This window comes from Engystomops pustulosus, chromosome 8 (genome assembly GCF_040894005.1).
Source record: "Engystomops pustulosus chromosome 8, aEngPut4.maternal, whole genome shotgun sequence".
Classification (NCBI taxonomy): Eukaryota; Metazoa; Chordata; class Amphibia; order Anura; family Leptodactylidae; genus Engystomops; species Engystomops pustulosus.
The window spans coordinates 64,663,587-64,807,765 of NC_092418.1; the positions used below are offsets into that span (position 1 = coordinate 64,663,587).

Below are 144,179 nucleotides of genomic sequence, written 5' to 3' on the forward strand. Positions count from 1 at the left end.
GGGTGCGGTTACATGTCGCGTTTAACGCATGTGTTTAAATACGCATTGCAACAGTTGAACAGCTTAAGCAGCTATTAACGCATGCGTTAAAAAACGCATGCGTTAAAACAATGTTAACGCTTGTATCAATGGATGCATTAACCGTGCGTTAACAAACACATGCATTACCAATTAACAAGGCGTTAACGGTTGCATTTTATAAACACAAGTTTTAACAGCTATTTAATTAGGCAAATCTCTCTTCAGCTTTTGCAATGCATTTTTAAACGCATGTGTAAAAAGCGACGTGTGACCCCACCCTCAGGGTTGTTTTGCTGGTGCTTTGATTGACAACTGCCTTGCAGAGTCTTTTCCCTGGGAAGGCTGGGTTGTGCCATTTTAGAGTTCAGCTGTGTCTCCGCTGTGGATTGATTGAAGGATGGCCAAGCCTGGAAGACCTATCGATACGTGTTCTTGACACTTGTTTTCCTACCTAGGCTTTTCTTTATACTTTACTTCTACTCTGTTTTCTGCATCACAAATTGCACTTCATAGTGATGGTATTTATGATTCCATGTAGTGTACTGGGAAGCGGGAAAAAAATTCCAAATACCGTTAAAAAGTGGTGAAAAAACACATTTGCGCTGTTTTCTTGTGGGCTTGGATTTTACGGTTTTCATTGTGCATCCCAAATGACATGTCTACTTCATTTTTTGGGTCGGTACGATTACGAGGATACCAAATTTAAATAGGTTTTATAATGTTTTCATACATTTACAAAAATTAAAACCTCCGGTACAAAAAATATTTTTTTGATTTTGCCATTTCTGGCACCAATAACTTTTTCATACTTAAGTTTACTGAGCTGTTGGTGGTGTCATCTTTTCGAACTTTTGATGAAGTTTTTAATGCTATAATTTTTAGAACTATACAACCTTTTGATCACTTTTTATAAATTTTTTAATATTTTTCAAAATGGCAAAAAAGTGTAATTTTTTACTTTGGGCGCTTTTTCCGTTATGGAATAAAACGCAGTGAAAAACCGGTATTATATTTTGATAGATCGAACATTTTCGGACGCAGCGATATTTAATGTGTTTATGATTTTTACGATTTATTTATTTTTATATCAGTTCTAGGGGAAGGGGGGTGATTAGAATTTTTATGTTTTTTTATTACCGTATATACTCGAGTATAAGCCGAGACCCCTAATTTTACCAACAAAACTGGGAAAAAGTACTGACTCGAGTATAAAGGAAACCTACCACTTGAAGTGGCAGGTTTCAGAAGAAAACACCGAGTACCAGCTCAGGCTGAGCTGGTGCCGGTGCTTATTTTTGTTAGTGTTTTAAACCGCGGTATCGCGGTTTAAAACACTTTTTAAACTGTATAGCCGGCGCAGGGAGGTACGCGCTCGGCGCTTACCATGCGCGCGGCTCTCCTTCACTTCCTATGTAATAATAATAATAATAATAATAATTCTTTATTTATATAGCGCACACAGATTACGCAGCGCTGCACAAGCATGTCAAATTGGTCCCTGTCCCCATGGGGCTCACAATCTAAACAGCCTAACAGTATGTTTTGAAGTGTGGGAGGAAACCGGAGTACCCGGAGGAAACCCACGCAAACACGGAGAGAACATACAAACTCTTTGCAGATGTTGACCTGAGTGGGATTCGAACCCAGGACTCCAGTGCTGCAAGGCAGAAGTGCTACTCACTCCGCCACCGTGCCGCCCTATGTAGCCGCGCGCATGGTCGCGCGCATGGTAAGCGCCAAGCGCGTACCTCCGTGCGCCGGCTATACAGTTTAAAAAGTGTTTTAAACCGCGATACCGCGGTTTAAAACACTAACAAAAATAAGCACCGGTGTTTTCTTCTGAAACCTGCCACTTCAAGTGGTAGGTTTCCTTTAAGCCGAGGGTGGGAAATGCATTGGTCAACCCCCCCAATAGTATGCAGCCTGCCAGCCCCCAGTAGTATACAGCCTGCCATCCCCCAGTAGTATACAGCCTGCCAGCCCCAGAAGAATACAGCCTGCCAGCCCCCATATAGTATTTAGCAGCCCCTAGTAGTATACAGCAGCCCCTAGTAGTATACAGCAAGCCCCTAGTACTATACATCAGCCACCAGTAGTATACAGCAGCCACCAGTAGTATACAGAAGCCCCTAGTAGTATACAGCAGCCCCTAGTAGTATACAGCAAGCCCCTAGTAGTATACAGCCTGCCCCCAGTAGTATACAGCTTGCCTCCAGTAGTATACAGCAAGCCCCTAGTAGTATACAGCAGCCCCTAGTAGTATACAGCAGCCCCTAATAGTATACAGCAAGCCCCTAGTAGTATACAGCAAGCCCCTAGTAGTATACAGCAGCCCCTAGTAGTATACTGCAAGCTCCTAGTAGTATACAGCAGCCCCTAGTAGTATACTTCAAGCCCCTAGTAGTATACAGCAGCCCCTAGTAGTAAACAGCCTGCCCCCACAGACCTTAAAAAAATAAATTTAAATACTCACCCTCCGATGTCAGCTTGGCTTACCGATGTCCCCAATGTCAGCGCACCCCGTCTTCTTTCTTCTCCGCGGCTCTTCTTCTTTCTTCCGGCATGCGCAAACTATGACGCGGCCGCTGCTGACGTCATAGTATGCGCAGCCATGAAGAAAACATGGCCGCGTCCATACCGGAAGAAAGAAGAGAGAAGAGGAGCCGCGGAGAGGAAAGAAGACAGGACGCGCTAACGTCAGAGACATCGGTAAGCCGCGCTGACATCAGAGGGTGAGTATTTAAGTTTATTTTTTTTACTGGGTAATAGACTCGTGTATAAGCCGAGGGGATGTTTTTCAGCACATTTTTGTGCTGAAAAACACGGCTTATACACGAGTATATATGGTATATATTTTTTAAAACTTTTTTTAAATTTTTCTTCTTACTATTTTTCAGACTCCCTAGGGTACTTTAACCCTAGGTTGTCTGATCGATCCTATCATATACTGCCATACTACTGTATGGCAGTATATGGGGATTTTCCTCCTCATTCATTACAATATACTTAGCATGTGACAAGATAACCATCAGTTTGAGGTGAGTTTCCCTTTTCGCCTTCCCCAATTTCTTTAAAACTATATACAAATATGTTTCTGGAGCATTGTACCAGAACCCTCCCCATGTTAAGCTTTCTCAGTGCAAAGTGGCAAAGAAGCTTGCTTCTGCTGCTAAAATCCAGGCTTTATTAATCCAATTCAAAATCTCACTTTTTCATTGGAATGTAAGGTCTACACATAGGGAAAGCATCTACCTGGATGAAAGATCTCCTTCATGAAGTGCATTTAGTTATCTACATCCTATCAAAGAAACTGAACAGGTAACTTGCATGAAGGGGAACACTGCGCGTGTCATAGTTCAGCTCCATTGGAAACTGGGGCCATGACATCATAAAAGGCCTGGTTCTGCTGGTAGTTTTGACAGTCTCACTGTTTATTCAAACTTTGGAACTCTTCGAAGTAGCATCAGTAGAAGGTTTGTGCTACCCCTTTCATCTGAGGATTCATGGGATCCCCACCAGGGGTAATGGGTCACAAAAAAGATATGCAATCTGGGGCAGAATTAAAGTTTATAACGGGACAGACGGCGAAAAAGCACCATCGTCACAAAATGTTTTTGGCATGTACCAGGATGACCATCAGATTAAGGTGAGTGTTACTTTCTCCCTTCCACATCTCCTTTAAAACTACATACAAATATGTTTCTGGAGCATTGTACCAGCGAGACAAATCACAATCCACATATGCCCCTCCCCACACAAGCAGTCTCAATGCAAAGTGGCAAAGACACTTGTTTCTGCTACTAAACACCAGGCTTTATTAATCCAATTAAAAGTCACACTTATTTATTGGAATGTAAAGTCTACATCTAGGGTAAGCATTTACCTTGATGAAAGATCTCCTTCATGAAGTGCATTTACTGCACTATATATAACCAAAGAAACCATACAGCTACCTTGTAGGAAACAGAACACTGCACTGTTGACCTCCTTGGAAACTGGAACTATGACATCATAAAAGGCCTGGTTCTGCCGGCACCTGTGACACTCTTACTGGTTATTCAAGCTTTGGAGCTCTTCAAGGAAGCATCGGGAGAAGGTTTGTGCTACCCCTTTCCTCTGAGGGTTCATGGAAACCCCACAAGGGGTAATGGGTCATGACAAGATACGCAGTCAGGGGCAGAGTCAGTCTGGGGCAGAGTTAAAGGTTATAACAGGAAAGAACAATACAAGGGACAATAGGATTGGCGCCACGCTAAATCGAAAAATGAAAACCAATAAATGGTATAGATAGTTGGCGACCTGCACCCAAACTATAACGAGGGTCACTATCAGAGTGAACCACAAAAAACATGCAAAGGTATACCTGCGCTACCCAAGAAATAAGAAACAAACAATGTAATGTACAGCAATGGAAACTTTTACTCTATACCAGTAGCTGTAAATCTAAAACAATACCATAATCATAAATGCAAGAGGCTGGTACTAGTTACCTTATGTCAGTGATGGCTAACCTATGGCACTGGTGCCAGAGGTGGCACTCGGAGCCCTTTCTGTGGGCACTCAGGTCAACACCAGAGATGACTCCAGGTATCTTCCTGCAGTCCCAGACAGCCCAGGACTTGCTGTGCACAGAGGTATTTTAAAGTGACAGCTCTACCTGGGACTATTTTCTGCTTTATTGGTGTCCTCAGGGTGCTGAGATGAATGAAAGCTGTGACAGAGCAGGGAGTATAAATCACAAATTACATTTCTGTGTTGGCACTTTGTGATAAATAAGTGGGTCTTTGTTGTAGTTTCGGCACTCGGCCTCTAAAAGGTTCGCCATCACTGCCTTATGTGATGGACAGTATATTCAGACAATAGGCATATGTCGGTACCTGTATGCAAGTGATTGCGATTAGCTTTTTCGTCTAGGGGTATAACTGGACATCTAGAATCCAAATGGTAGGTGTTTCTTTTCTTGTGTATCCACAAGGAGATGCTTGCAAGTTGCTGCGTGACAGTAATCCACTGCAGGTTTGTTACCAAGTTAAGCGGTGTTGCTGCACATGGAGGTAAGCCCCGGTCGGCAGCTAACACTCCGTTCACCAAAAAAACAAAAAACTGGGAGCTCTCAAATAGTCCCCAATGGAACATCTTATAATGTTTTGAGAGAAGATGTCCCTCAAATCCCTTTTTAATATTTCTCCTATGTTCGATTAAATGGGAACCACATTTTGTTATTGGTAACTTAGATGTTACATCATTGTACACAGTTATTCAACATACTAAAGGGCGTAATACAGTTGAATATTTTCTGAAAAAATCAGAGAAGCTAGTAGAAAAACAAATTGAATATATAGAGGTGATTGTATCACGTTCATATTGAATCATAATTACAGGCGGTCCCCTATTTAAGAACACCTGACTTGCATACGACCCCTAGTTACAAACGGACCTCTGGATTTTGGTAATTTACTGTACTTCAGTCCTAGGCTACAATAAACAGCTTTAACAGTTATCAAAGGTGTCTCTAATGAAGATTTATTGTTTATCCTGGTTCTTAGAACAACCCAACATTTTTAAAATCCAATTTTCACAGAGACCAAAAAAATTTTGACTGGGGTTACAATAATAAAGTATACGGTTCCGACTTACATACAAACTCAACTTAAGAACAAACCTACAGAACCTACAGATCTTGTATGTAACCCGGGGACTGCCTGTATTTAAAATATGAAGATCTGTTCTATCTGCAGAACTGGAGTACAACCATGAGGACCAGATTCTCACTGAGCTACGCAAACACCCACATCTTTCCCACAGGTGAGCTCGCTGCGAATCTGTTCCTCTGGCGCAGATTTATAGACAACATGGTATTTGTGTGGTCAGGGGAAGAGGAATCTCTCCAAAAAATGTTTTAAGATATAAATAAAAATGACTATTTTTTTAGAATTCACACCTACATTCAGTTTTTTAGATTTAACCATTTATATTGAAAATCATACAATTAAAAGCAGGACTTACTGATAGTAACAGCTTTATCCTAAAAACAAGCTGTCATCTTAAATCCTAAAAGCCAGTACTTACGACATCAAAGAAATTGCATGGACCTTAGAATTTTTGAAGACGTAAAAGTAAAGTACTAAAGTACTGCAACAAAAATGTAAGAATAAAGGATAACAGAATATTGCATTAACAAATACTAAAACAACCATACTATCAATCCAGAGGTATGAATTATTAAAAAATAAAGTAGAAAAAGAAGATAAAAATCTTAGAGCCAAATTAGAGAAAACCTCAGGAAACATCATAGAAATCCCCATTATAACACAGTATACAGGACAAAGAAATTCTAAAACACATAGGGGCACATTTACTTACTTGGTCCTGACGCGATCCCCGATCCGAACTGTCCGATGAGAATGAAGTCCGGCGCAATTCACTGTGCGCCCGATATCCCGCATGTGTCACTTACCCGCTGAGGTCCGCTGGAGTTCACCTTCTTCTTCCTGTGTATGTGAATGCATGTCTTGCAACACAATTTGAATTTTAAATCCCGCGCTAAGTCTGAATCAGTTGAGTTGTCCGATCGCGTGCACCAAAAACCCCTGTTAAATGTGGTGCAAATCGGAAATAGTCAGGAAACCCGATGGAAATGTGGTCCGCGGACCCTTAGTAAATGTGCCCCAGTGTGTACTGCCATTTATAAAAATTCTATCCCAAGATAAAACAATTGGGCAATATTTATCAAAAAAACTAAATTTACCTTCAAAAAGGTGAGGAATATTGGAATCTTGGTAGCACCAACAATAAAGAATATGACAACTACTATGTAAAAAATCCATCAAAACTTTTGGACTGATTATGTGTGAGAACAAATACAAAATTAAGAATCACATGAACCAAATGGGTAATTTATTGAATTAAATGCCCCTGCAATAAACTTTATGTAGGACACACTAAAAGGATGTTGAAAGACCGCATAAACGAACATAGGAGAAATATTAAAGAGGGTTTGAGGGACATCCTCTCTCAAAACATTATAAGCTGTTCCACCGGTGACAATTTGAAGGCTCCCAGTTTTTTGGTATAGAAAAAGTCCAGCATAATTGGAGAGGAGGCAACTATATCTCCCAGATGTCAAGGACAGAGAGTAAATGGAGCAATGAAATAGAATTATTTGCATTTATGTAGAAAAGACTCTATCAACTCGATTTATCCAATATGCAGACTAATTTCCATTTTATTGCGTGTTTTACTATTTCAGCATATTTATTTATTCATTACATTTTTTAACCCCACGAAGACGCAGGTTTTTTTTGCTCATTTTCGTTCTCCACCTTCAAAAATCCATAACTTTTTCATTTTTACATGTACAGAGCCGTGTGAGGGCTTACTTTGTGCGTAACAAATTAGGCTTTCCTGTAATGTTATTTATTTTAACATGCCGGTTATAACAGTTTTTATATTTTGATAGATCGGGCATTTTGGGACGCGGCGATACCTTATGTATTTATGATTTTTACTGTTTATTATGTTTTATATCAGTTCTAGGGAAAGGGGGGTGATTTGAATTTTTAATATTTTATAATTTTTTTTTATTTTTTAAAACTTTTTTTTCACTATTTCTTAGACCATCTAGGGTACATTGACCCTAGATGGTCAGATCGTTTCCTACCATATACTGCAATCCTACTGTATTGCAGTATACAGCGTTTTTGCATGTGATTCGTTAAAATGAGCCACTGGCTCAATGTAACGAATCTGCAGAAACCATTCAGCCTTGGGTCAAACGAAGACCCGAGGCTGTCATGGCAACCAATCGGCGCCCCCCGATGATGTTTGGGGGAGCGACGATCAGAAGAAAGATGGAGGCACCCACGCGCCACCGTCTTTTAAATGCCAACGACAACTTTGCCGGTGGCATCGGAGGGGTTAATAGCCGCAATCGGTGCAAGCACCGACCGCCGTTATTAGCGGTGGGGGTTTGTTGCAATATGCAGCAAACCCCACCCTTGAATGAAGAGGACTCAGCCCGTGAGCCTTCTTCATACACTCCCTAAACCTCTGCACCATAGAGCTACGGCGCACAACGTTAAGGGGTTAAGCAATGTTCCATACATAACATTTGTTCAGATTTAAATGATATTATAATAAAAAGTTATGAATTTTTAGTAATTTATAGACATACACACAATCTGTAGAAATATAGATGTACTGTTATGTACACACCTGATACATTTAGCAGACTTGCCATAGTTATAAAGCACAGCACGTTCACAGAGTCTTGATTCCCTGACTAAGAAGACCGTGTAGGTCTTCGAAAGGCATTGCAAATATGTCCTTCTGGATTCCCCGTAGTTCGGTGACATCACCACACGGAACTTACCAGGACTGTGAACGGAGTGTTAGCCGCCGACCAGGGCTTCACTTCATGTGCAGGTATACACTCACCGGCCACTTTATTAGGTACACCTGTCCAACTGCTCGTTAACACTTAATTTCTAATCAGCCAATCACATGGTGGCAACTAAGTGCATTTAGGCATGTAGACATGGTCAAGACAATCTCCTGCAGTTCAAACCGAGCATCAGTATGGGGAAGAAAGGTGATTTGAGTGCCTTTGAACGTGGCATGGTTATTGGTGACAGAAGGGCTAGTCTGAGTATTTCAGAAACTGCTGATCTACTGGGATTTTCATCAACCATCTCTAGGGTTTACAGAGAATGGTCCGAAAAAGAAAAAACATCCAGTGAGCGGCAGTTCTGTGGGCGGAAATGCCTTGTTGATGCCAGAGGTCAGAGGAGAATGGGCAGACTGGTTTGAGCTGATAGAAAGGCAACAGTGACTCGAATTGCCATCTGTTACAACCAAGGTAGGCAGAAGAGCATCTCTGAACACACAGTACGTCGAACTTTGAGGCAGATGGGCTGCAGCAGCAGAAGACCACACCGGGTGCCACTCCTTTCAGCTAAGAACAGGAAACTGAGGCTACAATTTGCACAAGCTCATCGAAATTAGACAGTAGAAGATTGGAAAAACGTTGCCTGGTCTGATGAGTCTCGATTTCTGCTGTGACATTCGGATGGTAGGGTCAGAATTTGGCGTCAACAACATGAAAGCATGGATCCATCCTGCCTTGTATCAACGGTTCAGGCTGGTGGTGGTGGTGTCATGGTGTGGGGAATATTTTCTTGGCACTCTTTGGGCCCCTTGGTACCAATTGAGCATCGTTGCAACGCCACAGCCTACCTGAGTATTGTTGCTGACCATGTCCATCTCTTTATGACCACAATGTACCCAACATCTGATGGCTACTTTCAGCAGGATAATGCGCCATGTCATAAAGCTGGAATCATCTCAGATTGGTTTCTTGAACATGACAATGAGTTCACTGTACTCAAATGGCCTCCACAGTCACCAGATCTCAATCCAATAGAGCATCTTTGGGATGTGGTGGAACGGGAGATTAGCATCATGGATGTGCAGCCGACAAATCTGCGGCAACTGTGTGATGCCATCATGTCAATATGGACCAAAATCTCTGAGGAATGCTTCCAGCACCTTGTTGAATCTATGCCACGAAGAATTGAAGCAGTTCTGAAGGCAAAAGGGGGTCCAACCGGTTACTAGCATGGTGTACCTAATAAAGTGGCCGGTGAGTGTATATATATATATATACTTTATTAGGTACACCTGTCCAACTGCTCGTTAACACTTAACACTTAATCAGCCAATCACATGGCGGCATTTAGGCATGTAGACATGGTCAAGACAATCTCCTGCTGGTCTGAGTATTTCAGACACTGCTGATCTACTGGGATTTTCACACACAACCATCTCTAGGGTTTACAGAGAATGGTACTAAAAAGAAAAAACATCCAGTGAGCGGCAGTTCTGTGGGCGGAAATGCCTTGTTGATGCCGATACTCAAATGGCCTCCACAGTCACCAGATCTCAATCCAATAGAGCATCTTTGGGATGTGGTGGAACGGGAGATTCGCATCATGGATGTGCAGCTGACAAATCTGCGGCAACTGTGTGATGCCATCATGTCAATATGGACCAAAATCTCGGAGGAATGCACCTTGTTGAATCTATGCCACGAAGAATTGAGGCAGTTCTGAAGGCAAAACGGATCCAACCCGTTACTAGCATGGTGTACTGCCATGTGTCAAGATGAACATCAGATTGAGGTGAGTTTCCCTTACACCCTACCCCATCCTTTATAAAACTACATTCAAATATGTTTCTGGAGCATAGTACCAGCTAAACAAATCACAATCCAGATATAGCCCCCCCTCTTTCTCAATGCAAAGTGGCAAAGACACTTGCTTCTGCTGCTAAACACCAGTCTTTATTATTCCAGTTTTTCATTTGAATGTAAGGTCTACATCTAGAGGAAGCATCTACCTGGATGTAAGACCTCCTTTACAAAGTGCATTTAGTTCCCTACATCCAACCAAAGAAACTGTGAGGCTAATTTGCACTTAACAGAACACTGCACGTGTCACAGTTGAGCTCCTTGGAAACTGGGACCATGACATAATAAAGGACCTGGTTCTGCCGGCAGTCTCACTGTTCATTGAAGCTTTGGAGAAAGTTTGTGCTACCCCCACGATGGGTAATGTGTCATGACAAGATATGCAGTCTTATAAAAGCAGATTTAAAGCTTATAACAGAACAGAAGGCTAAGGCCCGTTCCACACTTGCGAGTGTGATGCGATGAACTCACATCACACTCGCAACGCATGCTGCCGGGAACGCACGGCCCGAACGCTGCACCGCGGGAGTGAACTCAGCATGTCAGTTCACTCCCGCGGTGCAGCGTTCGGGCCGTGCGTTCCCGGCAGCATGCGTTGCGAGTGTGATGCGAGTTCATCGCATCACGCTCGCAAGTGTGGAACAGGCCTAAAAAGCACAAAAGTCACAACATGGGAATGGAATGTGACAAGATGACCATCAGATTGAGGTGAGTGTCCGTTTCCTCTTAAAAACAACATACATATATGTTTCTGGAGCATAGTGCCAGTGAGATAAATCATGATCCAGACATTCCCCTCCTTATACCACGTGTCAGGGCTGTGAGTCTGTGGACCCTCAGGACCACCATGGGAGATGGCACTAGCCGACACCTGGGACCGAAGCCTTAGTGCTAAGCACCTGGTCTTCACCAGAGCCTCCCGCAAAGCGGGATGGTCTTGCTGCAGCCGGGTACCACCAGATCGTTCCACAGTTGCGACTAGCCCATGGTGGTAGCCAAGGTAGTTTTGCAGGAGACAGTCTGTACCCGGGGAGACAGCAGTAGAACAACACAAGAATGCACTCTAGGACTCACGTCAGGAAACACATGATCGGACTGGCACACAGGAAAGGAACTCAGGATTCACAGGAACGCAGGATACACAGTAATGCAGGATACACAGGAGGGCTTTCTCTTCAGGGAATGGCTTGAAGATCCGCAAGGATCACAGGAAGGGGCAGGAATGTATGTGGGAAGGTAGCAGGCCAGCGCCAATTATCGGCGCGCTGGCCCTTTAAATCTTTGTGAGCCGGCGCGTGTGTGCCCTAGGAGACAGGGACACACACGCCGGACCACGGGAGATGCAGAGATGGCCAATGGAGCCAGGAGAGGTGAGTTCAGTTGGGCTTCAGGGGCACACTGAGGGACACAGGTGCGCCCGCAATCCAAGACAGGGATTGTGGGAGCACCCGTGACACTAGGCAATTCTTCACAACTACGTTCAGACGATGGTGTTTCAGACTTCGACCTGGGACAACATTCAACAGCGTCTATCCCCCTAGACAGCTCTCTCCCAGGTTGTACTGGGCTTTTGGACTGTTTGTTCAAGAGCAATTTGTCTGTTACTTTGTTTCCTTACTTTGGTCAACGCGACCGCAGCATTTAACATGCCTTCCAGGGGTCTTTACCCCACGATCGGGCCCCCCCGCGCCGTTTTCGGGGGGGCTGATCGCTGCTATGGCACCTCTGGGGTCCGATCGGGACCCCAGAGAAGCCTGAAGGCAGTGCCTTTAAGATGGCGTCTGTGACGTCATCTTAAAGGCAAAGTGCCAGCCTATGCATCTGCACTGCTAATACCCTGCAATACATCAGTATTGCAGAGTATTATCATGAACAAGCAATCAGATGATTGGTTGTTCATATCCCATGGTGGATCAAGTAAAAAATGTAAAAAAAAAATGTTTTTCAATAAAAAATAACTTTATAAATCACTAAAAATGCCCATAAGCCCCAAAACATATAAAGAGATATATAACGCTCAAAAAAGTCTAAATCATAACACAAACCCCACATATATAGTATCACCGCGTCCGTAACAATCCATAGAATAAAACTAAATAACTATTGAACCCATATAATGAACGCCGTAAAAAAAACCGTTAAAAACCCGCCAAAAATTATGATTTTTACCTATTATATCCCACTAAAAATGCAATAAAAAGTGATCAACAAAACATATGTACTCCAGAATGATATTGTTGCAAAGAACAACATGTCCCGCAAAAAACAAGCCATCAACCAGCTCTGTAGCCAAAAACGTAACAATGTTATGCCACTTGGAAGACGGCGATGCAAAAATGATAGATTTTTCCCCACATTAGGGTTTTATTTGGCAAATTTTGTAAAACATAAGAAAAAATATTCATGTCTGGTATCCCCATAATCGTATCGACCCATAGAATAAAGATAACAGGATTATTAGGATATCCGGAGAACACGAAAAAAAAAAAAAGGAAAAAATCCAGTACACAATTGATGCTTTTCTACTCATGACCTCAAAAAAAGTTCCTAAATTTTCAACAATTGGATGATACAAACCCCAAAATGGTAACACTGGAAAAAGCATCTCATCGCGCAAAAAAAATGCCGTCACATGGCCCAAATAACGGAAAAGCGAAAATTTTATAGCCTTCAAAAGAGGGCAACGAGAAAACTAAAATCCTGGCAGCTGCAGGGTGCTCCTTCCCTTCTGCGCCTCGCTGTGCCCCCATAACACAAGTAATGTCCACATGTAAATTTTGGTTTTTGATGCTAAATATGTAAAATTTAATTTCAAACAGTATTTATCCCCAAAATAGTCAATTCTGAAAATATGGAAAATCGCTATTCGATTTGTAGGCCGCGTGACGTCAAAATAAATTATCCAAACATTTCAATAATTATGAAAATGTAAAGTAGACAAATGGGAAATGTTATTCGGCAAGTTATTTAGGTGGTAAATCGATCTGCCTGAAAACGCGGTGATTTTGAATTTCGAAAATGGCATTTTTCTAAAAATTCCTTTTTTTGTAAATAAACGCAAAACTAATCAGCCAAAATTAACCACTAAAATGAAGTACAACATGTGGGGAAAAAACAATCTCAGAATCGTTTTGATAAGTAAAAGTGTTCAAAAGTTATAACCACATAAAGAGACGCAGGTCAGAATCCAAAAAATGGGACTGAGCCTTCAGTTGTAAAATGGCTGCGTCCTTAAGGGGTTAAAAGTTATGTATACAATAGTTTGTGTTGTGTGTTTTATTGAAGGTGAATAATACAAGAAGGGTTTGTCAGTTGGGCTATCTGAAGTTCTTTATAGGGACACTAATGTGTGCAGATCCAGCCAATCCAACAATGAAATCTACCAACAGGATAAAGGTATGTACACCAAGTACTCTTACATGCTAGTGTGTGTATACATCCTGTTTTGTAAGTTTCCTCTCCTATAATTCTTTTTGTAAAGTTTTATCTTTTGTTAACATACAGTAAAAAAATAAGAACTAAATATTAACATAAAAAAACACCATGGGGCACATTTACTAAGTGTATTACGCCAGTTTTCAGATAGATTTTACACGTTCTTTTAGGTGTAAACTGTTTGCACAGGTATTTAAGAAGTGTCTGCACCACAAATGTGTCACACACTTAGTTTTGTTTTGTAGGCACCATGTGACACAAATTAGGGCGCTCCCACTCGGACTGTGCGCCAGATTTAACAGCAAACAATGCTTCCCTGCAAAGGGCCAGCGCACCACTGATTGGTGCTGGCCCTTTCAGGAAATGGTTAAAAGCCAACGTCTCCCAGCATTCCCTGCCGGATCTTCGTGCTCTATGCTGCCTCTGTTGCTCTATACCTGCCACCCCGGACAAAGTTGCACCTGTAGAACGACCTGGCAGTACCACTCCGCAGTAAGTCCAACTCCCTTTTGGGGGGGCACTGGTGAAGACTTTGGTCCTAGGTGTCAGATTGTGTCATCGTTCGTGGAGGTCCAGTGGGTCCACTACCCCTGGAGTCTGACAGTAAGATCCGGCCATGGAGCCCACCAAGGTCCCGCTACCTAAACTGGCTGATCTTACCACTGTTGTGGTCCAGCAGTCCCAGCAAATTGCTACGCAAGGAGAACAGCTTGAACAAGACACCGCCATGCTGAAGCAGTTGATTGCCACTCAGCAACAGTGTCAGATTGCTGCAGCCTCTCCTGCTACCCTGGTTGGTCTGCTTGCCGCTAAACCTAGGCTGAAACTCTCCATGCCTACTAAGTATGATGGGGACCCAAAGTTGTGCAGGGGCTATATCACTCAGTGCTCCCTTGCTCTACCTCGACCCTCCTGCAGGGTCCTCCGTGGTTGTAGCTCCATGCTCCTGTTCTTAATTGGAAGATGGGGAGATTCTTCGTTGTGGGCCAGATTGCCACTCCCATTGCATGGTGTTTCCTCATCAAGTACCTGTCATGGTCTCTTCAGTGGTTCCCAAGCCTCTGGAGAGCCTCCCAACTTGCTATCAGGACTTTGCAGAAGTCTTTTCTAAGAAGTAAGCCAAGGCTTTGCTGCCTCACCTCCCCTATGACTGCCCTATTGATCGTCTACCGGGTACGTCTCCTCCTCGGGGCCTGTTGTACCCACTTTTTGTACCTGAAACTGCTGCAATGTTGGACTACATTAAAGAAAACCTGCAGATGGGGTTCATACGTAAATCCTCTTCCCCGGCTGGTGCTGGTTTCTTCTTTGTGACCAAAAAGGATGGGTCACTCCATTTGTGCATCGTAGTCTTAACAAGGTCACGGTTAAGAACCGTTATCCGTTACCTTTGATCAGGGAGCTGTTTACTCAGTCGACTAAGGACCATTTATTCCAAACTTGAAAAGTGCAAGTTTCACCAGTGGAGTCTTCCTTTCCTCGGCTATATTATCTTCGACAGAGGTCTCCTGATGGATCCTGCCAAGCTATCTGCTATTCTTCAATGGCCTCATCCTCTAGTACTACACGCTATACAGCAGTTTCCATGCTTTGCAAATTGCTACCAGCAATTGTGGTGCTCACCAAGAAGGGTGCCAACCCCCGGCTCTGGCCTTCAGCAGCTGAAGATGCCTTCACATACTTAAAGTCCGCATTTGCTTCAGCCCCAGTTCTTGTACATCCGGATATAGAGAAGCCTTTCCATCTGGAAGTGGATGCCTCCTCAGTAGGGGCTGGAGTGGTGCTCACGCAGAAGGGTCCCAAGGGCTGAACCCTTGAATGCAGCTTTTGCTCTAAATATTTCTCCTCTGCATAGAGGAATTATTCCATAGGGGACCGAGAACTGCTGGCGATTAAACTTGCCTTAAGAGTGGCATTACCTCCTGGAGGGAGCTCGTTTTCTGATCTGCGTGTACACTGACCACAAGTATCTCCTCTATCTCCAGACTGCTCAGCGACTCAACCAACATCAAGCCCACTGGTCACTCTTCTTCTACGATTTTAATTTTCTCATTCACTTCTGTACGGCTGAGAAGAACATGAAGGAAGATGCCCTTTTTCGTGCCTTGGAACCGGCTCCTTGGCATGTCAACCCTGCTGAGCAACTGGTCCTGGCTGCTCCAGTGGACCTTCGACATCTACCTCCTGGCAAGACCTATGTCAGACCAGCTCTACTGAGGAAAATTCTGACTTAGAGACATTGCTCCCATGTGGCTGGGCACACGGTGCAGCGCTATGTCCCCTTGTGTCCAAATTCTACTGGTGGCCAGATTTGGACAAGGATGATCGAGACTTTGTGGCTTTCTGCTTCTCCTGTGCCCAGAATAAGCCATTTCATCTCAAACCTGCTGGTCTTCTGCCGTTGCCAATACCCAACTGCCCGTGGTCTCACTAGGCTATGAATTTCATTACGGATCTTCTGCCTGCCTCAAGCAATACTGTCATCTGGGTGGTAACTGACCATTTTTTCAAAATGCCCCATTTTGTTTTTCTTCCAGGTCTGCCGTCTGCTCCACGTCTTGCCAGTCTCTTCACATCTTCCAGCTCCATGGACTTCCCCAGCACATTGTTTCTGATCGAGGAGTTAAATTTGTCTCCAAATTCTGCCATACTCTGTGTAACTAGCTTCAAGTAAAGTTGGACTTTTCTTCCGGCTTTCACCCACAGTCTAATGGTCAGATGGAAAGAGTTAACCAGACCCTGGGCTGCTACCTCCACCATTTTGTTTCGGCACGGCAGGACGACTGATTGCCATGGGCAGAGTTTTCTTATAACTTCTTAGACTCATCAACTATGGACTGCATCCTTGCTCTCCTTTTCCTCTACCTGTGTCCTCGGACGTCCCTGTGGTTGAAGAATTGGTTCAGGATCTAAAGTCCATTTGGGATTAGACTCGCCTTTCCTTGCTACAGGCTTCTGCTCGAACCAAGCTCCAAGCTGATACACAGCTCCAAGCAGAATCACAGCTCTCCTCCTATCTTCTCTCCGGGTGACAAAGTCTGGTTGTCCTCCAGGTATGTCCGGCTAAAGATCCCAGGCTATAAACTTGGTCCCCGTTTCCTTGGTCCCTTCGAGGTGCTCACTCCCATCAATCGAATGGCCTACAAGTGGCACCTTCCTCCCACCATGTAAATCTTGAACTCCTTCCATGTCTCGTTACTCAAGCCTGTTATCTTGAACCACTTCTCCCGGCAAGTACCTCCTCCTGAGGTCTTCAGGACTCCACCGACGTCTTCAAGGTAAAGGAGGTCCTAGATATGAAGACGGTGAGAGTTAAGCAGTTCTTCTTGGTTGACTGGAAGAGGTTTGGGCCGAAGGACAGATCCTGGAAACCTGAGGATAATATTCTATACCGCAGGCTCCTGCAGAGGTTCCTCCGGTCTCGGGCTCAACCGTGATCTTCCATGTGCCCCTGCGCACCACACTGACCTATTAAATAGCTGGCTTCTTCCTCTGACCCTTGCCAGATCTTTTTTCCCTTATGCCATCGAGAAAGCGTTCTCTGACTGTTTTAGTACTGTCCATGGTGACTTCCTGCCACGTTCCTGACTTAGATTCTCTGTCATCTGTCCTGACCTTCCATTATGTCTCTGAACCTGTGCCACCTGTCCTTCCCTCCTGCCGGACTACAACACCGATTTTGCCTCCTGATTTTGTACCTTGCCTTGGCCACCACCACCAGCAAAGTCACGCCTGTGGAGCAGCAAGTCCAGCCCGCTTTGCAGCAGGCTCTAGTGGAAACCGGGTGCCGCTTGGACTCTGCTCCCATGTGTTGGCTTACATCATTGCTTGCGGTGGTTGAATGGGTCTACTACCTCTGATCCTGACAGTAAGAACCGGCCATGGTTTCCACTACCTGATCTGGCTGATCTCACCACCATCGTGGCCCAGCAGCCCCATCTGATTGCTGTGCAGGGACAGCAACTGGGACAGCTCACCACCCTCTTGCAGTAGTTATTGGCTGTCCCTACGACAACCCTATAGACCTGTAGCCGGACATGTCTCTTCCACGGGTTCGGGTGTATCCACTTTAAGTGCCTGAAACCCCGGCTATGTCAGCCTACATAAAGGAGAACCTGCAGAAGAGGTTCTCTTCTCCTGCCGCTGCAGGGTTCTCCTTTGTGGCCAAAAAGGATGGGTTACTTTGTCCATGCATAGACTATTTAACAAAATTTCCGTGAAGAACTGCTACCCATTGCCTCTGATCATGGAACTTTTTGACCACCTACGTGGATTCAAGGTCTTTACCAAACTAGACCTTTGTGGGCTGTATAACCTCACCCACATCCGCGAAGGCGATTAATGGAAGACTGCCTTCAATACTCGTGATGGACACTTTGAGTATCTTGTCATGCCGTTTGGAATCTGTAATGCACCATCTGTATTCCAAGAGTTTGTCAATGATATTTTTAGAGACTTGCTATATACCTGTGTCTACCTAGACAATATCCTAGTGTGCTTTACGGACCTTGAGTCCCATCAGGCCCATGTACGACAAGTTCTCAGGTGCCTAAGGGCCAATCGCCTGTATGCCAAACTTGAGAAAATCCAGGTCCACCAAAAGAGTCTTCTTTTCCTCGGATATATATAGTAGAAGACTAGTAAAGACAGAGGACTGCGCCTCGGGTGATAACATTTTGTAACCGTGCTCCAAAGGTATTAACCAATATGCACTTACCTGGTTATTTCTTGGTAAAAGACATTAATATCCCATTCTGGGGTCCAGGTGAAAATTCCGTTCTGTAGAAGTAGCCAAGGTCTTACGGATATGTAGACACTAACCCCTTTATGACCACTAAGGCAGCATCCAAATGCTCAACAACCGAACAAGCGAAATGGTGTCTGTAGAGGAATGTATGCATACAGAGAAAAAGAGCACTGGTTCGGGGTGCCAGAAGTCTGATCCACAGGAGGCAAAGATTGTGTCCAAGGAATAAATTTATTAAGACAATGAATAAATAGTAGAACTAAAAATTATAAAAACCTTATTAAATGACCTATTAGGGTTTGTGACCCGAAACACGTTATCTCAAAATGCAGACTGAGTAGAATGACATGTTACAGCTTATTTTGTATACATAACCAGAAGGTAGTAGCTCAATCGGGGGAGGTGGAGTTCAATGTACATAAATGTAAGTATTACTAACGAGGTGGTGTGGGTGCACATTTTTCTTGCAGTTACTGGAGCCTGTGCTTACGCGTTGTGAAGTAAATAACGTGTACAGACCATAGTTCCTGTCTGACGGGTTTGCACTAAGTTGTTACTCGCGCGAGTGTCCGCACTTGTGCAATGTTATACAGCAACCATAGCATACCATAGCAAACCATAGCAGCGTACATATGAACATACTGGGGCACATTTACTTACCCGTCCCGTTGCGATCCCCGCTGTGCATTGTCCGACCACGGATCGGAGCTGCCGCGATTCACTAAGATCCTGCGTCCGATTTCCTGCAAGTTTCCCGCTGAGGTCTGCCGGAGTTCACCTTCTTTTTCTCGGTGTATGTGAGTGCTGATCTTGCGACACAATTTTATTTTTAAATTCCGCGGTTTGTCCGTATCAGTCAGGTTGTCCGACGCCATGCCCCCCGATGTGTGTCACATGCCAGCCGGCGCCGAAGTGCCACAATCTAATCGCTCCAAAAACCCAGGGCAATTCAGCGCAAAACAGAAAAATTCGCGAAACCCGACGGAAATGCAGCTGCGGGACCCTTAGTAAATGTGCCCCATTATATGTCAGCCGTGTCTCCAGCATTCTATCGCAGCCTCTGTGCAACCAAGCATAATACTAACAAACATTGGGTGGCCAGTATATAACTTGCAATATAGAGGGTTATGGGGATTACAATATACAATTGTTAAAATAATAATATAAAAATAGAAATAGAATTAATAGATGACTATTAATACACAATACCTAAATACATATAAAATAACATATGAAAAGATACATATAAAAGAGTTATATGTAAGAGGAGAATCTCCTCTCAACTGGTATACACATGCTGCTAAGAAAATCATTTGCATATAAAAGAAACAGATATTAAAACAGATATAGAAAATAGATATAAGAAATCAGACATTTTTCAGGCTTTCATCTAAAGAGGACCTGTCACCCCAAAAGACCCCCACCAACTATGCCACCATAATCCTTCCCCCAGCCCCTATCTATTTATCCCATTTAAAAAAAAAAATTTTGTTGGGGAAGTAGGTTTTAATCGATCTGACCTCATACCAAATAAGAGGTCGGATCCTCGTATCCTCGGCTCTGCAGTCGGCCTTTTTCATGAGGGGGGGGGGGGGGGCGGCTGATATATTGCGCAATCTCTGTCGGCTCTCTCTCCGATGCAGCCGGACTGACAGCGGCCACGCAGTGCTTTTTGACAGTGGCGGCCGAATGTTATATATATATATTCGCCGGCGCTATAAATACGGCCAACTGCAGCGCCCAGGATACCAGGATACAACCTCTTCTTTGGTAAGAGGTCATATCGATTAAAACCAAGTTCGCCAACATAATTAAAAAAAAAATGGCATAAATAGAAAGGGGCTGGGGATAGGATTACGGGGGCATAGTTGGTGGGGGTCTTTTGGTGGGGTGACAGGTCCTCTTTAATGACAACAAAAATAGAAAACTTTGCTGAATGGTTTTTCACACTAATAAAAGCTGTATTAAAACCAAAACCTTCTTCAAAAGGGTTGACAGCAATAATTATTTAGATTTTACAAGCAGCCACTTCAAGAAATGGCTCCACAATATTCCATATGGACAGTTCAAAAGAATTAGACGGAATTGAAAAGAAAATAGCGATTATGAGTCTCAGAGAAAAATCCTCAAAATCGTTTCAATCATACTTCTGCCATCCTGAACCAGTGCTCTTTTTCTCTGTATGCATACTTTCCTCGGATATATTATCTCGGACAAATGTCTACAGATGGATCCCACTAAGCTGTTGTCACGGGTGCGCCTTCGACCCATGTCTCAAGTCGCAGGCGCACCTGCGTCTGCTGCAGCTTGGTGCGCGTCCCCGATTTCTAGGGTGCACCACTTATTGGTGCTCTTCCTGTGTCCCCTGCCGGATCTTTGTGTCTTTGAGAAAGCTTTGTTTCTGATGCGCTGTGCTTGTGTTATGAAACACCTGTTGTGACCCCGATACCGTTCCGGACTACGCTTCTTTGCTGCCTGCCCTGACCTACCACTACATCTCCGACTTTGATCCTTCGCTGCCTGTCTCGACTTCCTGCCTGTCCCTGACCACCGTTTTGCCTTACAATTCTGTACTCCACCTTGGCCGCCAGTGCGGACAAAGTCACGCCTGTGGAACGACAAGGTAATACCACGCCGCAGCATGTCCAATCAGCTTTGTGACAGCCTCTGGTGAAAACCGGGTACCACTTACATTCCGGTCCCAGGTGTCGGCTTGCGTCATCATCCGCATTGGTCGGGTGGGTCCACTATAGAGACAGGTGAATAATTTCTAATGCAGTGGAATTCATTCAGAATGTCAGTGAAAATTCGATTTGTCATGAATCTGAAGTTAACGGTGAAAAAAAAGTTTTTTTCTCCTTTATTCCCAAAATGGGCGCGAGCACAACGTGTTACATGGGGCAGAGTACCACTCTGTCCAACAGTCAGAGACAAGGCAGTCTCAGCCCTGGGGCCTCCAAACATGTGAGTGCTGCGAAGAAAAAAACTACTAGAACGCCAAATGAGGTGAATTTCTTTATATCTTTAAAATTCATGTGATAGCACACTCACTAGGACGTACGTACACTAGCCGAAAAAATGTTATAATATATAAGAAGATTTAAGAAAATGAAAATGAATTGATGTAAATACATGTATATATTTGAAAGAAGTAAAACTTGATGAAACAAAAAAATGGTTTCAAATGGTTGATTTATAGGGCACTATTCATAGATGCGTTTATTTGGTGGACCAGGAGATCCCCGAAGCCCTAGACCTAAGATTCACTAAAATACCTCTGTATCTTATTATCAAATACGTCTGTCCACATGGGGCAGAGTACTCTGGGAAGGAGAAAGGAATACCCTCGATCACATGTGCAGACCCGTAAGCCAATCAGCGACCGGCAGGCTTATGTAATGTCACACAGCCCTATAAAAACAGGCAGCCATTTTCAATCTCGGCATTTCATACTGCATGTGCTGTCTGTAGCATCCAGCTACAGTACTGTGCTGTAGTGATTTTTGCTGAATAGGAAGAAATCTGTGTAAAATCCACATAGTTTCTGGAGTGATTTCTACTCCTATCCCAGACTTTACATTTTTGGGATCTGTATACCTCAAATAGCAGTTCTTTTTTGTTAGTGAAATGAATAGGAAGAAATCAGTGTAAAATCCACATGGTTTCTGGAGTGATTTCTACTCCAATCCCAGGGTGTCAGTTTTGGGGATCTGTATACCCCAAATAGCAGTTCTTTTTTGTCGCTGAAGTGAATGGGAAGAAATCAGTGTAAAATCCACATACTTTCTGTAGTGATATCTGCTCCAATCCCAGGGTGTCCATTTTGGGGGATATGTATACCCCAAATAGCAATTCTTTTTTGTTGCGGAAGTGAATAGGAAGACATAAGTGTAAAATCCACACACTTTCTGTAGTGATTTCTGCTCCAATCCCATGGTGTCCTTTTTAGGGAATCTGTATACCCCAAATAGCAGTTCTTTTTTTGTTGCTGAAGTGAATAGGAAGAAATGTGATCCATGTTGTGGGTTGTGGGTACACCCGTGCCACGTCTTTTGGCCGGAGGCTGGATCGACTCTTGGGAAGCCGCAGGCTGGATCGACTCTTGGAAGCCGCAGGCTGGAGTGACTCTTGGGAAGCTGCTGGCTGGAGAGACTTTTGGGAAGCAGCAGGCTTGAGCGACTCTTGGGAAGCAGCAGGCTGGAGCGACTCTTGGGAAGCCTCAGACTGGAGCGACTCTTGGGAAGCCACAGGCTGGAGCGAGTCTTGGGAAGCCGCAGGCTGGAGCGACTCTTGGGAAGCCGCAGGCTGGAGCGACTCTTGGGAAGCCGCAGGCTGGAGCGTCTCTTGGGAAGCCGCAGGCTGGAGCGACTCTTGGGAAGCCGCAGGCTGGAGCGACTCTTGGGAAGCTGCAGGCTGGAGCGACTCTTGGGGAACCGCTGGAGCAGCACTGGGAAGCTGCGGAGGCTGGGGTGCCACTGGAGCAGAACTGAGAAGCTGCGGAGACTGGGGAGCTGCTGGAGCAGCACTGAGAAGCTGCAGTGGCTGGGGAGCCGATGGAGCAGCACTGAGAAGCTGCGAATGCTGGGGACCTGCTGGAGCAGCACTGAGAAGCTGCGAATGCTGGGGACCCGCTGGAGCAGCACTCAGAAGCTCTTGGCACACCGGAGACTGGAGCAGCTCTTGGCACACCGGAGTGGCCTTTGGGAAGGCCAGTGGAGAATCTGGAGCGGCCTCTGGGAAGGCCGGAGAAGACTCTAGAGTGGCCTCTGGGAAGGCCGGAGGAGACTCTGGAGCAGCCACTGGGAAGGCCAGAGGAGACTCTAGAGCGGCCTCTCAGAAGGCTGGAGGAGACTCTGGATAGGCCTCCGGAAAGGCCGGAGGAGACTCTGGGAGGCTACGGGGACACTGGAGACACCAGGGCCAAGCAGCACAGGTGTGGAAGCCGGACTTGAGGTGGTTCAAACCTGGACTGGATCATTGCAAGGAACGTGGTATAGGTAGCCATGTCCGGATCACCACTATCCCACAAAAGAGTAGCCCAGGTCACTGGCCCTTTAAATTCCTCGAGAGTCGGCACACGCGCACCCTAGTGAGAGGGGATGCATGCGGTCTAGTCAGACAGCAGGAGTGCCGCCACGGGACAGGAACGGAGCCAGGAACCTGGAGAGGTAAATTGTGGGTACGGGACGGGGCGACACATATCGCAGCACAGGTGTACCCGCAACCCACAACATGGATTGCGGGGGCACCCGTGACGAGGGACCAGGGCTCTGATACATGGATCGTGGGGTCAACCATGACAGTCATCTAGCCGCAGTGTGTTGATAAACAACCCAAAGTTTGTCGATTAGTTGACTCGGTCTTCCACTTCCTTCCCAGCCAAGAGTCCGTGGGTTCTTCAGATACAACCCTTAGTTGGCATGGCCCAGGAACAGCTCACCTGTCCTTAACCAGCCTCTGTATTGTTCATTTCCCTCAGCCAGAGATCTACTAGGTGGTCTTAGCTCAGCGCCACTATACATCGAGGACGAACTCCTTGAGGACAGTCAGCAGCTGCTTGGCAGTAAAGAGTTTTGGCAGACATCCACTGCTTTGTGCAGTAGGCGGGAAAGTAGAGAGTGACACAGGAGGTTATGTTGCACTTGCAAGTAGTCGGGCTGTTCATACTGAGACCGTTGAGGAGAAAAGCAGTGACAGGTAAACAGAAATCGATGATGATGTAGCCGATCGCACTTGGGAGTCAGGTGAAGGCTGGGATTCATTATCATCGTCAGGAGAAGAGGGTGTCAGCTTGGGCATCAGGCAGCGAAGCAGGCAGCAAGTCACTACTGTGGGCGTGAGCTAGCAGGGTGGCAAAAGTGCGAGGACGGGAGCCAAAAGGCAGTGGGGTACAAACCCCGCTTGGCAGGTCCAAATAAGCAGTGGCACAGGGGCTCAGCGAGGCAGCGGCATTAGTAGTCACTCAGTGCAGAGTATTGGCAGTAAGATCACCACCTTGGTGGTGTGGTAATTTTTTGTTAAAACACGAGTGGAGCCAAGCGTGTGTATATGTAGAATCAGCAGGCAGAAAGTGAAGCGTGGCCAGGGAGCTACCTTTGGCACCACGGCCCTGCGTCAACACATGCAGCGTCAACATCCAATGGCCTGGGAGAAACGTGGTACAGATCTGGAGGTCCAGAAGCTGACCATGATCCTGTCCAAGTTGTTGGTACTGCACCCTTCAAAGAACTAATGGCTTGTGCCGAACCAAGGTGGAGAGTTCCGAGCTGAAATTCTTTTTCCAAAAAGGCATTGCCAAACCTTCACAAATATGTAGAACAGAAGGTGGGCCAGTTCTTGAGCTTATCGGTTTTTTCAAGGTGTACAGCAGCGTGAACGCGTGGAGCTGTTACTACAGTCAGGGCCAGTACATGTCCTTAATGGCCCACTGTGTGAATGGGCTTCCCACCTAGCCACACCAACAACTTGAATAAGAGACGCCGCTTTCTCCTCCACGTTGTCAAACTGCTGCTCATACGCTAGTGTCAGTACTCCTCCTTCTCCACCACCACCTCAGCCTCCAGAAGTCTAACCTGCTCCATCATACCACATGTGCAGGACACAGTGGTGTCACGTAGTTCTACACCTGGTTTGCTTGGGCGAACAAAGTCACACAGGGGAGGAACTGCTCCATGTCATGCAAGAAGAAATCAATATGTGGCTTTCTCCGTGACAACTGAAAATTGGAACCATGATGACAGACAATGGGAGGAACATGGTGTCCGCGCTGCACCGAGGAGGGATGGCCCATGCACCCTGCATGGCGCACGTGTTCAATCTGGTTGTCAACAGGTTCCTCAAGTCTTCCACCTGCGCATCTGCAAGACATTCTAAAAATGGCCAGGAAACTGTGCATGCACTTCAGCCATTCTTACAAAGCCAAGCACACTCTCCTCGAGTTGCAGCGACAGAATGGCCTCCCCCCAACATAGTCTGATATGCGATGTTTCCACCCATTGGCATTCCAGCCTCCATATGTCAGACCGCCTGTATGAACAGAGAAAAGCCAGTAATGAGTTTTTGATGATGCAAGCTGACCGTAGTACTCCCCTGTGTAACTTTGATGTCAACTCGGGCCCTTTGAAGTGGCCACGTTATTTGTCAGTCACCAGGACTGCGGGATGAATAACGTCATTCCAATGCTTCATGTCCTGGAACTCATGCTGCAAAATCTGTCTGGTCAGGGCACTGGAGAAGTGGCGACTACATCTCATGGCCACATGAGATGATGAACTGGAGGAGGAGGACATTGGAGCACAAGCAATCAGGGGTTTTACCACTCAGGTGACTAAAAGAAGAGGAGCATCTGGAGGAGGTAGAAGATGAAGCGACCCAGAAGCACTGTGGCAGTATACAGTGGAGATAGAGGCCGGGAGTCCCTCAGAGTCACTTGCGCAGATAGCACACAGCCACCCAGTTCCCTAACTAGTGACAGTCGAATAGTCAACATCCGGCATAGGAATGAGTTTCGGCTCTCCACCCTCTTGGACCCTCTTTACCGGTCAAAAATGGGCGACTTTTTTCCAGCTGCCAAGAGGGAGGAACAACTGGCATGGAGAAATACTGAAAATACAGTTGGCCGCTGCCTTTGTGTGCCATTGTCCATCCTCTGTCAGGTCTGACCAGGGGATTCCTGGCAGTGATTGCTTACGTAGTACTGCCACGGCTACTGTGGGGAGATGGGCGGTAGGAGCAGTAGCAGCTCCATCAGAAGCTTAAGTCTGGAGTCCTTAATGAGCAACTTCCTTCACCTGCCTAGTGAGGAGGTTAGCTGCCAGCAGCAGCAGGACATGGAGCAGACCCTGCACCAGCAGGTGGTGGCCTACTTAGTCAGCACCCTAGGTAGTGGATCCCATGGACTAGTGGACAGCCAAACTTGATGCGTGGCCGCAACATGCGGTATTTGCAGTAGAGAAGCTGTCCTGCCTGGCCAGTACTGTGGCATCAAAGAGGGTGTTCAGTGCGGTGGGGCCATCGTTACCCCAAGGAGAAACCGCTTTTCCACCTGTAATGTGGAGAGACTTACCTTTGTCAAGATGAATCAGGTTTGGTCAGCCAGGATTTCAACATACGTCTCCCCCAAATGTTGAGAAATGAGTCTGGATTCCAACTACCTGCCTCAGCCACTATTCTGATGCTGCCACCCGCTTGATGCCACACATCTGCTGCCAGTTGCTCCATCTGCCTCCCACCATCTTTACCAGGGACTGGAATTGTCCACCACCTCCACAATCTGTCATTGTGCCACTCTGTGCCCTACCATTTTGCAGCCACCTTCACACTCTGTCATTGTGCCATTTTGGCCTACCACGTTGTTGCCGACTCTACACTTTGTCATTTTGACACTCTGTCGGCTCTTGCTGCTGCTGCAGCCACCTCCACACTCCATCATTGTGCCACTCTGTGGCTTACTATGTTCTGCCACCTCCACACTCTGTCATTGTGCCTCTCTGTGGGCTCCTGCTGCTGCTGCTAGTGCCACCTCCACACTCTGTCATTGTGACACTCTGTGGTCTGCTGCTGCTACCGCCACCTCCACACTATCATTGTGCCACTCTGTGGCTTACCATGTTGCTGCCACATACACACTGTGTCATTGTGACACTCTGTTGGATCCTGATGCTGACGCCACCTCCACACTCTATCATTGTGCCACTCTGTGGCTTACCATGTTGCTGCCACATACACACTGTCTCATTGTGACACTCTGTTGGATCCTGATGCTGACGCCACCTCCACACTCTATCATTGTGCCACCCTGTGGGCTCCTTATGCTGCTGCTGCCATGAGCTTCACACTCTATCATTGTGCCACTCTGAGGCTTACCATGTTGCCGCCACCCCACACTCTATCATTGTGCCACTCTGTGGCTTACCATGTTGCTGCCACATCCACACTTATTGTCATTGGGACACTCTGTGGGCTCCTGATGCTGACGCCTCCTCCACACTCTATCATTGTGACACTCTGTGGCCTACCATGTCATTTTGCCACTCTGTGGGCTCCTTCTGCTGCTGCTCATGACACCACCTCCACACTCTGATGCCACCTCCACACTCTATCGTTGTGCCACTCTATGGTTTACAATATTGCTGCCACCTCCACACTCTGGAATTGTGCCTCTCTGTGGTCTACCATGTTGCTGCCACCTAAAGAATTTGTCATAGTGCCGCTCTCTGACCTCATGCTGCTGCTGCCATCTCCGCACTTTGTCATTGTGCCACTCTGTGGCCTACCAGGTTGCTACCACATCCACACTTTGACATTGTGCCACTCTGTGCGCTCCTGCTGATGGTGCTGCTGCTGCCGCCACCTCCACACTCTATCATTGTGGCACTCTGTGGCTTATCATGTTGATGCCACCTCCACACTCTGTCATTATGACACTTTGTGGCCTACCATGATTCTGCCACCTAATGTATTTGTCAACGCGCCACTCTCTGACCTCATGCTGCTGCTGCCACCTCCACACTCTCTCATTGTGCCACTCTGTGGCCTACCAGGTTGCTGTCACCTCCATAATTTGTAATTGTGCTACTCTGCGGCCTACTCATGCTGCGCTAACTGACCGCTGTCTCCCTGGAACATCCTGTGATTTCTATAATGCTGTTTTCACCCTCCACCACTCTATGACGTTGCCACTATGTTTGGTTTTCCCCTTCATTTCATCTGTCAGAAGGAATGAAAAGCCTCAGGATTGATAGCCAAAAGCAGGAGTGGATACAGAACCTAGAGGACATGAAATATTCCAAATATTGGTCATCTCTGTTTTGGATCCACTCCTGTTTGTTTTTGGCTTTAGCAGAACTGATGGATTAATGACAGATTGAAAGCGGATACTGACGGATGAAATTCAGGTCAAATCACATTTTTTCGAAAAATTTGGTAAATCAGGTCGAACCGAATTTCAACAAATTCGCCCATCGCTAGTCTACTACCCTTGGTGCCTGATATTAAGATCCAGCCATAGTTCCCGCCAAGGATACTTACCAGCATTGTGGTCAAGTAGTCCTAGCAGATTGATGTACAAGGTGAACAGCTTGGACAAGTCACCACCATGTTGCAGCAACATCGTCAAGCTCCTGCGTCTCCTCCTGCTACTCCAGTTAGACCGCTGAACCTAGGCTGAGACTTTTCATGCCATCAAAGTATGATGGGGATCCCAAGTTGTGCAGAGGCTTTATTACCCAGTGCTCCTTGCACTTGAACGTATGCCGACAAAGTTTGTCATGGACTGGTCTAAGGTGGCTTTCATCATCAGTCTCCTCTCTGGGAAGGCCCTGGCATGGGCTACTCCTCTCTAGGACAGGTAACATCACCTCCTTCATCGCTGATTTCAGGTCCATCTTTGAGGAACCTCCATGGGCGTCTTCAGCTGAGACTGCACTGCTGAACCTGCGTCATAGGGACTTATCTGTTGGTGACTATGCGGTTTGATTCCGAAGCAAGTAGAGACTTTGCCACCGCACAGTATCTATGATTGCCCTATTGACCTGCTGCTGGGCATATCTCCTCCACGGGGTCGGGTGTACCCACTGTCTGTGACCGAAACCACTGCAATGTCGGCCTACGTGAAGAGGGGAATCTACTAACATCTTCTTGACTTGCTTTGTGGGCCGCTATATATTTTCCCTGAACAACCCATATACTTCCAAGATGAAAGCGTTCCACAGGTATGTGGATGACATTTTCATTGTTTGGGAAGGCTCTGAGCAGTCTTTCCTGGAGTTTGTGGCATAACTGAATTGGGTAAACCAAATGAATATGAGATTTACTGCAGTGTTTAGAGGGCGAGAACTTGAGTTCTTAGATGTCAAGGTGGAAGAAAAAATGGTAAATGGTATACTTCGGCCTTTAGAAAACCTACGGCCACTAATTCTCTCCTACACTATACTAGCTACCACCCACAACATGCAAAGGAGGATTTACTCTTAGCCAGTTTTTACGGTTCAGGAAACTAAACAGTGAGGACACACAGTTTCACATACAAGCTGGGGAATTAAAATCTAAACTCAGAGAACGGGGTTATCCCGTACCCCTCTAGATAAAGCAGTTAGGGAAGCAGGTGAAAATCTTCTTAGGGCGAGGAAGGGGCGACGTCAGAACAGAGAAGGAAATGACAAATGTATTGTATTTCAGCCCAATGGCCAAACTCTCACTTGTGGGTTCTTCTCTGAGACTTTCTCCTTCGCAGAGAGAAATTATTCCATAAGGGACTGAGAGCTATTGGCCATAAAACATGCTTTAGAAAGTGGCTCTATCTTCTGGAAGAGCTCGTCATCTGGTTTATATCTTCACCGACCACAAGAATCTCCTATATCTCCAGACTGCTCAGGGTCTCAATTCTCGAAAGGCTCGTTGGTCCCTCTTCTTTTCTCAGTTCAACTTCTTGATACATTCCGTCCAGCCAAAAAGAATGTCAAAACTGGTGCCCGCTCTCGTGCTTCTGCAGTTGTTGGGGAAGAACTCGCTCCTCGTCATATCGTTCCCCCGGAACAACTAGTTGTTGCTGCTTCTGTGGACCTACGGCAGCTTCCTCCTGGCAAGACCTATGTCCGACCAGCTGTTCGGAAGAGGATACTGACTTGGAGACATTGCTCTTGTGTGGCTGGGCAACCTGGGGTGCAGAGATCTATTGCTCTGAAATCTCGTTACTAATGGCCAGATCTGACCTAGGACGTTAGCGATTTTGTGCCTTCCTGCACTTCCTGTGCCCCTAACAAGTCGTCACGTGTCAAGCCAGCAGGTCTCCTCCTGCCGTTGCTGATACCCAGTGGCCTGTGCACTCACATAGCCATGAACTTTATTACGGATCTCCAATCTTCTTCCGGTAATTCAGTCATCTGGGTATTAACGGATCGGTTCTCCAAGATGTCCCACTTTGTTCTTCTGCCAGGTCTGCCATCAGCTCCACGCCTTGCTAGCCTGTTCTTCCTGCACATCTTCCGGCTTCATGGTTTTTCCCTGCACATTGTCTTGTGCGGTCAATGTGCGGTCAACTTCAAGTGAAGCTGGACTTCTCATCTGGATACCATCCACAGTCCAATGTACAAATTGAGAGTGTTAATCAGACCCTGGGCTGCTATCTCCACCTGATAGGATGACTAGTCCACTCTGCTGCCGAGGGCTGAATTCTCCTACAACTCTCTGGACTCTGCCGGTGCCACTCCCTTCTTTGTTGTTTATGGACAACATCCACGCCCACCTCTTCCTCTCTCTGTGTCTTCTGATGTTACTGCTGTGGAAGATTTGGTAGAAGACCTTAAGTCCATCTGGGAACAGACTTGTCAATCTCTACTTCAGGCCTCTGACCGCACCAAAACTCAGGCTGAAAGAAAACCCCGTAAAACTCCTCCAGTTTTTTCTCCGGTGATAAATTGTGGCTCTCCTCCAGATATGTCCAGCTGAAGATTTTCAGCTATAAACTTGGGCCACATATCCTGGATCCCTTCGAGGTGATGAAGCGCATCAATCCTGTGGGATATAAGCTGCACCTTCCTCCCACCATGCACATCCCGAACTCCTTCCATGTCTCCCTCTTGCCATAAAGCTAGCTTTGGAAGAATGGCATTATCTTCAGTAAAGAGCTCATCATCTGGTCTGTATCTACACTGACCACAAGAATCTCCTATATCTCCATGCTGCTCAGCGCCTCAATCCTCGACAACCCTCTTACCTTGGCAGAATTCTCATATAATTCTCTGGACTCTGAATCTGCCAATGCTGCTACCTTCTTTATTGTCTATGGACGACATTTGTGCCCACTTCTCCCCCTTCTGATGTTCCTGCTGTGGAAGAATTGGTTCAAGACCACAAGTCCATCTGAGAGTCCATCTCTATTTCGGACGTCCGCCTGTGCCAAAATCCAGACCGACAAGAGACTCAGACTCCTCCAGTCTTTTCTCCAGGTGATAAAGTGTGGCTGTCTTGTAGAATTGTCCTGCTGAAGATTCCAAGCTACAAGCTTGGTCCTCATTTCCTGGGCCTATTTGAGGTGCTGAAGCGCATCAACCCCTTGGCCTATAAGCATCGTCTTCCTCCCTCCATGCGCATCCCGAACTCCTTCCACGTCTCCTTTCTGAAACTGTCATCCTGAACTGCTTCTCACGGCAAGTACCACCTCCTGCTCCTGAGGCAGATTGCACCGATGTCGATGAGGTAAAAGAAGTCCAGGATATGAAGTCGGTCAGAGAAAGGCGGTTCTTTCTTGTCGACTGTACGGGGTTAGGGCCAGAGGAGAGATCTTGGGAGCCAGAAGACAACATTCTGGACTGTGGTGTTCTTGAGATGTTCCTTAAGGCCAAGAAGAGGGGGTGGCCGAAGGTTGGAGGGTACTGTCAGGTCGCAGTGTGCCTCAGTGTGCCCCTTTGTGCCAGCTGCAGCTTCCGTTACCTTTTTGCTCCAGCGGCGTCTCAGTGCGCGCGTTCCCGCCTCCTAGGTCGTATGCACATCAGCTCTGTAAATTTTAAAGGGCTAGTGTGCTGCTTATTGGAGCTGGCCAGACACTGGCCTCTTCCTGTGATGCCTGCTTTTGTGCCATTGAGAAAGCGTTTCCTGACTTTTTGTGTACTATCTGTTGTGACCTTCTGCTATGTTCCTGACTTCGATTCTCTACCACCTGTCCTTCTGCTGAAATATGACTCTATCTTGCCTTGGTCACCACCAGGAGCAAAGTCGCGCCTGTGGAGCAACCTTGTGGGATCCTGCCACAGTAAGTCCAAGCCGCTTTGCGGCGGGCTCTGGTGAAAACCAGGTGCCACTTAGACTCTAGGTGTCAGTTTATGTCATCGCTCGCGGTGGTGCAGTGGGTCCACTACCCCTGATCCTGACACTTAGTACACACTTAGTAATACAGCACCAGTATAGAGTTAAATACATAAGTACAGTACTAAAACCAAGCTTCATACAGAAACACAGCACCAGGACCAATTCCTGGTCCCTATATAAATACATATAGTATACTGAATGATTTTACATATCTACAAAGCCCTCTAATTTGCATGTATACAGTACCCTCATAATGAATAAATACATGCAGTCCCCACTTATCATTGATCACAAGCTGTATACCACTAAGGCATCGCCCTGCAGGATGGGTGTGCTGCACTGGTAATCACAAGAAGAAAAAGAAAGAATCCATGATGAATATTCACAATGGCAACTTAAAAACATGACAACCCCCAGTATCCAGCACACTGCAAGCTCCTAGTATATAGGTATACAGGACACTACAGCCCCCTGGTATGTGGATAGCTAGCACTGTGAAGACCCCCAATATATAGGTAGCATGCACACTGAAGTCCCCTTCCCCTCTGTATATACACTCACCGGCCACTTTATTAGGTACACCATGCTAGTAACGGGTTGGACCCCCTTTTGCCTTCAGAACTGCCTCAATTCTTCGTGGCATAGATTCAACAAGGTGCTGGAAGCATTCCTCAGAGATTTTGGTCCATATTGACATGATGGCATCACACAGTTGCCGCAGATTTGTCGGCTGCACATCCATGATGCGAATCTCCCGTTCCACCACATCCCAAAGATGCTCTATTGGATTGAGATCTGGTGACTGTGGAGGCCATTTGAGTACAGTGAACTCATTGTCATGTTCAAGAAACCAGTCTGAGATGATTCCAGCTTTATGACGTGGCGCATTATCCTGCTGAAAGTAGCCATCAGATGTTGGGTACATTGTGGTCATAAAGGGATGGACATGGTCAGCAACAATACTCAGGTAGGCTGTGGCGTTGCAACGATGCTCAATTGGTACCAAGGGGCCCAAAGAGTGCCAAGAAAATATTCCCCACACCATGACACCACCACCACCAGCCTGAACTGTTGATACAAGGCAGGATGGATCCATGCTTTCATGTTGTTGACGCCAAATTCTGACCCTACCATCCGAATGTCGCAGTAGAAATCGAGACTCATCAGACCAGGCAACGTTTTTCCAATCTTCTACTGTCCAATTTCGATGAGCTTGTGCAAATTGTAGCCTCAGTTTCCTGTTCTTAGCTGAAAGGAGTGGCACCCGGTGTGGTCTTCTGCTGCTGTAGCCCATCTGCCTCAAAGTTCGACATACTGTGCATTCAGAGATGCTCTTCTGCCTACCTTGGTTGTAACGGGTGGTGATTTGAGTCACTGTTGCCTTTCTATCAGCTCGAACCAGTCTGCCCATTCTCCTCTGACCTCTGGCATCAACAAGGCATTTCCGCCCACAGAACTGCCGCTCACTGGATGATTTTCTTTTTCAGACCATTCTCTGTAAACCCTAGAGATGGTTGTGCGTGAAAATCCCAGTAGATCAGCAGTTTCTGAAATACTCAGACCAGCCCTTCTGGCACCAACAACCATGCCATGTTCAAAGGCACTCAAATCACCTTTCTTCCCCATACTGATGCTCGGTTTGAACTGCAGGAGATTGTCTTGACCATGTCTACATGCCTAAATGCACTGAGTTGCAGCCATGTGATTGGCTGATTAGAAATTAAGTGTTAACGAGCAGTTGGACAGGTGTACCTAATAAAGTGGCCGGTGAGTGTAGGTAGCCAGCATACTGCAGCCCTCCCAGCAGTATATAGGTAGCCAGCAAACTGGAACCTTCCTCACCCACATTAGTATATAGGCAGCAGCACACTGCACCCCACTCCCCACACATTATATAGATAGCCAGCACACCCAAGCCCTCCCTCTTTCCCCACCCAATATGTGGGTAGCCAGCATACTACAGCCCACCCTCATCCCCACCCCAGTATAGGTAGAAAACCTGCAGATCCCAGCAAAAAAAAAAAGAATACTCATCTACCTTTGCTCCCTGCAGCCGGCATCTGTGCCCTTCAGGGCACCAGCTGAGGCTGTCGTTCACTCCCCTCTATGACCTAAGAGCCGTTGCCTAAGCAACGATGGTGGTGACGGCGGGTTGGTCACACAAAGGATCTTAGATGCACACAGCATCAATTGCTAATGAGGAGCTGGAGTTGGACTGCAGCTTGGGCCTCATTTAGGTGCTGGGCTTGGGACTGCAGTTCATTAATTCTCCCTATGATGGCGGCCATGAATGAGATTCACCATGTATATTCACCTGCAACAAAATGCTTCACTCTTTCTTACAAAGGAAACAGTTCTGTTCAGTAAAGATTCACTCTCACCACTCCACCATTATCAGAAATAGAAGAACCTTTGCGATCCTTCAAAAAGTAGTGAACCCCATACGAGTTTCAGATATCCAAACAATCCCATACATAAAGCCTATTGCGGGTTCTACTTAAGAAAGGGCATACACATTCGTGCAGATTGCCAAGGCATAGGTATAAATATATTTATTAATACACTAACAAAGCAGGTTAAAAATATTGCATATCAGTTTAAAATCTTTAAAAAGCCAAGACACCTCGCCTGTCCTTAGGTTTCTCCTCTTCAGGATTCTTCTGGGGCATGGTGTCTGACATAACACTAGATGTTTCAATCACATACATGAACATTCAATTAAACACCATGCTTCAAATTTCATCATTTGTCGCTTCACATATAATGAGTAAACCTTATCATTTTCTATGGTAGAAAAAAATATGTGTTAATGAAGAGTTTCACAGTGACAGATTTGTTTTTTGTGAAATACTGAGAAATTTCAATTGACCAGCCCAATGACAAAATCAATTGGTGGCGAAGTCAATTTGATTATTTGTTGGAGAGTATACAGTTTTTCCCAATGTACAGGTACAAGTTATGGGTATGTAGAAGTTATATCACTGGGTGCCGCACCAATTCTTCCATTGTATTCTTTGCAGAGTCAGATTTCCTCTGGTGTAAGAAACCTAATACTCTCTTATATAAGCAGGTAATTCAATTCAGACCTTACTGCTCACAGTCAGCTCAAGTGTTTCTGCAATAAGCTATGCGGTTTCATAGCAACATAAGAAAGAAAAAAAAAAGCAGGCTTGCATTATGCAAACCATTTTCTATTGCTTTAAGCCACAGCAACACTGTCAGGAATAGAACAGGATACAGGTAAGAGAATATTTACTGATCTTCTAGCCACATAAAGAAGCGTTTTTGTCTATTATTGATTTTATACTATCTGATTTCTTCACAAGGTATTGTGTCTATATTTAGCTGTAGCATTATTTTTTTTTTACTTTCTTTATTTCATCATCTCAGTCTTTCTTTGGAAGAGATGGAAATGTTAAGCACAGCCTTGATGTATTATATTTAAAAAAAAACAAAACACATACAAAATGTACCATTTTGCTAAAAATAAAATTAAAAACTTCAGAAGTTGTACCCTGACATATATTGATGTTTGTGTTGAATTACAGAAAACAACACAGTATTGTACAGGCGGTCCCCTACTTAAGAACACTCGACTTACATACGACCCATAGTTACAAACGGACCTCTGGATATTGGTAATTTATTGTGCTTTAGTCCTAGGCTACAATAAACAGCTGAAACAGTTATCAAATGTGTCTAAAATGAAACTTTAGTGTTAATATTGATTCTTATGACAACCCAACATTTAAAAAAAAAAAATTTGTCACAGAGACCAAAAACATTCTGGCTGGGATTACAATGATAAAATATACAGTTCCGACTTACATACAAACTCAACTTAAGAACAAACCTACAGACCCTATCCTGTATGTAACCCGGGGACTGCCTGTAATTGAATTTTTAGGCAAGGCCTACGTCAGTGGCATTCAGGGGCGTAACTACCACGGAAGCAGACTTAGCAGCAGCAGAGGGGCCCAGTGTCGGTCACACAGCACCCTAGTTAACAGAAGGGCCTGGTGTTTCTAGGTTTCTGGGTGAATTTGGAAGGAGGAACTCGGATGCTGCAGTTGATGCATCCACCACTCAGGCCAGTGGCGTAACTAGGTTAGACAGGGCCCCCTAATATACATATTAGTATACTCCCACATGCGAGTTACAATCACATATAAATACACTCATGTGCATATACACATACATACAGTGCCATATGCAACATACTCACATACAGTGTATACAGACATCATATACACATCACAGGTACTACATATATACATCACAGTATATGTTATATACATATTAAGCTGGACATGTGCAGTACAATATAGATATATACACGTCGCATGTTGATCCCCCACCACCAACTGCAATTTTGTTAGAGGGTCATTCTTTATCTCAGGCAACTGATCTAGTCCGATGTCACATTTGTATCAGATGTAAATGTCCAGTGTTTTTTTGTTTGTGCCATTTTGCGACCAAAATGTTTTTCAAAAATGACATGTATGTTTCTTCAACTTGTTTAAAACTTTTTTTGGGCATTGGTTTCTGGTCCAGCAGCGGCCAATTTCTGAGGAAAAATAAATAAAAAAGTTCAGCTGAAAGTTCGGCGTCATTTGCTCACCTATATGGCCCATACAGGCTTCATACCCAGGTTATTTAGATGCAATTACTTAAGAGTACAGGCAGTCCCCGGGTTACATACAAGATAGGGTCTGTAGGTTTGTTCTTAAGTTGAATTTGTATGCAAGTTGGAACTGTATATTTTATCATTGTAATCCCAGCCAGAACTTTTTTGGTCTCTGTGACAATTGGATTTTAAAAATGTTGGGTTGTCATAAGAATCAGGATTAACAATAAAGCTTCATTACAGACACCTGTCATAACTGTTATAGCTGATCATTGAAGTCTAGGACTAAAGCACAATAAATTACTAATATCTAGAGGTCTGTTTGTAACTAGGGGTCGTTTGTAAGTCGAGTGTTCGTAAGTAGGGGACCGCCTGTATTATTATAAGTTATTATAAGCAGGGCGGATCCTAGCCTTTTTTGCCGCCCGAGGCAAAAATTTAAATGCTGCCATCCCCGCATAATATGTAAAAATAAGTCCTAGTAGCCTTCTAGTATTGAATCATCCACAATTATATTTAAATGTGAATATTGCCACAGCTATAAGTAGAAAAATGGACCAGTGATTTTGCTAAACAACAAACATGTAAATTTGGATAGTCTATCATCAGTAAATCTTGTAGATTTTCCACAGCATAGGGCCTAACTTGTTGATCAGTGGCGGTCTCAGTGATGGGATCCCCATGGACCACTGAGAAAGACGAGTCATCTCGGGAAAACCTGTACAATTTTCCAATTTACTTTTTGGACCCAAGATAACTGTAGCAACCTGTCACGCCTGATGCCAAGTGCCATCACTGAGACTGCCACTGATCAGCAAGTTAGGCCCTTTCATGTGGATAGGGCCTAACTTGCTAACACCTAACATCAGACATCCCCTAACTTAGAGCATGCTTAAAGGGAACCTGTCACCACATTTGCACACATACAGCCAGTGACAGGTTCCTATAGAGCCCTAATAACTGACTGACACCCTTCTATTAGCTAAAAATTGTTTCGCTTACATCCACATAAATCACCTTTTTTCTTATATTATCTGGAATCAGAGGAGGGTGTGTCCTGATCATCCGGCCCCTCCTATCTAATCCTCCCCATGCCTTATGGCTCATGCTATTTCTTCCCATGTTTGCATTGCAGGAAGGAATGATCCAGGGTACCTTTGTTTGTATTCCGTATAACAACACACATCATATGTAGGTAAGACCTATTAAGAGGTTTCCACCTGATTGACTATTTCTGCTTGAGGAGATTTTACAGCCTATTGACTCATGGAGGCTTTTTCATGGAGGCTTTTTGTACTTAATTTAATCAAATAAATAATGGCACATCTGTTGTTTTGTGTGTAATACGACCCCTCAAATACCAGATGTAATCAATGTGTACCTTATCTTCTTATCAGGACGGTAAATCAGCAGGAGTCATACTTTGCCCCCACATAAATGTAACTTTATTTATGCAATATGCAAACAATGGCGCAAAATGCAGGCAATAAGATGTGATGAAATGCATTGTTCTTTCCAAAAGGCGATTGTACCAAACAAATACTGCCTGATCATTTAAAGGGACTTTACTTTTCACATACTCTAACACAGTGGGGCACATTTACTTACCCAGTCCTGTGGAGTTCATGAAAGTGCATTGTCCGAACATCATGCATTCTGCCACAATTCACTAAGATCGTGTGCCCGATATCCTGCATGTTTTGCTTCCCCGCTCAGGTTCGCTGGAGTTCACCTTCTTCTTCGTGGTGCATGTAAGTGCATTTTCTTGCAACACAATTTGAATCTTAAACTCCGTGCTCAGTCCGAATCCATTGGACCGTCCGATGGTTTGGCCCACGATTTCTATTGCATAAAAGGCAGCGTAGCTGTGCCAAAATCCGATCGTGTGTGACACAATTCCAGCGCAACCCCCTGTTAAATACCTGTCAAAACTGCGCAAATCCCAAAAACCGCAAACAGTCCCCTACTTAAGAACACCCGACTTACAGACTACCCCTAGTTACAAACGGACCTCTGGATGTTGGTAATTTACTGTACCTTACCCATGGGCTACAATAAAACAGCTATAACAGTAATAAATTGTGACTGCAATTAAGTTTTAATGTTAATCCTGGTTCTTATTTTAATATTAATTGGATTTCAAAATCCAATTCTAACAGAGACCAAAAACAATTTAGAAAAAATAGAAGTAGCCGGCACTCGTTGTAGGTAAGTATAAAATTATTCAAAAAGCTTTATTAACAGGGTTAAAATGCTGCATGGGGCAGTAGCATAGAAAAGAAAAACAAGTGGAGCTGCGGGGCTCCACGTTAAAAAGCGGTAATCAGACCTACGCGTTTCGGACGCTATGCATTCTGGTCCTTAGTCATGGTCTTAGTCAAAAACAATTTAGTTGGGCTTACAATTATAAAATATACAGTTCCGACTTAAATACAAATTCCACTTAAAAACAACCTACAGAACTCATCTTGTACGTAACCTAGGGAATGCCTGTACAAAAATCCTAATTTAATTTGTTTTATTTCTAGGACTAAATCTTTTGTGGAAAATTGTGACCAATAATTGTGATTAATAAAGACTTCATGGAAAGAAAACGTCTAAGGAAAGAACTTGAAAAGCTTCTGTAAGTATGGCTTTGTTCACTATAACAGTATTGAAGGGTTGCCCCACAATGTCTCTTGGAATTGGTACAGCACGATCGGAACACTCCACCATTATTCTCTAATCGTTTAGAAAGGTACATGATGGTTATAATCTTACCTAATATTTGTGAGTTATCCACTCCCTGCTGATCTGCAGTCGTGTCACTTGCCCTACAGGTTTAGATTAACAGAAAGTCAGTTTCTCTATTCATTCATTTGCAACTCACACTGAGAATGAACTGACTTCTTGGCCACATTTGTCATTATACAACGTGCACCAAAAAATGTCCTGCTTTTTGTGCAAAATGTCAGTTTTTCACTGACCAAACCCTGATTGCACACTGATCAGACTCTGACGTGATCTGCAACGCAAGTGTGGAAGGGGCCTAAGTGTCCAGTTTAGCCTGGACTCCTTGCTGGTCAAACTGCTATCTTGCTATGTTCATTAGCTCTCTTGTATTCTCTAGTTTCTGATCTTGTGCCTTTGTCTTGACTTCTCTATTTGGATTGTGATTTGGTTAATGTTATTACCCGCTGTTGCCAACTCGGATTGAAGACATCACCTTAGGGTTCATTCACGTAGCCGCATGTTCGTCCCCATAGATGGCAATAGCGGCACGGTGGGGAGACGGTGCCACACATGTGTGGCACCAATCCGGGCACACACCGCAAAAAGATAGAGCATGCTCTATCTTCCGGCAAGTGTGCGGCCGTGCGCCGCTGTTTTCTATGGCTGAAGGAGGGGTTACCTCCTCCTCCTCTCCAGCACACGGCGTGTGAATGCGCCTTTATTGTGTTTGTTTGTCTGTATTGTTACGTGTTCACACCTTACTCCGGGAGGGAACATCACCCAGTTATTGGCCCAGGGTCTGCCCGATCTTTCAGTCAGTCAAACCCTTCCAGGTCTCGTAAACTGTCTGCGCATGCATCTGCATGTGCAAACAGTTTACACTGCTCTACAATGAATAAGTATTGTAGAGCAGTGTATTGGACTTGAACCAGTGATCAGAGCACTGTTGGTTCAAGTTCAAGTATGTATAAGTAAAAAAAAGTTAAAAACGCTAAAGATTAAAAATTAGAATAAATAAAAAATAAATACATAAAAATATAAGCACGTCCCGATCATTTTTAATTAATACCTTAAAAAATGCTGTAAAAAGTGATTTAAAAAATGTTACACACTCTAAAATAAAACCACTAAAAAGAACAACTCTTCTCGCAAAAATAAGCCCCTAACCAGATTTGCCAGCCAAAAAATAAAAAACTTATGTATTTGAAAAGATGGTGATGCTAAAACCCCCACATATTTAGTATGTCACTCGGACTACAGCCGTCGGGTCATGGTAAAGTGCGAGTATGGCTTGCAGAAATTTAGGGTCTAAACCTATTTTCCAGAGCACTGCTGCCAGGAACTCCCATTTTATGGTACAATCACTCGCGGTATGCCCGCCATGCGGGCATACCGCCGTGTGCTGGAGGTGAGGAGGAGGTGACCCCTCCTCCCTCCATAGGAAATAGCGACACACGGCCGCACATCCGCCGAAAGATAATAATAATAATTCTTTATTTATATAGCGCACACAGATTACGCAGCGCTGCACAAAGCATTTCAAATTGGTCCCTGTCCCCATGGGGCTCACAATCTAAACAACCTAACAGTATGTTTTGGAGTGTGGGAGGAAACCGGAGTACCCGGAGGAAACCCATGCAAACACAGAGAGAACATACAAACTCTTTGCAGATGTTGACCTGGGTGGGATTCAAACCCATGGACTCCAGTGCTGCAAGGCAGAAGTGCTACTCACTCAGCCACCATGCTAGAGCATGCTCTATCTTTTTGCGGTGTGCAGCCCGGATCGGTGCCACACATGTGCCGCTATTGGCGTCTATGGGGACGTCAATTGGCATCTTTGCAGCCGCATGTACGGCCCCGCAGACGGCAGTGTGAATGAGCCCTTAAAGCCTTTTCCGCGTCTACTGTGACAAGGCATAGTTTGTTGCCATTTGTGCGTGCTCTTGCCATTAGGGAAATAGTTTTCACCATGTTGTCTTTGGTCTCTCTTCCTGGCACAAAGCTCACCTGGTCTCGATATATAAGATCTGGGATATGAGTTTGAAGCAAAAGGCCACCATTTTTGGTCAACAGTCCAAATGTCCACATTTAACAGGGATATAGGTCTAAAGTCCTCACATGTAGTCAGTGATTTTCCCAGTTTGGGTAAGACCGTGATAGTTGCTTATAGGGCTTGAGCCAGGAAAGGAGTGCCATTCGCTGCTGCATTGATTACTTGTAGGAGTATGGGCATAATGTCCTCTCCAAACATTTTAACCCCTTAGCGCTCTGCGCCGTAGCTGTACTGCGTTGAGTCCCGCGATTAGCGCTCAGCGCAGTACAGCTACTGCGCAGAGCCGATGCCGGTTCAGCGCTGCATAGCAGCCGAACCGGCATCGTTAGCCACGGGATTTCAGCGGTAATTTACCGCTGACATCCCCGGCTAACACCCGCGGTCGAAGTGGGCTCCGATCGCGGGTGTTTAACCCGTTAAATGCCGCGGTCAACGCGACCGCGGCATTTAACATGCCTTCTGGGGGTCTTTACCCCACGATCGGCCCCCCGCACGGTTTTCAGGGGGTCGATCGCTGTTTTGGCTCCTCTGGGGTTCGATCGGGACCCCAGAGAAGCCTGGAGGGTTTACCTTTAAGATGGCATCTGTGACGTCATCTTAAAGGCAAAGTGTCAGCCTATGCATCTGCATAGGCTGGCACTGATAATACCCTGCAATACATTAGTATTGCAGAGTATTATCAAGAACAAGCAATCAGATGATTGCTTGTTCATATCCCATGGTGGATCATGTAAAAAATGTACAAAATAATGTTTTTCAATAAAAAATTACTTTATAAATCACTAAAAATGCCCATAAGCCCCAAAACATATAAAGAAACATATAACGCTCAAAAAAGTCTAAATCATAACACAAACCCCACATATATAGTATCACCGCGTCCGTAACAATCCATAGAATAAAACTAAAATCCTGGCAGCTGCAGGGTGCTCCTTCCCTTCTGCGCCTCGCTGTGCCCCCATAACACAAGTAATGTCCACATGTGGGGGGTCGCTGCACTCAGGAGAAATTGTAGAACAAATTTTATGGTGAGTTTTCTCTTTTTATCTTTTGGAAATGTGTAAATTTTAGGGCTAAATGAACGTATAACCATTATAGCCATTTTGATTCAATTACTATGAAGATCTCAAGGGGTTAACAATCTTTGTAAATGCTGTTTCTGATAGTTTGAGGGGTGCAGATTTGATGGGTTGGTTATATAGGGGGTTTTGTTGCTAAATATGTAAAATTTGATTTCAAACAGTATTTATCCCCAAAATAGTCAATTCCGAAAATACGGAAAATCGCTATTCGATTTGTAGGCTGCGTGACGTCAAAATAAATTATCCAAACATTTCAATAATTATGAAAATGTAAAGTAGACAAATGGGAAATGTTATTCTGCAAGTTATTTAGGTGGTAAATCGATCTGCCTGAAAACGCGGTGATTTTGAATTTCGAAAATGGCAAATTTCTCTAAAAATTCATCATTTTTTTTTTTTTGTAAATAAACGCAAAACTTATCAGCCAAAATTTACCACTAAAATGAAGTACAACATGTGGGTAAAAAACAATCTCAGAATCGCTTTGTTAAGTAACAGTGTTCAAAAGTTATTACCACAGGAAGAGACACTGGTCAAATTTTAAAAATAAGTTGCGAGCCTTAACCTGCAAACAGGCTGCGTCCTTAAGGGGTTAAAGAACTTGCCGTGAAAACATCTGGGCCAGGGCTCTTTCTTGATTTTAGTTCCTTAATGACTCTTTTAATTTCATGTTCTGTAAAATCCTGTATTGGAGTCTAAATTATATAGGCGTTCATAGAAATTTCAAGACTATACCCTGCGGTGAGTGTATTATGCCTTTGGCCGAGGAGGTGATAAAGAGGACATGTGTGCGTGGGGCCTTTGGATGTGGCGCCTTTGCAAGCCACGAACCGCTTTTATCTCCGTATTTGTAGTAGCTTTTACGCAGGCCATTATGCGTGCATTGGGTCTTTTCATCTAGGATCGCTAGTATCTTCAGATAGTTCTGCTTTGATGGGTTGGGATGGAGAGGATTTATTGTTAGATTTAAGCCGCTCCAGTTCAGTAAATAATAACGTTTAAGGTGCAAGCTATGGGACATCAGGACACCCCTGATATTACCTTTTAATGCTTCCCATGGCAGTGGGGCATTGGAATTTTGGATAGTGTAGTCTGAAATAAATGTCTGGATAGTGTTTTTAATATCTGTAACACATAAGGAGTCATTTAGTAGGTTCTCATTAAGTCTCCATGTATTGATGCATGGTGTGGAGGCCGAGATCGCTATAGATCCCATTACTGGCTCATGATCAGACCACACTTAGTTGTCTGATCAATAAGGTGGTGGGAGAGGAACAGGTGATCTATCCTGTGATAGCTATTGTGTGCTAGGGAGTGGTATGAATAGTCCTTGTCATATGGATGTAAAATTCTCCACACGTTAGTCAGGTGCATTTCTCTCAGCAATCTCCCAATCTATTCAGTTGGCCAAGTGGAATGGCTGAACTACCCGTTGTAGAGTCTAAGGTTCTGCAGACTCATTCTGAGGCTCATTCGGCAGTTCCCCGGTTTCCTGTGGCCAATGTTCACCCACTGGGAGGAAGGTGCTGCCTATATATCCCGATTGTAAGGCATGGGTGCTGGAGCTCTCTCGTTATGCGACCTCACTCATCCATCAGCAAGCCCCGCCTCCCTCTAATTCAACGTTAGTAACAAAGATACAGCATTTCACAGATATAATTCCAACCTGTCTCTATGAGTCCTGGTGTTTACAATTTCTTTTCTTGTCTGCACGCCGCAGTGTTCTCTGCCTCCTGCCCCTCCTATCCTGTATTACAAGACTAGCTCAGACACGAGCACTTCCTAAGTAAAATTGTAATAACCTTTACCAAAATGTGTTATATGTCATCAGAGATAAAGACAGAGAGTGCATGTACCTTTGCAAAGTGTTTGCTACTTCTCCTTATGGATTCTGCGTTCAGCTGACAGGATGGAAGGGCCTCACTTCAAATGTTCATATCTCCAAAACTGTGGCACACAATTCAGGTGTCCTATTAAAGAGCAGAATCCCCTTGGTTGTGTTTTAGTTACAGAGATCTATTTAATAATCACATTCGTCACTGCAACTTTAAAGGGGTATTCCCACAAAGAAAAGTTTCTTATATGTACGATGGATAACAAAATAACACATTCTCTAATTCTCTAATTCACTATTAACAAAAATACAGCATTTCACAGATATAAATCCAGCCTGTCAAGTAACCTCAGACTTAAAGGACACCTGTCATCAGGTCTGTGTCACTTGTCCTGTCACCTCTACCTGTTGGAGCAGCTCACAAGGATCCCATCCCAGCCTTTATCTAGTTATTTCATACATTATTCATTGTAAAATCATCTATTCTTTATCATGTAAATGAGGCTGGTCACATGGTCAGAGGCAGTGATGTCACCCCTGTTACCACTCCTATCTCCTCCCCCTGCTCATGTCTGTGTGTAATGTATAGTAAAGCATGGCTAGTGTGTACTGCATCTGCTGACATGCTGCATCCTCCTAATATACAGGTGAGAGACACAGACATCAGCTACACATGAATCTGACATGTTCTGCTATAACATGGCTGCCTGGAGCTGCTGTATCTCTCCTAAACACACACACATGCACACACAGGCTGCAGGGGGCGTGGCCACCAGCACCAGGAAGCACATCATTATACAGCCTCACATCATTATACAGGCTGTCAGTCATGCACTGGGGGTGTGGCTGTGCCTCCCACTCATGAATAGAGTGGACAGCTTGAATATGCTAATGCTTCATTGGACACTTCACAGGTCATTTGCATACAGCTTTAGGACCTCATTGCTTAGGTTTACAGGCATGTAGAGGGACAATAAAGTGATAGAGGCAATGCTCTCTAATGGCAGTTTATGAAAATATATTTAGTTTAGGGGGGTTATTTTGCATGGTTGGGCACCATCTTGGATTTCTGTGTGAGATCGTGGAGCTGAGATTTCTGTGTCTCTCTACTGTGTGCATGTAGCCACGCGAGACACATCCTGCCAGGAGATGGTGAGCAGAGAGAGAAGCTGAAAACTACAAACTACAAGGAGATAAGTAATGCAGGGGAAGGGGGAGGCAGGCACATATCTGTGAGGTGTAACGGTGTAAAAGTCTGTCAGCCTGTGTCTGTCAGCCTCTGAATAGTCATCTCATGCATCTCTGATCTGTCTCATCTCTCTCTCTCTATGGGGGATATTTATCATGCCGTGCTCGCCTCTACCTCTTGATGTATCGGGCAGGGTGCTGCGCAGCATTTATTCTACACCAGGCCCTGTCTGGCATAGAAATAAATGCAGCCGGCAACTTTTCACATGTGTCGGACGCGCCCCCCCATCACGCCCCTTCACACCCCACTGACGTGAAGGTGACGGATTGGGGCCAAAAAAATCGCAAGTGCTATCAATTAGCTAGCATTTGTTATTATTTCAAGGCCTCTATGCCACTTATGTGGTGCAGAGGCCCTGATAAATATACTCCTATGTTTCAGTGTGTTAGTATAATGTCAGAAGCCAGATGAAAGTGTACATACACCTCTATCCTGATAATGTAGCCACATTGTCACCCAACAGAACTAGAGGGATAATACAATAATGTGTCTGCCTCGAGAAGGCCCCGCCCACACCCTTGGATTTTGCACTGAGCAGCATAGGGAGTCATAGGAGCTAAAACTGCAATAAAACTGAGTAAAATTGTAAAGTAAATGGTTAAAATGATCTTTATCATGTTAACATCACTAGGGGATTGAAATGTGAGAATTTTCTTTTGTGGGAAAACCATTTTTTAGAAAAATTTTTAGAAATTTTTTATTAATTCTTCACATAATATCACAATACATTGTCAAACGCATGAAATAGAACATACATCATCATCTTAGTTCTTACATAATTCCATTTTTAGCTCTAGTCTAGTCATTGCCAAAAAATAGAAATTTAAATTTATACACAACCTGAGTACCTTATCTCCCTATGACCCCCCACCCCAACCCCGACCTGAGAGAAAAAAAAAGAGAGAAATATGCCTTATACCTTAATTTAATTATCTGCCCAATTTTTTTTATAATACATTTTTTCAAACTGACCCACTCTCAGAGTTAAATTGTACCAAAGTTCCTTTGATGGGGGTTCTCTGTCCCCCCATTTACGTGCCACACACACCAATGCAATGTTCATTAATTTTGAAATTAGGTTTCTTTGAGATTTAGTTAACCCTGGATAGACAACCAAGCCCAATATAGCAGTTTTTACTACTGGCGTGCACTCGCTACCCACAATCTTGGAAATATACTCAAACACCTCTTTCCAAAACGTCCCGATCCCAGGACACTCCCAGATGGTATGTAGGAAATTGGCTTCCATCATATCACACTTATAGCATCTTGAATCTTCCCTGATTTTCATTTTAGCTAACAAGGCAGGGGTATAATAAATTCTATTAAATTGTATAATCCTATAATTCCAATTAAGTGAACTACGTTTAATATTTTTATACACTTTCCCCCACTCTTCACATTTCACTATCCCAATCTCCGATTCCCATTTTACTTTAGACCCGTGCATAAATTTACTTGAATAATCCTTTACAATGTATTTATATATTTTAGAAACAATTTTTTTCGTGTTCCTTACTGATTTAACATACTCCAAACCCATATATGTTTCTTTCTTCAACTTTATCAAGTGTTTGCCTTTTCTTAGTGCATGCGAAAGTTGCATATACCTAAACACATCCCCTCCCTGTAACCCATATTTCCCTTTCAACTCCTCAAATTTTATAAATTTTTCCTCAAACACCACTTGTGAAATGTGTAATACCCCCTTCTTGATCCAAAGGCCATTATCTGGTATCAATTGCATATCGGGCAAGGTATCATTAAACCATAACATAGTTTCCTCTTGGAATCCTTGTACTGCAAATATTTTTTTTACTTCAGTCCATGATCTAAAAAGTGATTTGCAGATGTCCGATTTTGAAAATGGCTCAGCCAGCAGAACAGAAGATTCCATCAACTCAAAGGCGTTCTTAATAGAGATGAGCGAGCACTAAAATGCTCGGGTACTCGTTATTCGAGACGAACTTTTCCCGATGCTCGAGTGCTCGTCTCGAATAACGAGCCCCATTGAAGACAATGGGAGACTCGAGCATTTTTCAAGGGGACCAAGGCTCTGCACAGGGAAGCTTGGCCAAACACCTGGGAACCTCAGAAAAGGATGGAAACACCACGGAAATGGACAGGAAACAGCAGGGGCAGCATGCATGGATGCCTCTGAGGCTGCTTAATCGCACCATTATGCCAAAATTATGGGCAACAGCATGGCCATGACAGAGTGACAGAATGAAGCTAGATAGCATCTAAAACATCCAATAATTGACCCTGACACTATAGGGGACGGCATGCAGAGGCAGCGGCAGCAGCGGCAGGCTAGAGAGTGGCATGGCGACATACCCTAAATGGACTCAGGCTTCAAACCAATGGGTGGCAGAGAGGAACCAAAGGAGGTGAGCAAGAAGCGCTCAAATAATATCGGTACATGATAAAAGTTTGCCAGTATATTTTGTGGATTACACAGCAGGGTGGCGACAAAGTTAACATGGAAGCCATGAAAACAACCCAAAATTCTGCCTGACACAGCTCGTTTGATAAGGGGACCATGTATGGAGGCAGTGAACTAGTAGTAGATTAAAGGTGCTGCAGTTAAAACTATGTTAGTTGGATCTTGGGATGGAGCTGGCGCTCCGCTGCCAGATGAGCTTTCGCCAATCCAAGCCCCTGTCTCTAGGCTACTCCCCAAACAGCACTTCTAAGAACCTTTTGTATAAGATCAAGTGTAGTAGCGTTCTTATAAGTTTAGGATATGGCGGGTGAGGGGAATGTAAACAGATGCGCAAGAAGCGCTGAAATAATATTGGTAAATGATAAAAGTTTGCCAGTATATTTTGTGGATTACACAGCAGGGTGGCGACAAAGTTAACAAGTTTGTTGTGGAAGCCATGAAAACAACCCAAAATTCTGCCTGACACAGCTCGTTTGATAAGGGGACCATGTATGCCTACAGTTCATGCCAGTCGGTGCACTGGCTGCCAGTCTCCTTTCGAATACAGTTTAAAATAATAACCCTCATCCATAAAGCTCTGTATAATGCTGCACCCCCCTACCTCTCCTCTCTTATCTCAGTCTATCGCCCAACCCGTGCTCTTAGATCCCCCAGTGATCTTAGATCAACCTCTACCCTAGTGCGGACCTCCCACTCGCGTCTCCAAGACTTCTCTAGAGCTGCACCAATTCTATGGAATGCTCTGCCCCGGACTATCAGACTAATACCTAACCTCCAAAGTTTCAAACGTGCTCTTAAAACCCATTTCTTTAGGCAAGCCTATAACACTCATTAACTGCATGAAGTTTTAACTCTTCTACTAACCCGTCCTGTGTCGTCCTCCCATCTGTTATCCAGCAACCAACAGGCACCAGACTTCTCTGCAGTCCCATTCACCCTGGACCTGGTATATAAGATGACGGCTGAGTGGTTCAAGCGACAGCAATTCCATTTATTATATTTTGTTCTATTCCCTAAGAAGAATGGCTTGACCATTAAAAATTCTTTTACCTTGTGTTACCCCATCATCTTTATAAACCGTAAGCTCTGGCGAGCAGGGACCTCACTCCTGTTGTTCCATACAAATGTTGTGCTCTGTTACATTACATTTGTATTTGTTTCCTATGATTTGTAAAGCGCTACGGAATATGATGGCACTATATAAATAAAGATTATTATTATTATTATTATGGAGGCAGTGAACTAGTAGTAGATTAAAGGTGCTGCAGTTAAAACTATGTTAGTTGGATCTTGGCATGGAGCTGGCGCTCCGCTTCCAGGCGAGCTTTCGCCAATCCAAGCCCCTGTCTCTAGGCTACTCCCCAAACAGCACTTCTAAGAACCTTTGGTATAAGATCAAGTGTAGTAGCGTTCTTATAAGTTTGGGATATGGCGGGTGAGGGGAATGTAAACAGATGCGCAAGAAGCTCTGAAATAATATCGGTAAATGATAAAAGTTTGCCAGTATATTTTGTGGATTACACAGCAGGGTGGCGACAAAGTTAACAAGTTTGATGTGGAATGGCCTGTAATAGCTCTTGGGCGGTGTGCCTTTTATCGCCTAGGCTCAGCAGTTTGAGCACCGCCTGCTGTCGCTTAGCGACGGCACTGCTGCTGTGCCTAGAGCTACCGACTGATGGCGCCATGGCCACGGATGGTAATTCGGAGGAGGTGGAGGAGGGGTGGGAGGAGGAGGAGGTATAGTAGGCCTTTGAGACCTGGACCGAGGTAGGCCCCGCAATCCTCTGCGTCGGCAGTATATGACCAGCCCCAGGGTCAGACTCGGTCCCAGCCTGCACCAAGTTAAGTGTAGTAGCGTTCTTATAAGTTTGGGATATGGCGGGTGAGGGGAATGTAAACAGATGCGCAAGAAGCGCTGAAATAATATCCGTAAATGGTAAAAGTTTGCCAGTATATTTTGTGGATAACACAGCAGGGTGGCGACAAAGTTAACAACTTTGATGTGGAATCCATGAAAACAACCCAAATTTCTGCCTGACACACCTCGTTTGATAAGGGGACGATGTATGGAGGCAGCTATATGGACGACTTTTGGAGGTAGCAATGGAGGCAACGTGTGGAGGCTGCTATGGAGACAATTTAATTTGGATAGTGCCTGTATGTGGCAGTCCAAAAAAGTTTTCAAACCAGAGGAGCAGGTAGGTGGCCCTCCAGAAAAATGAAATAGATTGAGTGCCTGTATGTGGCAGTCCAAAAAAGTTTTCAAACCAGAGGAGCAGGTAGGTGGCCCTCCAGAAAAATGAAATAGATTGAGTGCCTGTATGTGGCAGTCCAAAAAAGTTTTCAAACCAGAGGAGCAGGTAGGTGGCCCTCCAGAAAAATTGAATAGATTGAGTGCCTGTATGTGGCAGTCCAAAAAAGTTTTCAAACCAGAGGAGCAGGTAGGTGGCCCTCCAGAAAAATGAAATAGATTGAGTGCCTGTATGTGGCAGTCCAAAAAAGTTTTCAAACCAGAGGAGCAGGTAGGTGGCCCTCCAGAAAAATGAAATAGATTGAGTGCCTGTATGTGGCAGTCCAAAAAAGTTTTCAAACCAGAGGAGCAGGTAGGTGGCCCTCCAGAAAAATGAAATAGATTGAGTGCCTGTATGTGGCAGTCCAAAAAAGTTTTCAAACCAGAGGAGCAGGTAGGTGGCCCTCCAGAAAAATTTAATAGATTGAGTGCCTGTATGTGGCAGTCCAAAAAAGTTTTCAAACCAGAGGAGCAGGTAGGTGGCCCTCCAGAAAAATGAAATAGATTGAGTGCCTGTATGTGGCAGTCCAAAAAAGTTTTCAAACCAGAGGAGCAGGTAGGTGGCCCTCCAGAAAAATGAAATAGATTGAGTGCCTGTATGTGGCAGTCCAAAAAAGTTTTCAAACCAGAGGAGCTCCAAAAAAGTTTTCAAACCAGAGGAGCAGGTAGGTGGCCCTCCAGAAAAATGAAATAGATTGAGTGCCTGTATGTGGCAGCCAAAAAAAGTTTTCAAACCAGAGGAGCAGGTAGGTGGCCCTCCAGAAAAATTGAATAGATTGAGTGCCTGTATGTGGCAGTCCAAAAAAGTTTTCAAACCAGAGGACCGGGTAGGTGGCCCTCCAGAAAAATTAAATGCATAAAGTACTATAGCTAGAGCCAGTGGGCCCTGTCAAAAAATAGCCAGTTTCCTCTGCTTTAGTGTACAAAGAGGAGGAGAAGGAGGAAAATGAGGAGGAGGAGGAGTGCATAAATTATTCAGGTTGAGCTTCCTTCACCTGGTGGAGATTGGAAATTATGAGAAATCCAGGCTTTATTCATCTTAATAAGCGTTAGCCTATCAGCGCTGTCAGTCGACAGGCGTGTACGCTTATCGGTGATGATGCCACCAGCTGCACTGAAAACCCGCTCGGACAACACGCTAGCGGCAGGGCAGGCAAGAACCTCCAAGGCGTACAGCGCCAGTTCGTGCCACATGTCCAGCTTTGAAACCCAGTAGTTGTAGGGAGCTGTGTGATCATTTAGGACGATGGTATGGTCAGCTACGTACTCCCTCACCATCTTTCTGTAAAGATCAGCCCTACTCTGCCGAGACTGGGGACAGGTGACAGTGTCTTGCTGGGGTGACATAAAGCTGGCAAAAGCCTTGTAAAGCGTACCCTTGCCAGTGCTGGACAAGCTGCCTGCTCGCCTACTCTCCCTCGCTACTTGTCCCGCAGAACTACGCACTCTGCCGCTAGCGCTGTCAGAAGGGAAATAGTGTTTCAGCTTGTGCACCAGGGCCTGCTGGTATTCATGCATTCTCACACTCCTTTCCTCTCCAGGGATGAGAGTGGAAAGATTTTGCTTGTACCGTGGGTCCAGGAGAGTGAATACCCAGTAATCGGTGCTGGAATAAATTCTTTGAACGCGAGGGTCACGGGATAGGCAGCCTAGCAAGAAATCTGCCATATGCGCCAGAGTACCAACGCGTAAGAATTCACTCCCCTCACTGGCCTGACTGTCCATTTCCTCCTCCTCCAACTCCTCCAACTCCTCTTCTTCTGCCCATACACGCTGAACAGTGAAGGACTCAACAATGGTCCCCTCTTGTGTCTCGCCAACATTCTCCTCTTCTTCCTCCTCATCCTCCTCCACCTCCAACTCCTCCGATATGCGCTGAGAAACAGACCTAAGGGTGCTTTGGCTATCAACAAGGGAATCTTCTTCCCCCGTCTCTTGTGACAAGCGCAAAGCTTCCGACTTCATGCTGATCAGAGAGTTTTTCAACAGGCCAAGCAGCGGGATGGTGAGGCTGATGATGGCGGTATCGCCACTGACCATCTGTGTTGACTCCTCAATGTTACTCAGCACCTGACAGATATCAGACATCCACGTCCACTCCTCATTGTAGACTTGAGGAAGCTGACTGACCTGACTACCAGTTCTGGTGGAAGTTGACATCTGGCAGTCTACAATCGCTCTGCGCTGCTGGTAAACTCTGGATAACATGGTTAATGTTGAATTCCACCTCGTGGGCACGTCGCACAACAGTCGGTGAGCGGTCAGTTGGAGGCGGCGCTGCGCTGCCCTGAGAGTGGCAGCATCTGTGCTGACTTCCTGAAATGCGCACAGATGCGGCGCACCTTCGTGAGCAAATCAGACAGATTGGGGTATGTCTTGAGGGAACTATCAGATTTAACACATGGGCCAGGCATGGCACATGTGTCAGTCTGCCGAGTTGCAGAGCCGCCACCAGGTTACGGCCGTTGTCACACACAACCATGCCTGGCTTCAGGTTCAGCGGTGCCAGCCACAGATCAGTCTGCGCCGTGATGCCCTGTAATAGCTCTTGGGCGGTGTGCCTTTTATCGCCTAGGCTCAGCAGTTTGAGCACCGCCTGCTGTCGCTTAGCGAAGGCACTGCTGCTGTGCCTAGAGCTAGCGACTGATGGCGCCATGCCCACGGATGGTAGTTCGGAGGAGGAGGTGGAGGAGGGGTGGGAGGAGGAGGAGGCATAGTAGGCCTGAAAGACCTGGACCGAGGTAGGCCCCGCAATCCTCGGCGTCGGCAGTATATGACCAGCCGCAGGGTCACACTCGGTCCCAGCCTCCACCAAGTTAACCCAATGTGCCGTCAGCGATATATAGTGGCCCTGCCCGGCAGCACTCGTCCACGTGTCCGTGGTCAGGTGGACCTTGTCAGAAACGGCGTTGGTCAGGGCACGGATGATGTTGTCTGACACGTGCTGGTGCAGGGCTGGGACGGCACATCGGGAAAAGTAGTGGCGGCTGGGGACCGAATACCGAGGGGCGGCCTCCGCCATGAGGTTGCGAAAGGCCTCGGTCTCTACTAGCCTATAGGGCAGCATCTCCAGGCTAAGCAATCTGGAGATGTGGACATTAAGGGCTTGGGCGTGCGGGTGGGTTGCACTATATTTCCGTTTCCGCTCCAGCGTCTGGGGTATGGAGAGCTGAACGCTGGTGGATGCTGTGGAGGATCGTGGAGGCGACGATGGGGTTTTTGTGCCAGGGTCCTGGGCAGGGGGCTGACTATCAGCTGACACAGGGGAAGGAGCAGTGGTGTGCACGGCCGGAGGTGAACGGGCTTGGTGCCACTGAGTGGGGTGTTTAGCATTCATATGCCTGCGCATACTGGTGGTAGTTAAGCTAGTAGTGGTGGAACCCCTGCTGATCCTGGTTTGGCAAAGGTTGCACACCACAGTCCGTCGGTCATCCGGTGTTTCCTTAAAGAACCTCCAGACTTCTGAAAATCTAGCCCTCGACGCGGGAGCCCTCGCCCCGGGAGCTTCACTACGTGACACATTTGGCGCTGATGCACCTGCTCTGGCCCTGCCTCTCCGTCTGGCCCCACCACTGCCTCTTCCAACCTGTTCTGGTCGAGGACTCTCCTCCGTCTCAGAAGCACTGTGTTCACCCGGCCTCTCAACCCAGCTTGGGTCTGTCACCTCATCATCCTCCGATCCCTCAGTCTGCTCCCCCCTCGGACTTCCTGCCCTGACAACAACTTCACCACTGTGTGACAACCGTGTCTCCTCATCGTCGGACACCTCTTTACACACTTCTTCCACTACGTCAAGAAGGTCATCATCACCCACAGACTGCGACTGGTGGAAAACCTGGGCATCGGAAAATTGCTCAGCAGCAACCGGACAAGTGGTTTGTGACTGTGGGAAGGGTCCAGAAAAAAGTTCCTCAGAGTATGCCGGTTCAAATGCCAAATTTTCATGGGAGGGGGCAGACTTGGGGGGAGGAGGCTGAGGTGCAGGAGCTGGAGGAGTGCCGATTTCGGTGACATGGGTGGACTGCGTGGAAGACTGACTGGTGGACAAATTGCTCGAAGCATTGTCGGCAATCCACGACATCACCTGTTCGCACTGTTCTGGCCTCAACAGTGCTCTACCACGAGTCCCAGTAACTTCAGACATGATCCTAGGGAGTGTAGCTCTGCGGCGTTCCCCTGCTCCCTCATCAGCAGGTGGTGTCTCACCCCACCCAGGACCACGGCCTCTGACCCCTGCAGTAGTTGGACGCCCACGTCCCCGCCCTCGTCCTCGTCCTCTACCCCTAGCCCTCGGGTTAAACATTTTGAAAATGAAAGTTATAACTTTAATTTTTTTTGTGTTTTTTAGTTTTTTTTTGTGTTTTTAGTTTTTAAAACCAAACAATGCTATCCTATTGCTATGGCTATTTTCTAGCCAAGTATGAAAGCACACTGCTATGCCAGATGAGATGACGCTGAGTTATGAAAAAATAAACGTAAAATAAAAAGGAAATGGCAGACTGTGCCTAATTGAAATCCAACCCCTAATAAATTTTCCCACTTCGGTCTTTGCGATGGATATGTGCGTCACTAAGCGCTAAACACAGCGGTCGCAAGTCTCACTACAAATTCTTCACAATTTGCTAGTAGATGCACTGCAGCAAGGACAGCCACCAGCAGATCAACCAGAAATAAAATATATATAACGCTATTGTAGGCGTAAGTAAGCCGTTTGGATTCTCCTTTGGCTATTTTCTAGCCAAGTATGAAAGCACACTGATGAGATGACGCTGAGTTATGAAAAAATAAACGTAAAATAAAAAGAAACTGCCAGACTGTGCCTAATTGAAATCCAACCCCTAATAAATTTTCCCACTTCGGTCTTTGCGATGGATATGTGCGTCACTAAGCGCTAAACACAGCGGTCGCAAGCCTCACTCCAAATTCCTCACAATTGGCTAGTATATGCACTGCAGCAAGGAAAGCCACCAGCAGATCAACCAGAAATAAAATATATATAACGCTATTGTAGGCGTAAGTAAGCCGTTTGGATTCTCCTTTGGCTATTTTCTAGCCAAGTATGAAAGCACACTGATGAGATGACGCTGAGTTATGAAAAAATAAACGTAAAATAAAAAGAAACTGCCAGACTGTGCCTAATTGAAATCCAACCCCTAATAAATTTTCCCACTTCGGTCTTTGCGATGGATATGTGCGTCACTAAGCGCTAAACACAGCGGTCGCAAGTCTCACTCCAAATTCCTCACAATTGGTTAGTATATGCACTGCAGCAAGGACAGCCACCAGCAGATCAACCAGAAATAAAATATATATAACGCTATTGTAGGCGAAAGTAAGCCGTTTGGATTCTCCTTTGGCTATTTTCTAGCCAAGTATGAAAGCACACTACTATGCCAGATGAGATGACGCTGAGTTATGAAAAAATAAATGTAAAATAAAAAGAAACTGCCAGACTGTGCCTAATTGAAATCCAACCCCTAATAAATTTTCCCACTTCGGTCTTTGCGATGGATATGTGCGTCACTAAGCGCTAAACACAGCGGTCGCAAGTCTCACTCCAAATTCCTCACAATTGGCTAGTAGATGCACTGCAGCAAGGACAGCCACCAGCAGATCAACCAGAAATAAAATATATATAACGCTATTGTAGGCGTAAGTAAGCCGTTTGGATCCTCCTTTGGCTATTTTCTAGCCAAGTATGAAAGCACACTGATGAGATGACGCTGAGTTATGAAAAAATAAACGTAAAATAAAAAGAAACTGCCAGACTGTGCCTAATTGAAATCCAACCCCTAATAAATTTTCCCACTTCGGTATTTGCGATGGATATGTGCGTCACTAAGCGCTAAACACAGCGGTCGCAAGTCTCACTCCAAATTCCTCACAATTGGCTAGTATATGCACTGCAGCAAGGACAGCCACCAGCAGATCAACCAGAAATAAAATATATATAACGCTATTGTAGGCGTAAGTAAGCCGTTTGGATTCTCCTTTGGCTATTTTCTAGCCAAGTATGAAAGCACACTGATGAGATGACGCTGAGTTATGAAAAAATAAACGTAAAATAAAAAGAAACTGCCAGACTGTGCCTAATTGAAATCCAACCCCTAATAAATTTTCCCACTTCGGTCTTTGCGATGGATATGTGCGTCACTAAGCGCTAAACACAGCGGTCGCAAGTCTCACTCCAAATTCCTCACAATTGGCTAGTATATGCACTGCAGCAAGGACAGCCACCAGCAGATCAACCAGAAATAAAATATATATAACGCTATTGTAGGCGTAAGTAAGCCATTTGGATTCTCCTTTGGCTATTTTCTAGCCAAGTATGAAAGCACACTGATGAGATGACACTGAGTTATGAAAAAATAAACGTAAAATAAAAAGAAACTGCCAGACTGTGCCTAATTGAAATCCAACCCCTAATAAATTTTCCCACTTCGGTATTTGCGATGGATATGTGCGTCACTAAGCGCTAAACACAGCGGTCGCAAGTCTCACTCCAAATTCCTCACAATTGGCTAGTATATGCACTGCAGCAAGGACAGCCACCAGCAGATCAACCAGAAATAAAATATATATAGCGCTATTTTAGGCGTAAGTAAGCCGTTTGGATTCTCCTTTGGCTATTTTCTAGCCAAGTTTGAAAGCACACTGCTATGCCAGATGAGATGACGCTGAGTTATGAAAAAATAAACGTAAAATAAAAAGTAAATGGCAGACTGTGCCTAATTGAAATCAAACCCCTAATAAATTTTCCCACTTTGGTGTTTGAGGTGGATATGTGTGTCACTAAGAGCTAAACACAACGGTAGCAAGTCCCCCTGCAAATTCCTCACAATATGGTACTAGCTGCACTACTAGTGCCAGGAAGCCCAGCCACAAGCAAACAAAAAAAAAAAAGTATAACGTTATTGTAGCCCTAAGAAGGGCTGTTGGGTTCTTGTAGAATCACTCCTGCCTAACACTATTCTAATAGAACACCCTAACGCTTTCCCTGACCAGCAGCAGCTCTCTCCCTAGCGGCATCCAGACACAGAATGATCCGAGCAGCGCGGGCAGCGGCTAGTCTATCCCAGGGTCACCTGATCTGGCCAGCCAACCACTGCTATCGACGTGTAAGGGTACCACGTCATGCTGGGTGGAGTGCAGAGTCTCCTGGCTTGTGATTGGCTCTGTTTCTGGCCGCCAAAAAGCAAAACGGCGGGAGCTGCCATTTTCTCGAGCAGGCGAAGTATTCGTCCGAGCAACGAGCAGTTTCGAGTACGCTAATGCTCGAACGAGCATCAAGCTTGGACGAGTATGTTCGCTCATCTCTAGTTCTTAACTTTACCTTTCGCTAGCTGAACCAAATGGGACATAGTTACTAGAGATGAGCGAGCACTAAAATGCTCGGGGACTCGTTATTCGAGACAAACTTTTCCCGATGCTCGAGTGCTCGTCTCGAATAACGAGCCCCATTGAAGTCAATGGGAGACTCGAGCATTTTTCAAGGGGACCAAGGCTCTGCACAGGGAAGCTTGCCAAACAAACGAAGGTAAGCTCCAGCGAGGATCCAAAAATGTGGGAAGTCAAGAAAAAATATATGAAAAAATCAAAAAAATGGAAGCATAAAAACTAACTTTTAATTCATAAGGTTAAAAAACCATGTGCACATGGGAAAGAAAAAAGCCATGACGCATTTCGGAAGTCAATCCTTAGTCATACTGGCTTGTGTGCATGTGGGAACGTGGGGCATTTAAAGTCTAAATGGAAACACCCGGTATGCATGAGAAGAAGGAAGTGACGTAATGAAGACACAGTATAAGGGAAAGAGGGAAAACCCGATGTGGACAGAAAATGTTTACAGATGTAAACAAATTGTAAACAATGAAAAGATCTAAAAAGATCAGGCAAATCTTGAAAATGCGGTAGGTATGAACTTAATAGAAATGACATAATAGAGACACAGTATAAGGGAAAGAAGGGAAAACCCAATATGGAAAGAAAAATGTTTACACGTGTAAACAAATTGTAAACAATGGAAAAATCTAAAAATATCAGGCAAATCTTGGAAATGCGGTAGGTATAGACTTAATAGAATGTCGGTGAGCTGCAAGAAAGACTTTATTTCCTTTTGTTTTTCACATTGCCGTTTACACCATTTGTTTCGTGCTCCACTGACTTAGTTTTTCTTTTTTCTTGTGAACAGCCCAGCCATCTGTTCACTTTAACCCTTTCATGATAGTCAAGATTTTTCTAATACATTTTTGCATCAATATTGTTATATTCCATAAAACGCAACTTACATAGAGAACTTTATATTTTTAGTGCAATATGGATAACATAAATGTGGAACACACTGTATGCTCTCAAATCTCATCTTTTGCGATGTCTGACCGTATTCATAAAGCAAAAGAGCTCTTTTCTAATCCAGGAAACAACCCAACCAACAAAACTCTCCAAAACATGTTCAGTGACATTGAAAAATTGGAAGTTTCTCTATTGCGCACATGGTGGGATGCAACCACCCTCAAAAATTATGTTTCTAAACAAATGATACCAAGAGGCCTTCGGCTCTATAAACTACCTACCACCGTATACGATGATGACTTTAAACAAGAATGGTATTCTATTCTCACGGACTGTTCTATCAAACTTATGGAATTAATAATTAAAAAAGAAGAAGCTAAAATTTCTTCCACTCAAATATCTTTACAAGAACTATATTCTTCTATTCACTCGGATTCATCTCTGGAAGATTACAGAACTTTAGACAAAAAAATGAAAGAAAAAATCACAGCTTTGGAAAACCAGATTATGGACACTAAAAAAAGCAAATTTAATAGGGACACACAGGACTCTGACACTGTGTACACTTGGAGACAAAAACGCAGGTACTACCGCAAATCTATATTAAAAAACAAAAACCAAACACATGTCAATTTTTCTTCCTCAGAGTGGGATTCGGATGCACTGTGTACACTTGGAGACAAAAACGCAGGTACTACCGCAAATCTATGTTAAAAAACAAAAACCAAACACATGTCAATTTTTCTTCCTCAGAGTGGGATTCGGATGCAGCAACGGACATGTCAGATATAGAGCGCAATGATACATCCTCTTCCTCTCATACCAAACCTTACAAACAACAATCAAAAAACGATGCAACCCGGCACAAAACAAAAGATACAGGAGGAGAGCCGGTCGCAAGCATAAAAACCAGATCTCAACATCAAAAAACTCGCAACAACAAGTAGCCTCATGTTCCTCCAACAGCGTATTGAATATGTCTGCATGCACTTTGTCTTCTCCACAAATACAAGTACTTGCTAAAGGACTTAATTTTGCCCCCACTAGTCATTTTAACCTATACAACACCATACAGGATGTAAATAAGTTCGTAAGATCTATTATGGTGAAACGCATTTTTTTGATTTGGAAACATCTTCCACTCCTACTGATTGTATCATCTCTGAACTCAATGAATGTGGAACTACCGTGTTTCCTCTGGACTTTTCTCTTGCGGATCAAATTTTAGTATCTAATCTCAACACTCTTATGACTGAAGATGGCGTTTCCACAACTCAGCTGCACGATACTTTTCATAAAGTTACCAAATCCAATCCACATTTCTTTTTTTTTTTTAAACTGTTTTATTGAAAAATATACATAAAACAAAATAAAATTCACTGATCTCGCGTGCAAGCGAGAGAGGATATTACACATTATATAAAATAAAATAAGCATCCTGTACATAGATCAAGTCTATATGATAATAAAAGATCATACAATTCTTATAACGCTATAATTATTTTAACTTTACCAGGTGGGTATTTACCCGCTTGGATTGTAACGTGCTATTAGTTGGGATTATCATGACTAAGGTTTTATCAAACAGGTTTGGTATTGTGGTTCAGGTTCTATTCCCCCTAGACAAAATATCTTCAGGATTAAGTGATGTGAGTGGGGAGTCACACCAATTCCGCCACACCTTATCAAATTTCGCTATGCAGCCTCTCTTTTTATATATCACCTTCGCATATGGGACTGTCTGGTTTACTAGCTGTAGCCATTGTGTGAGAGAGGGATTAGAGTCACCCATCCATCTTAGGGCAATAGCTTTCCTAGCTAAGAATAGTGATTCTCGTAAAAAGACTTTCTCATGATGTGTCCAGAGTTCATCGTCTAATACACCAAAAAGACATATCAGTGGGGTTTTTGAAATGGGTTTATTCGCAACTTGGGATACTACACTCATCACCGAGGTCCAAAAAGTTTCTATACATGGGCAAGCCCAATACATATGCCAAAAATCAGCAGGGGTGTGCGAGCATCTCAAGCATTGAGGAGATGCAAGTCTCCCCATTTTAAACAATCTTAGGGGAGTTAGATAGCTCTGGTGTATTATGTACAATTGGGTAAGTTTATTATTAACAGCTGGAGAAACATATAGATGGGATTCCAAAACCTCTTTAAGTAACTCGTCATTTAATTCTGGGATGAGACCCTTCCATTTCTGGATCACTGGAAGTTGCATCTTAGTGGCTTTGCTATCAATAAGGTGTGAATATATGGTAGAGATTATGCCTCCTGGGCCTTGAGATCTTCCAATTCCAATAAGTGGATATGAGGAAATAGTAACTAGGGGGCTAGGGAATTGTGTCTGTACTGCGTGTCTCAGCTGCAGATATTTATAGAAATGTGTTCTCTGTAGCTGAAATTTATCTCTTAGTTGGTCAAAAGAAATGAAAACATTATTCTCATAGAGTGTACCTAAAGTAGAGACTCCCATGGAGTTCCACCAGTCTTTGTCAGGGAGTTGTTGTAACTGCGGCAAGCCATCATTATGCCAGAGAGGAGTTTCCGATGGGGTATTAGTACAGGGGCAAATCAGGGTGGCTTCCTTCCACACCGTTCTGGCCACTTTGTGTATAGGTAAGAGTTTCTTACCAAAATTTCCCTCTGTTAGAAGTGCCCACAGGCTTAGTAGGTTTAAACAATCTGCCAGCTTTTTCTCTGGGTATGAAAGCGGAGTATGAGATAGCCATGGTCCCAAAAATCTAAGTTGACCTGCAAGATAGTATAAAAAGATATTGGGGAGAGCCATCCCTGCTTGATCCTTGGGTCTTTGTAGTTTCGCTAGCTGCAGCTTTGATCTAGAGGAGCCCCAGATAAAGGTAATTATCATAGAATCTAAAGTTTTAAAAAAGTGTTTAGGTATAGGGTAGAAAATGTGTTCAAGTACATAAAGACACTTTGGTAGCACAACCATTTTGACGAGATTTATTCTGCCTGCCACTGACAAAGGGAGGGATGCCCAGGTTTTAAATTTATCTCTAAAATAGCCCAGTAGAGGAAAAACGTTGGCATCTAGGGATGTCTTTGGATGCTTGGGCAGTGTGATGCCGAGATATTTAAATTTGTCCACGACTATGAGGTCTGACACCATTCCCGAGGAGTCATTATTCCTGTCTGGGGATAGGTACATTAAGCACGATTTGCTCCAGTTGATCTGGAGGCCGGAGAAGGTCCCAAATTCATTTATGAGGTCTATGGCTCTGGGGAGGGAACTGTCAGGCTGTGTCATGAAGAGGAGAAGATCGTCGGCATATAGTGCAAGACGATCCTGACCCTCCCCATGCGGTATCCCAGTGTATATTGTATCTAGACGGATTTTATTGGCTAGCGGCTCCATAGCTAGAGCAAAAAGGAGCGGGGAAAGGGGGCACCCCTGCCTAGTTCCTCGTTCAAGGGAAAATGGTGTAGATAACAGACCATTTACGGAGACTGAGGCTTGCGGTTTCCGATAGAGAATGGAAACCCATTTCCTAAACACTGGGCCAAACTTGAATTTCTGAAGTACTGCCTGCAGATAATTCCATTCGACCGAGTCGAAGGCCTTGGCCGCATCTAGTGAGGCCAGGGCCCAGTCTCCTTTCTGTTCTGCGCCTACTTGAAGAATTATCTGTGACCTACGTAGATTGTCTGATGTTGACCTGCCCGGCATAAAACCTGCCTGGTCCGTATGTATTAGGTCAGTAATGACTTTGTTTAATCTACAGGCCATTATCTTAGTTAGGATTTTATAGTCATTATTCAGCAAAGAAATGGGCCTGTAAGAGCCACATTCCTTCGGATTCTTATCCGGCTTAAGAATAACTACTATGTTAGCCTTGTAGAAAGACTCGGGAAGGGTTTCGTTCTCAAATGAGGATTGGAGCATTTGTAGCATGGGGGGTAGCAGTAACTCTTGGTATTGGGTCCACATCTCTAACGGGAGACCGTCAGGTCCTGAAGCCTTACCTCTAGCCATTAATTTTAAGGCTTCTTGTAGTTCTTCAATTGTGAAAGGGGCGTCAAGCAAGTCTCTTTGCTCCTGGCTGAGACTCGGACAGTCAATATTGTCTAGGTATGCGTCAATCTCAGACAGAGAGGAGTTCGTCTGTTTGGAGTATAATGTGCTATAGAATTCTGCGAAAGCCGCTAGAATCTCATCATTAGAGGTAATAGCATCTCCAGAAGGAGAAGCCAGTTGTAGGACCGTGGGAGAAGCTGTGTTCTGGTGTATTAGTTGAGCTAGCAGACTACTAGACTGATTTCCTAATTCAAAATATTTCTGGTGTGCGAAAAAAGTTCTCCTTTTATCCTTTTCATATAGGCATTGTAGGTATTGTCTGCCAGTGTTGAGCCATCTTTCTTTGTTAGAGTCAGTGGGATTTCCAGTGTATATGTGCTCTAAGCGAGAGCAAAGGGCACCTAATTCTTCCTCCTCTCTAAGCGCATCCCTCTTTATATAAGTAATGGCGGATTGCAAACAACCTCTTATATATATTTTCAGCGCATCCCAATATGCAGAGTGTGAATTTGAATCTACATTACTAGCCAGGTATTCCTCAATTAGTGCAGGGGTTCTATCAGTGGCAGGCAGAAGAGAAAACCAGAATGGATGGATTTTGCGTGGATTGGTATATGTATGTGTAGTCGGGAATTTAAGGACTGTCAGAATAGGGGTATGGTCAGAGACTCCTCTCGGCAGGTGGATGATTTTATGTAGCAGTGCTACCACATTACCATTCCCGCATACATAGTCAATTCTTGAAAGAGTATTTCTACCAGGGGTATGACACGTAAATTCTCTAATCTGTGGGTGTTGTAACCTCCAAAGGTCAGTCCACCCAAGCTCCATTAGCAATCGAGCCAGGGGGGTCTGAGAGTCCAAAGGCTCCTGTATGGGGTCATTCCTATGCTTGTCTAGGGAGACATCAAGCATAGCGTTGAAATCGCCCATGCAAATCAAAGTAGCGTGTGGGAACTGAGATGCAAAGCAGGCTGCTTCATGCAGCACCGTTAGAGGGGAGGAAGGAGGATTGTATATACCAAGGATGACAAATTGACGGCAGTTTACCCAAGCTTGAAGAAATAAATATCTGCCTTCGGGGTCTCTTTTCACTAGACCTGGTTCCCATCTGACTGATCGGTGAACTAAAATCGAGACTCCTCTAGAATGGGATGTATGTGTTGAATGTTGAGCCCATTGAACCCAGGGTTTCTGGAGCAATCTAACATTATCCTGGGTTAGATGGGTCTCTTGGAGACATATGATGGAAGGTAAGTGGTTCTGAATATATGACATCACAATGTTCCGCTTGCGATTGTCTCCTAGTCCTCTCACATTCCACGACATTAATTTAAGAGTCATATTACCAAGACCTTATGTTAACCGTTTATACAATAGCTGAAATCCCAATCTAATACTCTTACTTATAACTTGCTCAACAGGAGCAACGCTGTAACGCTCTATCAGAGCAACCAGAAGCAGTTGATCCAAACCACAGATCAACTACTCAGAAGTAGTACGGGGTAGCCTACGCTTAAGATGGAATCCAATAGCGTAAGCTAACACTTCCGAGCAGAGCTTCATCTTGTAATAGTTATATAGCATAGACCATAGAAAATTTAAATACAGAAATATAAATTTCTCTCCGGGGTCGGAGGGCACCAAACATGGGTATCGATAATACACATTTCACTCTTGTGTGGGCGACACTTATATAAGCGAAGCATAGACATAAATATATCACTTTAGATTCAAGTGTGGACCTTTTGGTCGCATCATACTGTCCACCTAGGATCAAACCACGCCATTTTGGTGGGAAAAGAAACATAACATAACGGACAAACAAGGAGTATACTTAGCAAGTAGGGTCTCTAGTATGCTTTGTAGCTTCATACAAGCTTGCGGCAGGTAAGAGAGAATGACGGTCTCAGGGTCTTGGGGGACGTCTCCTGGTGTTCAGCCAGTCGTCTGCCTCATTAGGCGAGTTGAAAAACATGACACGGTCTTCATGCACTACACGTAGGCGTGCTGGGAAAGCCATAGAATAAGGGATTTGTAACTCACGGAGCCTTTTCTTCACTCCCAGAAACGTGGCTCGCGACTTTTGAAGGGCTGCAGAAAAGTCAGGGTACATAGCCACATTGCTGCACTGATATGAAATGGTACCTGCACGCCTGGCAGCACCCAAGATGGCGTCTCTGTCCTTACTGCACAGTATGCGGACCAGCATAGGGCGTGGAGGAGCTCCAGGTGGGGGAGGCCTGGCGGGGACTCGGTGCGCCCGTTCTACAGCGTATAGCGATGAGACAGATAACTGCGGCAGTACCTCTTTAATCCATTTCTCCATAAAAGTGATGGGATCTGCTCCTTCCGATCTCTCTGGTAAGCCCAGTATTCTGATGTTATTTCGCCGCAGGCGATTTTCCAGGTCGTCCGACTTCTGGGCCCACATTTCAGCCGCTTTCTCTAGCGATACAAGCTGGGCTTGCACTGGAACGTTGTCGTCCTCTATTTGTGATATGCGCTCTTCCGTGTCTTTAACCCGGTCTCTTAGCTTTTGCATGTCTTGTCTGAGGAGACCAACATCCACTCGTATCTCTTCAATTTTGGTAGTCAACGATACCGTGGAGTGTTGTATTGCAGCTAGAAGTTGAGCAGAAACTTCTTTAAGTGTAGGTTCTGGCACGTCATCCTGAACGGCTGCCTCATCAGACTCTGAAGTTGTTTGATCTAGCTGCGCACATGGTGGTGCCGCGGCGCCATTATGGGGCCCTGGTCTTGCAAACCCCTTGAGCCTCTCAGCAGCGGCGGAGTTTCGGGCTTTGCTCATGACTCTCGACCCGCGACCGGAGGAGCGTCTGACCCGAGAGTAAGGTATGTTTGCGGTCTATATTACAGCAGGATTATATAGATAAAGCTCTCTCGGTAGCGGAGCTCTTCTCAGATGCGTCCGCTCATTCCGGAAGTCAGACCACGCCCCTCCAATCCACATTTCTATCCTATCCAAACAAGAACACCAGCTATGGACACTTTCCAACTGTCAGTTGTGAAGGACTTAAAGGATTTATCTGAGTCATCCGTTTCTAACAACAATAATTTAAGTTTGGGCGAACGTCAAGCTTTACAGGATCTCAAAAATAACAAGTATATTACTGTGAGAAATGCCGACAAAGGTGGCTCAGTTGTAGTACTTGATTCGGATCTCTATGCACGGGAAATAAAAATCATGTTACAAGATGTTTCTACTTACAGAAAATTAGCTGACAACCCCACTACTTGGGTCCGCAAAAAATTATCTTCACTCTTACAAGAGGGCAAATGCCTAAACATCTTTGACGACAAAACTACATCATTTCTTTTGCCAACTCATCCACTAACCCCTATCCTGTAAGCCCTACCCAAGACACATAAGGAACTTTTTCCCCCTCCTATGCGCCCGATAATATCTGGGGTAGGCTCTTTGACAGAGCAACTTGGGAAATGGTTGGACAATATGCTACAGCCCCTTGTACTACGCATCCCTGGATATATCAAAGATAGCCGTGAGGTGTTAAAAAGCATGTCAAATTTTTTCTGGGATAGCAATTTATGTTGGGTTACTTGTGATGTATCATCTTTGTATACCATGATACCACACAATTTAGCTATCTTAGCAATAGCCCACCACCTAAGCAAGTACAGTAATTACTCTAAGATATTACAAGAATTTATTTTAGATGTCTTAAGATTTCTGCTAACCCACAATTTTTTTGCTTTTGACAAAGAATTTTATTTGCAGGTACAAGGCTGCCCTATGGGGGCCAAGTTCTCGCCCTCTTTAGCTAATCTATATATGGCATGGTGGGAGGAACATTATATATTTACGGACACTAACCCTTTTGTTAAATCCATAAAATGGTATGGTAGATATATAGATGATTGCATCTTAGTTTGGTCGGATGACATATGTAACATTCCCAATTTCATCAGTTACATTAACAACAATACTCTTAATTTGACATTTACTCATCATTTCAATACTACCTGCATACATTTCTTGGATATCACTTTAACAGGACACAGCTCTTCCCACTCTGTGTCCACGTGTCTGTAGAAAGCCTACATCAGGCAATACCACTCTTCATGCCAAATCCTGTCATCCCAAGCACACTATCAGGAACCTACCAGTCGGAGAGTACATCAGAGCACGATGCTCTTGCTCCGACTCTGATACATTTGTCTCTGAAACCCATACCATGGACAACCGTTTCAAACATAGGGGTTACAACACACATACCCTCGAACGAGCTAAAAGAATAGTAGACACTAAACCCCGCTTGGAATATTTATTTTCACAGCAAAACCGTAAAAAACAACAGCATGCTAATAGTGTAACTTTCAGCACAACTTACAGTGAAGAATTTTCCATGGTTAAAACTATCATACAAAACAACTTACCTATTTTATACCAGGATCCTATAGTAAAACAAATTCTGTCTAATGGTGTACAATATGTTGCCAAACGTGCTTCCACCATAGGCAACATTGTTTCACCTAATATGTTCTCTAGTGCTGATAGTTCCAGCACACATACTAATACCTGGTTACACCTTAAAGGCAATTTGAAGTGCGGTCAGAATAGATGCACGGTATGCAAATTCATGAAAAAGTCTGCCACCTTTCAAAGCTATACCACCTCTCACCAGACATTGTACAATATTAATAAATATGTAAACTGTGAAAGCCACCATGTGGTATACCTTATCAGTTGCACATCGTGTCATCTGCAATATGTCGGATGCACAGTGAGAAAATTCAAAATTCGTCTACAAGAACATGTAAATGATGCACACAAAATGTGCTCACGAAACATGTCCAATGTAGCAAAACATTTCAAAACTGTTCATTCTGGCTCTTTTACACATATGTCGGCATTGGTTATCGAAAAAGTTCCCCCACCTAAAAGAGGAGGCGATTGGCGCAAAATCCTACTTACTAGAGAGGCTCTTTGGATACTTACTTTAAATACTAGCCATCAACATGGTTTAAACTTGCGATCCGACCTCATGTATTTCTATTAAGTCTATACCTACCGCATTTCCAAGATTTGCCTGATATTTTTAGATTTTTTCATTGTTTACAATTTGTTTACACGTGTAAACATTTTTCTTTCCATATCGGGTTTTCCCTTCTTTCCCTTATACTGTGTCTCTATTATGTCATTTCTATTAAGTTCATACCTACCGCATTTTCAAGATTTGCCTGATCTTTTTAGATCTTTTCATTGTTTACAATTTGTTTACATATGTAAACATTTTCTGTCCACATCGGGTTTTCCCTCTTTCCCTTATACTGTGTCTTCATTACGTCACTTACTTCTTCTCATGCATACCGGGTGTTTCCATTTACACTTTAAATGCCCCAAGTTCCCACATGCACACACGCCAGTATGACTAAGGATTGACTTCCGAAACGCGTCATGGCTTTTTTCTTTCCCATGTGCACATGGTTTTTTAACCTTATGAATTAAAAGTTAGTTTTTATGCTTCCATTTTTTTGATTTTTTCATATATTTTTTCTTGACTTCCCACATTTTTGGATCCTCGCTGGAGCTTACCTTCGTTTGTTCTTCCATATTGTCTCGGAGCGGCCCGACTTCTTTGCTCCGTGCGCCTGATCCTCATATGGCCTCCTACATGTCGGTGAGCTGAAAGAAAGACTTTATTTCCTTAAGCTTGGCCAAACACCTGGGAACCTCAGAAAAGGATGGAAACACCACGGAAATGGACCGGAAACAACAGGGGCAGCATGCATGGATGCCTCTGAGGCTGCTTAATCGTACCATTATGCCAAAATTATGGGCAACAGCATGGCCATGACAGAGTGACCGAATGAGGCTAGATAGCATCTAAAACATGCAATAATTGCCCTGACACTATAGGGGATGGCATTCAGAGGCAGCGGCAGCAGCGGCAGGCTAGAGAGTGTCATGGCGACATACCCTAAATGGACTCAGGTTTCACCAAAGGAGGTGAGCAAGAAGCGCTGAAATGATTTCCTATGTGAACAAAAGGTTGACGGTATATTTAGTCGATAACACAGCATGGTGGCGACATAGTGACCAAGTTCCATAACGTATCTGGTGAAACACCCGAAAAATGAGCCTGACACAGCTCTTTTCATAAGGGGACGACATGTGGAGGCAGCCATGGAGACGACTTCCATGATTAAGAGCGACAGTATGGGGCATTCATATTGCGAACCATGTTCGTTCCTTAAATACAACCCGCAATTTAGATGGAAATAACAACGAATATTGAATCCCAGCTTCTACCATTCTTTTCTTTACTCCTTAAAGCTAACCCTGGCTCTTTGCGTGTCCCTAGAGAAGTCAGGGTATATTGAACATTTCTCGCCGTTATTAGTTATTCCCGCCTTTTCACTACATTTCCTCAAGATTTGAAGTTTGACCAAAATCGCTCTCGGGAGACTCCCTGGTACAGGTTTTTTTGATGGAACCCGATGTGCTCTCTCTACCCCAAACACTGCGGAGAAATCCTCCACCCCAAAAGTGTCTATTAACCATTTTTCCATCTTCTTCTTCTGGGTTCATCTCCCTCCGGAAAGCCTACAATTCTAACATTGGCTCTCCTTGATCTATCCCTCATATCCGTAATTTTTAATTGTAGCCCTACATTCTCTTCTTTGATCTTTGCAATATCTGTCCTAAGATCCTGCACTTGTGACTCTAGTTTCTTACAACTTTTTGACATTTCATTATTCTTATCCCTTATTTTGTTCATTTCCTCCCTAATAAGTTTGATGTCTGAGTTCAAACTACTGATCTGTTCATTTATGTTATCAATTGCCACCTTAGATTCCTCAGCCGAACTTTTAGTCTCTTTAACAGCTGTCAATATTTCAGTAAGGAGCAGGTTCAGTTCTTGGGGGAGATCTTCCCTATGCAGTGTCTCAAGTCTAAGACTCCCCTCCCCCCTTTGATCTTTTACGGTCTCTTTAGCACTCATTTTGGTTTTCGGAGGAGGGGTTTTCCATATTTTCTCCAGACCCCCACCAGATTTTCTCACATTTTTAGGGGGCATTTCCCTCCTCTAAAACTGGCCCCTGCTACCTAAAGACTTATAGTAAAAAAAAGAGATACAAGCCTGCAGGTCAAGCTGAAAAATCACATCAGCAGTGTAGATTCGCAAGAACCCCACGAAAAAAAAAAAAACCAATAATATTGGCCAGCAGTCCCAACAGGTCTATATATCCACAATCCCTAAATATGATATTAGTAGTGCATATTGGAACACCGTTATAACAAACACTTTTTCTTTCCAATGTAATGGTTCAGGATACCTTGGCAAATTAATAGTTAATCTAATAAACTGTACCAACCAGTGTCTATCATCACAGTTAAGCAGTCCTGATACTAATTGATAGTGGTTAACACAATATGATCAGGCTCTGTAGCGAGGTGACTCAAGAATTAAATGTTAGTCGACAGTCATAATCGACACCCTTCGATTTCATGTCACTCAGGCGACAGCTTTGAGGTTATACGTTAGTCCACCACCATCTCAAGCGCCCTTAATAGAGATTGGCAACAAGCACACGTGTTAGTCAGTCATAACATTTCCTTATTCCTTAACTTTCCTTTTTAAACCAAGTATCGAACATCCGAACAAAGGGCAGCTCCGGAAGGTATGTATTAATCCAATGTTAGTCCGTTAAAGCAGCCACCAGCTAGCGTGCATATGTTTCAACTGAGTCAGTGCAGTGCTAGTAAGCAATATTAGATAGTAATCTGTTAGTTATCTGCTAGTCGTTAGCCGTCGGGCTGCCAGCCGTATCCAGAAAATAGCACATACACGTTATTGCCGTAGAAAAAACAATTAAGCAGAACCGTGCATGGCAGACAAAAAAAAAAAAATGAAGGAAGGAAGGAAGGAAAAAAAGGAAGTCAGAGGAGATCTCACCAAGCACTTTTCTCGTCGGATCTGTGGTGCTGTCCTTTTCAGGTGCCGAGAACATGTCCGCCACTGAGAAATCCTCCACCGAACTCCTGGTGGCACTCACCAGCCACTTTATTAGGTACACCATGCTAGTAACGGGTTGCACCCCCTTTTGCCTTCAGAACTGCCTCAATTCTTCATGGCATAGATTCAACAAGGTGCTGGAAGCATTCCTCAGAGATTTTGGTCCATATTGACATGATGGAATCACACAGTTGCCGCAGATTTGTCGGCTGCACATCCATGATGCGAATCTCCCGTTCCACCACATCCCAAAGATGCTCTATTGGATTGAGATCTGGTGACTGTGGAGGCCATTTGAGTACAGTGAACTCATTGTCATGTTCAAGAAACCAGTCTGAGATGATTCCAGCTTTATGACATGGCGCATTATCCTGCTGAAAGTAGCCATCAGATGTTGGGTACATTGTGGTCATAAAGGGAGGGACACGGTCAGCAACAATACTCAGGTAGGCTGTGGCCTTGCAACGATGCTCAATTGGTACCAAGGGGCCCAAAGAGTGCCAAGAAAATATTCCCCACACCATGACACCACCACCACCAGCCTGAACCGTTGATACAAGGCAGGATGGATCCATGCTTTCATGTTGTTGACACCAAATTCTGACCCTACCATCCGAATGTCGCAGCAGAAATCGAGACTCATCAGACCAGATCAACGTTTTTCCAATCTTCTACTGTCCAATTTCTATGAGCTTGTGCAAATTGTAGCCTCAGTTTCCTGTGCTTAGCTGAAAGGAGTGGCACCCGGTGTGGTCTTCTGCTGCTGTAGCCCATCTGCCTCAAAGTTCGACGTACTGTGCGTTCAGAGATGCTCTTCTGCCTACCTTGGTTGTAACGGGTGGCGATTTGATTCACTGTTGCCTTTCTATCAGCTCGAACCAGTCTGCCCATTCTCCTCTGACCTCTGGCATCAACAAGGCATTTCCGCCCACAGAACTGCCGCTCACTGGATTTTCGGACCATTCTCTGTAAACCCTAGAGAACCCTAGATCAGCAGTTTCTGAAATACTCAGACCAGCCCTTCTGGCACCAACAACCATGCCACGTTCAAAGGCACTCAAATCACCTTTCTTCCCCATACTGATGCTCGGTTTGAACTGCAGGAGATTGTCTTGACCATGTCTACATGCCTAAATGCACTGAGTTGCCGCCATGTGATTGGCTGATTAAAAATTAAGTGTTAACGAACAGTTCGACTGGTGTACTTAATAAAGTGGCCGGTGAGTGTACGTGCTTGCAACCAGTGCATCTCGCAGCCGACAGCTTAGCCTCTCGTCCCTCCATTCACATATATTCACACTGTGTTGCCCCGAAACAGACCTCCAGGAAGTCCAAGCGTTGGACATGGCTGCAGCAACGAGGAAGCCGCCGGACCTCTCTCGCGCAGGCAGCCTCAGTCCACAGGATTGATCCCCGGTTCCACGTTACCTTCAGCTGTCAGCGCTCCATGCCAAGCGGAAGGGGTAGGAGCCCGGGGTAAGGAGCCGAGAACGGACACCACAGGGGAGGACGCCGCGAAAGTTACATGCCGGGAGGTGAGAGACAGGAGGGGGCGGGAGGCGCGGCACTGATGAAAGCCTCACGTTGTGCCATCACACACCACGTGGGAAAACCCCTTTAACAGTGGATGTCACTGATTTTGTGTCACTTAGAATCACAATCCCGATGTTATATTAAAGGGGATAAGACTAAAAGGACAAACAAGGAAGTGAACTTTGTCCCCAAACTGTCACCTACCTGCTTACTAGGTCCTCCCTAAACAGGGGCCAGTAATTGGTTGACGTTCCCTTGCTTTGCCAAAGGACACAAAGAAAGACTTACAAACAAATAACACAAAAGCAGGATCAGAGTTTCTGACAAAAGTATAGATATCAAATATGGCACAAAATCAGAATTCAAAGGGATAGTCAGAATACTTAAGCCAAGATTGGAAAACCAAAAATACTGGTAAATAGCACAAAAGCCAAATTCCAAAAGCTAGTGGAACACATAAACATCACTCAACTAGATGTGAGCAGAATACATATAGATAGATTCAACTGCATAAGACACTGTAGATGACTGGAGAAGAACTCTGTGCAGTCAAAACACAGCCAGCAACATAAACCACAGTTCACACTATGAAATGTCAAGCAAAAACAAAGTCAGAAATTAAAAACGTTCTAAGCCACTTACAGTGGACAGAGGGAGACACTGGCATGGGTGTTACAATTACAATAGGATGGAGGGAAGGGTGCTCTCGACTGCAATCACTTACTACAGCACCAAGGGATCATATGGGAGAAGATAACTCACAAATATAACAATCAACAGAGAGATCCATCACAAAAACAGCCTTTGGGCTCAACATGTTCCATGTCATTGTGTTTTCCTTTGTGGCTAGAAACACTTGTTTAATCTGAGTTATTTTCAGCCTTTTAAGTGGTTATGCAGTAAAATAAAATTTTATATAGACTCTACACATCCTTTGTGCAGCCTTTGCTAGCAGACTCCTAGGAATAATAATGGACCACTGAAACAAATAATTGGTAACGTAGTGACAGGGTGTAGTACATATCTATTCTTTATTTGTCTACTTTTACAGCTTATTTAAGTATAAGTCGAGCTATACTCTATCTTACTGCAGTGTTTTAGTGTATATGAAATATTAATGTTCTTTGCTTTTTTTGAAGGGGAGACTATGTTAGCACTACCCTTCGAGAGAAAGAATTTGATCCAAAAGGGAGAAAGCAGTCTTCAACCCTAGATGACCTGGTAAAAAAACAGTAGTTTTTGGTCATGATTTTCATATATTCATGCTATTTAAGCTTTGATTTTTTTTTGCTGTTCGTCTTGCTATCCAATTCAAAGAACTTAATGTAAAATTTTATTTGACATTAAATAATAATGATTATTAATAATAATTAGATGATGAATGTTAATATTCTTTAAACGTTCTTCCCCTAAAAAAATCTTTCAGGAATTCCTTTATATCATTTTTCAACAGAGAATGGGGAGAATAACACTATGCCTCACACTAGAATACAGTCTACATAATTCTGATAATATCATTTTTCTAAAATCATTAACTTATTAACCTGGTGACCCCAAGTCATTCCAAGTCTCCCCAAAGCAACCATCAAGAGTTCCCTTAAGAGTAATATTTGAATGGAAGAAAACCCTGAAGTTGGAATGTATAAAGTCAATGTCAGCAAAGATAATTTAATATATAATGGAATATTTTATTTTGCTCCAACCTCTTTTACATAACAATTTCAGAGCAAATATTGCCTGTTGAATAATCATATAATGTGATTTTTTTGTTTGAGATAAACAGGATATTCAGGATAGGCAATCAGGATATTGTTCCATCGTAGTTAATGGCATAAATCCTCATGTATCTCCCAGCTTTTAGAAATGTTCTCAATTGTATTCTGGAAAAATAATAGTGACAGTTCCTTATATGATTTGGAGATAATACCTTTCCTCTTCTTTGCAGAGTTAATTAGATACTGAGTCAGCTATACTAACCCCCTCAAACCTTATAGCAAGATAGACCAGTTTAATATAATGCAGTAAGAGACCTCTTCCAATAAAACATAATTTTGCAATACAGAGAGTGATTTTTCTAGTACAAGACAATTTAAAAACATTATTATATATGAAGTCTAGAGTGCCCTTTATTCAATGGAAGCAGTGGAATAGTTGCAGAAGTTGGAAAAAGAGTGTGACTGCAGCAAATTCCTCAGTGAGTAGAAATTTCTCCTGCTGCACCTTGGGGAAACATCTTTGGAGCCCGGTAGTCAATGCACCAAGGAGCTGTCGCCAGTAATCTGACTGTCCCTGTAGTGACTGTTTTGCATTTATTTTTAGAAAAAACATTTTTTTCTGATCCGTTTGTAAAATATTTGTATGATAGATGGTGACATTGAATCATTGAATTTTTTTCAGATTCCCTGTACATGGCATGGGATATTAAATACTTTCACTATGAATTTCAATTTGTTACACAGAAAACAAGCCCTCATACAGCTCTTTACTGTGGGTGTTTGAGAACTCCAAGACAAAAAAGAATCTGGTTGTTAAGGGGTTAAAATGCTAATTGTCAATCTGATTAACTCTTGTCTCGACTACTCTGAGTCCCAACCAATTGGTCTTCCATTTTCTAAACTCTCTTCTGTACAGTGTAGTAGCTCCCTACTTCTCCTTGCTCATTTTAGTCTATCACCAACCCACGCTTTTCAATCTGCCAGTGATCTTAGATTATTCCCTTCCTTAAAGAGAACCTGCCTTTGAAATGAAGCCACCCTTATCCCTAAATGGCTGCAATGTAAAAAAACTAGTTTGTAAACTTATATGCAACTCACCATGTGAGTCCAATGAGGCCTCATTTTATTCAGTGCTTACTGCACAGCCCTGCCTCCTTGTTCCTGATTGACAGGCTATGATATGCTGCTATAGGGAACATTGTGAGAGAGCTCTGTTACATCATTGCGCGCTAAAAGTCATGTGGCTAGGGTGATGTCATCTAAGGTCCTGTTACATCTGCTTTAAGCTCATTAAACTTCACCCTCTCCCTATGGGTGGAAAGTTACCTGACCTGTTCTGTGATAGCTGATACAAAAACAAAACAAAAAATAGATTATTTAAGCAGCCCGTAAAGTAGTTCCGTGTGGATAGACTTCTACCATGTGTAAACTCAGGAATTAAGCACATGTAATGGTTTCCTACAGCTTTTTGATCTGATAAAAGGGCTGACCTGACTCAGAAACACATAATCTAAATAAAGGCAAGAATTTAAACTTTAAATAAACTTTCATTAATCTGTTTGATGTTATAGTAATCCCCATACTATGGCTTGAGGTTGATTGCTTTTATGTTAGGCATGCTGGTTGTCAGTTTATATAAATGAGAAAGAGCTACATTCTTGTATCTTGAGACCCATTTAATATATCTCTTTCTAGATACATGAACAAACTACACTGTATATTGTTTGGTCAGTTAGTGAAGCTGGATTATTCTAACACATATAAGTTTTTATTTTAGGCTCATTATGATCTGGCCATAGGTGTTGCATTACAGTGGCTTAGTACTTCTAAAGGAAATGAATCACTTAAAAAAGAAAGAATGTAAGTATTTTAATAATTTATTTAGAGCTGGAAAACTACTGCATAGTATCTAGTATTACACTAAACAAGTGAATCACTTATAGATACCATTCCTTACAAATAACATATATAACTACAGGAGTTATAAAAGTGTATACAACCATTTCCGAGAGTTAACTAGTGGCATCAGTGCCTTCTAAAAAGCTATGAGAAACAGAGGATCAGTATACACTGATTCACTGAGTTATGTAGCAATGAGAAACACAGAAAAAGTACCGGATATAGGATAACAATATTATTGGTGGGGGTCCAACTGACAGAACTCCCAACATACATGAAAACAGAGATCCTGTTTCCAGAAATTTATAAAGCAGCAGCACTTATGGATAGCCTCATTCAATGCTTATGCTGGTGTCAGAACATTTAGACATGTCAAAAAAAGTGTCTACATAAAAACTAATTTAAAAGTTTTTGTTAAACTATTACAGTTTTTTTTCTTGTTTAGTAAATTGGCATTAAACCATCATTACCCAAATCGGATGGAAAGAGAAGCTATGATCTTGTCTTCCTTTGCAGGCATGTTAATGGTAAGAACCTACTATAGTGCAGTGGTAGCAATCCTATGGCACGGGTGCCAGAGGTGGCACTCAGAACCCTCTCTATGGGCACCCTTGCCCTCACCCCAGGGCAGAATTCACCAGACAGGACTCAAGGCCTCTTGTACTCCCAAGCAGCCCAGGACCCTAGAAGGAAGCTACAATGATAATCCGATCTTTTCCTCCTTTTACTGTATTAATGTCTCATAGTTTCATAGTTTATATGGTTGAAAAAAGACACTTGTCCATCATAGACGCCTGATGGGTAAAATTAGGGCTATTGGTTTGGCAGAAATCATTTGCAATTGGATTGAGAACTGGCTGAAGGATCGTATCCAGAGAGTTGTGGTCAATGATTCCTACTCGGAATGGTCACCAGTTATGAGTGGTGTACCTCAGGGTATACCATTTAAACCTGTGACAGAACAGGGAGTAATAAGTTACTGCCTAAATTGTTGCATTGGCACTTTGCAAAAAATATGTGGGTTTTGATTGTAGTTTGGGCACTCGGTATCTAAAAGGTTTGCCATCACTGCTATAGTGTGTTTTATAGTGTGATTACTTTTACACTTCTACACTGCTAGCCATAACATTTATATTATTCAGCTTGAGGGGTTCAGTTACTTCTTGTGACTGGATAAATGCGAAGTGGGGTTTATAATCTGATCAGTAAAATGCATGTTCCTCCAGTGTATTTAACTTTTATCCTTGAAGATTCATAATTACTAGCTTGTTTGCTCTCTTAATTTTCCAATTTTCTGTAATCTATTTACAGAATACCTTACCAGTAGAAGAGGTTTTTGAAATTTATGGAAATAAGCCTTCCACAACACGAATGCAGAACTCAAGCAAAGTAGGTTTCACTGAGCTCCTACAGTGTTTGTTTTCTTTTAACTTTGTTAGTCAGGTTCTTTCAGTTTCAGTTCTTGCAGTTTGACCTTGAGGCAGGCAAGACACAGATTTCCCAGCTAGTTATTGCCACCTATGGCTCATATCACTTGGACAAGTTTACATGATGATCAATCATACTGTAGATCAATATTTTCATAAATACTTAAGTACCATCCAGTGTCTCTTAAATACAAATCTAATCATATTTTAAAGAGTGTCATGAATATCATTACAATCACTACTTTGCCTTATAAAATAGATACAGGGATGTATTTGCACGTGTAATGATATTTGCACCAGTTTCTTATGTGGTGCCTTCTAACTCATTCCGTGTAATGTTTCTTAAGTTCTTTAGTGTAGGCTAATCCTGTGCTTTGTTGTAGATTTTGTCCATGATCTATATATAGAGTACATTGCTGACATGCTTGGTGAATCTTAATTAAATAGGTTGATCATAATTTAGGTTTATAGATTTAGAAATAGAGAAAGTCAAAGCATATTAAACAAAATACATTTTCTTCAATAATGAATTGTTTATTTAAGCTTTCGAGCAATTATTATATAGTTTAATAATTTTCCCTAACACGTCTGAAGGAGCCAACCCTGGCATTAACAGAGCCCCAGTCAGAGTATCTTCTGTACTCTCCAGGTCTCAGGTAATACTGACGTCCTCTGAAATTGGGTTGCTCATAAAAGATCCAGTGGCCATCAAAGACATTGCAAGAGTAGATATCATGATAGTTGAAACGCTCATGGACTGAGGAGCAGTCATCCACAAACTCCATATTCTCTCCACGGAAGTCTTCTCTTTCATAGATCCTTATTCTATAGGAACCACGTTGCTAGAATAGGGAGAAATATTTGTAAGTGATTATAAATATTCTGATGATTAGTAAAACTATTAGAAGGTGTACTAAGTATTTCTACATTTATCATCTATTTGGCATTTACAGGCTGCAAAATGAATCTCTAATTAAGTGTTAGTCAGGTTAATACAGTGGTAGTGAGGTGCATAGGACTGACTTTTAGATATTTTGTTTCAATCAACTCCTCCAAAAGGGGCATACCTGAGGGATAATACGGCAAGACCTGATAGAATCATTGAAACCTAGCCACTGCTGGAAGTCAGGATATTCTCCCCTCCTCAGGAAGTACTGGTGTCCAGTGTAGTTGGGGTGTTCATACAGCATCCAGTTTCCATTCTCTACACGGATGGAGTTGCAGCGGTTGAAGAAGGAGTGAAGATCAGAACAGTCAGAGCTGCACTCATAAGAGCGGCCCTGGAAGTTCCTGTCCTCGTAGAAGATGATCTGAAATTAGACATTGATAGCAATGTTAAGGATATAAAATAATGCTGCATAATATTCCTGTAATGTAGCCACTTGCACATTTAAATTTAACTTTTGGCAGAGTACATATCTCCACAAATGACAGATCTGGCATATGTATAAAAGAATTGCCAATTTCAATACCTTTTATCAGTAGCTTTCCTACTGATCAAAGTCATAATTTGACTTTCAATCTGATTGCAATCCTATACAGGCAGTCCACGGGTTATGTACAAGAGTCGAAACTGTATATTTTAAAATTGTAGTTGTAGACAATTTTTTTTTGCCCCAGTGACAATTGGAGTTTAAAATTTTTTTGCTTCAATTGGACTAAGGATTATCAAAAAAGCTTCATTACAGACACTTCACAGCTGATTATAGCAATCTTGGACTATAGTAAAGCATCCAGAGAGCTTCACCAGAGGTCATAGGGGGCAGAGGGGTCCGTCTTTAACTAGGGTGCGCCTGTAAGTCGGGTGTCTTTAAGTAGGGGACCGCCTGTATATTGCATGCCACTCATAATATTATTAATATCACCTAGACAAAATGAGGTAGACATATACATACCTTTCCCATTTTGGTTGTTTCGCTGTCAGTGGGCGCTTTCAGTAAACACTGTTTTGACAGAGATTGGGATTGCTTATATACTGTTGTGTAGGACGAGGGGACGGACTCAGTAGGCTAGTTGTGTAAATCATAAATTAGTGAACTCAGCAAAAGAGACCTACACAATTCATTCACACAGCCTGTCACGCTTTATTGGAGAATTTTCTTTCTTTAGTTAACGCTTAGGCAAAATCCGCTTTGTAGAGTTTCGAAAACAAAAGGGAGATGTCAGGCGTCATATATGGGGTCAGCAGATTTCATAGGTTATTTTGCGCATTGCTAATGGTAACAGGTCAAGTCAGTTCCAGAATGCTGAGGCAATGATGAAATTAGAGGTATTACTCACACAGTTACTATAAACAATAAAATGGCCTACATTAAAGTCTTACAAGTACTAAGATGCACTTTTTAAAATAAACATTACTTTATATACCATTTTATTTTCAAATTCACATATAAAAAAAAAACTATAAAATAAGGTACGGTACATCAAATGAACAACATTTTAACACTCTTGTTATTGTACACTTTAAATGGAATTTTCCTGGATTTCAATTAATATTAGCACATCTTTGTCCTGGCATCCCTACTGATATCCTGATCCTTTAATTTCAGTAAAAATACAGTCTTTGTAGCTGGAAGTACACAGCATTACACACACAGTGCAGTGGCTAAGACAGATTGAAGCAACTCAACCCTACATTGAAATTAATGGTAACTGAGCTCGGGTACATTACTTAGTGAACAGTAATCTTCTGGCTCACATTGGTCCACACTTATCAAAAACAGTGCAAAATGTACTAGGTGGATGAATTGTGTTGCAAGTTATTCATGGATTTGGAGCCCATTGCACTGCTCCGACACTGTGCACTTGCTTTTTTTGGTACACCTTCAACATAGAGCCTGCGACATAATGATAAATGTTGTGCATGGTCTTACTGTGTACCAGAACGCCCATTTCAGTGCAGAATTTTGTGTTACGTCAGGCATAGAGCAGCCTTTATAAATACATGTGCAAGCAGTTTGCACTAAAAAGAATGTTTTAGGGGGATTTAACCCCTTATCACCGACGCTTGTTTTCAGCTTAATGACCAGACTTGATTTTTAGAATCTGACATGTGTGAGTTGGTTATAACCACATATAAAGGTGGTTTTGAGATTTCTTTCTCATGACACATTGTACTTTATGGTACCTGTAAAATGTAAGTGATAAGTTATGGTTTCATTCAGAAAATAAAATGAAAATTTGGCAAAAGTTCTGAAAAATTCTTCATTTCTAAAGTTTGAAATGTTCTGCTTTCCAGGCAGATAGAACTACCAAAAAGCTTGATAACTAACATTTCCGGAATGTCTGCTTTATATTGAAATGATATTTTATGCATCCTCTCATTTTTCTAGGATGTTATGTGGCAATTTTTTATCAAAATCGCTAAAACTTACATTTTGAGGAACAACTCAGCTTTCAAGTGACTTTGAAAGGCCTAAATAATAGTTAAACCTTATAAATTACCCCACCATAGAAACTACACACCTCTACATATGTAAACAACTTATAAAAAGTCTATTAACCCATTAAGTGTTTCATATGGGTTAAAACAAAATGGAAGTGTGATTTAGAATCTTTTGAATTTTTGGGGAAAATACATTCTTTTAGGCAAAAAAATGACACTTTCATAATGAATTAGATGATAAAATGCTCTGCAAAGTTTGATTCCCAATTTCTCCCAAGTGCATCAATACCCATATGTGATGGTAAACTGCTGTATGGGCACATGGCCGGGCATATAATGAAAGCAGCGACATTCACAGCAGATTTGTATTGTCACATTGTACAGTATATAAAATCTTAATTTTTTTGGTAATGCGAACATATGAGGGGTGAAATACAATGTATACATAATTCATTTTGGGGGTCTATAGCTTGTTCATAAGATTTTATTACGGTAACTATTTTAAAGGGGGACACAAACAAAATCAGCAATTTTTATTTAGCATTTTTAGCACTTTTTTTTCCCACTCGCCATAACATACGATTTATCTGTATTCTCTGGTTCACAATGATTACGGTGATACCTCAATTATATAGGTTTTCTAAGCTTTGCTCAATTTTACTGAGCAAAGCCAATATTGGAGAAAATCACATTTTATTTACTATCGATAAATTTTGAAGGGCATAAATTCTGTATTTTTCTGTTGACAGATCTGAAAGAGGGCTTTTTTTGCAATAAGGGTTGTTCTCTTCAGTTGTATAACTTTTTTTGATAATTTTTTCAAAGCATTTTTTGTGAAGGTATTTAATAAAAAATTGTATATTATGGGAAGTTTTTAATATTTTTTTTTACGTCGTTCACCGAGCAGGTTCATTATTGATTTTGATTTATTGTACAGATTAATACGGACATGGTAATACCAAATATATACGTTTTTTGTGTTTTATGTACTTAATTTGGATTTTATACGTTACTGGGTTGTTCAAGGGACTTTTATTTATTTAATTATTATTATAAAATGATTTTTCCAGACTTGGGTCCTTGCACTGAAATACACTTGTATACACTGGGCATGCGTCAGGAGGCAGATCCCGGTGTGAACAGGAGACAGCAGCCCCGGGGACACAGGATGGACACCGGGGCTGCTGCAGGATAGATCTGAAACATCCCCCCGGGGCCTAGCCTTTTCTCGGGGCCTGGAGTCAGCCGGGGCCCGCAGTACCTGAGTGGCTGGCGGTTGCGGCCTAGGCACGCTAGTGTCACGGTGCTTGGTCTGGGGAACCGGAGGGCTGTCCTACAGCCTGGCAGGTCTCCAGCAGGGTGGTGTTGGCAAGAAATGATGAGGGAGAGGCTGCTATAGCGGTTCTCCCTGGGGCAACCCTTTGGTGTCTAGAGTATAAGTCTCTATGTAGTGGACAGGGTGCCTGTGATGGTGGCAGCCGTAGTAGCAGGGACCAGACGGAGGCAGAGGTTGAACAAAAACAACTTACAGTTATTTATTGGAACCGACAGGAACCGCAGCAACGTGCTGAGTAGTGGAGTGCTGAGATGTAGTTGGAGGGAGCCACAGGATGTAGAGCGCCAGCCTGGATGCAGAGGGCAGGCTGGGAGGTAGCTGTGTCCTGGAAGGATGCTTCAGCTTGTCCTGGGTTGCTTCAGGTATCACCCTTGAAGGTAGGATGATACCCCTTTCCTCACTATACTAGCTATTAGTTCCACTCTTCAGGCAGGGGCTAGGCTCTTCCTGCTCTGGTCTGGTATGCTAGCTGCACAGAGTCTGTACTGGAGTAACTCCAGTCTGCTTCTGCAGACTCCTAGGTCTGACTGCTCTCTATTCTCTTCTGCGAGAACTGACTCTTCTTCTGGAAGTTTCCTGAACAGGGATCTTGTTACTCCTCTGGTCAGGTGGTGGCTGCTCCTCCAATTACATCTCAGCTTACATCTCAGCTCACAGAGACAAAGTATAACACCTGTGATTGGCTGACACATATGACATCACATAAAACAATTAACTCCTGCCTTACCATGCAGGATCTACCACTGCAGAGTTCATCTGTGTTATCTAGTGTAGTGACATGCTGTGAGGCTAATCAGACCCTACACAGGCTGCAAGCTACATGATGGGACATATTCGCAACCACTCCTCTGCCTTGCATCGGCGAGGGTGTTGCAGATCACTCACCCGGTAAGCTCTTTAACAATCCCAGAGTCACCTGGATATTGTCAGGCTTGAGGGTTGTGGATCCCACTCCCTGGGACCGGGGTCAAAGTGGTAACCGTTTTTCACCAGAGCCCGCCGTAAAGCGGCGTGGTACCACAGGTCATTCCTCAAGGTTGATGTACAGGACCAGCAGACAATCTCGTGGTCAGGTCTAGGCACAGGGTCAGGGCAGGCGGCAGAGCTGCAACGTCAGAGTCCAATCTGGGGTCAGCAACAAGAGGTCCAAGCAGATAGGTACGGGAACACAGCACACAGGACAGCATCACAGAGGAACACTGGTACACAGGAACATGGAGGGACTCAGTTAGACACAGGAATACGGAGGGACTGAGGAACATAGGAGTCACAGGAACGTAGGAGTCACAGGAACGCAGGAGACACTGGAACGCAGAAAAATCGCAATAAAGCTTTCTCTCAGGCTGTGAGGCACAAAGATCCGGCAGGGTGTGATGGGAGAGGCAGGTTTAAACAGCCTTATGGAAAATGGCCAGCGCCAATTAATGGCGCGCTGGCCCTTTAAATTTTCTGAGGCTGCTGTGTACACGGAGCAAGGCCGGGACTTGGGAGCAGGGACAGGTATGTGGCGCCGGCTCTGCGCCTTCGGGGAGCGCGGGGCACGAGTGAGCCCATGTTGCGGGACCACCGGTTACAGATATGTTATAGCATTCAGAAGTTATAAACCAATTATAGTGACACGTCAGATTCTAAAAATCAAGTTTGTTCATTAAGCTGAAAACAAGCGTCGTTGATAAGGGGTTAAACTTAAATTTACAATTTTTTAATATTATATCCAGTTTTCTACTATGCACTATATTGTAATGTAATATAAAAAACACTTAAGAGAAAAGCTTTCTTGGACTTAGTTTACTGATCAATATAAGGATGGTGGTAGACTCACAGTGGGTATCCATTAAGATTTGTAGACCGAAGAAGCCACAAGTGTAATAAACAGGTGAATAAAATTTAGTACAGCATATCTTGCAGAAATAAGAAACCATAACTGCAGAAAAATGGAGGGATGGGGATACATGGTGATTGTACACACTCAGCTGTTTCCCCCCATCTTTATGACAAACAGATACATACCGTATACAATTGATTCAGGTGCCCGAGTGGCAATTTCTTTGGCATTAGGTAACTTCTCTAGTGGCAAGAAATTAAAATTTCTCCACATCATTTGACCAATAAGATTCAGAAATTGAATGTCTAGCAGTAATGACTCTCTAGTAGTAACCTTAACCCAGTGTTAGCTAGGTACAAACAAATCTACAGGGGTGTTACTCTTTTGGGTTATTACGTTGCCGAGTTGACATAACACTCACTTCAATTAGCATATGCTCATCCACTTCTATTTGCATTGGTTCTACACTATTTTGCAAGGTTTCTTTATATAGAGCTGGTGAGACACAAGAAGAATGTAGAGAAGAAGGAACAGGTAAAGCAGACTCACATTTGTGCTAATGTCCATCTCTTCTGGCTGCCAAATACCTTTTCTCAAGTCTTAGCCTCAGGATGCCGGTCTAACAGATTTTTAATAGCATCTGCCAAACCCAATCTAAATCAGTATTGGAAAGCCCTTTCATTCCATCCGCTTGAAAGGACCACCTCCTGAACTCAGAGCAATAATCTTGCTGCAGCAATAATCTTGCTTAAAGTAGTTAAAGGAGACCATAAAAAAAACATTGGTGGCCGGGAGGGGGCGCCCACGCATCCCTATTCCCAGCACTGTATACTGCGAGACGGGTGGGCATGACTGGCCACCTCAGCCGGCCAAGAACTGAATGCATCACAGATTCTTGAGGAACCATAGAGGTAAGTAAATTTTAATTTTTTAAGCAGCCCCATCCTGGCCCCAGTTGTTTTTTTTACAGTCTAAACAACCCTTTAACTGATCTTCAACAAAAGTGGTTTTGCCAGGTTCCTCATATAATGACAAAATTGAAAAAAAAGTCTACTGAGGAAATTTCTGGAGCATCATGGGCTACAGAAAATGCCAATTTCTGAGGACATGATGATGCCTACCCTCTGGATGTCATTACCAGAAGACTGGGGCCTAAGGAAAAATACAGCTTGCAGCTCTCCCTGAAAGAGAATTAAAGTTTTCAGTCTCCAGCTTAGAGATCAGGTAGCTTAACCTCAGGCTCATACACAGACCTGACCTAAAATCAAATGGAGGCACTGTTCCTGCTGATGCACACGTTCAGCCAGATACTAAACCATCTCAGCCAGACTCTGTACCTGACTAATTACAGCTTCCATGGTCTCCATATTCAAGAAAGTATGGCTGGTAATTCTGTCACAAACCTGTCCAGCAACAGCGCAACCACAAGGAGACTTTGTACAAGGTATCAGACTGAGTAAGCAGTGACGAACAACGTCTCTGCAGGCTATGGCCCTGCCTACAGCAGATAAGGGCAAATCCGCTCTCAGGAACCTGCTAGCAGACCCCGAGAGTACCTACATGCACACACTATGACGTCACGGCCAGATGGAAGCGTCATGGTGTATGCACGTGCAGGAAAAGAAGGAGACAGTATAGAGTTACTTTCATAAAGTTGAAGCCTGGGCCTGGGGGGGTTGGGGATCACTGAGTTATGGAACAAAATCTTTACCTGGATGCCTTCTTTACTACTATTTGATCACTGTAGTCAATGACAAAACTTCTAGTGTGGCTACCATTTACCATTTGTATGCTTCGCAATGGTAAACTGAGTTAGGCCCTGATTTGTGAAAACCATACATTTGGTAAAATCTGTTGGTAAAATCTGTATTCCAAAACATTTCTTTCTGTGGCTTTTGATAGATCAAATAAAGTAACCTTCTTGAGATTGTAATACCTTTTAATAGCTTGAGAATGTATGGCCTATGCTCATGGTTGCAGGCACACAATTTGTTTTACACTGCTTTATAAATATAATAATGTTTCTATTGTTAAAACATTGATTGCAATTAATTGTTCCACATCCTTAATTTTTTCTGTTTTTGAATTGTTTTAACCTTTCATTCATTCATCACCATTTTTACAGGGGCACCTGACTCAGCCCTTCAACCTTTCACTTCATCCATTTGCCATGCTTACTGCTCCTCAAGCAGCAAAACATGCTTTACAACACTGTAAGTACATGAAAATATTATAGCTGAAAACCTATGTACAGTTCAATACGTATTCTCTTAATAAAAATCTAATTTAAGTTTCATCACTTAGTGCTGGGTAGCTCCAAACATTTAAAATTCAGTGAGAAGCCTGTATTTTCTGTTGTATAGCACCTAGAAACATGCTGTTTTCCTATCTCATTCTTTTGTAAGCTATCGAACCAGAGATACTGGCAGCTAGAGATATAGCTTGAAATGCAATCTGCAGATAAAGATCCAGTTCTGAGATCCATATAGTTAAACCCTTAACAATAAGCGCGGTACTATTGGGTGTGGGTGGATATTGCAGCAAAGACTTACCGGTAACACCCGCAATCGATGTTAGCACCAATCACGAATGTTATCCCGTCGACCTCCAGCGGCAAAGCTACCGACGGCTTCAAAAAGATGGTGCCACATGGGCATGGGGCCATGGGTGATTTGCACATTCTAATGAGGAAAATCCCCATACACTGCTATACAGCAGTAGCAATCAAACAACTTATGGTTAAAGTACCTGAAAAATAGTAAAAGTAAAAATAAAAATAAGTTAAAATTATAAGAAAAAAACCTAAAAATTCAAATCACCCCCCTTTCCCTAGAACTGATATAAATATAAATAAACAGTAAAAATCATAAACACATTAGGTATTGCCACGTCCAAAAATGCCCAATCTATGTATGAAAAAGTTATTGGCGCAAGAAGAGTGCAAAATCCTCAATAAAATTTTTGTACAGGAGGTTGTAATTTTTGTAAATGTATGAAAACATTATAAAACCTGTACTTATTTGGTATCCCCGTGATCATACAACCCAAAGAATAAAGTGGACATGTCATTTGGGGTGCACAGTGAAAGCCGTAAAATCCAAGCCCATAAGAAAACGGCGCAAATGCGTTTTTCACCATTATCACTGCATTTGGAATTTTTTCCCACTTCCCAGTGCATGGCAAGGAATAATAAATACAATCACTATGAAGTGCAATTTGTTACACCAACAACAAGCCCTCACACAGATCTTTATGTGTAAAAAGATTTTTGAAGCTGGTGAGTGAAAAATGGAAATGAAAAGACAATAAAGGGCCAGGTTGTTAAGGGGTTTATATAACACAAAATGCATGTTTCTAGGTACCAGATTCCAAGTAATCTGACAGTTCAGTGAGCTCCTGTAGAATTCAGAAAAAATATAAGAGTAAGACTTTATGCAAGTAATCCTGTGCAAAGGCCATGAGCTAGCACATTCGGCACATTCATGGTGTGGTGCATGCCTCACAGCATCATGAACTTGCCAACTCAAACGTGGATATGACTAGTTGCTCATGGCAATCAATAACAGCTCCCCTTTAAAACATTCATGGGCACTGGTAAAATGAAAGCTGAGCTGTGATTGGTTCCCATGGGCAACCAGAAATAGTCTGACTTTCAGACAGCTTGATAAATCTGCCCCACTGTTTATGACCATCTCTGACTGTGTGACTTTCTTTCTCTCTGATTGTCTGTCTGTACACTTACTGCTTGATACTTGAAATATTTAAAATACAGCTTTTATTATTTATCTCATAAAAGCATGCGGGTATTCTTTCTCCAAAACCGTTATTAAAATCAGGGCTCCAATCACTTGATGGCTAGCTCTAGAATCTACCTAGCCCCTAGAGGGCACAACATGACCATATACACTCACCGGCCACTTTATTAGGTACACCATGTTAGTAACGGGTTGGACCCCCTTTTGCCTTCAGAACTGCCTCAATTCTTCGTGGCATAGATTCAACAAGGTGCTGGAAGCATTCCTCAAAGATTTTGGTCCATATTGACATGATGGCATCACACAGTTGCCGCAGATTTGTCGGCTGCACATCCATGATGCGAATCTCCCGTTCCACCACATCCCAAAGATGCTCTATTGGATTGAGATATGGTGATTGTGGAGGCCATTTGAGTACAATGAACTCATTGTCATGTTCAAGAAACCAGTCTGAGATGATTTCAGCTTTATGACAGGGTGCTTTATCCTGCTGAAAGTAGTCATCAGATGTTGGGTGCATTGTGGTCATAAAGGGGTGGTCATAACGGGATGGACATGGTCAGCAACAATACTCAGGTAGGCTGTGGCGTTGCAACAATGCTCAATTGGTACCAAGGGGCCCAAAGAGTGCCAAGAAAATATTCCCCACACCATGACACCACCACCACCAGCCTGAACCGTTGATACAAGGCAAGATGGATCCATGCTTTGATGTTGTTGACGCCAAATTCTGACCCTACCATCCGAATGTTGCAGCAGAAATCGAGGCTCATCAGACCAGGCAATGTTTTTCCAATCTTCTACTGTCCAATTTCGATGAGCTTGTGCAAATTGTAGCCTCAGTTTCCTGTTCTTAGCTGAGAGGAGTGGCACCCGGTGTGGTCTTCTGCTGCTGTAGCCCATCTGCCTCAAGATGCTCTTCTGCCTACCTTGGTTGTAACGGGTGGCGATTTGAGTCACTGTTGCCTTTCTATCAGCTCGAACCAGTCTGCCCATTCTCCTCTGACCTCTGGCATCAACAAGCCATTTCCGCCCACAGAACTGCCGCTCACTGGATGTTTTTTCTTTTTCTTTACCATTCTCTGTAAACCCTAGAGATGGTTGTGCTTGACAATCCCAGTAGATCAGCAGTTTCTGAAATACTCAGACCAGCCCTTCTGGCACCAACAACCATGCCACGTTCAAAGGCACTCAAATCACCTTTCTTCCCCATACTGATGCTCGGTTTGAACTGCAGGAGATTGTCTTGACCATGTCTGCATGCCTAAATGCACTGAGTTGCCGCCATGTGATTGGCTGATTAGAAATTAAGTGTTACCGAGCAGTTGGACAGGTGTACCTAATAAAGTGGCCGGTGAGTGTATAGCTAATCTTGAGCTAATTGTCTTGTTTGTTTGCTCTTTTCTCTATAGATCTTTATAGATCTAGGTGCGATCACTTACATCCCTAACCACAGCCCAGCAGACAGCTCAGAAAATCAGGGGTAACTCTTATACAATCCCTAACATTAACGCCCTGAGATAATGTCACCACTGCAACCCCTGTACACAAACCAAAAGCAGTCACTAGCAGAGAGGTAGGGAGAAAGGGATTAGCTTATCCTTTGTTTCACTGCCCTCGTTAGTGCTTAGAAATTCCCTTATCCCAGAATATTTTTATGTAGTAGTAGGTGGGCCCCCAAAATCAATTTCACTGGTGGGTCCCAGGTACCCTAGTCCGACCCTGGATGGAGCTAACCATCACTAAGTTGTAGATATAGCTTCACTTTTGACAGCGACTGATAACAGTTTTCATGTTGGTTGTTACTCAAAATCTAAGTTGATAATATACAAACCAGTTCTATTAATATTCATAAATAGCATACATATGATATAGTGTCATTGAGCCCATTCGGTTTTACTGTGGCTATAAAGATGCAATTGTTTGTAGCTGTAGATTTCCTAAACACCCTCATCTCGATTTCTTCATTCTTTGATATATTGATCATGAGATGCAGGAAGGTTATCTCATGCTCTCTAATCTCAGATGTGAAGAATAAGCCAATATTATTACTATTTAGCTCTTCAACAACAGCTGGAAAGCCTCCCTGGTGTCAGTCCAAAGTATCAGGACAACATCTATGAACCTCAGCCATAACAATATGGTCGAGGTCCATTTCTCCTGGCTTTCCTGAAATAAAATCTTATTCTCACACCAGTCCAGATAGAGGTTTGCAAACATGGGAGCACAGAGGCTCCCCATTGTGAGCCCCCTGAGCTGGTGGAAGAAGTTACCATCAAAGGTGAAGTAGTTATGCGTCAATACATATTCCACAAATTCTATCACTAATTAATCATTCCTGTGTCCTATTGGACACCACGAGATGTTAGAAAATTAGCTACAGTTTGCCATCCCAAATCATGGGGTATGGAACTGTACAAGGCTTCAATGTCAAGACTTGCTAAGAATGTCCCTTCTGGCACTACAAGTTGATCTAGTCTATTTAAGACATCCATAGTATCCCTTCCATATGATGGTAGGGATACCACAAAGAGTAGAGAATTTGATCGGTGTATTGACTTGTGTTCTGTGACAAACTGTCAATGCCAGACACTAATGGTCTCCCCTTCAGATTCACCACGCCTTTGCATGGCATAGAAAGTTGCTATTTTTTGGCATGATGGTAGCATATAATCATACTCTTCTTTATTGACTAGCTTGTCTTCCATCCCTTTTACCAAAATTCTTTTCAGGTCCTCATAGAATCTTGTTGTTGGATTCTTCTTAAGAATTCTGTCGCATTCTTTTAGTAATTAATAACACATTTCAATGTATGTATCTCCACTCAGGATGACCAAATTTCCCCCTTTATCTGCTGGCTTAAATATTATTGATTTATCTGCCATCAACTCCTTTATCACCAACCTTTCCTTGTGTGTAAAATTGCTATATCCATTCCCCAGGACATTACCTAGAGCAATAATCTTTTCCGTTACTACTGCAAGAAAAGCATCTATTTGTGAGCAGTCTCTGTCTGTCTCTGATAATCTCTGTCTCTGACCATTTCTTTTTCTGAGTTTCTCTCACTGTGTCGGTCTGGCTTTGTCTGTCTCCGACTGTCTCTGTTTCTGTCTGTCTCTGACTATCTCTGACTCTGAGTTTCTGTTACTGTCTTGGATTGTCTCTGACTTTCTCAGATAGTCTCTGTCACTGACTGTCTCTGTCCCTCACTGTCTCTGAGTGTTTCTGACTTTCTTGGTTTCTCGGTTTCTCACTGTCTCTGACTGTTACTGACTGTCTTTTTTACTGACACTGTCAGTCTTTGACTTTCTCTGAATTTATCTGACTGTCTGTCTCTGTATTTGTCTCTGACTTTCACTTTGTCTATCAATGGATTTATCAGAAGTGTCTGAGAGCAAAACTTTTCTATTTACCCAAAGCAATCAATCAGAGCTCACCTTCCATTTTACCACAGCTGTTTATAAAACTACAGCTGATGTCTTACAGCTTGGTTTTCATGAGCCACTGGAACAGTTTTACCTCAGGCATTTCTGATAAATCTCGTACTATCTCTGTATCCCTCTTACCATCTTATACTCATTGCCTATAGTAACCAATCAAAGTTCAGAGTTCATAATGATGACCTCTGGCAAAATCAGCATCTACAGGAGCAGCAGACAATGGCTCCTGTATATGGTGGTTAATAAGTGTATTTAGGTAAGCAAAGGGTTAAAATTTAAGCTCAAAACCTAGTCTATGATATAGCCTGAATTTCAGAAAGTGGCTATGCAAAATTTGATGATTGTAAATGTGGTTCAGATTCTTTTAGTGTTCACCGCCACACACACATACACGCAGCTTTATATATATGATTTGCACTTTCCAGTTTCCTTTGACTGCTTGATGATGTGTAAAATAAAATGAAAAGTGAAATATAAGTGAAAAAAAGTTGTTCAATGAAAAAATTAAAAAAAATAAATAAATAAAACCACAAAATCTCAAAAAACTTCACATATTTGATATCTCGACATTTGTAACAACCAGTACAATAAAGGTGAATCATTAATAGACCTGCACAATGAATGCTGTAAAAAAACATTTGATACCATCAAGAAATTTTATAAAAATGAATCAAAAATAAAAAAAGTTAAATGCCCCAAAAAGGTACAACTGAAAAGAACAACTCTTCTTACAAAACTAAGCCCTGAATGAGTAAACACATTACTTGAATTCTCCAATTTTGTCTAAGTTATAGCAAAATTAGGCAAATATATAAAACATTATATAAATGAGGTATCCCTCCTTGCTGTATAACAAAGATAACATACATATTTAAGGTACAGTGAATAAAGAATTGATGATTTGATTGTTCTCCAACTGGAAAAAGTTAATAAAATCTCATCAACAAGTTATAGACTACCCAAAATGATGAATCTGAAAGATGCATCTCATCCCACAAAAATAAGCCCTCAAGTTTTCACATCAACAGAAAATGTTATAGCCTGTACAATGTGACAAGGCAAAACTGTAAAACCACTAAATTCTTTAATGCGACCATGGCTATAGTGATGTATAAGAAATATATATGCTGGGATAAATGACATCTAATGGAAAAGGCACCAAAACTGACTCACCTGGACACCCACTGACCCTGAGGTTAGTGACAAAATGGTGGGGGGTTTGCCTCACCCAATGTATTTTGTGCAGCTTATATTGCCCATTTGTCATACCTTCATTTCTTGAAATATAATGTAAAAATAGTAGGATTTGTATTCTCAGTATATTCTTTGGTGAAATCCTTGAAGGGATATGGAAGTTTCCATAATGGGTCACTTTTCAAAGGCTTCACAAAAGCAGCATGGTGTCTTAAAGGAAATCTAACATTGGATTTCATGCATTATGAACCAAACATACCTTGAGAATGTTGTAGCTACACTGACGCAGAAACATATCTTATTTAATCCCAGAGCTGAGTGGTTCAGGATAATGAGGCTCTGTCACTCCTGTGCCTGGCTCGGCACTTCCCCTCTTGCACTGCTTCAGAGAATGATGTAGTCACTGTGTTGTGCCCGACAGGCAGAAGTAATCAATCGCTGCACCATCCCCTAGCTGCTGTGTATAAATCATCCAGCTCAGGTGATTAGTCCTGGACAGTTCAGGAAACTCCATGTAATGTGTTTATGAACGGCAAGCAGCATGCAACCCAACTTTCCCAAGGTCCTTAATTTTATATGTTTTTTCAGCAAAACCACTCAGGGATTAAACATGATATGTTTCTGCATCAGTGTAGCTATGGCATTTTGAAAGTATGTTTGGTTCATAATGCATGAAATCAAATGGTAGATTTCCTTTAAAACAAAACTGTCAAATAACTCTGGTTTCCTTCGGCACCATGTTGTGTGCCTGACATTATATAAAAGAGTGGTACTAGGGAAAACTCACTTTATGTCTTAGATGTGGGCATAAAGTGCATTTTCGGAACACAGCAGGGCAAAGGGGGAACAATGTTATTTGTAGTGATCGCTCCCAGTAGGCCCATGCGGACACATAGATTAAGATGCCGCTGGTGATTTTTCCAGCAGCGTTTAACACCAGCAAGCACCAGTCGTGGACACACTGCCACTTATGAAGAGCCTCTTATGTGTCTATTTAGTAGAACCACCTAAGACCTGAACCCAAGGCAGGCTAAATGACCAAGCTAAGAATAACTTATTTTGCATTAAAATGATGTTTTTGTAGAATAATATCAATTTTCATATTGCTTAGCCGTTGCACATTTTGTATGGATAGAACACAACCACAGTTAAAGGGGTATTCCCATTTCAGGAAATGAATGTTATTGTATTGAATATAAAAAGTTATACAACTTTCCAGTATACTTTCTGTATCAATTCCTCACGGTTTTCTAGATACGTTTTTATAATAGATACAATAACATTAATTTGCCAAAATGGGAATAACCCTTCAAGAGTCAACAAATATTTTAAAATGAGCAATTTTTATTAATATTTCATTAAATTGCAATATTTACATGACTAGATTTCATTGTAAAAACACCAAAGTGCCAAATACGACAGTCCTTGTGCCAGGATACAATATTAACCCCTATGGCCTATTTTGTCCTTTAGGATGCAGCCCCATTTTTCAATTTCTCCCGAGTACAGTGATATACCATATGTAGTGCAGAGGCGTAACTAAGAGAGGCTGGGCCCCATAGCAGATTTCTGCATGGGGCCGCCTTCCCCATAAAAAAATATATAAATATTTAGGCGGCATTCACATAAACATATGCCCGCCTGGCTATAGCCTGGCAGGCACATGTCTGGAGTGCTGGAGAGGTGATCGCGGCTCACCCCTCCACTCTCCATAGAGAATAGAGCCGCATGGTCGTTGTTACGGCCATAGATAGATCAGGCTCCATCTCTTTTGTGGACATGGCTCAAAACAGTGAGTACTCGTTGTACTCACTGTACCGAAGCACTATAGATGCCTGTGAGGGATGTATATCCAGCAGCAAATTTGCAGCCAGATATACGTCCCTCACACGTACTTGTGAATGTACCCTTATACATGTTTATACAACTACACACATTTATACACTCCTATATACGTACATTTATATACACACATATAAATTTCTACACTCGTATATTCACACCTATATACATACAAGTATACACTTATACACACACACATTTATGCACTCTGTTACACTATATATACAAACTCATAAAGTATATACACACATACTGAATATAAACATCACATATACTGCATACACATTATATACTATATATATATATATATATATATATATTAAACACACTTACAGTATACACTGACCATATATACACATACATGCAGCATAAAAAGAAGAACATTTTTTTCACCTAATGCTGGACGTCTTGGAGTGCTGCCTATTTTCGTGATTATACACAGATATATGCATATATACACACAGTATATACAAATATACACAGATATATGCATATATACAGAGTATATACAAATATACACAGATATATGCATATATACAGAGTATATACAAATATACACAGATATATGCATATATACAGAGTATATACACAGTATATACAAATATACACAGATATATGCATATATACAGAGTATATACACAGTATATACAAATATACACAGATATATGCATATATACAGAGTATATACACAGTATATACAAATATACACAGATATATGCATATATACAGAGTATATACACAGTATATACAAATATACACAGATATATGCATATATACACAGTATATACACAGTATATACAAATACACACAGATATATGCATATATACACAGTATATACATAGTATATACACAGTATATACAAATATACACAGATATATGCATATATACACAGTATATACACAGTATATACAAATATACACAGATATATGCATATATACACAATATATACACAGTATATACAAATATACACAGATATATGCATATATACACAGTATATACAAATATACACAGATATATGCATATATACACAGTATATACACAGTATATACATATATACACAGATATATGCATAAATACACAGTATATACACAGTATATACATATATACACAGATATATACACATATATACACAAAGATAAATACATAAGTATATACTTACCTTATCAGACGCTTTGGGGCTGTATGGGTGATGACCGGGCCGTGGCTTCAGGCTGGTGTTCAGGTGGGTGCTTGTTTGTCCGCGGGGGGGGGGGGGTCGTTGTGGTTCTGGCAGGTGCCGGGTGCTTGTTCAGCCGCCGGGGGCCGTGGTCGTTCGGGCAGGTGCCGGGTGCTTGTTCAGCCGCGGGGGGGGGGGGGGGGGGGTTGTCACACTGGGGGAGTCAGGTGGTTGCTTATTATGCTGCGCTGGGGGTGGGGGGAGTGCAGGAGTCGGCGGGTACTTGTTAGCCCATGCGGGCTGTAGAGTGAGGAGGAGGGGCATCAATCCGCTCTGTCAGCGGCCACCTGTGCCAGCATGCAGCGGGATAGGCGGACGGTCACCTGGGGTCGGGGGGGTGGGGCTAGGTAGTCACCTTCGGTCTCCCTGTGCAGGGGGCAGGTGGCTCACGAGGGGGCGGGTTTAGGAGCGGACACAGAGGTAGGGGCCCGGGGGCATGATCCGGCAGGCACCGACACTGAAGGGAAACTGAATGGAGTCCGTGCATCCCCGGGCCCCTTAACCTCACGGGCCCCGTAGCAACCGCTACGGCTGCTACGGCGGTTGTTACGCTACGGATGTAGTGGTATCCTGCTGTATGGGAGCACGGCCGGGCATAGAATGGAAGGAGGTGCCATCTACAACAGATTTGCATTGTCAAATTGCACAGGCTATAATTTTTTTTCTTTTTTTAATGTGGACCTATAGGGGCCTTTTTTCTTTTGCCACATGAGATGCACTTTTCTGGTATGTAATTTTGGGGTATCTATAGCTAATTGGTGAGATTTTATTAACTCTTTGTTGGTGGAGGAAATGAAAATCATCAATTTTTAGGAAGATTTTTTTGTGTTTTTTTACCATACCATAAAAATAGTATATTATTTTTATTCTATGGGTCGCTACGATTACGATTTTCCCATTTTTACTGAATAAAAAGTAATTTGGCAAAATGTTTTTACCATCACCATTTTTCATATGCATAACTTTTTTACTTTTCAACCTCACAAAAACTGATTTGGAGAAAATCTTGTTTATTTTAGCATCAGCATCTTTTCATATGCAGACCTTTTTTTTTTTGGCTGACAAATCGGGTTAGGGTCTTTGTTTTGCGAGAAGAGTGCGGAACATTTTTTTATCACTTTTTAGAGCATATATTTTTTTGTGGTTTTTTATACTTTATTAAGTGTTTTTATGGGAAAGTGACATTTTAGGGGCTTATATTTTTATATATTTATTTTTTATTTATTCTAATGTGTAAACTTTAGTGTTTTTAAATTTTTTTAACTTTTCCATACTTGAACTTGAACCAGCGATGCTCTGATCGGAAGGGGTCTGACTGCTCAGGACATTGGGCAGCCCCGGGGCACTCAGCAAACCTCGGGGCTGCCCAGAAGTGGATCGGATCCCCCGGTAAGCGGCACGCGGGATCCGATCCATAGGGGGAACACCCTTACGCACACCGCGGTCATTCTTGACTGCGGCTTGTAAGGGGTTAACACTCACGAACAGAGTCGGCTCTGATCGTGGGTGTTAGCGCGTGGTGTCAGCTATGATAGACAGCTGACAGTTACTGCTTCTGGTGCCGGGTCCGTTCGTGAGCCGGTGCCAGAAGCAGGAAGTTGCAGCATGTCCCGGTGCAGGAAGTATCTACCCGCAGGGACGTACTATACGTACTATAACGTCCTGGTGCACCTAGGGGTTAAAGTATCAGAACAGGATATGGGCTGCAGTCAAACTTACATACTAAATTAATTCACATTACATGTAATCATGTAATAATTAAACAAACTATATAACTGGCCTGTGGGCTGTAAAAACAAAATAAGGATACATTTACACATCCGTAAGCCCGCCAGGCTGCAGCCCGGGAGATGACCCGCCCATAAAAAACAGTGCAGACACAGCGGCACACACGGGAAAAGATAGAGACAATACATCCAACCATTTACATTGCCATTCTTTGCACTGTACCGTATACTGCCCAGTTTTTTTTCCAGTTCCATATGCCCATAGGGATGTATAAATATGGGTCAAATATGTGCTGCATACGGATGAAAAATGTCACGTATATACAGTCTCATAAGGCACGGAAATATGGGACTGGAAAAATCACATGTTCGTGTGAATGATGCCTTAAAATATGGGAGTTTTCTATTGTATGTACCTTTATGTGAAAATCTGAAAAAGATAAAGCAGACATATAGCAAATGTTTATTATTATGTTTGGATGCTAATACAGCAGTGATGGCAAACCTTTTAGCGACCGAGTGTCCAAACTGCAAACCCAAATCCCCTTCATTTATAGCTAGGTGCAAACCAAAATTAGAGCAGTATCTTATTGCTCCCTGTTCTTCAACAATGTTCAATCTTACTGGCCTCTTGAGGACACCAACACAGTAGAAAGCCCTGTCTACACATTCTCCCTATTCCTACAGTCCCAAGTAGCCAAGTAAGTCACTTTAAAATATTATCATTTAAGTTGCTTGGAACTACAGGAAAACTCTTTGAGTCCTGTGTGGTGTGCTGGGGTGATGGCCCGGGTACCCACAGAAAGAGCTCGGAGTGCCGCCTCTGGCACCCGTGCCATAGGTTCGCCACCACTGCTATAAAGTGTATAAAGACTTTTTTTTCATAAATGCAGCATATCACCCAAATTTTTCACAATTATTATAATGTGTTAAAAGAAAACAGTCTTAAAATCACTTGGCCATGTTAAAGTGTTCCAAAATTACAACCGGTTATAGTGATATATGTCAGATTTTTAAAAAAGCTCTGTCTGGACGGTGAAAAGTCGCATTGGCATTAAGAGTTTAAAGGTCTATCATTTGGATCGCAAATTGAATAGCTTGAAACACTTACTGTCAAAACATTGGGGCAGATTTATCAAGCTGCCTGAAAGTCAGAATATTTCTAGTTGCCCATGGCAACCAATCACAGCTTTCCTTTAAAATAAGATGAAAGCTGTGATTGGTTGCCATGGGGAACTAGAAATATTCTGCATTTCAGACAGCTTGATAAATCTGCCCCACTGTATCTTGGGAGTGTACAGCTCTGATAGGCCCCTAATTTCCACAATAACCTGCTGGATCTGTGTTGTCGGGGGTTGTGTAGATTATTGTGGCAATCAAGAACAATAGATCTGTTTTTTCATGTGAGTAACTTCACGAACAGTAAATGGAAGTGACTGCAATATCTTAGAAGTGAAACAGACTACATGAATGGTGTATGCTGGCTGTTACACGGCAGCAAAATCCATTGATAGCCATGGGCAATAAATATAAGGATAACATCAGTTTTAATGCTGTGATAGAACTTTAAATTATATATTGTAGGAGAAATATTTAAAGAAATGTGGAGGGCTAGATAGACTCAAGTAAATTCATTCTTGAAAAACCTAAAAACACAGTTCAGAAGAAAATGGAAATACACAATGGGTTCACATTATTACCATTATTCTATTCCAGGTGCAAGATTGTGGAATTCTTCTGGCAAACATGAAACTGAATCATCACAAGGATTGGACTCAGATGAGCATTTAGTGAGTAATGAATCAGTGTTCCTAACCCCATGTGATTGATGAAGCTCTTTGAGCCTTTCTAGAGCACTAAAACCAGAGCCAGTTTTAGACAAAGTAGGGCTCTGCGCAAAACTAAAAGTGGGACCCCATAATAAAACTATTTTATGAACAGTCACATCCAGCAATCTGTAATATAGGACTGTAGGATAATTTTATAGGAGACAGACAGATGATAGGTAGATTGATGAGAAATGAAAAATATAAAAGATGACATACATTTATAGATAGATGCTATATATATATATGTATATATATATATATATATATATATATATATATATATACATAAATATAAAGTAGAAGATAGATATGAGGGATACATAAATACAGTAGAAGAGAGATAGAAGATCGAATGATAGAAGTATTGATTATAGATAGGAGATAGATGAACAGGAGATAGATGATAAGCATCTTCACCCAGGCATTCAACCAAGTGGTATTAAAAGAGCAATACATCCTCTGCCCACAAAAGTCCAAACGCAGAGAACCCTTTAGGTAGGACATGGGGGCCTGGGCAAGTGCCCAGTTTCCCGTCCCCTAACACTGTCCCTGACTAAAACTAACCCTACAAGTGTTCATTAGAGGGGCTCAATCTCACTTACAATGTGGTTTAATTTTTTATTAAGTTATTATTCCCTTTGTCATTTAAGTAATTAAAATAATTATTGTGCCACATGTGGACCCATCTTAAAGTGTTGTCTAAATAATGTGTCAGCATACCATGCAGGGTCAGGGTACCCACTTAGTGATGATTCCAATATCTTTATAAATAAATAGCTAAATCTCCCCTAAGTCTACAGCCACCCTAAGGGGGGAGCCCAGTGCATAGGAATTAACCATTCTTTGACATACATGAAAGCTGTAAAAATCTTTTTGCATTAAAAGGTTTTTCTCATCTATATCCTTGGCTATTTTCATGACTATAATTATCAATTCTAATGAAGTGGAATACGTTTAGAATTTCAGTAAAACTTTGGTCCTGCAAATCCAAAGTTTACGGTAATTTGTAGGAACAAATCCCCCCCATATTAGCAAAATGGCCGCAAGCACAACGTGTTACATGGGGCAGAGAACTCTGGGAAGAAGATAGGAACACCCTCGATCACATGTGCAGGCATGTAAGCCAATCAGCGACCGGCAGGCTTATGTGATGTCACAGCCCTATAAAAACAGACGGCCATGTGCAATCCCGTCATTTCGTACTGCATGTGCAGTCTCTAGCGTCTAGTTGCTTGTACTCAGTAGCTGATGGAGTGATTTTTGCTCAACGCCAAGGGTGTCCGTTTTGGGTATCTGTATACCCCATATTTCAATTCTTTTTTATTGTTAAAGTTGATATAAAAAAATCCATGTCAAATCCACATAGATGATGGAGTGATTTTTGCTCAAATTCCAGGGTGTCCGTTTTTGGGGTTCTGTATTCCCCAAGTTTCAATTCTTTTTTGTTACTATAGTAGATATCAAGAAATCTGTGTCAGATCCACATAGTTGGTGGAGTGATTTTTTCCAGGGTCCAGGGTGTCAGGAATATGGGATGGATAACGTCATTCCACTGCTTCATGTCTTGGAACAGATACTGCAAAATCTGTCTGGTCAGGGCACTAGAAAAGTGGCGACTACATCTCATGGCCACATGAACCCACTGGGGGCTGAACTGGAGGAGGACATTGGAGCACAAGCAGAGTCTGGGGAAATTAGTAGTTTTTCTACTCAGGTGACAGGAGAGGAGGAGCAGGAGCATCCAGAGGAGGTAGAAGACGAGGCTGATGACCCAGAAGCACCGTGGCAGTATACAGTGGAGATGGAGGCCGGGAGTCCCTCAGAGTAACTTGCGCAGATGGCCTGCAGCATGCTGCTTTGCCTAACTAGTAACAGCAGAATAGTCAACATTCGGCATAGGGATGACTTTTGGCTCTCCACCTTCTTGGACCCTCGCTACCGGTCCAAAATGGGTGCCTTTTTTCCACCTTTTTTTGAGTGTATTTTCTTAATATATTTATGGCCCTATAGGGTGTTTGAACCCTAGGGAGTCTGACCATTCACACAAGGTACTGCAATACAACTTTATTTCAATATTCTGTGAATACTTCTTTTCTGTTCCGTAATGATTCTGGCCTAATATTGTGTAGCCCATATTGGTGTCAGGAATCCTTTTCATTATAGAAAGCACAGTAGAATTAGTGTGTAGATGATGGTCACTTTCAGGGCAAAATTCATGATTTCTGTTAGAACTGAAATGCCTTTTTCAAACGACAGTTTTGAAATTTTGAGCAGAATAATTCAGTGTGAAAATTGTTTCATTTATTTTGGACAGTATTTTCCATCAGTATTTGTTAGCCAGAACCAAGAGTTTGTGCAGAATATCTTTCCATTATACTTTTTATTTTGGTTTCCAAAAAATGAACATGTGGAAGTCAGGCCGTCTCCTCCTACAGTATAAATACAAAATTATTAAAACAACATATATACCTGCACCTTGAAAACAGAAAAATGTTACATGTGAATTTTGTTGCCTAATTTGATCCCAATATTAATAGATAGATTACACTTCATACAAGACAAGTATTGAATTTGGCAAGACATTCTATTCACGTGAAAACTGTCAGGATACGTAATGTTCTAAAGATTATGTATGCATAAGATTACTTTTTTTTACATCTTTTTTTCTTTAATTATAAATAATTCTGTTTTGCTTATTAAAGGGACAGGAAAGAGAAGAAACATCAACTGAACTAGAATCTGAAGAAGATACTGATAGAACTGATGAAATTAACCCATGAACCTCCAATAAAATTAACAAATATATATCCATCACATTTTTGCTTCTATCTCTAAGAAACTGTAATTCTTGTACTGTGACCGATCATAAAGTTTTGTTAAAGTTTTACATTTGTCCCATATTCACATATTTATATTTACCATATTCAGTTTCCTGTGTCTGTGAAGTGGTAGATGGAAGGTTATAATGAATTGAAGAAGGCATGGAGTATCGAAAACAGATAGGGGGCCGTAATCCTGCAGTTACGAGATGAATTTTAAAAACACGGACAAGATTTATGCCAAGAACCTGGTAAGGGTAGCTCTGACCTGGTAACCACTATCCCACAGAGGAGTATCCCAGGCCAGGGCTTCTCCGGATAGCAAACAAAAGATAAATGCCACCTTAGAGCGTTCGGTGGCGAACTGGGACGACATTACTTCAATGTGCAGCGAGCACTGGGAAACAAAGCTCCTGCACAAATTGGGGTTGCCATCAAATTTGTTAGGCAAAACAAATTCGGGTCCAGACTCTACTGCCGGGAAACATGGCGGGGTGACTGGGGCAACAGGAGGAGGAGTTGCAATGAGTTTGTCTAGGAAGTTGTTTTTTGACAGCAATCTCTTCTGCTGGGAATCTGCCAGTAGCTGATATTGATCCTTGACACTGTCCATGGCTTTGGCATGATTCATGATCTTGGCCGGATATTACTATAACACCTGTGGGGACAAGTGTGGGGAAAAGTCTCTATGGGAAGAGTCTGAGGACCCTCTGGGGGATGATGGTACTAGCCGCAACCCGAGACCGGAGTCTAAGTGGTTCCTGGTCTTCGCCAGAGCCCTCCGCAAAGCGAGATGGTCCTGCTGCGGCGGGGTGCCACCAGGTCATTCCACGGGTGTGACTGGGCCTGCGGGGGCAGCCAAGGTAGGGAAGCAAGAAACAGGAACCACAGGATAGCACAGGAACCACAGGGACGGATCACCGGAGTAGGAACCACAGGATGGGACAGGAACCACACGACAGACCATTGGAGCTGGACACAGGAACAGACCTCAGGATGGCAGAACCTCGGCAGGATGGCAGGACCGCCACAAGAATGCAAGACCGCCACAGGAATGCAGGATCACCACAGGAATGGAGGACTGCCACAGGAATGCAGCACCCCCACAGGATTGCAGTGCTGCCACAGGAATGCAGGACCACCACAGGAATGCAGGGTTGCCACAAGAATGCAGGATGGTCACAGGAATGCAGGACTGCCATAGGAATATAGGAACTCGGAGGAACTCTGGAGTACAGACACACAGAGGAATCCTGGGAATGCTGGGAACGCTGGAACACTAGGAAACACAGGAGGGCTTTCACTTCAGGGAAATGACTTGAAGATCCAGCAGTGAGTGAAGGGAGGTGCTGGATTATAAGGGCGAGCCTGATTAGCCACTGCCAATCAGGGGGATGCTGGCCCTTTAAATCCTAAGGAGCCGACGCACGCGTCCTAGTAAGCTGGTATGGGCGCGGCTTAGACCAGCAGAAGGATCGTGGCCTGGATGAGACCAGAGCAGTGCCAGGAGCCAGGAGAGGTGAGTATGGGCTGGGGGGACACTGCGCCACATGGAAGGGCACGAGATGTTCACACAACAAAGATAATTTTTGACACCTTACTATTTTATTCAGTTTTCTTTCTGTCTTAGCTCCTCAGAGATGGTCAGTGTAAGATTCCAGTGTGGGCAGTGTAAGTGTGGGCGGGGACTCTCTAAGCAGACACTTAATGATCCATCAAGTTTTTTGAGATGAATGGGCTTAGATTATCAGGGTACAGGGTTATATACACTTTCATTTACATTCTGTACATTCTACTAGTGTCTAACACATAGAAAAAGAGATATGAGACAGATGAGATTTCCTGCGACAGGATACCGCCAGGTCGTTTCACAGGTGCGACTAGCCCGCGGTGGCAGCCGAGGTCGAGGTTCCTTAGCGGAAGACAGTCTCGTGGTCAGGTCCAAGCAGAAGGTCAGGGCAGGCGGCAGAGATGCAAGGTCAAGTCCAAATCCGGGGTCAGCAACGGGAGGTCCAGGCAGGTGGGAACAGGAGGACAGGCACACCGGACACAGGAACACAGCAACAAGGAGGGACTCAGGTAACATGGCAACACGGAAGGAATATCGCAGGGGAGCTTTCACCATGGAGTACACACAAAGATCCGGCATGGAATGATGGGAGCCATTGGGTTAAACATAGAACAGGCATTCAATAATTTGTCCTTTTCCTCATCTCCCTCTAGTTTATTGCTCAGAGGGCCCACACTCTCTGTTTTTAGTTTTTATCCACATATATTTGAAGAATAATTTGGGTATATTTTTACTTTCCTTGGCAATATTTCTTTCAGTCTCTATTTTTATACAGAAAACATTTTTCTATCTCTAATCCTTTAAGGCCAAATCACTACCTTTGTATTCTAGCAACTAAAACACCTTATCTTTTTCATTTTTTGCTCACCTTACCAAACTAGTTAATCAAACTAGCGGATCCTGCTCTCCCTCACAGCCGGGGGAGCAGACCAGCTAGTAGTAGGGTGGATGGGAGTGCAGGTAAGCCAAGGCAGCTAGTGGTTGTAGGGGACTCTATAATCAGGAAGACGGATAGAATAATTTGTCGCCAAGACCGCCTCAACCGAATGGTTTGCTGTCTCCCTGGTGCCAGGGTTCGGCATGTGGTGGAAAGGGTGGATAAATTACTGGGAGGGGCTGGGGATGACCCAGCTGTCGTGGTCCATGTTGGTACCAATGACAGAATAGATGGTAGGTGGAGGAGCCTGAAGAATAATTTTAAAGAACTAGGTTCAAAGCTTAAGGAAAGGACCTCCAAGGTAGTATTCTCCGGAATCCTACCTGTGCCATGCGCTACACAGAGCACACAGCGGGAGCTCAGGGAGTTAAATGCATGGCTCAGATCCTGGTGTAGAGCAGAGGGATTTGGGTTCCTAGAGCATTGGGCTGACTTTTCACTGGGGTACAAGCTGTTTTCTGCAGATAACTTGCACCTAAGTGGAAGGGGGGCTGCTGTGCTGGGGGAGAAGATCCTAGCAGGGGTGGCGGAGTATTTAAACTAGGCTCGGGGGAGGAGGAAAAGGAAGACACTGAAGGGGTAGACAGGTCAGAGAGGGGGCAGGTTATGTTGGTGGGTGGTGATGTGGGCTGTGTATGGGGGCCTAAGGCAGTGGATAAGGAGATCCACAAGTTGCAGAACAGTGGTGAGGATATATGTGCCAGTAAAATTACTTTAAATCAGATAAATAACTGTGGAAAATTAAATTGTATGTTCACAAATGCCAGAAGTATCTCAGGCAAAATGGGCGAGCTTGAGGCTCTGATATTAGAGGAACAGTTAGATGTTGTTGGTGTAGCAGAGACATGGCTCGATGCATCGCATGATTGGGTTGTTAATATTCAAGGTTTTACACTCTTTCGGAAAGACAGGGCAAATAGGAGGGGAGGTGGTGTATGTCTGTATGTCAGAAGAGACTTAAAAGCGATTGTGAATGAGTCAGTGGTCTCAGAGTGTGAGGAGGCTGAAACTTTGTGGGTTGAAATTCAAAGCCAAGAGAGCTTTGAAAAAATTATTTTTGGTGTAATTTATAGACCCCCTAACATCTCTGAGGAAATAGAGGGTCACCTATATAAACAGATGGAGCGGGCTGCACAGGAGGGGACCGTAGTGATAATGGGAGACTTTAACTTTCCAAATATAAATTGGGGTCAGGGCTCGTCTTCATCTATGAAGGGGAGACATTTTATGAACATTCTTCAGGATAATTTTATGGTGCAGCTTGTAGAAGATCCCACAAGAGGTGATGCATTGTTGGACCTTGTGATTTCTAACAACGAGGAGATTGTCCAAAATGTCAGTATCCGGGAACCCCTTGGGAACAGCGATCATAATATAATTATTTTCCTCTTAAACTTTAAAAAGCAGAAACAGGTGGGAAAATCGAAAACTTTGAATTTTAAGAGGGCTAATTTCCAAAAATTCAGGGCTGCAATACAGGATATAGACTGGGATCAGATACTGTCACATGGTGATACTAATGTTAAATGGGAGAAATTCAAATCTATCCTGGGTTTTTATACTTCTAAATTTATTCCAATAGGTAACAAGTATAGACGGGCTAGATTACACCCCGCGTGGCTTACAGCTACAGTTAAAAGGGCAATTAATGAGAAAAAGAGGGCATTTAAAAAATATAAATCTGACGGGTCACCTGAGGCTTTCAATACTTATAAAAAACTTACCAAAATCTGTAAAAAAGAAATCAAATCAGCCAAAATACAAAATGAAAGACAGGTGGCTAAAGATAGCAAAACAAATCCCAAGAAATTTTTTAGGTATATCAATGCAAAAAAAATGGGTCACAACAGGTTGGACCCCTTTATTCTGAAAATGGGGCATCGGTGACTGGAGACCAGGAGAAGGCGGAGATACTTAATAGGTTTTTTAGCTCCGTTTATACAATAGAAGAGAGAACTTCTGACTTGGGTGGTGCCAGTGCGGGTCATGGATCCTGTGATATACTAGGCTGGCTAAATGTAGACATTATCCAATCTAAGCTCAATAAAATCAATGTGTACAAAGCTCCTGGACCAGATGGGTTACACCCCAGAGTTCTTAAAGAACTCAGTTCTGTTATTGCTGTACCGCTGGCTAAAATCTTCAGGGATTCTGTAATGTCTGGTGTGGTGCCAAGTGACTGGCGCAAGGCAAATGTGGTGCCAATATATAAAAAGGGCTCTAGAACTTCGCCTGGCAATTACAGGCCTGTAAGCTTAACTTCCATTGTGGGGAAAGTATTGGAAGGGTTGGTAAAAGACTACATACTGGAGTATGTGACATCAAATAGTATAATAAGTGACAGCCAGCATGGGTTTACTAAGAATAGAAGTTGTCAAACTAACCTTATCTGCTTCTATGAAGAGGTGAGCAGGTGTCTGGATGGAGGAGCAGCTGTGGATATTGTGTTCTTGGACTTTGCAAAGGCATTTGACACTGTCCCTCATAGACGCCTGATGGGTAAAATTAGGGCTATTGGTTTGGCAGAAATCATTTGCAATTGGACTGAAAACTGGCTGAAGGATCGTATCCAGAGAGTTGTGGTCAATGATTCCTACTCGGAATGGTCACCAGTTATGAGTGGTGTACCCCAGGGTTCTGTGCTTGGCCCACTACTATTTAATATATTTATTAATGATATAGAGGTAGGAATTAATAGCACTGTGTCTATTTTTGCAGATGACACCAAACTGTGTAGTGTAATACAGTCTATGGAGGATGTTCATAGGCTGCAGGGTGACTTGGACAAACTGAATGTTTGGTCATTGACTTGGCAAATGAGGTTTAATGTGGATAAATGTAAGGTTATGCACCTGGGGGCCAATAATCCAAAGGCAAAATATGTCCTTGGGGGAGTAAATCTGGGAGAGTCCCTTGTTGAGAAGGACCTGGGGGTACTAGTAGATCATAAATTGAATAACAGCATGCAATGTCAATCAGCTGCCTCTAAAGCCAGTAGGATCTTGTCATGTATCAAAAGTGGTATGGACTCTCGTGATAGGGATGTAATATTACCACTATACAAGGCACTGGTTCGGCCACACCTGGAATATGCTGTCCAGTTCTGGGCACCGGTCCATAAAAAGGATGCCCTGGAGCTGGAGAGGGTTCAACGTAGAGCCACAAAAATGATAAGGGGTATGGAGGGTCTCAGTTATGAAGAAAGATTAAAACAACTAGATTTATTTAGTCTGGAAAAGAGACGACTACGAGGGGACATGATTAATTTATTTAAATATATGAATGGTCCATACAAAAAATATGGTGGTAAGTTGTTTCAGATTAGATCAAATCAAAAGACGAGGGGGCACTCTCTCCGTTTGGAGAAATCAAGGTTTAATCACCGGAGGCGACAGGGCTTTTTTACTATGAGAACGGTCAATCTGTGGAATAGCCTGCCTCAGGCGCTGGTCACAGCAGGGACAGCGGAGAGCTTCAAGAAGGGTCTAGATGCCTTTTTACACCTAAATACCATTGACGGTTATGTTACATAGAATTGTTTCCCCTAAATCCCTTCCTCATCCAATCACTTCCCTTCCTTGGTTGAACTTGATGGACAAGTGTCTTTTTTCAACCGTAGAAACTATGAAACTATGAAATATTTTTTAAATGTTTTAAATTTTTCCCAGTTTATGCCATTAAAGTCCTCCTTTACCTTCTGAAAATGCCCACCTGAAGTTTAGAGTGTTTGTTGCCCCTCTACTAACCATCTTAGTAAAGCAGAATACAACATCAATGATATTGGGGTTTACTATACCCACGTGCCACCAAATTGTAATTTTGAAATTCTCTCAGATCAGCTCATTTACTAAGGGTCCGTCAGACGCACTTTTGTCGGGTTTCCGTTTTGCATTGAATTGCCCTGGGATTTTGGCGCACACGATCGGATTTTGACGCATTGGGCCCCGGCTTGCACGCGACAGAAATGGAGGTGGGGGAGTTGTGGCCGCCGGACAACCCGACAGAATCGGACAAACCACGGAATTTAAAAAAGGTTTTGTGTCGCAAGATCAAGAACTCACATGCACCAGGAAGAAGCAGGTGAACTCCGGCGGACCTGGGTTCAGCAGCGACACAGGAAGGAACTGGGACACACGATCTTAGTGAATCGCGCCATACCCAAATCCAGATGGCATTTTTATGCTTTTCTATGGCAATTGATTCCTAAAAAAATGCATTGCACATGCATGTGTCTCAGAGTGCAATGCTTCTCCATAGACTTGTATGGTGCATTTTTCACACGCGTGACTTGCAAAAGGATGCGCAGAACAAGCACGTGAAAAACGCAAGTGTGGAAAGGGCCTTAGGCTCTCAAGGTATAGGGGCATATAGAACTACAAGGAATAACTTCTTAAAAAACTATTTAATATGCAAAGGCACAATGCTTATAGGTTACAAAAAAAAATATGAAATAAGCAGACATGCATAAAGGCAGAACAGTAAAAATACAAAGAGATAAAATAAAGAAAAACAGACCTCTTACTTATCAGATTAGCATAGAGACCCCTGTAGGAGAATCAACGAAATACTGGATAGGCTCTTTTTGATTAACATCAACAAAAAACAAAGAGCTAGAGAGATTTTTGAAAAATATGTATATACTTTATTAACATTCCAAATAATACACATTTACAACTCCCAAAAACAACATTTGGGGAATTTACAAAGTACAGGGGAAACAAGGTGTCCCAGATGAAAATGGGACCATACAGCGGCCCCCCTCCTTCCCATGCCCCAAAATCAAAGCGTGCCAAATATGGGTAACAATTATAACTTTGTCCAGCAATAGGACCAAAAAAGGTAGGGTAAGATAGACAACAGTGCAAATTGAGCCAATTCAACGAACCGGAGGTACCTTCCGGTATAGAAAGTTTTTAGCTTTGCATGTCGCACTTACCCGCAGGCATGGTAGAGGCAGGCGGAGGACAGTCAGAGGGAAGGTACACCCCGATGCGTGTTTCGCACAGATTCTTCGTCTTTTTGATTAACAACCTAATCTGCCCCCTTGGTCATGTGAGAAGGGCATGGTTACTCCGGGCATGGTTTCTTCCATGGGTCTCCTAAGTATATTGCCCAGCAGCAGTTTAAAATTCTAGCAATACCAAACACCACTATGAAATATTTAGCCTATTATCTAATACCAAATTAGCAAATTACCAATTTTGTTGGCTCCCTGGGTCTGCAATCCATGCACTTCACACCCTATGAATATCAGAAGACCCTGATCAAAGATTCATTGACAAGGACTTTAAATCTATGTATTATGACAAGGCTGGCTTTGAAGTCTAGTTTGACTAGTCCTAGTCTAGTCCTAAGCAGCATTTTACAGACATCAGATACATGCATGGCAGTTGGTGATGGAAAGTTGGCATCAATTACCATTGGCTATTAATGTAACAGAGGAATCACAGAGGGGGCAAAATAGGCAAGAAGCATAGTGGATAGCTTTTATTCCATTATCTTATAGACAATGTGGTTTAAGCTGGGGGATCATCATACCGCATACCCCAAATCAGCTGCCTTTGAAGGACCTACAGGTTTCTTCCCACAAGACGATATCAGGGAAATTGAAATGTAAATATTAGAGATGAGCGAACACTAAAATGCTCGGGTACTCGTTATTCGAGACGAACTTTTCCCGATGCTCGAGTGCTCGTCTCGAATAACGAACCCCATTGAAGTCAATGGGAGACTCGAGCATTTTTCAAGGGGACCAAGGCTCTGCACAGGGAAGCTTGGCCAAACACCTGGGAACCTCAGAAAAGGATGGAAACACCACGGAAATGGACAGGAAACAGCAGGGGCAGCATGCATGGATGCCTCTGAGGCTGCTTAATCGCACCATTATGCCGAAATTATGGGCAACAGCATGGCCATGACAGAGTGACAGAATGAAGCTAGATAGCATGTAAAACATCCAATAATTGACCCTGACACTATAGGGGACGGCATGCAGAGGCAGAGGCAGCGGCAGCAGGCTAGAGAGTGGCATGGCGACATACCCTAATTGGACTCAGGCTTCAAACCAATGGGTGTCAGAGAGGAACCAAAGGAGGTGAGCAAGAAGCGCTCAAATAATATCGGTACATGATAAAAGTTTGCCAGTATATTTTGTGGATTACACAGCAGGGTGGCGACAAAGTTAACATGGAAGCCATGAAAACAACCCAAAATTCTGCCTGACACAGCTCGTTTGATAAGGGGACCATGTATGCTTACAGTTCATGCCAGTCGCTGCACTGGCTGCCAGTCTCCTTTCGAATACAGTTTAAAATAATAATAACCCTCATCCATAAAGCTCTGTATAATGCTGCACCCCCCTACCTCTCCTCTCTTATCTCAGTCTATCGCCCAACCCGTGCTCTTAGATCCGCCAGTGATCTTAGATTAACCTCTACCCTAGTGCGGACCTCCCACTCGCGTCTCCAAGACTTCTCTAGAGCTGCACCAATTCTATGGAATGCTCTGCCCTGGACTATCAGACAAATACCTAACCTCCAAAGTTTCAAACGTGCTCTTAAAACCCATTTCTTTAGGCAAGCCTATAACACTCATTAACTGCATGAAGTTTTAACTCTTCTACTAACCCGTCCTGTGTCGTCCTCCCATCTGTTATCCAGCAACCAACAGGCACCAGACTTCTCTGCAGTCCCATTCACCCTGGACCTGGTATATAAGATGACGGCTGAGTGGTTCAAGCGACAGCAATTCCATTTATTATATTTTGTTCTATTCCCTAAGAAGAATGGCTTGACCGTTAAATATTCTTTTACCTCGTGTTACCCCATCATCTTCATAAACCGTAAGCTCTGGCGAGCAGGGACCTCACTCCTGTTGTTCCATACAAATGTTGTGCTCTGTTACAATACATTTGTATTTGTTTCCTATGATTTGTAAAGCGCTACGGAATATGATGGCGCTATATAAATAAAGATCATTATTATTATTATTATGGAGGCAGTGAACTAGTAGTAGATTAAAGGTGCTGCAACTATGTTAGTTGGATCTTGGGATGGAGCTGGCGCTCTGCAGCCAGGCGAGCTTTTGCCAATCCAAGCCCCTGTCTCTAGGCTACTCCCCAAACAGCACTTCTAAGAACCTTTTGTATAAGATCAAGTGTAGTAGCGTTCTTATAAGTTTAGGATATGGCGGGTGAGGGGAATGTAAACAGATGCGCAAGAAGCGCTGAAATAATATCCCTAAATGGTAAAAGTTTGCAAGTATATTTTGTGGATTACACAGCAGGGTGGCGACAAAGTTAACAACTTTGATGTGGAATGCCCTGTAATAGCTCTTGGGCGGTGTGCCTTTTATCGCCTAGGCTCAGCAGTTTCAGCACCGCCTGCTGTCGCTTAGCGACGGCACTGCTGCTGTGCCTAGAGCTACCGACTGATGGCGCCATGCCCACGGATGGTAATTCGGAGGAGGAGGAGGTGGAGGAGGGGTGGGAGGAGGTATAGTAGGCCTTTGAGACCTGGACCGAGGTAGGCCCCGCAATTCTCTGCGTCGGCAGTATATGACCAGCCCCAGGGTCAGACTCGGTCCCAGCCTGCACCAAGTTAAGTGTAGTAGCGTTCTTATAAGTTTGGGATATGGCGGGTGAGGGGAATGTAAACAGATGCGCAAGAAGCGCATGATGCGCATGGAGCTGGCGCTCCGCTGCCAGGCGAGCTTTCGCCAATTCAAGCCCCTGTCTCTAGGCTACTCCCCAAACAGCACTTCTAAGAACCTTTTGTATAAGATCAAGTGTAGTAGCGTTCTTATAAGTTTAGGATATGGCGGGTGAGGGGAATGTAAACAGATGCGCAAGAAGCGCATGATGCGCATGGAGCTGGCGCTCCGCTGCCAGGCGAGCTTTCGCCAATTCAAGCCCCTGTCTCTAGGCTACTCCCCAAACAGCACTTCTAAGAACCTTTTGTATAAGATCAAGTGTAGTAGCGTTCTTATAAGTTTAGGATATGCCGGGTGAGGGGAATGTAAACAGATGCGCAAGAAGCGCATGATGCGCATGGAGCTGGCGCTCCGCTGCCAGGCGAGCTTTCGCCAATTCAAGCCCCTGTCTCTAGGCTACTCCCCAAACAGCACTTCTAAGAACCTTTTGTATAAGATCAAGTGTAGTAGCGTTCTTATAAGTTTAGGATATGCCGGGTGAGGGGAATGTAAACAGATGCGCAAGAAGCGCTGAAATAATATCCCTAAATGGTAAAAGTTTGCCAGTATATTTTGTGGATAACACAGCAGGGTGGCGACAAAGTTAACAACTTTGATGTGGAATCCATGAAAACAACCCAAATTTCTGCCTGACACACCTCGTTTGATAAAGGGACGATGTATGGAGGCAGCTATATGGACGACTTTTGGAGGTAGCAATGGAGACAACGTGTGGAGGCTGCTATGGAGACAATTTAATTTGGATAGTGCCTGTATGTGGCAGTCCCAAACATTTTTCAAACCAGAGGAGCAGGTAGGTGGCCCTCCAGTAAAATGGAATAGATTGAGTGCCTGTATGTGGCAGTCCCAAAAATGTTTCAAACCAGAGGAGCAGGTAGGTGGCCCTGCAGTAAAATGGAATAGATTGAGTGCCTGTATGTGGCAGTCCCAAAAATTTTTCAAACCAGAGGAGCAGGTAGGTGGCCCTCCAGTAAAATGGAATAGATTGAGTGCCTGTATGTGGCAGTCCCAAAAATGTTTCAAACCAGAGGAGCAGGTAGGTGGCCCTGCAGTAAAATGGAATAGATTGAGTGCCTGTATGTGGCAGTCCCAAAAATTTTTCAAACCAGAGGAGCAGGTAGGTGGCCCTGCAGTAAAATGGAATAGATTGAGTGCCTGTATGTGGCAGTCCCAAAAATTTTTCAAACCAGAGGAGCAGGTAGGTGGCCCTCCAGTAAAATGGAATAGATTGAGTGCCTGTATGTGGCAGTCCCAAAAATGTTTCAAACCAGAGGAGCAGGTAGGTGGCCCTGCAGTAAAATGGAATAGATTGAGTGCCTGTATGTGGCAGTCCCAAAAATTTTTCAAACCAGAGGAGCAGGTAGGTGGCCCTCCAGTAAAATGGAATAGATTGAGTGCCTGTATGTGGCAGTCCCAAAAATGTTTCAAACCAGAGGAGCAGGTAGGTGGCCCTGCAGTAAAATGGAATAGATTGAGTGCCTGTATGTGGCAGTCCCAAAAATTTTTCAAACCAGAGGAGCAGGTAGGTGGCCCTGCAGTAAAATGGAATAGATTGAGTGCCTGTATGTGGCAGTCCCAAAAATTTTTCAAACCAGAGGAGCAGGTAGGTGGCCCTCCAGTAAAATGGAATAGATTGAGTGCCTGTATGTGGCAGTCCCAAAAATGTTTCAAACCAGAGGAGCAGGTAGGTGGCCCTGCAGTAAAATGGAATAGATTGAGTGCCTGTATGTGGCACTCACAAAAATTGTTTCAAACAGAGGACCGGGTAGGTGGCCCTCCAGAAAAATTAAATGCATGAAGTACTATAGCAAGAGCCAGTGGGCCCTGTCAAAAAATAGCCATTTTCCTCTGCTTTACTGTACAAAGAGGAGGAGAAGGAGGAAAATGAGGAGGAGGAGGAGTGGATCAATTATTCAGGTTGAGCTTCCTTCACCTGGTGGAGATTGGAAATTCTGAGAAATCCAGCCTTTATTCATTTTAATAAGCGTCAGCCTGTCAGCGCTGTCAGTCGACAGGCGTGTACGCTTATCGGTGATGATGCCACCAGCTGCACTGAAAACCCGCTCGGACAAGACGCTAGCGGCAGGGCAGGCAAGAACCTCCAAGGCGTACAGCGCCAGTTCGTGCCACATGTCCAGCTTTGAAACCCAGTAGTTGTAGGGAGCTGTGTGATCATTTAGGACGATGGTATGGTCAGCTACGTACTCCCTCACCATCTTTCTGTAAAGATCAGCCCTACTCTGCCGAGACTGGGGACAGGTGACAGTGTCTTGCTGGGGTGACATAAAGCTGGCAAAAGCCTTGTAAAGCGTACCCTTGCCAGTGCTGGACAAGCTGCCTGCTCGCCTACTCTCCCTCGCTACTTGTCCCGCAGAACTACGCACTCTGCCGCTAGCGCTGTCAGAAGGGAAATACTGTTTCAGCTTGTGCACCAGGGCCTGCTGGTATTCATGCATTCTCACACTCCTTTCCTCTGCAGGGATGAGAGTGGAAAGATTTTGCTTGTACCGTGGGTCCAGGAGAGTGAACACCCAGTAATCGGTGCTGGAATAAATTCTTTGAACGCGAGGGTCACGGGATAGGCAGCCTAGCATGAAATCTGCCATATGCGCCAGAGTACCAACGCGTAAGAATTCACTCCCCTCACTGGCCTGACTGTCCATTTCCTCCTCCTCCAACTCCTCCAACTCCTCTTCTTCTGCCCATACACGCTGAACAGTAAAGGACTCAACAATGGTCCCCTCTTGTGTCTCACCAACATTCTCCTCCTCTTCCTCCTCATCCTCCTCCACCTCCACCTCCTCCGATATGCGCTGAGAAACAGACCTGAGGGTGCTTTGGCTATCAACAAGGGAATATTCTTCCCCTGTCTCTTGTGACGAGCGCAAAGCTTCCGACTTCATGCTGACCAGAGAGTTTTTCAACAGGCCAAGCAGCGGGATGGTGAGGCTGATGATGGCGGCATCGCCACTGACCATCTGTGTTGACTCCTCAAAGTTACTCAGCACCTGACAGATATCAGACATCCACGTCCACTCCTCATTGTAGACTTGAGGAAGCTGACTGACCTGACTACCAGTTCTGGTGGAAGTTGACATCTGGCAGTCTACAATCGCTCTGCGCTGCTGGTAAACTCTGGATAACATGGTCAGTGTTGAATTCCACCTCGTGGGCACGTCGCACAACAGTCGGTGAACGGGCAGTTGGAGGCGGCGCTGCGCTGCCCTGAGAGTGGCAGCATCTGGGCTGGACTTCCTGAAATGCGCACAGATGCGGCGCACCTTCGTGAGCAAATCAGACAGATTGGGGTATGTCTTGAGGAAACGCTGAACTATCAGATTTAACACATGGGCCAGGCATGGCACATGTGTCAGTCTGCCGAGTTGCAGAGCCGCCACCAGGTTACGGCCGTTGTCACACACAACCATTCCCGGCTTGAGGTTCAGCGGTGCCAGCCACAGATCAGTCTGCGCCGTGATGCCCTGTAATAGCTCTTGGGCGGTGTGCCTTTTGTCGCCTAGGCTCAGCAGTTTGAGCACCGCCTGCTGTCGCTTAGCGACGGCACTGCTGCTGTGCCTAGAGCTACCGACTGATGGCGCCGTGCCCACGGATGGTAGTTCGGAGGAGGAGGTGGAGGAGGGGTGGGAGGAGGAGGAGGCATAGTAGGCCTGAAACACCTGGACCGAGGTAGGCCCCGCAATCCTCGGCGTCGGCAGTATATGAGCAGCCCCAGTGTCAGACTCGGTCCCAGCCTCCACCAAGTTAACCCAATGTGCCGTCAGCGATATATAGTGGCCCTGCCCGGCAGCACTCGTCCACGTGTCCGTGGTCAGGTGGACCTTGTCAGAAACGGCGTTGGTCAGGGCACGGATGATGTTGTCTGACACGTGCTGGTGCAGGGCTGGGACGGCACATCGGGAAAAGTAGTGGCGGCTGGGGACCGAATACCGAGGGGCGGCCGCCGCCATGAGGTTGCGAAAGGCCTCGGTCTCTACTAGCCTATAGGGCAGCATCTCCAGGCTAAGCAATCTGGAGATGTGCACATTAAGGGCTTGGGCGTGCGGGTGGGTTGCACTATATTTGCGTTTCCGCTCCAGCGTCTGGGGTATGGAGAGCTGAACGCTGGTGGATGCTGTGGAGGATCGTGGAGGCGACGATGGGGTTTTTGTGGCAGGGTCCTGGGCAGGGGGCTGACTAGCAGCTGACACAGGGGAAGGAGCAGTGGTGTGCACGGCCGGAGGTGAACGGGCTTGTTGCCACTGAGTGGGGTGTTTAGCATTCATATGCCTGCGCATACTGGTGGTAGTTAAGCTAGTAGTGGTGGAACCCCTGCTGAGCCTGGTTTGGCAAATGTTGCACACCACAGTCCGTCGGTCATCCGGTGTTTCCTTAAAGAACCTCCAGACTTCTGAAGATCTAGCCCTCGCCGCAGGAGCCCTCGCCACGGGAGCTTCACTAGTTGACACATTTGGCGCTGATGCACCAGCTCTGGCCCTGCCTCTCCGTCTGGCCCCACCACTGCCTCTTCCAACCTGTTCTGGTCGAGGACTCTCCTCCGTCTCAGAAGCACTGTGTTCACCCGGCCTCTCAACCCAGCTTGGGTCTGTCACCTCATCATCCTCCGATCCCTCAGTCTGCTCCCCCCTCGGACTTCCTGCCCTGACAACAACTTCCCCACTGTCTGACAACCGTGTCTCCTCATCGTCGGACACCTCTTTACACACTTCCACTACGTCAAGAAGGTCATCATCACCCACAGACTGTGACTGTTGGAAAACCTGGGCATCGGAAAATTGCTCAGCAGCAACCGGACAAGTGGTTTGTGACTGTGGGAAGGGTCCAGAAAACAGTTCCTCAGAGTATGCCGGTTCAAATGCCAAATTTTCCTGGGAGGGGGCAGACTGGGGGGGAGGAGGCTGAGGTGCAGGAGCTGGAGGAGTGGCGATTTCGGTGACATGGGTGGACTGCGTGGAAGACTGACTGGTGGTGGACAAATTGCTCGAAGCATTGTCAGCAATCCACGACATCACCTGTTCGCACTGTTCTGGCCTCAACAGTGCTCTACCACGAGTCCCAGTAACTTCAGACATGAACCTAGGGAGTGTAGCTCTGCGGCGTTCCCCTGCTCCCTCATCAGCAGGTGGTGTCTCACCCCGCCCAGGACCACGGCCTCTGACCCCTGCAGTAGTTGGACGCCCACGTCCCCGCCCTCGTCCTCTACCCCTAGCCCTCGGGTTAAACATTTTTAAAATGAGAGTTATAACTTTATTTTTTTTTTTACTTTTTTTTGTTTTTTTTTGTGTTTTTTTTTTGTGTTTTTTGTTTTTTTTTGAGTTTTTAAAACCAAACAATGCTATCCTATTGCTATGGCTATTTTCTAGCCAAGTATCAAAGCACACTACTATGCCAGATGAGATGACACTGAGTTAGTGCCTAATTGAAATCCAACCCCTACTAAATTTTCCCACTTCGGTCTTTGCTATGGATATGTGCGTCACTAAGCGCAGAACACAGCGGTCGCAAGTCTCACTACAAATTGCTCAGAATTGGCTAGTACATGCACTGCAGAAAGTACAGCCACCAGCAGATCAACCAGAAATCAAATATATAGAACGCTACTGTATGCGTAAGTAAGCTCTTTGTATTCTCCTATGGCTATTTTCTAGCCAAGTATCAAAGCACACTACTATGCCAGATGAGATGACACTGAGTTAGTGCCTAATTGAAATCCAACCCCTACTAAATTTTCCCACTTCGGTCTTTGCTATGGATATGTGCGTCACTAAGCGCAGAACACAGCGGTCGCAAGTCTCACTACAAATTGCTCAGAATTGGCTAGTACATGCACTGCAGAAAGTACAGCCACCAGCAGATCAACCAGAAATCAAATATATAGAACGCTACTGTATGCGTAAGTAAGCTCTTTGTATTCTCCTATGGCTATTTTCTAGCCAAGTATCAAAGCACACTACTATGCCAGATGAGATGACACTGAGTTAGTGCCTAATTGAAATCCAACCCCTACTAAATTTTCCCACTTCGGTCTTTGCTATGGATATGTGCGTCACTAAGCGCAGAACACAGCGGTCGCAAGTCTCACTACAAATTGCTCAGAATTGGCTAGTACATGCACTGCAGAAAGTACAGCCACCAGCAGATCAACCAGAAATCAAATATATAGAACGCTACTGTATGCGTAAGTAAGCTCTTTGTATTCTCCTATGGCTATTTTCTAGCCAAGTATCAAAGCACACTACTATGCCAGATGAGATGACACTGAGTTAGTGCCTAATTGAAATCCAACCCCTACTAAATTTTCCCACTTCGGTCTTTGCTATGGATATGTGCGTCACTAAGCGCAGAACACAGCGGTCGCAAGTCTCACTACAAATTGCTCAGAATTGGCTAGTACATGCACTGCAGAAAGTACAGCCACCAGCAGATCAACCAGAAATCAAATATATAGAACGCTACTGTATGCGTAAGTAAGCTCTTTGTATTCTCCTATGGCTATTTTCTAGCCAAGTATCAAAGCACACTACTATGCCAGATGAGATGACACTGAGTTAGTGCCTAATTGAAATCCAACCCCTACTAAATTTTCCCACTTCGGTCTTTGCTATGGATATGTGCGTCACTAAGCGCAGAATACAGCGGTCGCAAGTCTCACTACAAATTGCTCAGAATTGGCTAGTACATGCACTGCAGAAAGTACAGCCACCAGCAGATCAACCAGAAATCAAATATATAGAACGCTACTGTATGCGTAAGTAAGCTCTTTGTATTCTCCTATGGCTATTTTCTAGCCAAGTATCAAAGCACACTACTATGCCAGATGAGATGACACTGAGTTAGTGCCTAATTGAAATCCAACCCCTACTAAATTTTCCCACTTCGGTCTTTGCTATGGATATGTGCGTCACTAAGCGCAGAACACAGCGGTCGCAAGTCTCACTACAAATTGCTCAGAATTGGCTAGTACATGCACTGCAGAAAGTACAGCCACCAGCAGATCAACCAGAAATCAAATATATAGAACGCTACTGTATGCGTAAGTAAGCTCTTTGTATTCTCCTATGGCTATTTTCTAGCCAAGTATCAAAGCACACTACTATGCCAGATGAGATGACACTGAGTTAGTGCCTAATTGAAATCCAACCCCTACTAAATTTTCCCACTTCGGTCTTTGCTATGGATATGTGCGTCACTAAGCGCAGAACACAGCGGTCGCAAGTCTCACTACAAATTGCTCAGAATTGGCTAGTACATGCACTGCAGAAAGTACAGCCACCAGCAGATCAACCAGAAATCAAATATATAGAACGCTACTGTATGCGTAAGTAAGCTCTTTGTATTCTCCTATGGCTATTTTCTAGCCAAGTATCAAAGCACACTACTACGCCAGATGAGATGACACTGAGTTAGTGCCTAATTGAAATCCAACCCCTACTAAATTTTCCCACTTCGGTCTTTGCTATGGATATGTGCGTCACTAAGCGCAGAACACAGCGGTCGCAAGTCTCACTACAAATTGCTCAGAATTGGCTAGTACATGCACTGCAGAAAGTACAGCCACCAGCAGATCAACCAGAAATCAAATATATAGAACGCTACTGTATGCGTAAGTAAGCTCTTTGTATTCTCCTATGGCTATTTTCTAGCCAAGTATCAAAGCACACTACTATGCCAGATGAGATGACACTGAGTTAGTGCCTAATTGAAATCCAACCCCTACTAAATTTTCCCACTTCGGTCTTTGCTATGGATATGTGCGTCACTAAGCGCAGAACACAGCGGTCGCAAGTCTCACTACAAATTGCTCAGAATTGGCTAGTACATGCACTGCAGAAAGTACAGCCACCAGCAGATCAACCAGAAATCAAATATATAGAACGCTACTGTATGCGTAAGTAAGCTCTTTGTATTCTCCTATGGCTATTTTCTAGCCAAGTATCAAAGCACACTACTATGCCAGATGAGATGACACTGAGTTAGTGCCTAATTGAAATCCAACCCCTACTAAATTTTCCCACTTCGGTCTTTGCTATGGATATGTGCGTCACTAAGCGCAGAACACAGCGGTCGCAAGTCTCACTACAAATTGCTCAGAATTGGCTAGTACATGCACTGCAGAAAGTACAGCCACCAGCAGATCAACCAGAAATCAAATATATAGAACGCTACTGTATGCGTAAGTAAGCTCTTTGTATTCTCCTATGGCTATTTTCTAGCCAAGTATCAAAGCACACTACTATGCCAGATGAGATGACACTGAGTTAGTGCCTAATTGAAATCCAACCCCTACTAAATTTTCCCACTTCGGTCTTTGCTATGGATATGTGCGTCACTAAGCGCAGAACACAGCGGTCGCAAGTCTCACTACAAATTGCTCAGAATTGGCTAGTACATGCACTGCAGAAAGTACAGCCACCAGCAGATCAACCAGAAATCAAATATATAGAACGCTACTGTATGCGTAAGTAAGCTCTTTGTATTCTCCTATGGCTATTTTCTAGCCAAGTATCAAAGCACACTACTATGCCAGATGAGATGACACTGAGTTAGTGCCTAATTGAAATCCAACCCCTACTAAATTTTCCCACTTCGGTCTTTGCTATGGATATGTGTGCCACTAAGAGCTAAACACAACGGTAGCAAGTCCCCCTGCTAATTCCTCACAAAATGGTACTAGATGCAAATTAAAATAAAAAAAGTCGAACGTTATTGTAGCCCTAAGAAGGGCTGTTGGGTTCTTTGAGAATCACTCCTGCCTAACAGTAAGCTAATAGAACACCCTAACGCTTTCCCTGACCAGCAGCAGCTCTCTCCCTAGCGGCATCCAGACACAGAATGATCCGAGCAGCGCGGGCAGCGGCTAGTCTATCCCAGGGTCACCTGATCTGGCCAGCCAACCACTGCTATCGACGTGTAAGGGTACCACGTCATGCTGGGTGGAGTGCAGAGTCTCCTGGCTTGTGATTGGCTCTGTTTCTGGCCGCCAAAAAGCAAAACGGCGGGAGCTGCCATTTTCTCGAGCGGGCGAAGTATTCGTCCGAGCAACGAGCAGTTTCGAGTACCCTAATGCTCGACCGAGCATCAAGCTCGGACGAGCATGTTCGCTCATCTCTAGTAAATATCTATTTCAAAATACATGCTGAACAACAGCAAGGGTTAACAGAGTAAAGTTTTTTAAATGAGAAATACACCCAGAATAAGCCATTTTCTCTTTAGCAGGGTTAATTGCATTAATTAGGATTATTTGCATGATTTTATTGTTCTAGTTATGTGAGCATGCATTGGACTTTCATTGAGGGGATGTAGGAGGGTAGGATGTATAGTTTTCAACCTTTAGGCTTAGATCAGATTTAGCTTTGTTAAAGGACACCTGTCATCAGGTCTGTGTCACTTGTCCTGTCACTACAACCTGTTGGAGCAGCTCACAAGGATCCCATCCCAGCCTTTTTCTAGTTATTTCATACATTATTCATTGTAAAATCATCTATTCTTTATTATGTAAATGAGGCTGGTCACATGGTCAGAGGCAGTGATGTCACCCCTGTTACCCCTCCCCTCTCCTCCCCCTGCTCATGTCTGTGTGTAATGTATAGTAAAGCATGGCTAGTGTGTGTGCTGCATCTACTGACATGCTGCTTCCTCCTAATATACAGGTGAGAGTACACTGTTGTATCTCTCCTAAACACACACACATGCACACACAGGCTGCAGGGGGCGTGGCCACCAGCACCAGGAAGCACATCATTATACAGCCTCACATCATTATAGAGGCTGTCAGTCATGCACTGGGGGTGTGGCTGTGCCTCCCACTCATGAATAGAGTGGACAGCTTGAATATGCTAATGCTTCATTGGACATTTCACAGGTCATTTGCATACAGCTTTAGGACCTCATTGCTTAGGTTTACAGGCATGTAGAGGGACAATGAAGGGATAGAGGCAATGCTCTCTAATGGCAGTTTATGAAAATATATTTAGTTTAGGGGGGTTATTTTGCATGACGGGTTCTCTTTAATGTCTTTTCTTATTTTTACAAATACAGATTCTAATGCATTGATGCTTTACTTACAAATTCTTCATCCATTGAAATATCACTGAAACATTGTTGCACTTTGTTTATAATCTGTGTGTGCACATTGTCCCAATGAAGCTAGATTTAAATTTAGCACACCGCTCTCGTCAGTGGCTACCCCCATTGGCACTGTTTTAATTGATGGCTACAAGGCTGTGTCCTGGTTTCTTTATTATACACCAGGCACAGTAATTAGATTCAAAGTAACAGTTATTAGATTAGTGTGACTGCTATACACAGGATGCGTCCCAGTTTCTTTATTATAAACCAGGTACAGTTATTAGATTAGTGTGACTGCTATACACAGGCTGTGTCCCGGTTTCTTTGTTATATACCACACACAGTCAGGGCCGGATTAAGGTTGGTGGGGGCCCCTGGGCGCAAAACATGGTGGAGGCCCCCATTGAATGTAGTTCAGACAGGGAACAGCAATCGCTATATACCTCTCCCCAGCAATAACCATATACAGCCTCTCCAGTGATCATTGTATACAGCTTCCCCAGAAACCAGTATATACAGCTCCCCCAGCAACCACTGTATACAGCTCCCCCAGCAACCACTGTATACAGCTCCCACAGCAATCACTGTATACTGCTCCCCCAGCAATTACTGTATACAGCTCCGCCAGCAATCACTGTATACAGCTCCGCCAGCAATCACTGTATACAGCTCCACCAGCAATCACTGTATACAGCTCCCCCAGCAATCACTGTATACAGCTCCGCCAGCAATCACTGTATACAGCTCCGCCAGCAATCACTATATACAGCTCCCCCCAGCAATCACTGTATACAGCTTCCCCAGCAATCACTATATACAGCTCCCCCCAGCAATCACTATTTACAGCTCCCCCAGCAATCACTATATACAGCTCCCCCAGCAATCACTTTATACAGCTCCCTCAGCAATCACTATTTACAGCTCCGCCAGCAATCACTATATACAGCTCCCCCAGCAATCACTATATACAGCTCCATCCAGCAATCACTGTATACAGCTCCCCCAGCAATCACTGTATACAGCTCCCAGTAATCACTATATACAGCTCCCCCCAGCAATCACTATATACAACTCCCCCAGCAATCACTGTATACAGCTCTGCCAGCAATCACTGTATACATCTCCCTCAGCAATCACTATATACAGCTCCCCCCAGCAATCACTATATACAGCTCCCCCAGCAATCACTATATACAGCTCCCCCAGCAATCACTATATACATCCCCAGTAATCACTGTATACATCCCCCAGTAATCTCTGTATACAGCATCGCCAGCAATCACTATATACAGCTCCCCCAGCAATCACTATATACAGCTCCCCCGGCAATCACTGTATACAGCTCCCCCAGCAATCACTGTATACAGCTCCCCCAGCAATCACTGTATACAGCTCCCCTAGCAATCACAGTATACAGCCCCGCCAGCAATCACTATATACTGCTCCCCGGGCATTCACTATATACAGCTCCCCGGGCAATCATTATATACAACTCCGCCAGCAATCACTATATACAGCTCCCCCAGCAATCACTGTATACAGCTCCCCCAGCAATCACTATATACATCCCCAGTAATCACTGTATACATCCCCCAGTAATCACTATATACAGCTCCCGAGCAATCACTATATACAGCTCCCCCCAGCAATCACTATATACAACTCCCACAGCAATCACTGTATACAGCTCCTCCCAGCAATCACTATATACAGCTCCCCCCAGCAATCACTGTATAAAGCTCCCCCAGCAATCACTGTATACAGCTCCCCCAGCAATCACTATATACAGCTCCCCCCAGCAATCACTATATACAACTCCCACAGAAATCACTGTATACAGCTCCTCCCAGCAATCACTATATACAGCTCCCCCCAGCAATCACTATATACAGCTCCCCCAGCAATCACTATATACAGCTCCCCCAGCAATCACTATATACATCCCCAGTAATCACTGTATACATCCCCCAGTAATCTCTGTATACAGCATCGCCAGCAATCACTATATACAGCTCACCCAGCAATCACTGTATACAGCTCCCCCAGCAATCACTGTATACAGCTCCATCCAGCAATCACTGTATACAGCTCCCCCAGCAATCACTATATACAGCTCCCAGTAATTACTATATACAGTTCCCCGCAGCAATCACTATATACAGCTCCCCCAGCAATCACTAAATACAGCTCCCCCAGCAATCACTATATACAGCTCCCCCAGCAATCACTATATACAGCCCACAGTAGTCACTATATACAGCTACCCCAGCAAACACTGTATACAGCCCCCAGTAGTCACTATATACAGCTCCTTCAGCAATCACTGTATACAGCTCCCCCAGCAATCACTGTATACAGCTCCCCCCAGAAATCACTGTATACAGCCCCCTAGCAATCACTGTATACAGCTCCCAGTAATCACTATATACAGCCCCCCAGCAATCACTATATACAGCCCGCAGGCATCAATGTATACAGCCCCCAGTAGTCACTATATACAGCTCCCCCAGCAATCATTGTATACAGCTCCCCCAGCAAACACTATATACAGCCCGCAGGCATCACTATATACAGCTCCCCCAGCAATCATAATATACAGCCCCCAGTAGTCACTATATACAGCTCCCCCAGCAATAACTATATACATCCCCCCAGTAATCACTATATACATCCCCCCAGTAATCACTATATACAGCTCCCCTAGCAATCCCTATATACAGCTCCCCCCAGCAATCACTATATACAGCTCCCCCAGCAATCACTATATACAGCTCCCCCAGCAATCACAATATACAGCTCCCCCAGCAATCAATGTATACAGCTCCCCCAGCAATCACTGTATACAGCTCCATCCAGCAATCACTGTATACAGCTCCCCCAGCAATCACTATATACAGCTCCCAGTCATCACTATATACAGCTCCCCGCAGCAATCACTATATACAACTCCCCCAGCATCCACTGTATACAGCTCCGCCAGCAATCACTGTATACAGCTCTGCCAGCAATCACTGTATACAGCTCTGCCAGCAATCACTGTATACAGCTCCCCCAGCAATCACTGTATACAGCTCCCCCAGCAATCACTGTATACAGCTCCCCCCAGAAATCACTGTATACAGCCCCCTAGCAATCACTGTATACAGCTCCCAGTAATCACTATATACAGCCCCCCAGCAATCACTATATACAGCCCGCAGGCATCAATGTATACAGCCCCCAGTAGTCACTATATACAGCTCCCCCAGCAATCATTGTATACAGCTCCCCCAGCAAACACTATATACAGCCCGCAGGCATCACTATATACAGCTCCCCCAGCAATCATAATATACAGCCCCCAGTAGTCACTATATACAGCTCCCCCAGCAATAACTATATACATCCCCCCAGTAATCACTATATACATCCCCCCAGTAATCACTATATACAGCTCCCCTAGCAATCCCTATATACAGCTCCCCCCAGCAATCACTATATACAGCTCCCCCAGCAATCACTATATACAGCTCCCCCAGCAATCACAATATACAGCTCCCCCAGCAATCAATGTATACAGCTCCCCCAGCAATCACTGTATACAGCTCCATCCAGCAATCACTGTATACAGCTCCCCCAGCAATCACTATATACAGCTCCCCCAGCAATCACAATATACAGCTCCCCCAGCAATCACTGTATACAGCTCCCCCAGCAATCACTATATACAGCTCCCAGTCATCACTATATACAGCTCCCCGCAGCAATCACTATATACAACTCCCCCAGCATCCACTGTATACAGCTCCGCCAGCAATCACTGTATACAGCTCCCCCAGCAATCACTGTATACAGCTCTGCCAGCAATCACTGTATACAGCTCCCCCAGCAATCACTGTATACAGCTCCCCCAACAATCACTGTATACAGCTCCCCCAGCAATCACTGTATACAGCTCCCCCAGCAATCACTGAATACAGGTCCCACAGCAATCACTGTATACAGCTCCCACAGCAATCACTGTATACAGCTCCCCCGGCAATCACTATATACAGCTCCCCCCAGCAATCACTATATACAGCTCCCCCAGCAATCACTATATACAGCTCCCCCAGCAATCACTATATACATCCCCAGTAATCACTGTATACATCCCCCAGTAATCTCTGTATACAGCATCGCCAGCAATCACTATATACAGCTCACCCAGCAATCACTGTATACAGCTCCCCCAGCAATCACTGTATACAGCTCCATCCAGCAATCACTGTATACAGCTCCCCATGCAATCACTATATACAGCTCCCAGTAATCACTATATACAGTTACCTGCAGCAATCACTATATACAGCTCCCCCAGCAATCACTAAATACAGCTCCCCCAGCAATCACTATATACAGTTCCCCCAGCAATCACTATATACAGCCCACAGTAGTCACTATATACAGCTACCCCAGCAAACACTGTATACAGCCCCCAGTAGTCACTATATACAGCTCCTTCAGCAATCACTGTATACAGCTCCCCCAGCAATCACTGTATACAGCTCCCCCCAGAAATCACTGTATACAGCCCCCTAGCAATCACTGTATACAGCTCCCAGTAATCACTATATACAGCCCCCCAGCAATCACTATATACAGCCCGCAGGCATCAATGTATACAGCCCCCAGTAGTCACTATATACAGCTCCCCCAGCAATCATTGTATACAGCTCCCCCAGCAAACACTATATACAGCCCGCAGGCATCACTATATACAGCTCCCCCAGCAATCATAATATACAGCCCCCAGTAGTCACTATATACAGCTCCCCCAGCAATAACTATATACATCCCCCCAGTAATCACTATATACATCCCCCCAGTAATCACTATATACAGCTCCCCTAGCAATCCCTATATACAGCTCCCCCCAGCAATCACTATATACAGCTCCCCCAGCAATCACTATATACAGCTCCCCCAGCAATCACAATATACAGCTCCCCCAGCAATCAATGTATACAGCTCCCCCAGCAATCACTGTATACAGCTCCATCCAGCAATCACTGTATACAGCTCCCCCAGCAATCACTATATACAGCTCCCAGTCATCACTATATACAGCTCCCCGCAGCAATCACTATATACAACTCCCCCAGCATCCACTGTATACAGCTCCGCCAGCAATCACTGTATACAGCTCCCCCAGCAATCACTGTATACAGCTCTGCAAGCAATCACTGTATACAGCTCCCCCAGCAATCACTGAATACAGGTCCCACAGCAATCACTGTATACAGCTCCCACAGCAATCACTGTATACAGCTCCCCCAGCAATCACTATATACCAGGGGTAGGGAACCTATGGCTCGGGAGCTATATGTGGCTCTTTTGATGGCATCAACTGGCTCTCAGACAAATCATTGATTAATAGCCATGGGTAGTGTGTACATCCAAGACACACACACAGATGTTACCACTGCCTGCGTCCTTTGTGTGACCAAGGTGCCATCGCTGCACCATATAGAAGAAAGCGGAAGTGATGAGAAGCCGCTGAAGGAGAGCAGATAGGGGAGTATTCCCTTTTTTTTCTCTGACTACCTATCTACTGGGGCATGTGCTGGAGCTACCCATCTACTGGGGGCATATGATGGGGCTACCTATCTACTGGGGGCATGTGATGGGGCTTTCTATCTACTGGGGACATGTGCTGTGGATACCTATCTATCGGGGAGCCTGTGCTGTTACTACCTATCTATTGGGGAGCCTGTGCTGTGGCTACCTATCTGCTGGGGAGCATGTGCTGTGACTACCTAACTTCTGGGGAGCATGTGCTTTGACTACCTATCTACTGGGGGGGGTGGGGTCATGTGCTGTGACTACCTATCTACTGGGGGGTCATGTGCTGTGGCTAACTATCTACTGGGGGAATGTGCTATGACTTCCTATCTAATGGGGGGCATGTCCTGTAGCTACCTATCTACTTAGGGGCATTTGCTGGGGCTAGCTGTCTATTTGAGTGCATGTGCTGTGGCTACATATGTACTGGGGGGCATGTGCTGGGGCTACCTATCTACTGGGGGCCTATGTGCTGTGGCTACCTATTTACTGGGGGGTCATGTGATGCGGCTACTTATCTACTAGGGGCGTGTACTGGGGCTTCCCATCTACTGGGGGGGGGGGGGGGTATGTATCTACCTATGTATTAAAGGGGAAGTGATGTGACTACCTATCTACTGGGGGACATGTGCCGTGGCTACTTATCTACTTGAAGGCATGTGCATGTTGTATGGTTCTCACAGAATTACATTTTAAAATATGTGGTGCTCATGGCTCTCCCAGCCAAAAAGGTTTCTGACCCCTGCTATATACAGCTCCCCCAGCAATCACTGTATACAGCTCTCCCAGCAATCACTGTATACAGCTCCCCCAGCAATCACTGTATACAGCTCCCCCAGCAATCACTGTATACTGCTCCCCCAGCAACCGCTATATACAGCTTCCCCAGCAATCACTGTATACAGCTCCCCCAACAATCACTGTATACAGCTCAACCAGCAATCTCTGTATACAGCTCCCCCAGAAATCACTGTATACAGCTCCCCAGCAATCACTGTATACAGTCCCCCTATAATAACTATATACACCCCCTATAACAACTATATACACCCCCATAATAAATATATACAATCCCCCTATAACAACTATATACATCTTCTTATTATTGCTATACACCCCCCCCCCCACATAATAAATATATACAACCCCCCCCAATAATAACCATATATAGTTCTAGATATAATACCCCCCCCAATAACAAATACATACAGTTCTATATATAATACTAAAATTGTACTCACCCTCCATCGTTCCCACGATGTGCGCTGTCTTCATCCTCCCTCGCAGTGGCGGAACTACCGCCGTAGCAGCCGTAGCGGTTGCTACGGGGCCCGGGAGCTTCAGGGGCCCGTGGGGCGGCACATCCCGATGTCTGCTGCGCAGCATTACCGACCCGGTCCGACCGAGGCCCGGGCCCTGCTATCCGGCACGATAAGGCCCCTCCCCGCCCCTGTGTATCTGTCCCTGCGCCCGCCCCTGTGTATCTGTCCCTGCGCCCGCCCCTGTGTATCTGTGACTGCGCCCGCTCCTCTGTATCTGTCCCTCCCTGCGCCCGCCCCTGTTTCTGCCCCACTACTTACCAGTCCTGCGTCGGCGATCCGCCCACCCGTTCTCCTTCAGGTTGCACCGCGCGGCCCATGTCACGTGACTGACGCGACCTGACGTCAGGTCGCGTAAGTCACGTGACCAGAGGCGCGCGGTGCAACCTGGAGGAGCCGAGCCGCCATTTTCTCCCGTGAGGTGAAGGTAAAGGGAAGAAGACATCACCGACCGGTGGGTAAGTATATGTTTATTATTTGTATAGGGAAAGCTTTTTTATTAGTTAAGGGAGGCCCTAGGGGCTTTTTTATTAGTCAAGGGAGGCCCCAGGGGCTTTTTTATTAGTTAAGGGAGGCCCTAGGGGCTTTTTTATTAGTCAAGGGAGGCCCTAGGGGATTTTTTATTAGTCAAGGGAGGCCCTAGGGGATTTTTTATTAGTCAAGGGAGGCCCCAGGGGCTTTTTTATTAGTCAAGGGAGGCCCCAGGGGCTTTTTTATTAGTCAAGGGAGGCCCCAGGGGCTTCTTTATTAGTTAAGGGAGGCCCTAGGGGATTTTTTATTAGTCAAGGGAGGCCCTAGGGGATTTTTTATTAGTCAAGGGAGGCCCTAGGGGATTTTTTATTAGTCAAGGGAGGCCCTAGGGGCTTCTTTATTAGTTAAGGGAGGCCCTATGGGATTTTTTATTAGAGAAGGGAGGCCATAGGGGCTTTTTTATTAGTTAAGGGAGGCCCTAGGGGATTTTTTATTAGAGAAGGGAGGCCCTATGGGATTTTTTATTAGAGAAGGGAGGCCCTAGGGGATTTTTTATTAGAGAAGGGAGGCCCTAGGTGCTTTTTTATTAGTTAAGGGAGGCCATAGGGGCTTTTTTATTAGTCAAGGGAGGCCCTAGGGGATTTTTTATTAGTCAAGTGAGGCCCTAGGGGATTTTTTATTAGAGAAGGGAGGCCCTAGGGGATTTTTTATTAGTCAAAGGAGGCCCCAGGGGCTTTTTTATTAGTCAAGGGAGGCCCCAGGGGCTTTTTTATTAGTCAAGGGAGGCCCTAGGGGCTTCTTTATTAGTTAAGGGAGGCCCCAGGGGCTTTTTTATTAGTCAAGGGAGGCCCTAGGGGATTTTTTATTAGTCAAGGGAGGCCCTAGGGGATTTTTTATTAGTCAAGGGAGGCCCCAGGGGCTTTTTTATTAGTTAAGGGAGGCCCTAGGAGCTTTTTTATTAGTTAAGGGAGGCCATAGGGGCTTTTTTATTAGTTAAGGGAGGCCCTAGGAACTTTTTATTAGGAAAGGGAGGCAGCTAGGGACTTTTTTATTAGTAAAGCTGGGACATGTCATTAGTGAGGGGAGGCCACTGCTGGGCGTGTTTTTAGTGAGGTGTCCCCCCTCACTAATAACATATATTTAAATATATATATATATATGTATATGTATATATATATATATATATTATATATATATATATATATATATATATATATATATATATATATATATATATATATATATAAATAATTATTTGATGCATTTTCTGTATTTCTATTTTTCAGATCTGGGTACGCTGTTTCATACTTCGCTTGATTCGGTGGACTACATCAATGACCTGGATTATGTTTTTTAATAAAATGGTTAACAAGGGGTTGTTGGGGAGTTTTTATTTTAATAAAATATATTTCTTTGTGTGTTTTTTTTTCTACTCAAAACTTGCCTTAGTAATGGTGCTGTCTAATAGACGGCGCCCATTACTAGGAGCGGGGCCTAGTGTTAGCCGGTAAAAAAGGCTTAACAGTAACCCCCTAATCATTACCCTGGTACCCACCGCCACCAGGGGTGCCAGGAAGAGCTCGGTACAATCCAGAACTTGACCATCTATAGATGGTCAGGTGCTGGGGCGGCTGCAGGCTGGTATTATTGGGCTGTGATGGCCCTATATCAATGGGCACTCACACCCCAGTAATGTCAGGGTGCTGCTGCTGTATTGTATCTGGCTGGTTATGAAAATGAGGGGGAACCCCACGTCATTTTTTTTTTTAAAACTTGTTTTACAAAAAGGGTATGGAGACTCATTTTCTATAACCAGCCAGATACAATACAGCTGCAGCACCCTGATATTATTTGAATTTGAGCACCCACTGTTTTTGGGCAGAGCCCAATACCAGCCTGCAACCGCCTTAGTACCGGATCATCTGTAGACGGTCAGGTACTGGATTGTATCCAGCTCTTTACAGCACCTCTGTTGGCAGTGGGTACCTGGATAATGATAAGGGGGTTAATATCAGCCTTTACCAGCTAACACAAGGCCACAGTCCAGGACCATTACTAAGGCAAGTTTTGAGTTAAAAAAAAACAACATTTTTTAGGAAATATTTTTTATTAAAATAAAACCTCCCCGACGCACCCTTGTCAACCATTTTATTAAAACAAACTATCCACATAACTAAAGTTCTCCACTTAAAGGAAACCTACCACTTGTAGTGGCAGGTTTCCGATGGAAATACCGGGCACCAGCTCAGGGTGAGCTGGTGCCGGAGCTTATTTTAGTTAGTGTTTTAAACCGCGGTTTAAAACACTTTTTAAACGTTATAGCCGGCGCAGGCAGGTACGCGCTCGGCGCTTACCGTGCACGCGGCTACATAGGAAGTGAATGAGAGCTGCGTGCACGGTAAGTGCCGAGCGCGTACCTGCCTGCGCCGGCTATAACGTTTAAAAAGTGTTTTAAACCGCGATACCGCGGTTTAAAACACTAACTAAAATAAGCTCCGGCACCAGCTCAGCCTGAGCTGGTGCCCGGTATTTCCATCAGAAACCTGCCACTACAAGTGGTAGGTTTCCTTTAATAAGGCAAAGTATACAGCATTTACAGATCTGAAAAGCATTTTCTAAAAAAGGTTAATAAAAAGAAGTATACGGGCAGTCCCCGGGTTAAGTACAAGTCGGAACTGTATATTTTACAATTGTCACTCCAGACAAAATTATATTTTTGCCCCAGTGGAGTTTCAAAATTTTTTGCTGTAATGGGACCAAGGATTATGAATAAAGCTTCATTACAGACACCGTACAGCTGATCATTGCAGTCTCGGACTATAGTAACATCCAGAGAGCTTCACCAGAGGTCACAGAGGGCAGAGGGGTCCGTCTGTAACTAGGGGTTGTCTGTAAGTCGGGTGTCCTTAAGTAGGGGACCGCCAGTATATGCATACTGTTACTCTTCAATAATCTGTGTTAAGCTTTTAGAGTTCATTAGTTTACTTTCAAATATCGACCAATGAACATTAGTAACCCCTTTGCTTTTTGGCACACAGGAGCCCCATGTTTCAGGACTATTGTTCACTATATTGCATGGACTCCTATTTAGCCATAGGGAGATGAGCATGCGTTAGATGGAGCACATGGACTCTGTTCTGATGTGAAAGAGTTCATGTACACTATCAACCAGTGGAAACAGGCCCGTACGTTGACCCGGCCAAATAGTCACTGCATATGCATCTGTCTATTCTATGCTGATTTTTAAAAATGAGTTATCCTTATGGTAGACTATGAATATTAAACACCCATTTGCTCAGAGCCATTTTCTTTTTTTCTACTTTCCTAGATTTTATTGTGAAGAGCATTACGTGAAGTGTGAAGGCCAAACAGTGATCAAAACTTGAAGAGAAAAGGAGAAGAGTAAAGCTACGTATCCTACAATCTATAGAGATAGAAGGATCTGGACAAAAGTGAGTATGGCTTACTTTAAAACTATGTATTAACACTATGGGGCAGATTTATCAAGCTGTCTGAAAGTCAGAATATTTGTAGTTGCTCATGGCAACCAATCACATCTCAGCTTTCATTTTACTAGTGCTCATGAATATTTTAAAGGGGAGCCTTGATTGGTTGCAATGGACAACTAGAAATATTCTGACTTTCAGACAGCTTGGTAAATCTGTCAGAAAGTTTATGGTTATGGAGTGAACAAGCAGAACTTGTGATTTGCTTGCCTACTCCTTTAACAATGAATACAGCTAAAGTAAAACCTCTAATAAATATTATTTTTGTTGATTTCCCTAGGTTGATCATCCGTTGAAAGTTCTGGTTTTGTTAATGTAAGTTAGAAAACTTGAAATTTATTTTATAATCAATGCTGATTGGAGAAACATGAACAGAATTTGGATTATTTATATTTTTTTTTCAGGTTGGCGAGTTTTTCATATAGTTAATATGTTCGAAAAAAACAACATATCTTTTCAGAAGATGCAAACTAGTTGAATATGATACTTCGTGTCCAAGTAAGTTTTGACGAATTACATATAAGATAAGACACAAATTTTTAATAAATTTTATACCATTCTATAATTACAAATAGTTATATAGCTTAATGCAAGATTAACCACTATCATTTTTGTGCTTAGGTGCTTCCTAGATGTTTTAAAGTTAAAATTTATATCAAGCAAGAAGTGATGGAAACACGGTGCTTTGGGTTTCAGGTAAGTTATGATTATGACCTAAGTGATAAAATATGTTAAACTATAAATGCCTTATGTGTTATTCCTGTGTTAGTTACTCTGTATACTTACAATATAAAAACCCTTATATATGTTCAAAATGGGCAGGGAATGGGAAAAGGTGCCGTGGTCATCGGCGAGGTGGGGGGGGGGGGGCCCAGCCAAAAGTTTGCTATGGGGCCCACTCATTCCTAGTTACGCCACTGCTCCCTCGCATTGTCAGAATGGAGATCGGATGTAAACAAAGATGGCGGCGCCCTGCTACAGCCTGCGCCGTGAGTCGCGCCGCGTTGACGTCACACGCTGTGACGTCACACTCTGCGACGTGAACCAGCCATCTTTATTTACATTGGATCTTCTATGGCAGAGCAGGGAACTTATAGTTCTCTTCTCTCACGACCGCCCGAATCGCCCCAATTTGGTGGGTGCCCCTCTTAAAGGCGAAGTGGTGGGGGCCCTTCCTATGATCCGGCTCTGCACACAGTTATTAGATTAGTGTGACTGCTATACACAGGCTGGGACCCGGTTTCTTTATTATAAAGCAGACACAGTCATTAGATTAGTGTGCCTGCTATACACAGGCTGTTTCCTGGTTTCTTTATTATAAAGCAGACACAGTCATTAGATTAGTGTGACTGCTATACACAGGATGGGTCCCAGTTTCTTTATTATAAAGCAGACACAATCATTAGATTAGTGTGACTGCTATACACAGGCTGGGTCCCAGTTTCTTTATTATAAAACAGACACAGTCATTAGATTAGTGTGACTGCTATACACAGGCTGTTTCTTGGTTTCTTTATTATAAGGCAGACGCAGTCATTAGATTAGTGTGACTGCTATTCACAGGATGGGTCCCGGTTTCTTTATTATAAAGCAGACACAGTTATTAGATTAGTGTGACTGCTATACACAGACTGTTTTCTGGTTTCTTTATTATAAACCAGGCACAGTCATTAGATTAGTGTGACTGCTATACACAGGATGGGTCCCAGTTTCTTTATTATAAACCAGGCACAGTCATTAGATTAGTGTGACTGCTATACACAGGATGGGTCCCGGTTTCTTTATTATAAACCAGGCACAGTTATTAGATTAGTGTGACTGCTATACACAGGATGGGTCCCGGTTTCTTTATTATAAACCAGGCACAGTCATTAGATTAGTGTGACTGCTATACACAGGATGGGTCCCGGTTAGAGATGAGCGAACATACTCGTCCGAGCTTGATGCTCGTTCGAGCATTAGCGTACTCGAAACTGCTCGTTGCTTGGACGAATACTTCGTACGCTCGAGAAAATGGCAGCTCCCGCCGTTTTGCTTTTTGGCGGCCAGAAACAGAGCCAATCACAGGAGACTCTGCACTCCACCCAGCATGACGTGGTACCCTTACACGTCGATAGCAGTGGTTGGCTGGCCAGATCAGGTGACCCTGGAATAGACTAGCCCCTGCCTGCGCTGCTCGGATCAGTGGCGGAACTACCGCCGTAGCAGCCGTAGCGGTTGCTACGGGGCCCGGGAGCTTCAGGGGCCCGTGGGGCGGCACATCCCGATGTCTGCTGCGCAGCATTACCGACCCGGTCCGACCGAGGCCCGGGCCCTGCTATCCGGCACGATAAGGCCCCTCCCCGCCCCTGTGTATCTGTCCCTGCGCCCGCCCCTGTGTATCTGTCCCTGCGCCCGCCCCTGTGTATCTGTGACTGCGCCCGCTCCTCTGTATCTGTCCCTCCCTGCGCCCGCCCCTGTTTCTGCCCCACTACTTACCAGTCCTGCGTCGGCGATCCGCCCACCCGTTCTCCTTCAGGTTGCACCGCGCGGCCCATGTCACGTGACTGACGCGACCTGACGTCAGGTCGCGTAAGTCACGTGACCAGAGGCGCGCGGTGCAACCTGGAGGAGCCGAGCCGCCATTTTCTCCCGTGAGGTGAAGGTAAAGGGAAGAAGACATCACCGACCGGTGGGTAAGTATATGTTTATTATTTGTATAGGGAAAGCTTTTTTATTAGTTAAGGGAGGCCCTAGGGGCTTTTTTATTAGTCAAGGGAGGCCCCAGGGGCTTTTTTATTAGTTAAGGGAGGCCCTAGGGGCTTTTTTATTAGTCAAGGGAGGCCCTAGGGGATTTTTTATTAGTCAAGGGAGGCCCTAGGGGATTTTTTATTAGTCAAAGGAGGCCCCAGGGGCTTTTTTATTAGTCAAGGGAGGCCCCAGGGGCTTTTTTATTAGTCAAGGGAGGCCCCAGGGGCTTCTTTATTAGTTAAGGGAGGCCCTAGGGGATTTTTTATTAGTCAAGGGAGGCCCTAGGGGATTTTTTATTAGTCAAGGGAGGCCCTAGGGGATTTTTTATTAGTCAAGGGAGGCCCTAGGGGCTTCTTTATTAGTTAAGGGAGGCCCTATGGGATTTTTTATTAGAGAAGGGAGGCCATAGGGGCTTTTTTATTAGTTAAGGGAGGCCCTAGGGGATTTTTTATTAGAGAAGGGAGGCCCTATGGGATTTTTTATTAGAGAAGGGAGGCCCTAGGGGATTTTTTATTAGAGAAGGGAGGCCCTAGGTGCTTTTTTATTAGTTAAGGGAGGCCATAGGGGCTTTTTTATTAGTCAAGGGAGGCCCTAGGGGATTTTTTATTAGTCAAGTGAGGCCCTAGGGGATTTTTTATTAGAGAAGGGAGGCCCTAGGGGATTTTTTATTAGTCAAAGGAGGCCCCAGGGGCTTTTTTATTAGTCAAGGGAGGCCCCAGGGGCTTTTTTATTAGTCAAGGGAGGCCCTAGGGGCTTCTTTATTAGTTAAGGGAGGCCCCAGGGGCTTTTTTATTAGTCAAGGGAGGCCCTAGGGGATTTTTTATTAGTCAAGGGAGGCCCTAGGGGATTTTTTATTAGTCAAGGGAGGCCCCAGGGGCTTTTTTATTAGTTAAGGGAGGCCCTAGGAGCTTTTTTATTAGTTAAGGGAGGCCATAGGGGCTTTTTTATTAGTTAAGGGAGGCCCTAGGAACTTTTTATTAGGAAAGGGAGGCAGCTAGGGACTTTTTTATTAGTAAAGCTGGGACATGTCATTAGTGAGGGGAGGCCACTGCTGGGCGTGTTTTTAGTGAGGTGTCCCCCCTCACTAATAACATATATTTAAATATATATATATATATATGTATATGTATATATATATATATATATATATATATATATATATATATATATATATATATATATATATATATATAAATAATTATTTGATGCATTTTCTGTATTTCTATTTTTCAGATCTGGGTACGCTGTTTCATACTTCGCTTGATTCGGTGGACTACATCAATGACCTGGATTATGTTTTTTAATAAAATGGTTAACAAGGGGTTGTTGGGGAGTTTTTATTTTAATAAAATATATTTCTTTGTGTGTTTTTTTTTCTACTCAAAACTTGCCTTAGTAATGGTGCTGTCTAATAGACGGCGCCCATTACTAGGAGCGGGGCCTAGTGTTAGCCGGTAAAAAAGGCTTAACAGTAACCCCCTAATCATTACCCTGGTACCCACCGCCACCAGGGGTGCCAGGAAGAGCTCGGTACAATCCAGAACTTGACCATCTATAGATGGTTAGGTGCTGGGGCGGCTGCAGGCTGGTATTATTGGGCTGTGATGGCCCTATATCAATGGGCACTCACACCCCAGTAATGTCAGGGTGCTGCTGCTGTATTGTATCTGGCTGGTTATGAAAATGAGGGGGAACCCCACGTCATTTTTTTTTTTAAAACTTGTTTTACAAAAAGGGTATGGAGACTCATTTTCTATAACCAGCCAGATACAATACAGCTGCAGCACCCTGATATTATTTGAATTTGAGCACCCACTGTTTTTGGGCAGAGCCCAATACCAGCCTGCAACCGCCTTAGTACCGGATCATCTGTAGACGGTCAGGTACTGGATTGTATCCAGCTCTTTACAGCACCTCTGTTGGCAGTGGGTACCTGGATAATGATAAGGGGGTTAATATCAGCCTTTACCAGCTAACACAAGGCCACAGTCCAGGACCATTACTAAGGCAAGTTTTGAGTTAAAAAAAAACAACATTTTTTAGGAAATATTTTTTATTAAAATAAAACCTCCCCGACGCACCCTTGTCAACCATTTTATTAAAACAAACTATCCACATAACTAAAGTTCTCCACTTAAAGGAAACCTACCACTTGTAGTGGCAGGTTTCCGATGGAAATACCGGGCACCAGCTCAGGGTGAGCTGGTGCCGGAGCTTATTTTAGTTAGTGTTTTAAACCGCGGTTTAAAACACTTTTTAAACGTTATAGCCGGCGCAGGCAGGTACGCGCTCGGCGCTTACCGTGCACGCGGCTACATAGGAAGTGAATGAGAGCTGCGTGCACGGTAAGTGCCGAGCGCGTACCTGCCTGCGCCGGCTATAACGTTTAAAAAGTGTTTTAAACCGCGATACCGCGGTTTAAAACACTAACTAAAATAAGCTCCGGCACCAGCTCAGCCTGAGCTGGTGCCCGGTATTTCCATCAGAAACCTGCCACTACAAGTGGTAGGTTTCCTTTAATAAGGCAAAGTATACAGCATTTACAGATCTGAAAAGCATTTTCTAAAAAAGGTTAATAAAAAGAAGTATACGGGCAGTCCCCGGGTTAAGTACAAGTCGGAACTGTATATTTTACAATTGTCACTCCAGACAAAATTATATTTTTGCCCCAGTGGAGTTTCAAAATTTTTTGCTGTAATGGGACCAAGGATTATGAATAAAGCTTCATTACAGACACCGTACAGCTGATCATTGCAGTCTCGGACTATAGTAACATCCAGAGAGCTTCACCAGAGGTCACAGAGGGCAGAGGGGTCCGTCTGTAACTAGGGGTTGTCTGTAAGTCGGGTGTCCTTAAGTAGGGGACCGCCAGTATATGCATACTGTTACTCTTCAATAATCTGTGTTAAGCTTTTAGAGTTCATTAGTTTACTTTCAAATATCGACCAATGAACATTAGTAACCCCTTTGCTTTTTGGCACACAGGAGCCCCATGTTTCAGGACTATTGTTCACTATATTGCATGGACTCCTATTTAGCCATAGGGAGATGAGCATGCGTTAGATGGAGCACATGGACTCTGTTCTGATGTGAAAGAGTTCATGTACACTATCAACCAGTGGAAACAGGCCCGTACGTTGACCCGGCCAAATAGTCACTGCATATGCATCTGTCTATTCTATGCTGATTTTTAAAAATGAGTTATCCTTATGGTAGACTATGAATATTAAACACCCATTTGCTCAGAGCCATTTTCTTTTTTTCTACTTTCCTAGATTTTATTGTGAAGAGCATTACGTGAAGTGTGAAGGCCAAACAGTGATCAAAACTTGAAGAGAAAAGGAGAAGAGTAAAGCTACGTATCCTACAATCTATAGAGATAGAAGGATCTGGACAAAAGTGAGTATGGCTTACTTTAAAACTATGTATTAACACTATGGGGCAGATTTATCAAGCTGTCTGAAAGTCAGAATATTTGTAGTTGCTCATGGCAACCAATCACATCTCAGCTTTCATTTTACTAGTGCTCATGAATATTTTAAAGGGGAGCCTTGATTGGTTGCAATGGACAACTAGAAATATTCTGACTTTCAGACAGCTTGGTAAATCTGTCAGAAAGTTTATGGTTATGGAGTGAACAAGCAGAACTTGTGATTTGCTTGCCTACTCCTTTAACAATGAATACAGCTAAAGTAAAACCTCTAATAAATATTATTTTTGTTGATTTCCCTAGGTTGATCATCCGTTGAAAGTTCTGGTTTTGTTAATGTAAGTTAGAAAACTTGAAATTTATTTTATAATCAATGCTGATTGGAGAAACATGAACAGAATTTGGATTATTTATATTTTTTTTTCAGGTTGGCGAGTTTTTCATATAGTTAATATGTTCGAAAAAAACAACATATCTTTTCAGAAGATGCAAACTAGTTGAATATGATACTTCGTGTCCAAGTAAGTTTTGACGAATTACATATAAGATAAGACACAAATTTTTAATAAATTTTATACCATTCTATAATTACAAATAGTTATATAGCTTAATGCAAGATTAACCACTATCATTTTTGTGCTTAGGTGCTTCCTAGATGTTTTAAAGTTAAAATTTATATCAAGCAAGAAGTGATGGAAACACGGTGCTTTGGGTTTCAGGTAAGTTATGATTATGACCTAAGTGATAAAATATGTTAAACTATAAATGCCTTATGTGTTATTCCTGTGTTAGTTACTCTGTATACTTACAATATAAAAACCCTTATATATGTTCAAAATGGGCAGGGAATGGGAAAAGGTGCCGTGGTCATCGGCGAGGTGGGGGGGGGGGGGGCCCAGCCAAAAGTTTGCTATGGGGCCCACTCATTCCTAGTTACGCCACTGGCTCGGATCATTCTGTGTCTGGATGCTGCTAGGGAGAGAGCTGCGGCTGCTGCAGGGATAGCGTTAGGGTGTTCTATTAGCTTACTGTTAGGCAGGAGTGAGTCTACAAGAACCCAACAGCCCTTCTTAGGGCTACAATAACGTTATACTTTTTTTTTTTTTTTTTTATTTGCAGCTAGTACCATATTGTGAGGAATTTGCAGGGGGAATTGCTACCGTTGTGTTTAGCTCTTAGCGACACACATATCCACCTCAAACACCAAAGTGGGAAAATTTATTAGGGGTTTGATTTCAATTAAGCACAGTCTGCCATTTACTTTTTATTTTACGTTTATTTTTTCATAACTCAGCGTCATCTCATCTGGCATAGCAGTGTGCTTTCATACTTGGCTAGAAAATAGCCAAAGGAGAATCCAAACGGCTTACTTACGCCTACAATAGCGTTATATATATTTTATTTCTGGTTGATCTGCTGGTGGCTGTCCTTGCTGCAGTGCATCTACTACCAAATTGTGAGGAATTTGTAGTGAGACTTGCGACCGCTGTGTTTAGCGCTTAGTGACGCACATATCCATCGCAAAGACCGAAGTGGGAAAATTTATTAGGGGTTGGATTTCAATTAGGCACAGTCTGCCATTTACTTTTTATTTTACGTTTATTTTTTCATAACTCAGCGTCATCTCATCAGTGTGCTTTCATACTTGGCTAGAAAATAGCCAAAGGAGAATCCAAACGGCTTACTTACGCCTACAATAGCGTTATATATATTTTATTTCTGGTTGATCTGCTGGTGGCTGTCCTTGCTGCAGTGCATCTACTACCAAATTGTGAGGAATTTGTAGTGAGACTTGCGACCGTTGTGTTTAGCGCTTAGTTACGCACATATCCATCGCAAATACCGAAGTGGGAAAATTTATTAGGGGTTGGATTTCAATTAGGCACAGTCTGCCAGTTTCTTTTTATTTTACGTTTATTTTTTCATAACTCAGCGTCATCTCATCAGTGTGCTTTCATACTTGGCTAGAAAATAGCCAAAGGAGAATCCAAACGGCTTACTTACGCCTACAATAGCGTTATATATATTTTATTTCTGGTTGATCTGCTGGTGGCTGTCCTTGCTGCAGTGCATCTACTACCAAATTGTGAGGAATTTGTAGTGAGACTTGCGACCTTTGTGTTTAGCGCTTAGTGACGCACATATCCATCGCAAAGACCGAAGTGGGAAAATTTATTAGGGGTTGGATTTCAATTAGGCACAGTCTGCCAGTTTCTTTTTATTTTACGTTTATTTTTTCATAACTCAGCGTCATCTCATCAGTGTGCTTTCATACTTGGCTAGAAAATAGCCAAAGGAGAATCCAAACGGCTTACTTACGCCTACAATAGCGTTATATATATTTTATTTCTGGTTGATCTGCTGGTGGCTGTCCTTGCTGCAGTGCATCTACTACCAAATTGTGAGGAATTTGTAGTGAGACTTGCGACCGTTGTGTTTAGCGCTTAGTGACGCACATATCCATCGCAAAGACCGAAGTGGGAAAATTTATTAGGGGTTGGATTTCAATTAGGCACAGTCTGCCAGTTTCTTTTTATTTTACGTTTATTTTTTTATAACTCAGCGTCATCTCATCAGTGTGCTTTCATACTTGGCTAGAAAATAGCCAAAGGAGAATCCAAACGGCTTACTTACGCCTACAATAGCGTTATATATATTTTATTTCTGGTTGATCTGCTGGTGGCTGTCCTTGCTGCAGTGCATCTACTACCAAATTGTGAGGAATTTGTAGTGAGACTTGCGACCGTTGTGTTTAGCGCTTAGTGACGCACATATCCATCGCAAAGACCGAAGTTGGAAAATTTATTAGGGGTTGGATTTCAATTAGGCACAGTCTGCCATTTCCTTTTTATTTTACGTTTATTTTTTCATAACTCAGCGTCATCTCATCAGTGTGCTTTCATACTTGGCTAGAAAATAGCCAAAGGAGAATCCAAACGGCTTACTTACGCCTACAATAGCATTATATATATTTTATTTCTGGTTGATCTGCTGGTGGCTGTCCTTGCTGCAGTGCCTCTACTACCAAATTGTGAGGAATTTGTAGTGAGACTTGCGACCTTTGTGTTTAGCGCTTAGTGACGCACATATCCATCGCAAAGACCGAAGTGGGAAAATTTATTAGGGGTTGGATTTCAATAAGGCACAGTCTGCCATTTCCTTTTTATTTTACGTTTATTTTTTCATAACTCAGCGTCATCTCATCTGGCATAGCAGTGTGCTTTCATACTTGGCTAGAAAATAGCCATAGCAATAGGATAGCATCGTTTGGTTTTAAAAACTAAAAAACACAAAAAAAAAAAAACACAAAAAAACACAAAAAAAAGTTAAAAAAAAATTAAAGTTATAACTTTCATTTTCAAAATGTTTAACCCGAGGGCTAGGGGTAGAGGACGAGGGCGGGGACGTGGGCGTCCAACTACTGCAGGGGTCAGAGGCCGTGGTCCTGGGCTGGGTGAGACACCACCTGCTGATGAGGGAGCAGGGGAACGCCGCAGAGCTACACTCCCTAGGTTCATGTCTGAAGTTACTGGGACTCGTGGTAGAGCACTGTTGAGGCCAGAACAGTGCGAACAGGTGATGTCGTGGATTGCCGACAATGCTTCGAGCAATTTGTCCACCAGTCAGTCTTCCACGCAGTCCACCCATGTCACCGAAATCGCCACTCCTCCAGCTCCTGCACCTCAGCCTCCTCCCCCCCAGTCTGCCCCCTCCCAGGAAAATTTGGCATTTGAACCGGAATACTCTGAGGAACTGTTTTCTGGACCCTTCCCACAGTCACAAACCACTTGTCCGGTTGCTGCTGAGCAATTTTCCGATGCCCAGGTTTTCCACCAGTCGCAGTCTGTGGGTGATGATGACCTTCTTGACGTAGTGGAAGAAGTGTGTAAAGAGGTGTCCGACAATGAGGAGACACGGTTGTCAGACAGTGGTGAAGTTGTTGTCAGGGGGGCAGGAAGTCCGAGGGGGGAGCAGACTGAAGGATCGGAGGATGATGAGGTGACAGACCCAAGCTGGGTTGAGAGGCCGGGTGAACACAGTGCTTCTGAGATGGAGGAGAGTCCTCGACCAGAACAGGTTAGAAGAGGCAGTGGTGGGGATAGACGGAGAGGCAGGACCAGAGCAGGTGCATCAGCGCCAAATGTGTCACGTAGTGAAGCTCCCGTGGCGAGGGCTCCCGCGGCGAGGGCTAGATTTTCAGAAGTCTGGAGGTTCTTTAAGGAAACACCGGATGACCGACGGACTGTGGTGTGCAACCTTTGCCAAACCAGGATCAGCAGGGCTTCCACCACTACTAGCTTAACTACCACCAGTATGCGCAGGCATATGAATGCTAAACACCCCACTCAGTGGCACCAAGCCCGTTCACCTCCGGCCGTGCACACCACTGCTCCTTCCCCTGTGTCAGCTGATAGTCAGCCCCCTGCCCAGGACCCTGACACAAAAACCCCATCGTCGCCTCCACGATCCTCCACAGCATCCACCAGCATTCAGCTCTCCATACCCCAGACGCTGGAGCGGAAACGGAAATATAGTGCAACCCACCCGCACGTCCAAGCCCTTAATGTCCACATCTCCAGATTGCTTAGCCTGGAGATGCTGCCCTATAGGCTAGTAGAGACCGAGGCCTTTCGCAACCTCATGGCGGCGGCCGCCCCTCGGTATTCGGTCCCCAGCCGCCACTACTTTTCCCGATGTGCCGTCCCAGCCCTGCACCAGCACGTGTCAGACAACATCATCCGTGCCCTGACCAACGCCGTTTCTGACAAGGTCCACCTGACCACGGACACGTGGACGAGTGCTGCCGGGCAGGGCCACTATATATCGCTGACGGCACATTGGGTTAACTTGGTGGAGGCTGGGACCGAGTCTGACCCTGCGGCTGGTCATATACTGCCGACGCCGAGGATTGGGGGGCCTACCTCAGTCCAGGTCTTTCAGGCATACTATGCCTCCTCCTCCTCCCACCCCTCCTCCACCTCCTCCTCCGAACTACCATCCGTG

General features: G+C 43.9%; 2 protein-coding genes across 12 annotated transcripts; one reads left to right on the plus strand and one right to left on the minus strand.

Annotated features, from left to right (window-relative positions):
• Positions 1 to 3,467: 3,467 nt before the first annotated feature.
• On the plus strand, positions 3,468 to 101,901 carry C8H2orf80 (chromosome 8 C2orf80 homolog). 11 transcript variants are annotated; one of them, XM_072121017.1, is made up of 13 exons: positions 4,058 to 4,117; positions 13,553 to 13,663; positions 35,326 to 35,495; positions 38,018 to 38,077; positions 38,599 to 38,633; positions 39,411 to 39,505; positions 73,564 to 73,645; positions 75,917 to 75,999; positions 76,484 to 76,565; positions 77,350 to 77,427; positions 86,137 to 86,224; positions 98,902 to 98,975; positions 101,717 to 101,901. In XM_072121017.1, exons 6-13 carry the CDS (start codon positions 39,465 to 39,467, stop codon positions 101,792 to 101,794), a joined length of 606 nt encoding a protein of 201 aa, XP_071977118.1. In that variant the 5' UTR covers positions 4,058 to 4,117; positions 13,553 to 13,663; positions 35,326 to 35,495; positions 38,018 to 38,077; positions 38,599 to 38,633; positions 39,411 to 39,464; the 3' UTR covers positions 101,795 to 101,901. The 11 variants fall into 11 exon arrangements, with proteins under 11 accessions (XP_071977122.1, XP_071977116.1, XP_071977112.1 ...); XM_072121012.1 differs by lacking the exon at positions 38,599 to 38,633; XM_072121015.1 differs by lacking the exons at positions 4,058 to 4,117; positions 38,018 to 38,077; positions 38,599 to 38,633 and adding an exon at positions 3,477 to 3,494.
• LOC140074517 (gamma-crystallin-1-like) lies at positions 77,979 to 79,513 on the minus strand. Its single transcript, XM_072119482.1, has 3 exons — positions 79,361 to 79,513; positions 78,533 to 78,775; positions 77,979 to 78,307 (listed from the first exon to the last, which is right to left on the minus strand). The coding sequence occupies exons 1-3, from the start codon at positions 79,367 to 79,369 to the stop codon at positions 78,032 to 78,034; spliced, it is 528 nt and encodes a 175-aa protein (XP_071975583.1). The 5' UTR covers positions 79,370 to 79,513; the 3' UTR covers positions 77,979 to 78,031.
• Positions 101,902 to 144,179: the final 42,278 nt, after the last annotated feature.

Excerpts from the sequence above, each read along its gene's own strand:
- C8H2orf80 (XM_072121021.1), top strand. The coding sequence starts at position 39,465 with ATGGAAAGAAAACGTCTAAGGAAAGAACTTGAAAAGCTTCT. Across the intron at positions 76,000-76,483 it reads TCACTTAAAAAAGAAAGAAT|TAAATTGGCATTAAACCATC; the intron begins GTAAGTATTTTA and ends TTTCTTGTTTAG. Across the intron at positions 76,566-77,349 it reads CCTTTGCAGGCATGTTAATG|AATACCTTACCAGTAGAAGA; the intron begins GTAAGAACCTAC and ends ATCTATTTACAG.
- LOC140074517 (XM_072119482.1), bottom strand. Across the intron at positions 78,308-78,532 it reads CTTGCCGTATTATCCCTCAG|CAACGTGGTTCCTATAGAAT; the intron begins GTATGCCCCTTT and ends TCCCTATTCTAG.